The 131,038-nt window shown below is 40.0% G+C and overlaps 1 protein-coding gene across 1 annotated transcript; it reads right to left on the bottom strand.

Moving 5' to 3' along the window:
* Positions 1 to 8,462: 8,462 nt before the first annotated feature.
* Positions 8,463 to 78,182, bottom strand: LOC134529057 (leucine-rich repeat-containing protein 15). The gene is made up of 2 exons (XM_063362759.1): positions 78,067 to 78,182; positions 8,463 to 12,016 (listed from the first exon to the last, which is right to left on the bottom strand). The coding sequence occupies exon 2, from the start codon at positions 12,006 to 12,008 to the stop codon at positions 9,726 to 9,728; it is 2,283 nt and encodes a 760-aa protein (XP_063218829.1). The 5' UTR covers positions 12,009 to 12,016; positions 78,067 to 78,182; the 3' UTR covers positions 8,463 to 9,725.
* Between the last annotated feature and the right edge of the window lie 52,856 nt (positions 78,183 to 131,038).

The following is a 131,038-nucleotide window of genomic DNA, read 5'->3' on the forward strand; positions in this document are numbered from 1 at the left end:
TGGCAGGCGAGTATTTATGGGAGGTGAGTATTTATGAGGGGAGTATTTATGGGAGGCGAGTAATGATGGAAGGCGAGTCATGATGGGAGGCGAGTAATGATGGGAGGCGAGTATTGATGGAAGGCAAGCATTTATGGGAGGCGAGTATTTATGGGCGGCGAGAATTAATGAGATACGAGTATTTATGGGAGGCAAGTATTTATGGGAGGAAAGTATTTATGGGAAGCGAGCATTTATGGGAGGCGAGTATTAATAGGAGGCGCGTAATTATGGGAGGAGAGTAATGGTGGGAGGCGAGTATTTATGTGAGGCGAGTATTTATGGGAGGCGTATATTGATGGCAGGCGAGTATTTGTGGGAGGCGAGCATTTATGGGAGTCGAATATTTATGGGAGGCGAATATTGATGGGCGGCGAGAATTTATAGGAGGCGAGTATTTATGGGAGACGATTTTTTATGGAAGGCGAGTATTCATGGGAGGCGAGCATTTATTTGAGTCGAGTATTTATGGGAGACGATTATTTATGGGAGGCGAGTATTTATGTGAGGCGAGTAATTATGGGAGGCGATTTTTTATGGAAGGCGAGTATTTATGGGAGGCGAGCATTTATGGGAGTCGAGTATTCATAGGAGGCGAGTATTGATGGGTTGCGAGTAAAGATGGGAGGCATGAATTTATGGGAGGCGAGTATTTATGGGAGTCGAGTATTTATGGGAGGCGAGTATTTATGGGAGGCGAGAATTAATGGGAGGCGAGTATTTAAGGAAGGCGATTTTTTATGGATGGCGAGTATTTATGGGAGGCGATTTTTTATGGAAGGCGAGTATTTATGGGAGGCGAGCATTTATTGGAGTCGAGTATTTATGGGAGGAGAGTATTTATGGGAGGCGAGTATTGATGGGAGGCGAGAATTTATGGGAAGCGAGTATTAAAGGGAGGCGATTTTTTATGGATGGCGAGTATTTATGGGAGGCGATTTTTTATGGAAGGCGAGTATTTATGGGAGGCGAGCATTTATGGGAGGAGAGTATTCATGGGAGGAGAGTATTGATGGGAGGCGTGTATTGATGGGAGGCGAGTATTGATGGGAGGGGAGTATTGATGGGAGGCGAGTATTGATGGGAGGCAAGTAATGATTGGATGCGAGTATTTATGGGAGGTGCGTATTTATGGGAAACGAGTATTTATGCAAAGCGAGTATATATGGGAGGCGAATAATGATGGGAGGCGAATAATGATGGGAGGCGAGTCTTTATGGGCGGCAAGTATTTATGGTAGGCGAATATTTATGGGAGGCAAGTATTTATGGCAGGCGAATATTTATGGGAGGCGAGTATAAATGGGAGGCGAGTATTGATGGGAGGCGAGTAATGATGGGAGATGGATAATGATGGGAATCGAGTAATGATGGGAGGCGATTATAGATGGGAGGAGAGAAATGATGGGAGGTGAGAATTTAATGAAGGCGAAAATTTATGGGAGCGAGTATTAATGGGAAAAGAGTATTTATAGGAGGCGAGTAATTATGGGAGGCGAGTATTTATGGGAGTCGAGTATTTATGGGAGGCGAGTATTGATGGGTGGCGAGTAATTATGGGAGGCATGTATTTGTGGGAGGCGAGTATTTATGGGAGTCGAGTATTAATGGGAGGCGAGTATTGATTGGAGGCAAGTAATGATGGGAGATGGATAATGATGGGAGTCGAGTAATGATGGGAGGCGATTATAGATGGGAGGAGAGAAATGATGGGAGGTGAGTATTTAATGGAGGCGAAAATTTATGGGAAGCGAGTATTAATGGAAACAGAGTATTTATAGGAGGCGAGTATTTATGGGAGGCGAGTATTTATGGGAGTCGAGTATTTATGGGAGGCGTGTATTGATGAGTGGCGAGTAATTATGGGAGGCATGTATTTATGGGAGGCGAGTATTTATGGGAGTCGAGTATTTATGGGATGCGTTTTTTATGGGAGGCAAATATTTATGGGAGGCAAGTATTTATGGGAGGCGAGCATTTATGGGAGGCGAGTATTGATGGGTTGCCAGCAATTATTGGAGACGATTAGGTATCTATGGGAGGCGAGTATATATGGGAAGCGAGTATATATGGGAAGCGAGTAATGATGGGAGGCGAGTAATGATGGGAGGCGAGTATTTTTTAGAAGCGAAAATTTATGGGAGGCGAGTATTTATGGAAAGCGTGTATTTATGGGAGGCTAGAATAGATGGGAGGCGGGTATTAATGGGATGCGAGTATTTATAGGTGGCGATTATTTATGGGTAGCGAGTATTTATGGGAAGCGTGTATTTATGGGAGGCGAGTATTTATGGGATGCGAGTATTAATAGGATTTGAGTATTTATGAGAGGCGAGTATTTATGGGAGGCAAGTAATGATGGGATGCGAGTATTTATGGGAGGCGAGCATTTTGGGGAGGCGTGTAATGATTGGAGGCGAGTAATGATGGGAGACCGGTAATGATGAGAGTCGAGTAATGATGGGAGGCGATTATTGATGGGAGGAGAGAAATTATGTTAAACGAGTATTTATTGGAGACGAAAATTTATGGGAAGCGTGTATTTATGGGAGCCGAGTATTTATGAAATGCGAGTAATGATGGGAGGCGAATATTTATGGAAGGCGAGTATTGATGGGAATAGAGTATTGATGGGAGGCGAGTATTTATGATAGGCGAGTATTTATTGGATGCGAGTATTTATGGGTGCGAGTAATGATGGTAGGCGATTTTTTATGGGAGGCAGTATTTATGGGAGGCGAGTAATGATGGGAGGCGAGTTATGATGGGAGACCGGTAATGATGGGAGTCGAGTGATGATGGGAGGCGATTATTGATGGGAGGAGAGAAATGATGGGAGGCGAGTATTTTTTGTAGGCGAAAATTTATGGGAAGGGAGTATGTATGGGAGCCGAGTATCTATGGAAGGCGATTAATGATGGGAGACGTATATTCTTGGGTGGCAAGTATTGATGGGAGGCAAGTATTGATGGGAGGCGAATATTGATGGGAGGCGAGTATTATGGTAGGCGAGTATTTATTGGAGGCGAGTATTTATGGTAGGCGAGTATTTATTGGAGGCGAGTATTTATCGGAGGCGAGTATTTATGGGAGGCGAGTAATAATTGGAACGAGTATTTATGGGAGGCGAGTAATGATGGGAGGCGTGTAATGATGGGATGCGAGTATTAATGGGAGTTGAGTATATATAGGAGGCGAGTAATTATGGGAGGCTAGAATTGATTTGAGGCGAGTATTTATGGGAGGCGATTTTTTATAGAAGGCGAGTATTTATGGAAGACGATTATTTATGGGTGGCGAGTATTTATGGGAGGCGAGCATTTATGGGAGTCGAGTATTTTGGGAGACGATTTTTTATGGGAGGCGAGTATTTATGTGAGGCGAGTATTGATGGGAGGCGAATATTGATAGGAGGCGATTATTAGGGTAGGCGAGAATTTATTGGAGGCGAGTATTTATCGGAGGCGAGTATTTATGGGAGGTGAGTAATAATGGGAGGCGGTAATGGCGGGAGGCGAGTATTTTTGGGAGGCGATTATTGATGGGTTGCGAGTAATTATGGGAGGCAAGTATTTATGGGAGGCGTGTATTTATAGGAGGCGAGTATTAATCGGAGGCGTGTATTGATGGGAGGCGAGTCTTTATGGGAAGCAAGTTTTTATGGGTGGCGAGTAATTAAGGAAGGTGAGTAATAATGGGTGGCGGTAATGGCGGGAGGCGAGTATTTATGGGAGGCGAGTATTTATGGGAGGCGAGGTTTTATGGGAGGCGAGTATTTATGGGACGCGAGTATTGATGGGAGGCGAGTAATAATAGGAGACGGGTAATGATGGGAGTCCAGTCATGATGGGAGGCGATTATTGATGGGATGAGAGAAATGATGGGAGGCGAGTATTTATTGGAAGCGAAAATTTATGAGAAGCGAGTTGATATGTGAGGCGAGTATTTATGGGAGGCGAGTATTTATGGGAGGCGAGTATTTATGGGAGGCAAGTATTTACGGGAGGCGAGTTTTTATGGGAGGCGAGTATTTATGGGATGCAAGTATTTATGGGAGGCGAGTATTTATGGGAGGCAAGTATTTATGGGAGGCGAGTAATGATGGAAGGCGAGTTATGATGGGAGACCGGTAATGATGGGAGTCGAGTGATGATGGGAGGCGATTATTGATGGGAGGAGAGAAATGATGGGAGACGAGTATTTTTTTGAGGCGAAAATTTATGAGAAGGGAGTATTTATGGGAGCCGAGTATCTATGGAAGGCGATTAATGATGGGAGACGTATATTTATGGGTGGCAAGTATTGATGGGAGGCGAGTATTGATGGGAGGCGAATATTAATGGGAGGCGAGTATTATGGTAGGCGAGTATTTATTGGAGGCGAGTATTTATGGTAGGCGAGTATTTATTGGAGGCGAGTATTTATCGGAGGCGAGTATTTATGGGAGGCGAGTAATAATTGGAACGAGTATTTATGGGAGTCGAGTAATGATGGGAGGCGTGTAATGATGGGATGCGAGTATTAATGGGAGTTGAGTATATATGGGAGGCGAGTAATTATTGGAGGCTAGAATTGATTTGAGGCGAGTATTTATGGGAGGCGATTATTTTTGGAAGGCGAGTATTTATGGGAGGCGAGCATTTATGGGAGTCGAGTATTTATGGGAGACGATTATTTATGGGAGGCGAGTATTTATGCGAGGCGAGTATTTATGGGAGGCGATTTTTTATGGGAGGCGAGTATTGATGGGAGGCGAGTAATAATAGGAGACGGGTAATGATGGGAGTCCAGTAATGATGGGAGGCGATTTTTGATGGGAGGAGAGAAATGATGGGAGGCGAGTATTTATTGGAAGCGAAAATTTATGAGAAGCGAGTTGATATGTGAGGCGAGTATTTATGGGAGGCGAGTATTTATGGGAGACGAGTATTTATGGGAGGCAAGTATTTATGGGAGGCGAGTAATGATGGGAGGCGAGTTATGATGGGAGACCGGTAATGATGGGAGTCGAGTGATGATGGGAGGCGATTATTGATGGGAGGAGAGAAATGATGGGAGGCAAGTATTTTTTGGAGGCGAAAATTTATGAGAAGGGAGTATTTATGGGAGCCGAGTATCTATGGAAGGCGATTAATGATGGGAGACGTATATTTATGGGTGGCAAGTATTGATGGGAGGCGAGTATTGATGGGAGGCGAATATTGATGGGAGGCGAGTATTATGGTAGGCGAGTATTTATTGGAGGCGAGTATTTATGGTAGGCGAGTATTTATTGGAGGCGAGTATTTATCGGAGGCGAGTATTTATGGGAGGCGAGTAATAATTGGAACGAGTATTTATGGGAGGCGAGTAATGATGGGAGGCGTGTAATGATGGGATGCGAGTATTAATGGGAGTTGAGTATATATAGGAGGCGAGTAATTATGGGAGGCTAGAATTGATTTGAGGCGAGTATTTATGGGAGGCGAGCATTTATGGGAGTCGAGTATTTATGGGAGACGATTATTTATGGGTGGCGAGTATTTATGTGAGGCGAGTATTTATGGGAGGCGATCTTTTATGGAAGGCGAGTAATTATGGGAGGCGTGTAATTATGGGAGGCGAGTAATTATGGGAGGCGAGTAATGATGGGAGGCGTGTTATGATGGGAGGCGAGTATTTATGGGAGGCGAGTATTGATGGGAGGTGAGTATTGATGGGAGGCGAGTAATAATGGGAAGCAAGTATTAATGGGAGGCGAGTATTTATGGGAGGCGAGTATTTATGGGAAGCGATTATTTATGGAAGGCGAGTATTTATGGGAGGCGAGTAATGATGGGAGGCGAGTAATGATGGGATATGTGTATTGATGGGAGGCGAGTAATTTTGGGAGGCGAGTATTTATGGTAGGCGAGTATTCACGGGAGGCGAGTAATGATGGGAGTCGAGTAATGATGAAAGGCGAGTTATGATGGGAGGCGAGTAATGATGGGAGGCGATTAATGATGGGAGGCTAGTAATGATGGGAGGCGAGTATTGATTGGAGGCGAGTTATGATGGGAGGCGAGTAATGATGGGAGTTGAGTAATTATGGGAGGCGAGTAATGATTGGAGGCGAGTAATGATGGGAGGCGAGTATTTTAATGGAGGCGAGTATTATTGGGAGGCGAGTAAACTTTCCACTCGACCACCAGTCTCCTCAAAGCCCCGCCTGCCAGGTGTTTCTTGTACGGCGGGCAGTGCTTCAGGAGAAACCATGCGAATACTGCTCCAGAAGTCCGATTGGATTCTGTTTAAGAAAACTTTTATGAATATACTGATGGTGGCTAAAGTAGTTCTGCTACCATATTTCGTTTTTAAACTGTATATTTACAATAGTGAAAATGGCTAAAACGTGTGTATCTTTGAAACACTCAGTAAAGAACTCAAAAAGCAATCGAGGGACTTGCATTACACGTTTACCGTTGTTTCTCCGCCATACGAGTATAATGATATGGTGACCGTTAAAATGTCACAGTTGCCCTGTGGACGGCGAGAAGACTTCCCGCCAGTCCACAGCCTTTGCGCTTAGAGGCGACATTGCGCTAGAAGCACCAGCGAGCGTCGCACTTATCAACACAAACACAACCCTGACTAAGAGGGCTCCTGAAGACAATGAATATGCTGGACCGACCAATACAATATTATGTGGACATTCCCACCAAAGAATAAGCTAAATTCAGTTTTTGTCCTTGCACAAAAAAATTTGCCAAACAAATCCATCAGATATAGTCTGTCTTCTGCAGACTGTTCAGTGACACAAACGATGCAACGAATTCACTTTGCAACTTGAATTGAGGCATTCGTTAGGTGCTGTTCCCAATAACAGGTAGTCGACATGGCATGGACCAGCACCCGAGTAGGCAACTTTGGAAAAACCATGCAGCTATGCTGGTGGAAATAATCTGGAAACTGCTGGCGATGACTCTTAAATCACTGTTTCTTGTTGTTATTTCCAGCCAAAGAGAGTTCACCATAACCTTTAAAAGATATTTGCGGTTATTAAGATATAAAATTAAACGTATGAAAGGAGAGAGAGAAAAGAAATTTTTTTAAAAATAGATTTCAGGAAAGTTTAAAACTGAATTCCGAAAAGTTCTTTATTTAAGTTAATAGTTTCCAAGTTGTTACGGTTACAGTAAACATAGCCTATCTACTGAGCACAAAGACAGTCTTTGCCTACATATACGCCAAGTAAGATGTCGAAGAGGTAACTTGTAGCAGTCAGGCATGAAGGGAATGTCTTGAAGCCGTAAGTAACTTCTCAAGGATGCGAATGAGCTACAACTGGGAGACTTTGAAAACTAAATCCAGAGACGAGTCAAGAAGAGAAGTTGATTTTGTTGTGGATTTGGAACTCAGGTAGGCAATGTTTGATGAATGTGTGGAAAGTAAATTTTATCTACTCTAAGACACTATTAGAAAATTGACAGACTTTCGTAAATAATCAACGCTGCACTACACAAATGCTTCCTTGCATGAGAAATCTGTCAAAAATTCAATATATTATTTTCTTAAACTAATCATTTATTTAAAATCACGAAAAATTTTATCATGTACAAGCTAAAGTTTGTTAGGAATAATTTAACTTTTATAGTTAATTAAAAAAAATGTTTTTATGCTATACTGTTATGTATATCATAACCATAAATTTGTTTTATTTAACTTTGCAAGTCTGTTTAGTTATAAATTGTTTAGTAAGTTTGCTGACCTACTTCTCACTATAAAAATAATTAATTTTCCAGCAAATAATTTTGGTTTAAAAGTAACAACTTTACACATTTTTATTGTTGGATGCTTAAACGTTTTTATGTTTGCAATCACATTTACATAATTTTATATACAAATATAATGGAATTTACAAGTGACGATATTTTGTGCTCAATTTCTTCTGTAAAATTGTGAATGGACATCAAAATTAAAATTATATTTTTTATCTTAGTAAAAGTATTTAAAAAATGTCTGCATTCAAGGAAGTTTTCCAACAGTCAGCATTATCAGCACCACTGGCTACGACCATTATCACAAAACTGTGACTTGGTCAAAAATATTTTTCGTTATGCAACAAGCCTAATTAATTTTAGTTTACACAAATATGTGTTAATTTTTAAAAATCAAATAATATTTCAAGATAAGTTAAACAATAGCATAAATAAAATAACCTAATTCATTGCCAGTGGTATTTCTTTTAAACCATATGAAAAAATCTAAAAATCAGTTAAATTACTGAATATGTTTGTTGTAATTCGATTTAACAGTACGAAGGTTTAACACTTCGTGATAGATGTTTACATGAATTAAACTGTAGTCTAAATAAGGAACTTCGCGTTGTATAAATATATCGTGAGTTTAAATATTTGATCTCAATGTTGATGTGAAAATTTAAAACATTAAAACTAAACATAGTGATGGTAAACAAAATACATGTTTAATTTCAAGACAAACATATTAAGTGAATCAACAAACACAATTTACACCTCTATAACGACATTACAAAATACTCACACAACAGCAAAGAAATATAATGTTGCAAGGAATACACTAAATATTTAAGCATATAATATTTACTAATTTGTCTGATAACAACACTCTAATATTAATGCTGCTGCCTAATATTCTTCCATATCTCCCCCAAATTTTTACAAGACAAACAATTTACAGAATATTTAAACATCATACATAAACAGAAATCATACAAAACATTTTACAAATTAGCATACACATTTCCAATGCGTCAGAATTCGCAAGTTATTAAGTACTGCAACATAAACATTTATGTGCGAATATCACAACTATCGTGTCTACATATATATTTTTTAATTTTCCCACTGTAAATCTCTATTTTTTTTTTCAATTCAGGTAACAGAGAAAAATATACTTTTTATTTATTTTTTTTCTCGCTTCAATTCCCCCTAATGTTGCCACAACTCAAACTTTCACGCCAGTATTATTGTACAACAGTAAACAATTAGTTTATCATAGCTGCAGTATATAAAAATGTAAGTAAACACAATTTTTACAAGCGTCATTAACCTTCGAGTCTCATAAAACATTTATAGTTAGCTTTTCACTAAAATAAAATTTATATAAGCGTAAAAATACTGGTAAAATTGAAATAAAATAAAATACCTTTGTTTTTAATTATATGCGGATAAAACTAGAAATCAACCACAGAACAGTGTTAACATTTTAATTTTATGTAATGTCTTGGAATGAAAAAAAATGAAAATAATTGATTTAAGTCTTGAAAGGTGTTACGCTTTCTAAAACAAGATTTATCTTTATGAGGACTACAATATAAATCTCTTTTACTGCGCAAGAGGTTGCATCTGTTATACAGGAAAAAAAAAATACATTTTCCTGTGGCAAGATCACTAGGAAGCACAAAGTGCTCACTTATGTCATGCTAAGTTGTCATTAGTCGCAAATGATTTTTGCAAATTTGCACTTACGAAATTAACTAAAATCTTTCGAACATACTTTAGTGACATATATGTGACACATAGGTACTATTATATTAGGTATATCATGAGTGTGATTATGTTTTGACTTCTTGGCAAAAGCAACTGAATGCTTTTTTTTTTCAATTCCTACGGCACTGTATTTAAGAATTCCCTTCCTGAAATACAGTATTTTAAAGTAAAGCTTGGCAGACTATTTACATCTTACTCACACACTCTGCGGTACGATGTTAGAGTGATGAAATTTGCTGCTCAAGTACGTTATTTGCGAAACAACGCGTGGTTGCTTTTCCCTGATCTCTGGTTTGTGGACATCTGTTAGATCATCTTCAACAACCCTGGACATCATCGGAGTCGTAGGGGCGTTGAAATCCTCGTGTAGTTGTTCGTAGCTCGATACCTGCTTCTTCAGTCTATGGGACGAAATCGTTCTCTTTAGTTTGGAGTTGCGATTGTATATTTCCCGTTGACGCATCCAACGCATTAGCACGATAAGTGCAATAACCAGAGCGATTGTAATAGCTATGGTCACCAGCGTGGTTAGAATCACAACCCATATGCGGATACCACTGTCACTTTGGATGATCTGTTTGTAAACAGGGCCAGCGCCTGTTATTTGACTCGGAAGGTTTGTCACCGAATATTGGGCCGAAATTTTGTCTCTACTGGTCTTGGTAGGATATATGTGGAACACTTGGGTAGCTGGATCCAGTGATTCGTCGAGCTGTTTTGTAGTTTTGGCTGGTTTGGGACTGGCAGAGCATGTTTGTTTCACAAACTGGTCCCATCCCAAATCATCATCGTTTAGTTCATCAATATCATAAGGGATATCTTCAGCAGAATTTTCGACGGAGCCTGAAACTCGCGCGTCAAATGGCAAACTGATTGCAGAAATATCTCTTTCTTTCAACCAGTTGATAAGCGCGCTAAAAGTCTTGTCGCATTTCATCGGATTGTTAATTAGGTCCAGCTCCCTTAAATTGCCAATCATTTCGAGTTCACCGGAAGTTAGCGATTTTATGTTGTTATTTGCCAACATCAATGTTTCTAGTCTTGGGAACATCTGCTCTGGAATGTGACCGTCCCATATTCTTTCGATATCACAAGAACTAACATCCAAGAACGTCATGTACTGTAAGTTCGAAAGTGTTATTGGGTTAAGTTTCTCTACTGGGTTTCCTTTTAAAATTAGTTTTCGAATCATTGTTTCACGCGGAAACTTTATAAGATCGAGGTTTGAGATAAGGTTGTGAGATAGGTCCAAAAAATACAGACTTTCAGGCAATATTCCAGACCTAATTTCTTCCAAACCATTCGAGCTCAAATTTAGCGCTGTGAGGTGATCCATGCCTCTGAAACTATTCCTGTCTAGAGAAATTATGCCACAGTTATGAAGATCTAACTTGTAAAATTCGCTGAACATACCTTGAAACCCGGATCCTGGTAAACTTTTCATGTTTGGATTATCTGAAAGAGACAGGGTCTCCAGCTTGAAGTTCTTCATAAATAAATTACCATTAAGGGGACCTTTAAGGTAGTTTCTGGATAAATCAACGTACAAAAGTTCTGGCATGTTTTCAAACGCCTTTTCATGAATTGATGTAATTCTGTTGCCCATGAGGTTAAGGTTGACAATATTAGGAAATCCAAGGAATGTTTTTTCACTTATTGTAGTTAACCTAGTGTCAATCATTTCCAAATGGAGTAAGTGGGGAATACTTATACCTTCCAAAGATGTTAAAGGATTGCTGTTCAAATAAAGAGCTGTTAGCTCTGTATTGCTGTCAAATGCATGAGGATTAAGTATCCGAATATTATTATCAGACAGGTCAAGATCTTGCAACATGTCAAGCCCAGAAAATGTGCCGTTATCAATACTTTTTATATTATTTGAAGCGAGAAGCAAAACTTCTAGCATTTGTAAATGTGCAAATGTCGAGTTCGGCAACTCAGTTATCCCGCATTGTGAAATATCTAAAAATGTTAAAGTTGACATATTCAAAAATACAGTCTTCTGATCTTTTGGTACTGACAGCGGGTTTCCCCTCAACGACAGAGTTCTTAGTTGCTTGTTGGTAACAAATGTGTCCGGATGAATGTGCTGCAAATGGTTCATTGACAGGTTTAAAACGTTTAGCATTAACAAATTCCTGAAAGCATGCTGGCTTACGTTTTGTAACCCGGTGTGTGTAATTTTAATGATGTTGACATTTTTCAACTGAACTCGAGAAAATATGTCGTCTTCAAGGACAAATGACCTGTTGCCTAGAGTGTTGGAAATGTCAAGCTGAGACACAGCATGGTCAAACCATTGCTCTCGATGGAAGTCGTTGCATTTAACTTTCAGTCCTAGAGCTCCGTACGAATTGCATGTACACTCTGAGGGACACGATTCCTCTTCTTCTCTGGAATCGCTGCAGCGGCAGAGAGTGGCCGAGGAAAGCAACAGCAACAAGAGTGCCGGAAAGTTCCACAGGGACCCTCGCTTCATGGTTGCATCTGGAACAAGAAAACCAAAAGAGGCCATCAAAACATTGCATAAACCACCTTAAACACTTGTGCATAACTTTGATTTACTATATTTGAGAAATTACTATGTACTGTGTTGTTAGATCATAGCACTAGAAAACCTTTTTTAAATAAACCATTCTAATAACCAAGAAACGTTAATCAAAATTATAAGTTAAAGTAAATACAGAAGAATTTTAATTAATAAAACTATTAATACAGTTTGGTAAAATAATTTAAATATATTATAACTTTAAATTATACTAATAATCTTAAATAAGCTTACTTTCAGGAAAGTAATGTATTTTCTCTTTCCTATAAAATTTTATTACTTTTATTTATGATCTATATTAAATAATATTGCCAAAACATTTCAATATTATTATTTCATAATTGCATGATACATAGTTGCAGACACTGTGACTTAATTTTTAGGAAATAAAATAACCCTTTGCACAATTTTTGTATTATTAGCGGTCAAAATCACACTTTCACATTGGAGTGACAAATCGAAATCACCCAACATAATTAAATGGTTTTCACGATTGAAACGTTCCAGGCTTAACATATACGCTACTGGTTACTTCATGACTTGAATAATATTAATAGCAAAATAATAATTTTTTTCATTAATATCAGCAAGCTGAATTTACTTTCAACCTGGAAAGTTTCGATCCCGTAATCCATTTAGTTCTCCTTGTAAAAAAATTCGATTGTGACAGCTAATAACGCAGAAAATTTTAAACGGATATGTTTTGATTTCAAGAATACAATAGTAATTGGTCTACAAGTAAAACGATGGTTCACGCAATATAAAGTATGTCCAATAACTCAACGTCAAACCGAGAACAATTGCATAATCAATGGTCTGAATAAAAAAATACAAAAATTCAAAAAAAAGTGTCGTAGTTTTCAAGTTACAGGCTTTTTAAGTTTTTAAATTTCCACCCTGCACCAAATAATTAGATACTCTGACTAATAATTTTTTATTTCGAAATCACAAAAAACCATACTATTGATAATTCAAACTAAAGTCAAACATACTATAGTTTTGGGGGAAAAAATTCTTTGTACGACTTATGCGGCAACAATTTTTAATTGGGTAACTTAGACTATTCATACTGTAAAAATTTTTTTCTGTTAACTTAGTTATTTGCTTTTATTAGCCATATTTTCAGATAACTTGCTAAGTCAGCAAATATATTTTTTATAGTATGACTAGACAAAATTACCCGATCACAAATGTTTTACTGCTTAAATCTTTCAAAAATTTATTTTTACTTAAAAGTAAAGCATGTGTAATTTTTTTAGATTGGTATAAATAGTAGGGTTATTAATGATTACGTTGCGAAAAGATTTAGTCAACAGTATCTAATAATAATATGAGGGGTGGGGGTTTAAAAAAGTTTGGAAAATTCCTATAATACAACTACAATTTATGAATTTTGGGTTTTTATAATCGGAACCATTCTTGGCTTGGAGTTGAATTATACAACAACCCATACAATAATAAACAAATAGGTGCCAAAAATTTTTACAGTAAAGAGTTATCCAGACGAAAGAAAAAATAAGAAAAACTAACATTTATTTAAATATCGGGTGATGAATTGTCAGTAGTATTATATATCATTTGAGTTACTTAACACACTTTTAGATTAAATCAAATCAATTAATTTTATCAAACTTCAAAAATCTTTAATTTCACCGATCATTTCGACTAAAAAAGATAAGTTGTTACTTCCATAAAAAAAAGTAATTGTTATAGTTAATAAACTTATTCTCCATCTAGAAGTTTCTTCTTTTAAAATTAATTTGATTGAATTACTTTTCTCCTCTGCTAAGGCAGTTTTACAGTTTATACTCAGTAACGGTGATTATTAGAAAAGTTTCAGAAAAAAGAGCTAATTTAATTTAAAATTCGGTGTTGCTGTCCAAAGATATAGTGTTAGTACTAATACACAATTTTTACCAAATCCAAAATATAAGCAATGAATAATGATTTACTAAACTTTGAATGCGTACCTTTTATAGAATGAGGATTAAAAACTAGATGCGATAACACAGTGTGCGAATTATTTTGGAATTATTTTTCCAATGGCTTAGTAACGTTCAAGTGATTGTAAAACAGTTGCAATTAAATTTACAAAATACAAATATAGAAGTAGAAAAATTTCTAGTTATGTATTTTCTTCAAAATTTTTCAAAATGGCTTAAAAATATTTTTTTATTAAACATAGGCACATGGTTAAAATCCTCGATGGTAATTGGCTATTTATCTAATGTGAATAAAACTTAGAAAATGTATTGTCGTATGAATATTATTTACACCTTGCATTTTTTGGAAGTTATTTTGGAATTATTAATTTTGGGCTAAAGTCAAGTGCTTGAGTTTGCGAAAAAAATTTAATTAAATAAACTAATGTCAAAACAAGCAGAATATTCGTTAGATGTAAAGTAGCATCGAAATTTGTGCAGGTAGATAAAAGTATATAAAACACGCAAAAATACGCCTTCATATAAGTATACAGACACACTATCAGGAAGACGATGAAGATTTTTTTTTTGTGTTTATGTTTGCAGCACAGAATAATTTACATAAAAAATAATATATATTAAAAATTTATATACATTTTTAACCAAATTACCTTATTTTAAAGACCAGTGATTAGACCATAGAACTTTCAAAAAAAATATTAATACTGTTATGAGTATACTAGAGGTGAGACCACATGGCAAGCTAACGGCCCGGCTAGTCAGTCAGCTGGCCTGTTATCCCGCCGGTGGGTGCGGTCAATTAGCGCTACACGCCTAACCCGATTAGCAACAGCGTCTCGCTACCCCGTACCCCCACTTCCCCTTACTCGGAACTTTTTATGCTGCTCTGGAGGGTTCAACGTGTTCCCAGAGTTTCTCCTGCGTGAAGTGTCGTAACTATAACGCCATTGTTCTGGGAGCTTCGGGTATTAAGTCAACCTTGATAATGCGACACTTCGAAGGGGTGCCAGACCATTCCAGAAGGGTGCTGAGGGGTATAGAAATGGCGACGCCGGCCTCCAAGGCAGTGAAGTGAAGAGTGAAAGTAACCCCTTGGCGAGCGAAAGCGGGCGACGAGCGACGGGCTTCGTGTGCGGAGACTGTTGCATCGGGGACTTAAGTATCCGGGACTGTGTTGTGTGCGCCGGACTAGTGAGTAGTGCGAGGCAGTGTGTTGGGACAGAGGAGCGCAGTGAGAGAAGAGCAGTAGGGAGAACCACTGTCTCCAGGGGGGAGAGTAAACCGTTGACCAAACGAAAGAATGATTAATTCCTGGACAGATATTTTATGTGTCATAGTTTAATTAAAAGTGTATTCAGTTAAAGATATGGCTATCCTTTTCGAACCATTTTTCTCACTTGTAACAATATTTTAACAAATGAAATTAAATGTTATAACTTTTAGAATTTTCTTTTTAATTTTAAATTGGTTTTTAATGATTTCCAAGATAGCGGACTCTATGGTGGCCAACAAGATGGCTGATACTATGATGACGGATGCTATAAAGGCTGACTATCTAGCTACACCAGTGCGCTATAGCAGATAACAAGTGAAGGATGTTGATACGCAATATAATATGCTAAATGGATAGGAAAAATATGTCTTGTTATAAGTGTTGTATATTTTAAAACAATACAATATGTTTCGAATTTTCCACTGAATTTAAAAATAATTAATTGTAGTTTTACACTCGTCGGATTTGAACTGGGAATGTTCAACGTTGGTGGCGTGCTTATAAAATTGAATAACTTTCATGATATATTTTTGATTTATTTCAAGATATTTTAACTGATTGGCCGATCCAAGATGGTGGACGTGATGCCGTGATGATGGACGTGACGTCATCCAGGGCCGCGATCGACGGTCACAATCCACACTCCCGACTCCTGACGCAGGACCGACCAAATTACACTACTGTTGTCTGGATCTAATTCCCCCCGGGGCCACGTGGTGACGTTGCAGCTAGCCAGGTGCTACCCTAATGAGCGCACATCTCGTCACAGAGACGGTGATGTCACGCACATGTGGCCCCAAGCACAGGGTGGGGCAAAAGGTAGGTATCGGATTTGAAGGGCTATTAAAAAAAAGGGTGGTTGTCTGTAAAGTCGTTTTACGAACGATAATTTTACGTGATAACATCATGAGAAAACATTGATGAAAAATTGCATACTTTTTAATTTTCAAATATTATTTACAGTTTTTTGCAAATTTAATTTAAATAATTTGTTTAAATATAATCACGAACAATTAGTTAGAAAGCCCCGCCTTAACCTGTTTGATATTATAGAAGATTTTCTCGCACGGTGGTTGGCCGGTTCTTGCACGCTCGGCTCAGGCGGAACGTGACAATGAGTCATGCTTTTTCGTGCGTGCAGCCGTTGTTCATAGATTTATAAGACGTTATCACGTCAAAAAAAAAAGCGGTGCAACTTACAGAAAAAAGGTTTATTTTATTGGAATCAGTATTCATCCCCGTTTTTTTTTTTTTTTTTGCGAAGTTCAGAAGTTCACATCAGGAAGATGGTGGCCATCACTAGCGATGCATTTATAAAGGCGATTTAGACCGCTTTTACGGCACATTTTACACACGTTTTACTCTTATTGACCACACGGGTCGAGTTCCAATTTTCCTTTGGCGAACCTTGGACAGGTGTTTCCTGCGCGCCTCGTGTGTCTGAGGTGACATGGGGTGGCCAGAGCTCATATCTGATTGGAGCGTTGGTGGCTTCTTCCTGGGTGGTTACCGCCGCAAGAAGAGCTTACCAAACATCGTCTTCACATCTTGGAAGAACTGAAGATGCGAATTCTGAAGGAATTCACCGCTACACTCCTCTAAACGTGCCGAAAAGCAGCCGAAGAGTTCCGAAATCGCCTTCTTCAATGCATCGCTAGGGGCATGCAGATTTCGCGAAAAGATTTCGAGACTAGATGGAAGTTAAAAAACTGTAACACCGTCTGTGTTTCGTGATTGGGTGAGTTTCTCCCAGGTACATATCGATTGTAGCAACACCAATCACAGTGATTCAGTGCGGAAGTAAACGCGTCTTGAGTGTCTCGGTCAAATAAGGCAACGACTTCTCTCGCATACGGCCGCCAATCACAAGGAAGAAACCGCTGGTGCGGGTATACCTTGTTGCAGTATAATAAGTGTTCAGATCTTTTCGCGAAAAATGCCTGCCCCTATGCATCGCTGCTGATAGCCACCATCTTCCCTGATGTGATCATCAGAGCTTGATTAAAATATGGGTATGTATACTGATTGCAATAAAATAAACCACATCTCTGTAAGTTCCTCAGTTTTTTTTTAAATAGACTTTCAAAACCGGTACACACCTTTTGCCCATCCTGTACTTTTTGAAGTGGAATTTCTAAGGACGCGAGTAAAATTTCAAGGCAGAATTTTAATGCTACGTTTTCGTGAAACATTGTTTTTAACGTTTCTGGTGCCAAAGAGATATAAAGAGAGCAATTACGTGTCGAGGTTTGAATGTACAAAGAGGTTTCACTCCTGTCATGTGTACTGAGTTACATGCGCTCTTTTTTATTTATAAATGTATTTTTCAAATCAAATCTTTCTTACAAGTGATATTTGTAATGACAATCTTATATCCTTTTAATTTTAATTCCTTACATAAAAACACTTAAAAAAATACTAATTTTATTTTTGGAAATAATTACAATCTAGGTCAAACCTTTGCTAATATATTTATCTTTTGAAATAACCAAGATAATTAAAATAAAAAAGTTTGATTGTATTTTAGGGGAAGATCGGAGAAAGAATGGCTTAGGTCCCGTTGTAAAGAACTACCCAAGCATTTTCCTGGCGTGCTTTCGAGAAGGAAAAAAACCCATGGGAAACCCAGATAAGCATGGATGACTCAAGTATGATTATAAGGATGTCTGCGAGGACTTCGCCCTGGGTTTTCTCAGTAGTTTCAAGAAGAAAACAGTTCTTGGCAGTGTATGTACAAGTCGGAGGCCAATGAATGTTTCACAAGGATGTAGGTGTTCATCGCAATGTTACTCTAGGGACACACCGGGGTTGCAGATAAGATAAGTTGTGTAAGCAACAGACTGTACCGCTGCTCTCGGCTGCCGACGACATTCAAGCGCACAGAACAAAACCCGGCAGAGAGTACAGTCCCGACAACAAGGTTGTGCGTAATGAGCAGGGGCAAAGATTCCGCACAAACATTCTTTGTAAACACAAACAGCATACAAACAAACATAAACCTTTCTGTATATGCATGTATATAAATACATATATTCACATATTCCCGATCAATCACTCTGATTGTGTTTTTAACATGTCTCTTTTGTAAGTAAAAAAAACCTTAATAAATAATGTAAAATAACCAATCCAACGAACTGAGCTAAGAGTTATTATAACAATTAGTTAAAACAATTGTATGTAACTATAAAACTTTCTCAAGCTGTAGAGATAAAATTAACTAATAAGTTATATAACAAAAATAATAATACATTCCTCTACTGGTGGGAATCGAACTTAGTATCCCTGAATCCCATTCTACGCACTTAGCCAGTGGGCTAACATCGCGCCGAAATTATAAGTAAAATATTGGGTGATGAATATTGTAATGTATTAAAAAATTTGCGGTTATTTTTATTTGTGACTATTAAAGTCTATATAATATGTATTCCAGGATAGTTATGGAATCACAAAGAGATATTTGGCGCACCTATGTGCTTGTAACGTCTCCCGTTGTACAGGTTTTGTTAAATTGTTCAAACACTTAGTTTTAAAGATGGAGGAAAGTGAATCACAGACGGCATTTAATTCAGAAGTTTGCGGTTGCTTTCTCCAGCCCATCAGATCCTCGGGAGCAGTCATCGCTAGGCGAGGGCCGTGGTTCGACAACAAACGTGCGCAACGAGTCGGCACTCAAGTGGTGGAGGTGCCGTCACCTTCAGTCTACATGCGTGAAGTCGTACGTCCTGAGTCTCAGTGGCGGAACCTATCGTTGTTTTTATCTGGTTTCGTTATTAGTAAACGCATTTTTAGGCCTTTAGTCATAATTTAACCATGCGCTGTTTAACCATCATTGAATATTTAGCAATCATTTAATTTTAGTAAGTGTTTTATTTTGTGGCCCGAATTTTACGCGAAGGTGACTGACTACAAGCAGGCCACGCATTTGTTCGGCTCGACTCGTCTACGCTCGGCACGGCTCGGCTCGGCTCGGCACGAAACCGAATCGGCTCTGCAAAAATGTTATTGTTAATTGTATTTATTTCTTTAATTGCTGTAATAAATTTTAATTAATATTTCTGCCTGTTTGTTCTGTTATTTCATTCTAGTTGGGCCCACGTAAATATTAAAAATTTATATTTATAAGAAACAATAAAAATAAAGTAATTTTAAAAATATTATAAATATATATTAATTTTGTAACTGAAAGACATTTACAAGGAAGTGAAAGTCCATATATTGTTGTATTTAAACGAACTAATCATATGAATGCCAGGTTTTTTTCCACCTAGATTTTTAGTTTATGATGAGCACTTTACTTATCTTTAACTTTGCTTGTTTATAGGTTACTAGCTGCCCGACCCGGCTTCGCACGGCTATACTAATGGAAAAAATTAAGCCACATCTCCCATTTACAGTAATGGTAAATATAAAAAAATTCAGTGAAAATTTATTACAATGCTGTATAATGTACCGGAGAGAAAATGAATAGCACCGATGGTTTCCCGACTCGTGCACGCAACGTACAACTGAGGTACCCGTACTTCGCTGCGGCAGTCTACAGGCAGATCACTCTTGCGCCGCTCATTATACATGCCCCTCCTTGTGGGTACACCACTGCTGCGCGATGCCCGTTGCCATGGAGACGCAGAAGGCATGAACAATACAAAATCCTGTTCTCATGCAAAGTACCCACTGTTGCCTGGTTTTAACCACCCATGGGATCTAATTTTCGGAAAATGTCATCCTGCGTAACATTAAGAACATTACTGTGAAGTTTCAAGTCTGTAAAATATATATACTTAAAAAAAAGGGCAATTTTTGATATTTAAAGTACCCGCAAAATTTCAACGGTGATGAGGACTGCACTAACAATGAAATAGTCGTTGCCATAGAGACGAATGAAGCATCAAAAAAGCAACAGCCGTTGCCATGGTGATTTCCTACCAAAAACTGGAAATTTTGATATATTACGCCCCCTAAACTCCCCTTGGGATCGGATTTCCGCAGAATCCGTTTTTAGTGAGCGTCCACATCACAAAATGAGTAACTATGCTAAGTTTCAAGTCAATCGGGTGTATAGTTTTAGAGATCTCGTGATGAGTGAGTCAGTGAGTGGTATTTCGCTTAATAAACTTCTAGCGCCTGCGGCACTGTCAACACACACTTCGTACGTGTACTGCATGTTGTATCTAACCCCCTCCAACGTATTTGATTATAAATTGGACTTTTAGTAAGGATCCCTAATGTTATTGATAATATAATATAGCCTATACTATAGCCTTCCTCGTTAAATGTACTATACAACACTGAAAGAATTTTTCAAATCGGACCAGTGGTTCCTGAGATTAGCGCGTTCAAACAAACAAACAAACAATCAAACTCTTCAGCTTTATAATATTAGTATAGATTACTTAAAAAAATAATGGTTTACTGAAACTATTCAAAAAGCTTAATAAGTTAAACAACACAGTAATAAACTAACTTAAAATAACGTACTAATATGGTATGACTCGTTGGCAACACATTAATTACTGTGGATGTGGACTATCCCTATAAATTAAATGCATGTTATTTTACGATTGTGTATACATCACAAGTGTCCTAAGTTAAATCAAACGCAAATTATCTTGTATACTTCTTAAAATAATATTAGATGAATGCATTTCTAAATCAACCCTTATAAAGGAAAAAAAATTCTCGTTTAGTCAAAAGCTGGAAATAATATTTTTAATCGATGATACATAATTTACATTTTTTTTAAGTGGCGTGTAGAAAATAATTATTCAAAAATTAATTCTGCGAGTAACATTCTTTTAGAATCAAAGGCTTACAATTTTTGTATATTTTAAGTATTTTGGTTAAATTTACAGCAATTTCTACCCAGGTATACAGCCACTATAAAACATCAAATTTACCAAGGAAAAAATATACAATTATTTAAACGCTAAACAATACGTTTTATCACTTTGGCTCAAACGATGTTTAATTTCTGCCATATCTTTGTCATATCCAAAGGTATAAAAGTGGGCATGACCGTTTGTATATCAGTAGAGAAGAATGAATTCGGTTCTTCACACACACGATACATAATGTGCAAAAAAAAAAAAACAGCCCCCATAGTGGCCGACCAAAGCAGCTAAATATGAGTAGAAAAGAACACATTTCTGTAATTGGCCCAAATACTGAAAGGACACGAAAATTTCAGCAGTGGAATCTAAAATTATTTAACCTGCGGAATGTAAATTTGTTATTTTGCTTCTATACCTCATTTGCCTAAAATGCAACAAATATACTATATATACAAATATATTCTGTGCACTTTTTAACTTTAAAAACATAAAATTTCCCTGCTATGCTATTGTGATAAATCCATTAATATGAAGTAAAAAAGAATATAATGGAATTAGGTCTGATTTAATGTAGGTTTTTGATGATATAACTATAACATGACATGAAATTAATTCACAACTATAATTTTCTCATTTAACGTTACGAGTTTAAATTGCTACCAAATTTATTTTCAAAAAATTCATTAGTCACATACTTATTAAAATATTTTGAAAAAAAAAAAGACAAAGAACAAGATCATTTTAACTTATAGTAATGCCCATATTCTCGAATTCTTAGTTAAATAAAAACAGCTCGCTTTTCCATTTAACAGGGAGGCGGTTCCTATAAATAAATATTTCATCCATGAATATGGAAACTTAGTTACTAACAAACGAAGGTGTTTTCAATTTTAGAGTTTCATTTTTGGTTCAAGTTTATTTTACTTATATTATTTAACTTTACTTAAAGTAACAAATAATAGGTACTGTAAACCGTCACTATGTTTACAGTTTTTCTTTTTTTCATTTTTTTATGAGATTATGAGTGCAAAATAGATGTAATTTATTTAAAATGTTTTATGTTAAAAAAATAAGAGGAAGATGTGAATAGCGAGCCTCAAATCTAATTAATGATGCTATTGCAAAGCTATTTTATCTATGCATTTATAAAACAATTACTATATTTTAGCGCGGTTTAAATTCTCGTTATTCCTACTTGCATAAGTCTGTGGATTTTCAATTCCAGCTTTGGTTAATTCGTCTATGGTTGCTATAAACAGGTATTCGTTCGATAGTGGTTTTTCGAATATGGATGTGTAAAAAACAAATAAAATAAGGAAAATTTATCTGGAGAGGAAGATACGTACTGAGTGAGGGTCGTACTTCTCTTTACATTTCCGTTCAGCTCACAAGAAGAGACTACAGCGGAGTTACGTTATTTTGATAGACGTCAAGTTGGGTTCATGAAATTCCGCATTATTTTGACAGAATTATGGATTTTCCGAACTTCAAGAATGAACTTACTCTTCGGCCGATATCTACATTCCTGACCATCCTGGGATCGAATCTTCGTACTTTCCATCCCTGAAGGACGATGGTCTAAGCCGTCAGTCGCTGTCACAAGAATTCTGAGGCCTGAGTTCCCGACACAACCATGACGACCATACATCTAAGGTTCCATGTGGTCTACGTCGGTGAGATCGTTTCAAATTAATTATAAAGACTTTTCAGGATCAGAGGAGGATGCTGGACTGCCGTCATCTAATTTTACAACTAGAACAGTAGTATTCGTAGTTTTGAGCTGGTCGAAAACGTCCTTGTCTCTGGTTACCGCTATCCAGATGTCCAGTGCTGCAGAGTTTGAAGTGTCTCCGAACAACTGAACTAGACGTAAGGTTACGTGAATCGAGACATTACTAGTATGAAATACCTTTACTTAGATTTTTGGCTCTCTAGGAATATATGTCCGCATACAGATAACTATCACTGATATAGTATATATGTTATTGAGACTATTTGATCACCTAAATAGAAGTCATATGTTCGCTTGTTCTTTTAAGTCAAGATAATAAAAAAAAACTAATATTTTGGAAGGTATAACTAGTTACGTCAAATTCCTAACCTTTGACATTACTTTTAAAATATACATTTTACAAATCAAATTCATAAATGAATATTTAGTTTATGATTCACTCTACACTTTCGTATTACACATTTTAGACACTTACATGTCTTGTAAGCGGAAACAAATTAGCCAGGAACAAATGAGTGATATAACTTGGATAAAACAATATTAATAAGAGGAATCATAATCAATTGTTTATTTCTGGAGAAAAATATATATATAAAATTAGGCGCCCAATTTCAATAAATAAATATACCACGTTCTACAGTACGTAGTATTAAATAACAAAACCAACAAACAAATAAATATTAACAGTTAATACAGCAATTAGATAAAATAAATTAATTCATTTTTGATTAAAGTTCAGTCTGTATACTGCAATATTCTTTTATATAAAAATGTAAAAAGATTTTATCAGAATGACGGGATTCGAACGAAAGCAAAATTAACGAAGTTAATCATGCACCCGCTGTGCTGTGTCACTGCGCTATAGCATCACGCCGTGACTGATTACGAGATTGCGTGTAATCGATATAACAATTCCAAATTTCTAACAAATTTTTTAAATTGTGATTTATCCTTGCTGACTTTTTACAGTATGTGTTCGAGAAAAGTCTTGCCACTAATTTTTTTTTTCATTTGGCACTCCAATACGATCGCTGCGTCCTCTCTACGTTCGCGAACAGGAATATGTACGGGTTGAGACAGCAACACGTGCGTCCGCCATGTTGACGACTACAGTTTCTCCCGCCTGCGAGCCTCGGGAAGCCTTCTTTTCACAGACGAGAGAGCCAAACGCCCGATCGTGCATCTTCGGTTTTTTTTTTTTGTTCATTGTAAAAGGTTAGGTTAGCTACATTATAAATACTTTAAAACATCGTGGACGGTTGATTTGGTTATGATAGATACATTAAAGATACTGTGAAATCATGTAAACGGTTTCCTAGCCCTGGATAGCTACATATTAAAAAGTTATTTTCTAAGCAACCATAAAATGATTTTACAGTATTTTTAATGTAGCTATACTTACATAATATAACCAACCATCCACAATGTTTTAAAGTATTTATAATGTAGCTAACCTATCTTAATCGACCGCAAAATTTAATGCCACACCGGTTTATACAATCAGATAGAGAGGGAAAAAAAAACCGAGCATGAACTTCGGGGAACTTCGGGTGTGGCTCTCTCGTCTGTGAAATGAAGGCTTCCTGTGAGCCTCCTAGTGGAGTTCTCAAACACCAACGACAAGCCACAGGCGGGAGTTCGACCGCAGCTCGTCGCTCACGACCACACATCGCCAATTTCCCAGCTCCCGTGCGCGAGGCTACAGTCGCTGGCCATAAGGATGAACTGGTCGGATGGAACCAGCCGCAAGGCACCAGCGTCAGCTGGAGTAGCCTCGCAACCGGGGAGCTTGTAGCATGGCGCTCCGGCAGCAGAGAGCGCGCGTGGCTTGTCAGAACCAGAGAACAACATGACGCCACTCCGCGTAAATATGACGAAAGATAACAAATATTTTCTGCGTGTAAGGAATTATTTTCCAATGCCTAACTTAGAAACCAAACTGTTTTCCTGCACAAAAATTGTATCTTAATAACATTTATTTAACATATAACCAAAAATAGCCTATTCACGTACCGAAAGGTTCTTTTATGTGAATAATATAGCCGTGTTAATATTTTTGTATCTGAAGGATGAAAATAAACCCGAGGTTGGCCGAAGGTGAATTGTTCGGGTGTAATCGGGAATGGCAGAACTTTATGTGCATCTTAGGCTTCCCCCCATCGACTACTTGCGGAGCGCATTTAGAAACAGCGCCACAGCTGAAGAGCCGGCCGACTCTGGCGAGACTTTCTGACGTGAACACGTCTTTAAAATTGCTTCCATGGTGGGAGGCAATTAAAAAAAACAAACGAATGATAACAAAAACGGAGGATACAGGTTGGTGTTGCAGCTACATATCTATCATCTACATCCCAAATTTAATCACACCACTGGATAGCTAAAGGATCAAAGAATTCTTTACGCTAAGTGAGAACTGTGACGCATCGCGCGCGGTGGAGGGGGAAGCGCCGCCATTTTGACGTCGTTTTGCTGCGTTTCGAGAATTTCCATTTGGTATAAGGGTATAACTTTCGACTCGGAGAAGCTACGACGTTCGTTTGGGTTTCAATCGTCAACTCTCGTCAAAATCTATCGATTGCATATATAACACATTAGTGTAAAATAGTTACAGTGAATATATATGGTGTTAAAATAAAAAAAATATATATATAATGTCGGCCTATACGCGACTTCTTGGTGTTCAAACATGATTATAACATACATAAAATAGCGTATGTTATATTTTGTATAGAAAATATTACCTGTTACGTACACGTATTCACGTACAACACACGGCCGTGTCCATGACACAGCCACACCCTATTTATTGGTTAGAAAATAAAAGTGCCTACATCAGCCGCCAACTTCCAACCTTAATTACAACTAATGAAGCGTCACGGTTTCGGAACACCGAGCCCGACCTCTGAGTTCGAACTTTCATCTACGTCACTCGCCGATAAACCGGTAGAACCAACTAGACTGTCGACATTTGAAAGTCGTGCCACGTCAGCCACTAAGCACGCCTTTACCTTCCTCACTACGCGGGATGCCATTGTACGAATGACGTGTGAAATAAATGTAGACGTGTCTCGCGACAGCTACGGTTTCATACGCAACGGCCAGAATCACGGTAACGTAGAGATCAGAGCGTGATGGCTAGGGACACCTGTATTTCGCGAATACATTTCGTATCAAGGTATTTCACAAAATACTGTAGCTTTTCTCCTGTGGTTATTGGCTGAGGTCGGTGAGAGGTGTCGTCCCGCTCTTGACGGGGCCAATGAGAATGTGGTCACCGTACTGCTGCACGCTCACAATTTGCCATGACTAGAGACCCGTGAATTTCATGGATTCATTTCGTGTTATGCTAAAATTCAAATAATTATACCTTAGTGCTGCTTGTCATTGGTTCTCTGTTAATCTGGATGACTGAGGGCCAATTAGAGACCCTCACTCATAGAAGTGTCGAATCACAGGCCACCCAGTCGAGACGTCTCACAAGTCAACAGCCAATGAACAGTTGGCATTTGCCCGAGTGTGTAGAGGATATTGGAGTCTATCCTGGAGGTCATTGAATCCGCGAAATTCACGAGTCTCTAGCCATGACTCTTAGAAAAAGCTACAGTGTTTTGTGAAATACCTTGACATGAAATGAAATCGCGAAATACAGGTGTCCCTAGTAATGACTGTGCAGAAAGAAGTGGAACAGTGTGTCTTCTTGACACGTGGTCTGAAGCCGTTGGACCCAGTGAACCACGCTGAGGCTGAAGCTGAAGTTGAAGCGCAGAACTCAGGGCTTCAGACTGATGTGTGGACCCAGAAGCCGCACAAGAAGTTTCAGTAAAGGCAACAAAGCAGAGATTAGATAAATCATATGCGCAGTTAAAAAAATTGGTAGCCTGTAAAGTCGGTTTAAGAACGATAGTTTAACGTGACAACGTCATAACAAAACATTGATGAAATGATTGCATAATTTTATGAATAAAATTGAATCATTTTTATTGAATTATCACTATTTTGTATGGATACAAAGAATGTGTGAAATGAAATCTACAATTTAATTGATAAATTTACTTTTATACATGTTTGCTATTTAACTTCTTCCAATCTGTGTTATTTTGTTGATAGGAAAAGTAGGAAACGAATGGGAGTGTTTCAAGTTTAATGTGCCTCGAAAAAGTCAAATCGATGGTTGTTCCAATCGAGTGGAAGAGAGATAGATGCGGCGCAAGCGTACAATGAGCGTAACGGGACACAGCGTAACGGGGCAATGTGCGTAACGGGACACTTTTTCGTACGTGCAACCGGTGTTCATAGATTTATTAGACGTTGTCACGTCAAAAAAAAACTACATAAAACATAATTAAAAATTATTGGGTATGGTTTTAAATTCACTCAAAAATTTAAAAAGAAGGGCCAACTTTGCGTTTTTAAATGCGGACGATGACCCTTTACTGGATGAAGTGAACTCGTCTCGACTGTGATTCATACGTGGGAACGAACTAGTCCACTATTGGTCGTGAGATTTGTTAAATGGTAGAAAATGAGGAATAGTCATTTAAATACTTTTTGTTTTAGGTTTCGTCTTTATTACAGATCTGACAGCTGAAAGCCCCAAAGAAGCTGTATTTAATGAGATATATACAAGAAACATGTTCTTAAATAACATGAGAAGCAAACGATATGATGATGGATCAAACATAAAAGGAAAGCATGTTGTTTTAGTTTAGAAAAATGGATAATCGATTTGAATTCTCGTGCATTTTTATGCCATGTGGAAACCACGCACTCAATCTAGTGGTTAACAATGGCCCCATGTCTTCCCCAATTCAATTTATTGTTTTACAATTATTCAAATAATCATGAACTTATTTCAAGTTCATAACACCCATGGAGTATTTTGGTGAAACGCCTACCTCTTAGCAATACTCGGTGGAGAATAGGATGGGAGCCTTACTGCCTCTCAGATATTATAGTAAGGAAATATACATTATCGTTTATGAAGCCTCTCAAAATCAAAAACTCAATGAATTTGATAGGAACTTCTTTAGTAATCGCAAAATAATTAACTACAAAGTTCCAAGGTTCTGTGTTGCTTAGTAACTTTGCATGAGATCCGGTTTAAAACAAACATGGCGAGTGAGACTTTTCAAAAGGTCATATCTGATTACAAAGCTCAATATTTATCGTTAAAAGTGTAGAAATTTTTTCTATAAAAGATGAGATTCGGCGAATAACTGATCAATAACATCATCACAGACACAAAAGAAGGCATAGAAAAGATCAATGTTGCTGATGAGTTGGGTACAGAAACCGATGTCCGTCCAACGAAAATAAAAATGGAACTGTCCTATGCAAATGAAAATTAACCCGTTCAAGCTGGGAAAACATCGTCCAAAGTGAATGACACTGGAAATCTGTATAAATGGGATAGGAAGAAGTTGAAGAAAGCATACACACATCTTCACAGTGTTCTGAGTGATGTGATACACACGGAGTTAAACTGTTTGAAAAGCTGCAAATTTTTTGCAACAATGCTGCACTCTGAAAGCTCTCCAGCTATTGCTTTGTCGTTCATAAAAAAAAAGGTCACGTCGACACCTTTTTTCGTTACTTTAAGAATTCTTCTGACGCTCTGTTACATTAGTAGCCAGTGGGAAGAAGTATTTTTAGTTGAAACTGATAAAAACGTATTCAAGATCATCTTTGTACCAATAGTGATTGAAAAAGACTTTCTGAATGAAATGAATACAGATTTGATACTCAATTAATACACAAAAATTAAAGCAAGAAAATTATTTTATTAATGATTTGACTTGTTTATCTGTGCCTTAACTACATACACCCGTAAACAATATTTTGGTTTCTAGTAATCTAATTTGTGGTTGCATTCAATGACGTTATCACATGACTACCCCTGGAACGCCACTATTTCCACTATTTAAAATATAATTTAAGCGTAGTTTTAGATGTATGTATTTATTTTCTCTAGGTCAAAAAATGTTCACAGGCAATTCACAAACGTATTGTAATAAATACTTCGAACTCAACAAAGATATAGTAGAGTTAATAAAATCACCAATAAAAACTAATTTTCTACTTTAATTTATTTAATTTGGGTTTAAACCAAAGTAAGAAATAGTTTTTTAATCTGCAGCCATTATGTGACAAACTATAAAGTCCGCGTGCCCTTTATAAAATCACGAAGAAAGAAGAAAGTTTCATAAAAAAAACTTATATGCATGAAAATGCTTTTTTTAAATAAATTCAGGTTATAATTTTAATAATAGTGTATCATCAGCATATTTTTATGAAAATAGCAAATGAAAGTTTGCAAAATTTCGAAACAAGTATGAACACATTTTTTTATACAAGAAGTGAGTATAAGATAACTGATAACCCTGACAGTCATGTCGAAATGTACAAGCCTTCATCGTCTAGTATTTCCCGTGCCCTACCGACCAGGGAGGTAGATAGGGGGAGATGGCGCGCCAGAATACCGCTCGCTTGCAATAGATAGAGACCGGAAAAATTCGCCGATTCATTTCACGATATGATAGAATCCAAACAACTGTACCTTTATATTGCTTCTCTGATTGGTTCACAGTTAATCTGAAGGACTTTGAGTCAATGAAAAACCTTCAACCAAAAAAGTATCGAATCGCAAGCGTCCCAGTTGCAGGTGACACGAGTCAGTAGACAATGAGCAGGTGGCATTTGCTCGAGTGTGTATAGTGGAGTCTATCCTAGAGGTGGGGACCGGAAAAATTCGCGGGTTCACTGACCTCTAGGATGAACTCCATAGTTCTACGTACACTTGGTCAAATGTCACCCACTCATTGGCTGCTGTCTTGTGAGACGTCCCAACGTAGCAGCTTGTGATTCGATACAGCTTTGGTTGGGTGTTTCTCATTGGCCCAGAGTCATTTAGGTGAATTGTGAGCCAATAACAGAGGCTGCATTGAGGTATAACTATTTGTATTTTAGCCTATCGCGAAATGAATTCGCGAATTATTTCGGTCTCTACCTAGAGGTAATCCAAAGCGCGAATTTTTACAGTCTCTAGCAATAGAAATATGTCCAGTTCCGGCCATGACGGATCCGGATTGTCGCCCGTGGGATATTTCCCGTGTTAACATTCCCTCAACAATTGCCAGGCCCGCAGCGGGGGTCGAACCCGAAACAACTGGTGACGTAATGCCTGTCAAGGAAACATTATTGGCCCATTCCGCGTGGAACGAGATTATTTTTTTTTGTGACGTGATAACGTCTTATAAATCGATGAACGCCGGCTGCACGCACGAAAAATTGTCACGTTCCGCCTGAGCCGAGCGTGCAAGACCCGGCCAACCACCGTGCGAGAACATCTTCTATAATATCAAACAGGTTAAGGCGGGTTTTTTAAATAATGGTTCGTGATTATAGTTAAACAAATTATTTAAATTAAATTTGCAAAAACTGTAATAATATTTGAAAATTAAAAAGTATGCAATTTTTCATCAATGTTTTCTTATGACGTTATCACGTAAAACTATCGTCCGTAAACCGACTTTACAAACAACGCCCCCCCCCCTTTTTTTTAGAGAAAGGTTCCGAAGAATTCCCGTAAGTATAAAACGAAAATTAATTGAACACATAAAAAAAGAGTAAATGTTTCTTACGTTGAATAGTTGCCTATCGTTCCTGATAAACAGTCAGCGACTTTTCTGAATGCTGCGTCTCGGATGTTACAGTGTCATCCAGCAGGCATCTCCTAAGTTTACTGCGACACACCCTAACGATGGCTCATGAAAGACACGGCGAAAAGCCGATCAGAGCGGTCGCCAGCACGCGGCTACAGCTCGGTAGCCAGGACTAGTAACTGGTACACTCATTGAAGTTGAACTGCTGTAAGGCCGGTTCCGCAAGTCCAGGCTATGACGTCATCAAAGCGTAACGAAAGTGTGATAAAAAATAGAGCGCGTGTAACTCGGTACAAGTGATAGAAGTAAAACTTCTTTGGCAATTCAAACCTCGATTCTTAGGTTTCTGGTAAGGTGTAAAACGGCAGAGAGAGAGAGAGAGAGAGAGAGAGAGAGAGAGAGAGAGAGAGAGAGAGAGAGCGAGAGAAAGAAAGAGAGAAGAGAGAGAAAACAAAGTTATAAATAAAATCTAAAATGGCTGTTTTTGATTCCCAACTTGTTTCTAATAATTTTGTAGAACAGCAAAACTATAACTGTAAAATTTCATTACCTGAGAAATAATTATTTTCCAGCAGTGCTCTCTTTGTATCTCTTTGGCCAAGTACGTAGCTATTCTCCGTCCTTTTCGCGTCAGAAACGTTTCAAAACAATACTTTTTCGCGAAAACGTAGCATTAAAATTTCGGCCTTGAGAAATTTTAATCCCACGCATTTCACAGCAGCATTTCACATCATGCAACGCATGAGCACAACTTATATCATACATTATAGCTAGAGACCTGCAAAATTCGTGGATTCATTCGGTGATAGGTTAGAATTCAAACACATATACATCTGAGAAAATTTTGCTATTGGCTTACTGTTCATCTGGACGAATCTCAACCAGTTATAAACCCTCAACCAAAGAAGGGTCGAATCACAGACAAACCAGCTGAGACGACTTACAAGTCGGCAGCCAATGAACTTGCGTTATTTGCCCGAGTGTACAGGGGTATGTGCAGTCTATCCTGAAGGCCATCGAAACCGCGAATTTTGCAGGTCTATAATTATAGCATATGTAATCGACTACAGTGATTTTAATTGTTCAAGGGAAACTTCTTTTCTGAGGGGGCTAAAATTTTCGAGCGTTACGAAAATTCCAATCGCATTAGGGGAATAGTTAGGTATGTGGTGGAGGAACAGGTAGAAGAAGTGACTGCAGGGGAGAGGTAGAAATGACGCAGCATACTTGCACACTTTCATTCATGCAAATTTGCTCACTTGCATTTTTGCATACTTGCTACTTGCACACTAGCTACTTGCACAATTGCACACTCGTATACTTACACACTTTCATACTTGTATACTTGAGCAATAGCATAATTTAGCGCTCGCATACTTGCATGTTTTTTAATCTGCGACATTTGCCAAAGAGAATTTTGTTTCCTTATAACTAGGGACAGGCATTTTTCGCGAAAAGATCTGAACACTTATTAGACTGCAAAAAGGTATACCCGCACCTGTTGTTTCTTCCTTGTGATTGGCGGCCGTATGCGAGAGAAGTCGTTGCCTTATTTGACCGAGCCACTCAGGATGCGTTTACTTCCGCACTGAATCACTGTGATTGTTAAAGTTACAATCGATATATACCTGGGAGAAACTCACCCAATCACGAAACACAGACGGTACTACAGTGTTTTAACTTTCATCTAGTCTCGAAATCTTTTCGCGAAATCTGCATGCCCCTAACATGTTAGATATTAGGCAAGAATGTTCACTTCTGTCGCGCGTGGACTCAACACACAAATTTTTTTCATTTAATTTTATTGATTGCAGAACTTGAAATGAACACTTGGACAGAGATATCAGCAAAGCATTGAAATTAAAATATGTTTAATGTAAAAATTTCCTCTAGCTCGTTTTTCGTAAACTACTGCTCGGCACTAATATACCATTTCAGATTCTTTTAGACGAGGAATTCAATAAAAATACTGTAGCGGATATAATGTGGGGAAAAAAACTTGGTTCGTAAGGGATAGCCCAATTAATTTGTTCAGTTTTATATATTACTAATGTCTACACTATACATTTGATTACTGCACTCGAGATTTCTCTCCACAACAGTTAGTGTTGCACTGATAATTGACACATTAACACTTCCTACTGGAGCTTGTCTCGACAGTGGCTTGCTCTTCTGTCCGCTTCCTTCGCACACTCAGCCACACCGCGCCGCAGTACAGTCCCCAACTATCGCTCGCCAGGCCTTCACTCGCAGGTATCGCCTCCCGATAGGTCCAGTTCGCTCAGCAAGGGCCACTTGCCCTTTTCACCTCTCGCTGATCGCACGGGTGTCGCCAGTATCACTCCCTGATGGGGAGACTCTTTCTGCTACTCTCAGAACTCTCCGAAGCCTCGGAACTTGCTCGGAACTCCGCAGAAGCCGGCGTCGCTGCTTATATATACACCCTGGCGTCCTTCTCGAAAGGACGAGAGCGGCCGTGACGTGTTGCGTCACTCCGGGGCCGACCCAACACCCGAAACACCCAGAACAGCGACGCTTATTCACGCCACTCCTCGCGGCGGCCTCTGTAAGCCAGGAATTCCCAGGCCGCTAAAGGTGGCAATAGCCCGAGGCGGGACGTTGCGCGGGGAAGCGGATGTGGTTGGGTAACGAGGAACCTTGTTTTCCCGCCAGGCACGCGCGGCATGCCTTACGTCAATGGAGGGTGCGTGACGTCAGTGGCCGTGCAGGGCCGCAATGCCAGCTCCGAACCTGGCGCACGTCGCGGTCCTGTCTGCGTTCGTAACAATACTTTCATACTTAGTAACATTCGATAAACACTAGCCATGAATACGTTTCGAGGCCGATCATAGATTGCAGGCGAGTCGCTCGGACGATATACGACATATTGTGAAAAATTAATTACAAAAGAATATTACGTGTTTTTTTTTTTTGCGATATAAATACAAATACGCATCGGATCGACAACAAACGTTAACAGAATACGAAAACGTTATTTTTTTGTGACGACTACACACCCATTGATTTTTTTATTAATTAATAATACAATTTTTTGCTGATAGTATTTTTAGAATTTGTGTCTGTTTACGTTTGTAAATGTTATTAATTTTTACCTTTTGTTAAGTCTAATTTCAGGTATTCAGAGCCTTAACTTTCCCATCGTGTTGAATTAAGGCCCGAATTACATTAGTCCGTCGAGTCCGTCCGTCAGCCACCGAGAGATTCACACGACTCCGCTCGTCCGCCATAATATTTTTCCATTTCAACGGTGAAAACTGTTGAGAAGACTTAATTTTTGGAGAAAAATTATCTTGTAAGATTATATTAGTTTGACAATCATGTTTAACTCACAAAATTATTTTTTTCACTATAGTGTTTATTTAAATATACTCAGAGATATCATGAGTAATAAATTACAATTATGTGAAACTAATAATAATTTTTGCTTAGAAAAAAACTTTAAAATGTGTTCAAAAATTAGTTTTAAATTAATTATGGAAGCAGCTTAACAATTAAACAAACTTAAAACCCTATGCTGCAATAATATTTGACAAGAAAAACCATGCAGCAATTTGGAGTTTATAATTTCATCCGTCCATCCGTCAAATGAACGAGGTTGACCAAACTATTAACGGACATACGGATGATACTTTCCGGGGTCATCAGGTCACGTGATTGAGGGACGAATGACGGACTGTTGTAATTCTGGCTTAAGACTAGTACATAAAAATAAACCAATCAAAAATTGGTTGTCTGTAAAGTCGGGTTACGGACGATAGTTTAACGTGACAACGTCATAACAAAACATTGATGAAATGATTGCATACTTTTATGAATAAAAATGAATCATTTTTATTTTAATAATAAAAAATATAAATACTTGAAATTATACTAGTAATCAGATTTTTCAAATGCAAGAATAATTAACCTTTATTTCCGAAATTGTTGTTGTAATATGCAATAAAAACCACATAAACTTTTCACTTCACTTTATAAACAGTCGACGAAACAGTTCACGTGTAGATGACTTGTAATTCATTTCAATAACTGGCGTTTAGCTATAAAGTTTAAATATAATTATGAACAAGTTTTCATATAAATAAACTTTAATCAAATATCTATCATCAAAAATATGAATCACCATAATTTCTTAGTCAATTGTAACATAACCTATTATTACAGCACTCGCCGACAGTGTAACGGAACAATGAGCGTAACGGGACACAGCGTAACGGAACAATGTTCGTAACGGGACCGGCGTTCATCGATTCATTAGACGTTGTCACGTCAAAAATAATTAACACTGACCGCGTATGCCTGCACTGAACTAAGTACTAATTACTGGACATTCCCCCGCTTGTGAAAGCTTAAAGGAGAAGCCCACAGGGCTTCCAGCCCCAGTTCGACCACCAAGATTTCTGTCCCCGTGGTTTCTCGGTATTTGGTCAGAAATTAGGCCCTGTGTGTCTCCGAGCATGCCTTCCCGCCTTTGATGACCTAACTCACGGACCTTGAGTCCAAGTGCCCAACCCCCGCATGGTAGACTCTTTCTACTCAGACCAACTCTTCATCCAGACCAGACCAGACCCAGGGTTTTCCCTGTGTCTATGCAGGTTTTACCTGGCCCCAACTTATCTAGTAGTTTAGACTAGAGATAAGAGTAAGGGGAGTTAGTCATGGCAACAATTTCTACCATGGCTGGCCAATCCGCTCCCAGCACACGATGCATGTGACCCTCTCCCTGCATGGCTAATCCCAGCATAACTAAGGCGTGATAGGCTTCGACCTGAGACGCACTTAGGTCCCTCCCTAACCCGGACCCCTCCCAAACACACTTAGTTTTTAGTTAGGTTAGGAAAAAAAATCGACCTAACTCGGGCACGAACTAAGTCCAAGGGCATACCACATCCGCGCAGTCGGGTCTGTCCCATGATGCATCTGAGCTGATGTGGCAGACGCGGGTGTGAAACCTGATTGGCTCACGTGACATGTGTCTCGGGTTCGGCTGGCGAAGTCACACAGAGCAGAGCGGATCTGCCCGACCAGAGCTGAACTTCCCAGGTCAGACAAGTCAGACAAGTCAGACAGCACCATCAGCACAGCAGCTGACATCACGAACAATATTCGTCCCCGAGGAGCATGATAAAAACATACGGAAAGTTAGCGCGAAAATAATCATGTCCTAAAAAAATTTTAATTTTAGGTTTTTATAATTTCATATTATCTTTTTTAAGTTGCTTTGAAATGGAAAACGAGTTACTTTAAAATTTAGAAAAAAAATAATAAACGTATGTAGGCTTGGTAAAAATATATATTAAACTCTTAGTTAAATTATATATACATAAATTTCATTAAAACTGCATTTAAATTAATCTCTATTGAGCATAATATTTTGATTAAAGCCAAAATAAATATCTATAGCAATCTACCGTGCTGCCCGCTATGTTTTATCTTGTAAACATGTAATTTTCCATTCGCAATTAGTCCGAGTACATGCGAGAATTCACTTCATCGCTTGATAGCGTACGCGTGGTTAATATTGCTCATTATTTTTTATTGTTTTAATTGCTTTTTAACTTGTCCACAGCGAGGTAATTACAGACTGACAAGTACAATACAAACAGGATGTGGCGAAAATTCAATCACTGCGTTTTTTTAATCAACTATCAAGAGTGTTTGCAACGAGAAATTCTGGGAAACCGTCGAACACTGCAATTAAAATTGTTGAACGAGGATTGTAAGTCGACTTCTAACGATTGAAAGTCAAGTGTTTAGCTCTTGGGCCATTTAACTGGGTGATTCACAAAGGTTTACGTGTACTGAAGATATGTGAGCCATCTAAAAGTTCCAAGCCTTATTTCAGTGTAGTTATAAGTCCTGAGAAGAATATATAACTGTTTCGACCATGTTTATCTTCATTTCTGGCAACTGTTTAGGCGGAAGTGTCGTCTACTCGACTGATTTGCAAAAACACTACAGTAGGTGTAATTTTAGTTGTTTCTGTTTAATACAATAATAAATTCTATAACACTGAGAAATATTTGGCTACGATATTGTATCCAAGATATTTAAAATTACGATTAAAGAAGGCAAATACATTTTCGTAGCAGCAACTAACCTAGACCACAAAACAGTTCATTATTTAGATGGTTAAAATAATACTTTTCACTTATCTCTGCGGGAAATATTTTAACGACTCAATAAATAGATGAGATTATATTTGGCAGTTTACACATGTAGTCAGATATTAAACACAAACATCACTATCATAAGTACAAATTAAACAAATGTTCGTGATTATCATGGCAAGTTCTGTATAGTGTTTCGAGATAGATTCTGCATTGCCAAAGTCCTGTTTGCACTTTGATGGAAGGTTGATTGTCACGCGCATGCGACTGTAGCTCGACTTCCATGGAGTTGGGCCACTTCTGTCATAAATATTTGTTTTGGCTCAAAGTCCATAACCATCGCGAGAGCGGAAAATTTGGCCGGATTGCTGACCTGCGGACTGTGTTTACTGCTCTGAGTGATACAGTAGATACACTCCCAAGAATTCCATGTGATCAGACCTAGCTTTAGTAACGATGCTCATCTACTGGGTCAGAGTATTCTAGGGCGTGTCCCCAGAGCTGTAGCATAGGAAACCACTGGAGAAACACACCAACATGTAAATGTAAACCTTCGGCCGAACCAATCACCGAAAATTTCCTGTTTATATCTTTAAAAAGTAACAGATAAAAAAGGGGGTCCCAATATATGCCTACACATAAAAATTAAGTACGAAATTCGGAAGTCATGATTATTACGGGGGAAAAAAAAAATTAACTCAAACATCTTAGTAGGTTTTCTAAAATTGATTTTACTTGCCTGATGTTATTATTTTTTCATCTGTAGCAAACTGTGCAAATAAATCCAAAATTTGTTACATTTTTTACAAACTACGGAAAATCAAGCAGTATAGTTGAGAGTCAACTAAATATATAAAGATAACTTAGCAAACTATTATTTACGCTTTGTAGGGTAAAAAAAAATCACAGGAGTATACAAAAGGATAAATAATTTCGTTCAAGTAATTATCTCAAGTTTATTATCCACAGACTTTCGCATACCGAGCCTCTGCGCTGCTGACTGTTATCGCAGAGAGAGCCACCTTGGATCACATGTGTCTTTAATGGCGTCGCTGACTGCATGAGAGCGTGTTTTTAGTATAGCTGACATGTATGGTGGATAACAGTATTCAAGGCTTCACACAAACAACTGAATAAATTCAATGATATATCTGTAAAACGGCCATGAAAATTAAAACCTGCATACACAGAAGGCTGACGTTTCCAGTTTATTTCCCACACAATTTTTTTTTAATATCGCGCAACACTTCTTTGTATTTTTTCTAAGCCCCCTCTCTTTCTTAAATATACGATAAATTACGTTTCTCAACACCTTGCACAATGCCATCCATCTTTTTTTCGAAAAAAAAAAAAAAATGTTCCGTTTGTGACTCCAATTTTTTTACTATCTTGCCGTCTCTCTAGGCGAATTTGAAAGTATAGGTTTGAAAGAATTGAAACTGAACCGAACATAGACTGTGTTCCTTGAGTAATTATTTTTTAAAAAAAATGTTTGCCACTAAACGAACTTTTCATTTGCCCTTCACTATTGTAGTTCCAAATGAAAAATACTTACAGCTACATTATGACTGTTATCTCGAACGTTTGAATGTTTGTGATCTCAATGGAGTTGCTTGTTTGAAAAAATAAGTTACACAAAATAGCTCTTTTCTTCTTTTTGTTATAAGTTCTATGTGTGAATGGCCTTCACCTTGGAGGTCTGTTTTATCGTTAACAGACAAATAAAAGAGCAGAGAAAGTACAACAGAAGAGTGTTGTAACAGGTTTACGAGGTAGAAGTTAACCACGTATGTCAGTAACATAGTACCAACAGCACAAAAGTTCCACGTGTTTCATGAAACCAGCAATTCAACGTTTTGTCCCTACGTTTAGGGCGTGTCTCCCATTTCAAGTAATGATTTTATATTTATATTAATAACTGATAAACTTTCAGACTTTCTGAATTGTTTAACTTTCACGAAATGAAAAAAATTATACAGCGCATACTTTTTGCATAATTAGCTGCCAAAGTTACATTTTTAAAGTTTTTGGGTTGTACAAATAAGGAGAATTTAATTTATTGCAGAACTGAAACTTTATAGGTTTAACTGCAATGCCACTGGCTACTTCATGATATGGTTTGCGTTTCTATCACAAAAACTCATTCATGTTTCTTGGCTGTCAAAATCGTAACAAATTTGAGAATTTTGAAATTCCAGGTAAAATTAATTAATTTTTTCTGACATATATTCAAACCATTTCTTGAAGTAGCCAGTGGCATTGCAGTTAAACCTAAAAAGTTTCATTTTTTTCGATAAATTAAATTCTCCTTATTTATACAACCCAAAAAAGTTAGAAATGTAACTTTGTCAGCTAATTATGCAAAAAGTATGCGCTGTATATATTTTTCATTTCGTGAAAGTTAAACAATTGAAAAAGTCTACAAGTTGATCTGTAATTACTGTAAATACAAAATCATGACCTGAAATGGGAGGCACCCCTTAACAGCCCGGGAAATTGGTTACCACCAACAACCATACGTTTTGTAAGTGAAGCTCAAAAAACAGGCTGTGTGGAATGAAACACAAAAAGGAACGCTGATAGATAATGGAGTAAAAAATAGTAGATGTTCCATTGTTTCGTCGCGTGCGTCATTGCCGGAGCGTCCAAGGTCACTGACCTGCGCCCGCAGAGAGCAATGTGGTCGAAGTGCGCAAGTCAGCTGCGCAGGAACCAACCACGCATCTTCGAGTGGCACTGCCGACCTTCGTAGCGGCCACTTCGGTGCGTCTGTGCTGGGTTTGAGTCCCGGTAAGACATGGACGTGTGCGTCGTTTTCAATTGTAACATTCGGTTAGGTTTAGTTTGCAAGTCGCACCCCGAGTATCCTAATGGCATAAGAGCGGGGAATTTAATAAATTAAATCTTATGTAACCATCAAAAACCGTGGTCAGCCCTTTTTAAAGTTATAAATATCATAGAACTTTGAGTTAATAGCATTTCCTGGACATATGCCACTATTTCCGAGCCCATTTGGTGGCGGTGTCTGCTACCTTGAGACCTACATCTTGGATGACGTCACGACAGCCATATTGGATTACCTTGACCATGATCTTTGACCTGACATTCAAAATTGTCCAAAATTTGCCAAAAATGACTCAATTTGTCCATAATTCGCTCAAATACTAGCCAAACCTCGCCAAAATGTCCAGATTTCAAAAAAAAAATTCCGCCAAAAAAATTTAAATAAAATTCAATTTAGTCATGAAAAATAACAGCACAGACGAACACAGCGGGCAAACAACGACAAGACAGCTTAAACAAAAACAGGAATTTCAGACAGACAACAGACCTGGACAACGCAGCAAAACATAAGAACACAAGGGTGAAAATAAACAGGTATTATGGACAAAACAAGGCGACAGCACCGACGAACACAGAACGTATCACATAACTTTGTCCGTCGAATTACAGTTTAGAGCGTCATTGATGGTTCGTGATAGTTTATTAGAGAAGCCTTCATTGAAATATGTAATGAAAAGTTTTTCTGTCGGAATGACAAAATGTAAGCGTAAAAAAAAAGGTATTACGTAGAAACCTGCAAAATTCGCGGATTCATTGACCTCTAGGATAGACTCCACAGTCCTTTAAATACTCGCGGAAAGGACACCTGTTCATTGGCTACTAAAGCGTGAGACGTCTCAACTAGGCTGTCCGTAATTCGGCACTTTCTTGGTTTAGTGTTTCCCATTGGCTCACAGTTCCCCGAATAAAATGTGGGCCAATCGCAGAAGCGGTACGAAGGTATAGTTGTTTTTATGCTAGCCTATCGCGAAATGAATCCGCGAATTTTGCATGTCTCTAGGAATTAGTTGTTTCCATTAGCTAGTTGTGCCAGTTCTATTGTCAAATCGTAGGTCAATGATGGCAAACTGTGCAAAAAATTTGAAATCAGTCAGCGTCACCGGTCTTCCTGTTCGCGAGGCTTATTTACTGCGTCAAACGTTTGTTCTTTGGCTAGTGTTCTTTCGAGCTTCCCTCTTGGGGATTCGGGGTTTTCATTTTTGACGTGACAACGTCTAATAAATCGATGAACCCACGAACAAGTGTCCCGTAACGCACATTGTCCCGTTACGCTCATTGTACGCTTGCGCCGCATCTATCTCTCTTCCACTCGATTGGAACAACCATCGATTTGACTTTTTCGAGGCACATTAAACTTGAAACACTCCCATTCGTTTCCTACTTTTCATATCATCGTCCTAACCTTAACAGAATAACACAGATTGGAAGAAGTTAAATAGCAAACACGTACAAAAGTTATAGTTAAAATAATATCTTCGTTAAAGTAATAAACATATTTGAATTAATGAGTGCAAATAAAATTAAATTTATCAATTAAATTGTAGATTTCATTTCACTCCTTCTTTGTATCCATACAAAATAGTGATAATTCAATAAAAATGATTCAATTTTATTCATAAACGTATGTAATCATTTAATCAATGTTCTGTTTTGACGTTGTCACGTTAAACTATCGTCCGTAAACCGACTATACAGACAACCAATTTTTTAAATGTTATATTCACCGGGCCAAAGAAATCAAGACACATATGTTATAAAATATTACGCTTGGGCAGCATAAGTTGACGTGTTCGACAATTACAGAGACGACAGACGGAGGGCAAGACCTGTAGCTCCAGCACGCATCAGCTTTCGCTCGTTAGTCACCTTTCGCGACAGACCAACAGGTGCAAATTGGATTCCGGCAAGCATTGCTTGTGCAAAACAGCTTCAAGAGCTCAATTGTCCCTCCCTCTCAGCCAACAAAAGAGTCTCAAACGGAGTGAATTAAAACAAGGTACCCGTGGCGACAGATAACTTGCGATGGTTCTTACCACTACCCTTACTCTGGGCCAGTGATAACAACATCAGCACCCTGCGGGGAGCTATGTCTCAGACGGAGTGAATTTAAACAAGGGACCGTTGCGACAGATAACTTGCGATGGTTGTTACCACTAGCCTTACTCTGGGCCAGTGATAACAACCTCAGCACCCTGCGGGGAGCTATGTCTCAGACGGAGTGAATTTAAACAAGGGACGGTTGCGACAGATAACTTGCGATGGTTCTTACCACTACCCTTACTCTGGGCCAGTGATAACAACCTCAGCACTCTGCGGGGAGCTCTGTCTCAGACAGAGTGAATTTAAACAAGGGACCGTTGCGACAGATAACTTGCGATGGTTGTTACCACTAGCCTTACTCTGGGCCAGTGATAACAACATCAGCACTCTGCGGGGAGCTCTGTCTCAGACAGAGTGAATTTAAACAAGGGACCGTTGCGACAGATAACTTGCAATGGTTCTTACCACTACCCTTACTCTGGGCCAGTGATAACCTCAGCACCCTGCGGAGAGCTATGTTAAGCGAAAGTAGCGCACCCACGAACAAAAGTTTTAAACAAGAAGCTCTCGCATCTAAAAAGGTGCCAGCAAATTTGTAACTAAAAGCAACAGTATTTTTAAAAAAATTAGCAGAGCAAATAAGAGAGTACGGATAGGCGATAGCGATAAAAAAATTTCTAAATTATCTTTTAACGATTTTCTATAGAAATCATAAACATCTCTTACAGGGAAAAATAAGCATGGCCTTTAATTTTTTTGTAACACACTTTGTAACACACTTTGTAACAGGGCTTAACCCTATAAAAATAAGTAGAAAACCTAGCATTCAAAATATTCCTCAATTACGTATAAAAATAACGACTACTAAAAAACAAAAAAAAAATTTATAAATTATAAAAATTACTGCTACGTGTTAAAATCAAACCCGGGCTGAAAACTACACAATGTCTTATCAAAGTCATCTTAACTTTTGCGTGTGCCGAAAATTTCTTTACTTCTAACAAACAAACAAAAAAACGCTAACAGGTCCGGAGAATGACGACGGCGTAGCGAATCCAAGACCACACAGTGTTCCGTTTCTCACTGGTATGCTTGAAAGCCACAAATGCTTCGGGGCTGACATGGTACTAAACAGTACCGAGTTACCTGGGGCGCGCATTAAAAGGGCGGCCAACATTTCCTTTTAGATGCGTAGCCTGCAGAGTATTTTTTTCTTTCTTGCGAGAGTGCTACAAGGGTAGCACGCTAATGTAGCACAGGGTGCGCTCAACCTCCAACTGCACCCAGTAATGCAGGAAGCGAGTTCATGCACTCGCAGATCTTCCAAAGCTGGAAACACTTTTTGAAGTAGTCATCCCAACACGTGATTAGCTAGAGACCTGCAAAATTCGTGGTTTCGATGGCCTTCGGGATAGACTGCACATACCCCTGTACACTCGGGCAAATAACGCAAGTTCATTGGCTGCCGAATTGGTCGTCTCAGCTGGTTTGTCTGTGATTCGATCCTTCTTTGGTTGAGGGTTTATAAATCCCTAAATGATAGACTCCATGATCTTCTATGCACTCGTGCAAATTACATCTTCTGATTGGTTACCGACTCGTAACACCTGTTGACTGAAATTATCGTGATTCGCTAATTCTTCTGTTAAAGATTTTTCATTGGCCCAGAGTCCTTCAGATAAACTGTGGCCCAATCACTGAAGCAAAATAATGTCAAAAGTATTTGGACTCTATCCTATCGCGAAATGAAACCGCGAATTGTACAGGTCTCTGCCAGTGGCGTAGCAGGCGGGTGGCAGGGGTGGCCCCCGCCAGGGGCGCCGGAGCAGGGGGGGGGGGGGGGGGTTTCGCGGTTTAGGTGGGTTTACGATTGAAAATTAAGAATTAAGACTTAAGACTTAGTCGTGTACTTACCATACGACTCTATGTAAACTAGTGGAATGGTTTATGATTGTCGTGTGTGAATGCTGACGGGTCGTGTGCGAACCATATGATGACTTAAGACTTAACAGAAATGGTTATATTTTATATTTTTCGTTAAGACTTAAGGGAAGCGACCAATCACAACAACCCGGAACCTTTCAACCGGAAGTTTATGTCTTATTATTGGACCGAGCGAGGCAGTATTTTGGGTTAGAATTCGTATTTTTGTCATTTGTAATCATCATCCATTTCGAAAAATAGATATCCCATTTGTCAATAACCTATTTCAAACCTGCTTCTCCGTTTCGAACAATGGCCGACCATGTGTTTTGTGCTGTGATTGGTTAGAATTAACGACTTCTATGTCAATCATAAACTGGAAAATGTAGTTTTGACTTAATCGTGTGCTCGATGTTAAGTTATAATTCTTAAGGAAATCAATTGTAAACCCAGCTTAACTCAACCCTCCCCCCTCTCTTTTAATGCATGAGGGTGGCGCCATTTTCAAGTCAGGCCAGGGGCGCCGGTCACTTTAGCTCCGCCACTGGTCTCCGCTAATTGCTATATTGCTGCTGTGTTTGCAGGCTTGAGTGCCACAGACCGGAAGTGGTCGACCAGTTTCCGGTAGCCGCTATCTCGCATCTCTGCTCGCGTCGTCACAGCACGACCTTTCCCGACGTGCGCTCGGACAAAGTGTAGTCTGCAGAGCATGCTTGCTTGCAGCACAGCCGACCACTGGCTGGGCGAATTGGAACGCACGGACTCTCGCGTTGGTGCGCTGCTCTTCCACTCCCAACGCTTCAGTTGGATCTGGGTTCGACCGCCGCCGGCGGGAATTGTGTCGCAAATTTCGAAAATGTGAGAAACGTGGCGGACGTTGGCAATGTCAGGCGAGGCAGGGTTTAGACGTCAACCCACCAAGGTTACCACTCCACACTGGGATGAGGAGTTTGACCGAGTCGCCGAATCTCCTTACAAATTTGTCCTGTAAGGTACAAACTTAACTTTCCCTGGTAGCAAAATTATATTTGGCAACTCGGGTTGTTGTAATATCTAGGGGCATGAATTTTTCGCGAAAAAAAAACCCTGAACGTCTACTAGACTTCGACAAGGTATACCCTCACCAGCGGTTTCTTCCTTGTGATTGCCGGCCGTCTGCGAGAGAAGTCGTCGCCTTGTTTCACCGAGCCACTCAGGACGAGTTTGATTTCGCACTGACTTAATGTGATTGCGTAGAGACCTGCAAAATTCGCGGATTCATTCGGTGATAGGCTAGAATTCAAACACATATACCTCTTAGATAATTTTGCTATTGGCTTACTGCTCATCTGGACGAATCTCAACCAGTCTATCCTGAAGGCCATCGAAACCGCGAATTTTGCAGGTCTCTACTAATAAGTAATTCCTCCACGTTAACGCTGAATTTATTATTTTCTTCACCATGTTTGGTATGTCATGATTAGAGACATGCAAAATTCGCGGATTCATTTCGCGATAAACTAGCATGAAAACCACTATACCTTCGCACCGCTTCTGCGATTGGCCCACATTTTATCCGGGGAACTGTGAGCCAATGGGAAACACTAAACCAAGAATGTGCCGAATTACGGACAGCCTAGTTGAGACGTCTCACGCGTCAGTAGCCAATGAACAGGTGTCATTTCCGCGAGTATTTAAAGGACTGTGGAGTCTATCCTAGAGGTCAATGAATCCGCGAATTATGCAGGTCTCTAGTCATGATTTTGTATGTCATGATTTTGTATGTCATGATTTTTTGTGTCTCTTATTCCGCCGTGTTCAATGTTTGAATCAGAAAGACGGAATACTTAACTTTTTCTGGTGAGATTATAAAATAGAAAATTTCATAGAAGCTACAACCGAATGCGGTATGCCACAACTGCAGAAATAAGTTTGACGAGGCAGGCGCTACATTGAAACAGAATAAATATCACGCATGCAAAATAAACACTGATCTAGATTCCTTCTCCAAGCTGCCATATTGAACCTCGTATAATTGGCTTTTAGCAGCCAATAAAGAGCAGATGACACAGGCGTAGTTCCTTTAACTTGATTTACCGACGTTCATATGGAACAAAACTCTTCAGATCAATAATGTAACCATATCAGAAAACCAATGAAAGAACAGGCATGGCCGTAGAAACCGTACACTAACATGATTTTACTTACATTGCACGGGTAAATCATCAAAGTTGGCAAGTATGCGTCAAAGTGGGTTTCTGAGACAATGCAAGCTTGATTTTTTTTATCAATATGCAAATCAATATTAAATTATGTTCGCTGCAACGCACACAGAAAAAAAAAAGGTTTCTTTGAATCGAACAAATATTTGTTTGTATATGGCGAAACAAATATTTACTTGCTGTAACAAAATATTTTGTTGGCCTAACGAAATTTTGGTGAGTAACAAAATTGATTTGTTACACGTAACAAAATACATAGCTGAGTTGGCAAAATCGTTCAGTTAGGCCAACAAAATTTTTTCCTAATAACAAATAATTAGAGACCTGCAAAATTCGCGGTTTCGATGGCCTTCAGGATAGACTGCACATACCCCTGTACACTCGGGCAATTAACGCAAGTTCATTGGCTGCCGACTTGTAAGTCGTCTCAGCTGGTTTGTCTGTGATTCGATCCTTCTTTGGTTGAGGGTTTATAACTGGTTGAGATTCGTCCAAATGAACAGTAAGCCAATAGCAAAATTATCTAAGAGGTATATGTGTTTGAATTCTAGCCTACCACCGAATGAATCCGCGAATTTTGCAGGTCTCTAGTTATTATATTCGTCCAAAAATATATAATTATTCCCAAAGAACAAAAACAAAATATGTAGTCTCATATGTAGGGACCGGAAAAATTCACGGGTTCAATGACCTCTAGGATTAACTCCATAGTTCTACGTACACTAGGTCAAATGACACCCACTCATTGGCTGCTGTCTCGTGAGACGTCCTATCGTAGCAGCCTGTGATTCGATTAAGCTTTGGTCAGGTGTTTCTCATTGGCCCAGAGTCATCCAGGTGAGTTGTGAGCCAATAGCAGAGGCGGCACTGAGGTATAACGATTTGTATTTTAGCCTATCACGAAATGAATTCACGAATTTTTCCGGTCTCTACTAAAAAATAACTATATTCCGGGATTGAATGCGCTTCAAATGACTTCAGGTGTTTACATTTCACCCAATTACAATTTAGTATGGAAAAAGTTATCCTTTTTCTCCTTCCTATCTTACAAATCTATCTTAAATCCCTGTCATGTAGGTAAACGCGTTTAAATAATACCATCCTTAAAAATAGCACACACCAATGAAACCCACACTAGTACCTACCTATATAAAATAAAAAAAATATTGCGTGGAAAATATACTCGCTGAAAGAAGATATTGCCAAGAACTTGTTACATTTAAAGTCATCATTATGTAACAACTTTTAGTAAGTACAAAAATCAATGTTAAAATTATTAATGACTTTGAATAAACATGGTTGGATGCGTGCCGTATAACTAAAAGGTGCACATATGGGCCATTTGTAAGAAAAAACCAGGTTAGCTTACCTTCAATTTTATGTATGATTTGTTGTACATAGTCTAAAGTAAACTGTTATAATATTGTCACGGTCTGAAAATTTCATTACTTTTTTTTCTTAAATTTATTTTACTTTTGTATCTAGTTAGTTTAACGTGTTGGTGTACGTGCGCGTTTCCAGGCTCGGCCGGTTGATTTCGACACGCGGGTATTGGAATATAGGTTGCTGCGATAGAAGTTTGCAGGCACCGCGGGCTTTTTCGAGGTTGCATGGCTGGCTGATTCTCGCGGGCCGCTGGCCAGGGCTCGCCGAGGGATTGCACCACGTTGTTCCAAAAAACCCGCTGCGCTGCGCTAGTTTCTTGTTTGCCGTTTTGTTAGTTCTGCCACGCGAGGCTTTTGTGTACTCGTTTCGAGGACTCTGTCCTGATTAGTGTTGCCATCTTGCGTCCGAGTTTGGAAACGTAGGCAGAAACAATCGAGCAGCGCTAGAGGGGGAAGGGTAAGCTCGCTCACGCCTGCGCAGAAGGAACTGTCGACTTCGCTTGTTTTGTTTTTCCTTGCGGGAAGGAGGGACAGCCATTTTCCCCGTGGCTAAGTTTTTCCCGGTGTTCGTGTTTTTTTCGGGGTGACCTCGTTCGGGAGGTAAAACCTTCGTCCAGGGAGAGTACAGAGCTTTTTCGCCTTGGAGACCTCGCTGGACGGGTGCTTCACAACAGTACGGAGCCGAATCACTGAGACGAAGTGAGGGTAAGTGATTGGCAGTGATGGATAGCGAGACGGAGCTTCGGGCTGGACGATCTTCGTCCAGTACTTAATCTTTTAAGAAATAACATAGTATTATTCCATTCCTATTATTTTTTTTAGTTTAAAACAAATCGACGTCTGGTTATAAACATGAATGTAGTGGTAACTGGGAAGTAGACTATTCCTCAGCAGAGCTGCGGCGACGAGTGAACTGCCATGTTGGCCATGTTGTTGTTCTGATAATTGTTTGCCGGCCGACTTCACTTTAATGTGTATTTAATGTATTTATTTATTCATGAATCTATCTGTTAACTTATTTGTTATTAATTTATTTGTTAACCTTTCTTTTCAGAGTTTGTTTATTTTGTCTCTAGTATCTGACATAGTAAATAAAATCTGTGTTTGAATGAATTAATAATGTTTCTTTTCAGTGCATAAATCATACCCTAAACTCCCTGTATGGGGAGAAGACTTGGTCTCGGGTACCACGACTCTACCTAATTACCCCAGCCCCCCCAATGTTATAGGTTATTTATTGTTTTGTGTATAGGTGTACGCGGGCTGTCTGACGGAGTCCCGCCACAATATACCATTAAAGCTGGTGACATTCGTTTATAGACATCCTGTTAGTGGCATAGAAAAGACCATTCGTGCTAGTGAGGCGGCTCAGGCAGCAGTTTTGTGGGAAGCTTCTAGCGGAGCCTTTGCGCCCTAGGTGACGTCATCGCGAACCCGGCGCTAGAAAAGACCATTCGTGCTAATGAGGCGGCTCGGGCAGCAGTTTCGTGGGAAGCTTCTAGCGGAGCCTTTGCGCCCTAGGTGACGTCATCGTGATTCCGGCGCTAGAAAAGACCATTCGTGCTAGTGAGGCGGCTCGGGCAGCAGTATCGTGGGCAGCTTCTAGCGGAGCCTTTGCGCCCTAGGTGACGTCATCGTGATTCCTGCACTAGAAAAGACCATTCATGCTAGTGAGGCGGCTCGGGCAGCAGGTTCGTGGGCAGCTTTTAGCGGAGCCTTTGCGCCCTAGGTGACGTCATCGTGATTCCGGCGCTAGAAAATCGCATTCGTGCTAGTGAGGCGGCTCGGGCAGCGGTTTCGTGGGAAGCATATAGCGGAGCCTTTGCGCCCTAGGTGACGTCATCGTGATTCCGGCGCTAGAAAAGACCATTCGTGCTAGTGAGGCGGCTCGGGCAGCAGTTTCGTGGGCAGCTTCTAGCGGAGCCTTTGCGCCCTAGGTGACGTCATCGTGATTCCGGCGCTAGAAAAGACCATTCGTGCTAGTGAGGCGGCTCGGGCAGCAGTTTCGTGGGCAGCTTCTAGCGGAGCCTTTGTGCCCTAGGTGACCTCATCGTGATTCCGGCGCTAGAAAAGACCATTCGTGCTAGTGAGGCGGCTCGGGCAGCGTTTCGTGGGAAGCTTATAGCGGAGCCTTTGCGCCCTAGGTGACATCGTGATGCCGGCGCTAGAAAAGACAATTTGTGCTAGTGAGGCGGTTCGGGCAGCGGTTTCGTGGGAAGCTTCTAGCGGAGCCTTTGCGCCCTAGGTGATGTCATCGTGATCCCGGCGCTAGAAAAGACCATTCGTGCTAGTGAGGAGGCTCGGGCAGCAGTTTCGTGGGAAGCTTCTAGCGGAGCCTTTGCGCCCTAGGTGACGTCATTGTGATTCCGGCGCTAGAAAAGACCATTCGTGCTAGTGAGGAGGCTCGGGCAGCAGTTTCGTGGGAAGCTTCTAGCGGAGACTTTGCGCCCTAGGTGACGTCATTGTGATTCCAGCGCTAGAAAAGACCATTCGTGCTAGTGAGGCAGCTCGGGCAGCAGTTTCGTGGGAAGTTTCTAGCGGAGCTTTTGCGCCCTAGGGGACGTCATTGTGATTCCGGCGCTAGAAAAGACCATTCGTGCTAGTGAGGCGGCTCGGGCAGCAGTTTCGTGGGAAGCTTCTAGCGGAGCCTTTGCGCCCTAGGGGACGTCATTGTGATTCCGGCGCTAGAAAAGACCATTCGTGCTAGTGAGGAGGCTTGGGCAGCAGTTTCGTAGGAAGCTTCTAGCGGTGAGGCGTTTGCCACGCCTCCATTAACTCCACTTTTATTATTTGTTTGTTTTAACGTCCTTTTGATTTGGTATTAATTATATCATATGTTATGATAGATGGTTTGGCACTTGGTTCATTCTCGCCCTGAAGCTTGATTAAAACAAAAGCATTACGGACATTCGCGGCGCTGCGCGTGTGTGTGTTTCCGCGAGCCAACACCGCGCTGCGCGCTGAGCCTTATGACGTCATGGTGAGGCGTTAACCTGCGACGATCTGCGGCTGGCGAGTGGAGAGACGATGCTGGCGGCTGGTGGAGTCGACTTCGCCTCGCGGGTGCATGGCGTGTTGCGCCACTGCAAAAATGGAAAGGCTGTTCCATTCACCTACGCATCGACCAGTGCCCAGCCCGGGTTATCGTCCACCATGCTGCGAGACTACAAGTAAGCCTCGACGCAACCGTTTTTAACAACCAGAGGCCGGGTTGGTTTTTCAAGGAAACAACAAGCAGAGAGACTTGAGTAATCATAAACTCAAATTCATATCTTGCTAGCATCTGGAATCGTAATGTGGCGAATTAAACTCTACTCCTTTTTTTCTTTTACGCTACGTGAGAAATTACGTAAACTGCAAGCCAGACTTAACACGTTGCTGTGGTGCGGGATGTTAGACTCGCATAATTACGTCATAACTAGAGACCGGTTCGACCAAAATATTGGGAATGTGCCTAAACAACATTTATAGACAATTACGTCATCCAGGATTGTATTCAACGGACCTGTTAGGGAAAACTAATGCTTTCTTAATGTTTGTAAAATTACCCGTAATATGGTGGTTGTAATGAGTGATTACATTAGATGTCTTTTTCTTTAATGCGAGATCTAGATCTGCAGATTTGTGTAAATGGTTCTGTATTCAATGTACCAAGCCAATGCCAAGCGGGAAAATTAAATAGTAAACAGGCAGTGATGCTTTCAATTATTATCCAGGTCATTTTTTTTTGCCTAGGGACCGTACTTCTCACTGCATTTAGTTGGTACTCCCTTCTGCGATCTCCGACTTCAAACTCGAGCGCCTTAAGTAAGGCCTCAAAACTGCGCAACTCTGCTAGTCAGAGTCGCAGACGCGGTAGTTTTCGGTGTTTAAGATACTTATTGATTTTTTATATCACCAGTATGGCATTGGCTTGGATATATAAATTACATAAAGAGGAGATAATGACTAATTTAAGGGCTGCGTCAGTCGAGCACAGTGCGGACGAAAGCATAGATGTTTTAAGACAGAAGTGAGTGGGTCTGGTTCGTTTAGTACAAATTTCCTAAAAAATAAGTTTGCTTTGCGATCACTAGAAAATGTTCCGAAACTGCAGTCAGCAAATGTAGAGGATATATTAGAGTTTTGCATGGCCGTGGATAAGCTAGCTAACGCAAATTATTTTTTCAATGAGAGTGATTTAATTTTGGCTGTTGCTTCGCGTTGTACAGGCTTAGCTTACGATATACTCATTGCGGGTTATAAGAGTCATATGTCATGGGTTGATTGTAAGGAGGGGCATTGGAATAAGCTTTGTCCTCGGCGGGTTCGTGAGCAATTAATTATGAGTAAAGTTTATAGATTTCAGGAGCTAAATGAAACCGTCTTGCATTTTGTACAGGAGATTTTGTATTATGCGAAGGCACTAGGAGTGAGTAAGACTGAGGAAGAATGGGTTAGTCTTGTTCTTGAAAATGTTTGTCCACAGGTGCGTCATGAGTCGTGTTACGTGAACAAGCCACATAAGTTGTCAGATTTATTAGAGTGGGCAGTGGCGGTGGAAAACGTTTGTTTTACCAGCTTCCAGTTCAAAAAGCAATTAATGCAAGGCGCGGTGGGCAAAAGCAGTGAAAGTTCGCGAGGGCTAAATAAAGTTAAGAAGGGAGGTACGTGTTTTAGGTGTGGGCGTTTAGGGCATTTCGCTCGTGACTGTCGGGTTTGACTTGAGGTCTAGAAGTTTTTTTATCGTCGTATTGGTTAGTTTTTTTGGGGGTTTTAAATTTTTGTTTTCTTTTTGGGTGGCTGCTCGACTTAAGTATAGGGCTAATGCTGCTGAGTAGGTTTCTTATTGCGCCTTACGTGTCTCAGAGGTGGATTACTGTTACTACCTCCTAGTAAGAAATGTGTTGCTGTTTGTTAACGAGTAAACGGGAAAGTGGCACAAAGCATTGTTTGGTCTTAATCTTTGTTTTTTTTTTGTCTCTCTCATGTGTTTTTCTTCGCGTGTTTTTTCCCACTGTGTGCTTTTTCTTCTTGCTTTTCCTTGAGGTTTGTTGCTTGAATGGCGTGTTTTGAGTGCTTCCCCGTTTTCTCGCCTTATAGTGGTTCGAAGCTACCTAAAGTTTTTTTTGGTTTTTGGTGTTAAATTAGTTTTTTTTAAGGGGGGGATATTGAGGCGTTTGCCACGCCTCCATTAACTCCACTTTTATTATTTGTTTGTTTTAACGTCCTTTTGATTTGGTATTAATTATATCATATGTTATGATAGATGGTTTGGCACTTGGTTCATTCTCGCCCTGAAGCTTGATTAAAACAAAAGCATTACGGACATTCGCGGCGCTGCGCGTGTGTGTGTTTCCGCGAGCCAACACCGCGCTGCGCGCTGAGCCTTATGACGTCATGGTGAGGCGTTAACCTGCGACGGTCTGCGGCTGGCGAGCGGAGAGACGGTGCTGGCGGCTGGTGGAGTCGACTTCGCCTCGCGGGTGCATGGCGTGTTGCGCCACTGCAAAAATGGAAAGGCTGTTCCATTCACCTACGCATCGACCAGTGCCCAGCCCGGGTTATCGTCCACCATGCTGCGAGACTACAAGTAAGCCTCGACACAACCGTTTTTAACAACCAGAGGCCGGGTTGGTTTTTCAAGGAAACAACAAGCAGAGAGACTTGAGTAATCATAAACTCAAATTCATATCTTGCTAGCATCTGGAATCGTAATGTGGCGAATTAAAATCTACTCCTTTTTTTCTTTTACGCTACGTGAGAAATTACATAAACTGCAAGCCAGACTTAACACGTTGCTGTGGTGCGGGATGTTAGACTCGCATAATTACGTCATAACTAGAGACCGGTTCGACCAAAATATTGGGAATGTGCCTAAACAACATTTATAGACAATTACGTCATCCAGGATTGTATTCAACGGACCTGTTAGGGAAAACTAATGCTTTCTTAATGTTTGTAAAATTACCCGTAATATGGTGGTTGTAATGAGTGATTACATTAGATGTCTTTTTCTTTAATGCGAGATCTAGATCTGCAGATTTGTGTAAATGGTTCTGTATTCAATGTACCAAGCCAATGCCAAGCGGGAAAATTAAATAGTAAACAGGCAGTGATGCTTTCAATTATTATCCAGGTCATTTTTTTTTGCCTAGGGACCGTACTTCTCACTGCATTTAGTTGGTACTCCCTTCTGCGATCTCCGACTTCAAACTCGAGCGCCTTAAGTAAGGCCTCAGCGGAGCCTTTGCGCCCTAGGTGATGTCATCGTGATCCCGGCGCTAGAAAAGACCATTCGTGCTAGTGAGGAGGCTCGGGAAGCAGTTTCGTGGGAAGCTTCTAGCGGAGCCTTTGCGCCCTAGGTGACGTCATTGTGATTGCGGCGCTAGAAAAGACCATTCGTGCTAGTGAGGAGGCTCGGGCAGCAGTTTCGTGGGAAGCTTCTAGCGGAGCCTTTGCGCCCTAGGTGACGTCATTGTGATTCCAGCGCTAGAAAAGACCATTCGTGCTAGTGAGGCGGCTCGGGCAGCAGTTTCGTGGGAAGCTTCTAGCGGAGCCTTTGCGCCCTAGGGGACGTCATTGTGATTCCGGCGCTAGAAAAGACCACACGTGCTAGTGAGGCGGCTCGGGCAGCAGTTTCATGGGAAGCTTCTAGCGGAGCCTTTGCGCCCTAGGGGACGTCATTGTGATTCCGGCGCTAGAAAAGACCATTCGTGCTAGTGAGGAGGCTCGGGCAGCAGTTTCGTGGGAAGCTTCTAGCGGAGCCTTTGCGCCCTAGATGACGTCATTGTGATTCCAGCGCTAGAAAAGACCATTCGTGATAGTGAGGCGGCTCGGGCAGCAGTTCGTGGGAAGCTTCTAGCGGAGCCTTTGCGCCCTAGGTGACGTCATCGTGATTCCGGCGCTAGAAAAGACCATTCGTGCTAGTGAGGAGGCTCGGGCAGCAGTTTCGTGGGAAGCTTCTAGCGGAGCCTTTGTGCCCTAGGTGACGTCATTGTGATTCCGGCGCTAGAAAAGACCACACGTGCTAGTGAGGCGGCTCGGGCAGCAGTTTCGTGGGAAGCTTCTAGCGGAGCCTTTGCGCCCTAGGGGACGTCATTGTGATTCCGGCGCTAGAAAAGACCATTCGTGCTAGTGAGGAGGCTCGGGCAGCAGTTTCGTGGGAAGCTTCTAGCGGAGCCTTTGCGCCCTAGATGACGTCATTGTGATTCCAGCGCTAGAAAAGACCATTCGTGATAGTGAGGCGGCTCGGGCAGCAGTTCGTGGGAAGCTTCTAGCGGAGCCTTTGCGCCCTAGGTGACGTCATCGTGATTCCGGCGCTAGAAAAGACCATTCGTGCTAGTGAGGAGGCTCGGGCAGCAGTTTCGTGGGAAGCTTCTAGCGGAGCCTTTGTGCCCTAGGTGACGTCATTGTGATTCCGGCGCTAGAAAAGACCATTCGTGCTAGTGAGGAGGCTCGGGCAGCAGTTTCGTGGGAAGCTTCTAGCGGAGCCTTTGCGCCCTAGGTGACGTCATTGTGATTCCGGCGCTAGAAAAGACCATTCGTGCTAGTGAGGAGGCTCGGGCAGCAGTTTCGTGGGAAGCTTCTAACGGAGCCTTTGCGCCCTAGGGGACGTCATTGTGATTCCGGCGCTAGAAAAGACCATTCGTGCTAGTGAGGAGGCTCGGGCAGCAGTTTCGTGGGAAGCTTCTAGCGGAGCCTTTGCGCCCTAGGTGACGTCATCGTGATTCCGGCGCTAGAAAAGACCATTCGTGCTAGTGAGGCGGCTCGGGCAGCAGTTTCGTGGGAAGCTTCTAGCGGAGCCTTTGCGCCCTAGGTGACGTCATTGTGATTCCGGCGCTAGAAAAGACCATTCGTGCTAGTGAGGCGGCTCGGGCAGCAGTTTCGTGGGAAGCTTCTAGCGGAGCCTTTGCGCCCTAGGTGACGTCATTGTGATTCCGGCGCTAGAAAAGACCATTCGTGCTAGTGAGGAGGCTCGGGCAGCAGTTTCGTGGGAAGCTTCTAGCGGAGCCTTTGCGCCCTAGGTGACGTCATCGTGATTCCGGCGCTAGAAAAGACCATCCGTGCTAGTGAGGCGGCTCGGGCAGCAGTTTCGTGGGAAGCTTCTAGCGGAGCCTTTGCGCCCTAGGGGACGTCATCGTGATTCCGGCGCTAGAAAAGACCATTCGTGCTATTGAGGAGGCTCGGGCAGCAGTTTCGTGGGAAGCTTCTAGCGGAGCCTTTGCGCCCTAGGTGACGTCATCGTGATTCCGGCGCTAGAAAAGACCATTCGTGCTAGTGAGGCGGCTCGGGCAGCAGTTTCGTGGGAAGCTTCTAGCGGAGCCTTTGCGCCCTAGGGGACGTCATTGTGATTCCGGCGCTAGAAAAGACCATTCGTGCTAGTGAGGCGGCTCGGGCAGCAGTTTCGTGGGAAGCTTCTAGCGGAGCCTTTGCGCCCTAGGTGACGTCATCGTGATTCCGGCGCTAGAAAAGACCATTCGTGCTAGTGAGGCGGCTCGGGCAGCAGTTTCGTGGGAAGCTTCTAGCGGAGCCTTTGCGCCCTAGGGGACGTCATTGTGATTCCGGCGCTAGAAAAGACCATTCGTGCTAGTGAGGAGGCTCGGGCAGCAGTTTCGTGGGAAGCTTCTAGCGGAGCCTTTGCGCCCTAGGTGACGTCATCGTGATCCCGGCACTGAGGACTTCGCTCGGTCAAGGTAGCGCTGATGTCTCAAGTCGACGCGTGTCGCAATAGTGCCTGAAGGCCGCAGCCGGGGAAGACAATTGACGAGGTTGCTGCAATAAGGGCCCATACTCCAAAACAATGTTCCGAGACACCAAGGTGCAAAGTTTTCTTGTTGGCACACATGTAGTCGGAGCACAGTTACCCCAACGAACCCATACGTACATAAGTAGAGACGTGTAAAATTCGCGGATTCATTTCGCGATAGGATATAGTCCAAATACTTTTGACATTATTTTGCTTCAGTGATTGGGCCACAGTTTATCTGAAGGATTCAGGGCTAATGAAAAATCTTTAACAGAATAATTAGCGAATCACGATCATTCCAGTCAACAGGTGTTACGAGTCGGTAACCAATCAGCAGATGTAATTTGCACGAGTGCGTAGAGAATCATGGAGTCTAACCTTTAGGGATTTGAAATCGCGAATTTTACAGGTCTCTATACATAAGTTAATGAATAATATTCCTTCACTAATAATACACAAACACACAAAAATAGTAGGTAATCATTTTATCTGAAAACTTTCAATCATTAAAATGGTTCTCTTCTAAAACGGCCCATAACATCATCACATAAAACTTTTCATACCAACACAACAAATTAAAATTTCTGGATAATCTTTAGTCACCATAGATAGGGACAGGAAAAATTCGCGGGTTCAATGACCTCTAGTATGAACTCCACAGTTCTACGTATACTCGGTCAAATGTCACCCACTCATTGGCTGTTGTCTTTTGAGACGTCCCATCGTAGCAGCCTGTGATTCGATAAAGCTTTGGTCAGGTGTTTCTCATTGGCCCAGAGTCATCCAGGTGAAATGTGAGCCAATAGCAGAGGCGGCACTGAGGTATAACTATTTGTATTTTAGCCTATCGCGAAATGAATTCGCGAATTTTTCCGGTCTGTAACCATAGAGTTTTAAGATGTGCAGAACTCATTTTTGTATTCACCCCCTAAAAGGGCCCATGGTTTCATAGGCCCTTATTGCAGCAACCTCCTCAATTGGCGCTGCGAAACTAGCGGGTCTCTCGGCCGCCATTGGCTGCCGAACGCCCCGACGTGTCACGTGATGTCACTGCGACACGGCTGTCGCGCCCGGGTGCGTTTCTGAACGCGCAGCAGTGGGTTTCACGCGCTCGGCTGGCTTTCAGAACGCGCCCAGTGGATCTCCGTCGCTCGAAGCCACTGCTTGCTTAGCGATTACGTAATCACTACACTTGATGTAAGTTTTTGGACGTACGCCATTGCTAAGAACTTTTTCTGTTGAAGAAAAACTAATAAATAAATAAATAAAAATACCCAAAAAAGAAAAAAAAAAACACACAAAATTAAGCAAACAATTGCTGTTGTCAACAAGGATATGAACACTACAAAATATTCCGAAACAGGAATATGGTCAACAAACAAAGAAAAATGTACTAAGAGAACGAAAAAAAAAACCCACAAATGATGTTTTTTTGTGTTGTCATCATTTGTGGTTTTTTTTTCGTTCTCTTAGTAGGCTACATTTTTCTTTGTTTGTTGACCATATTCCTGTTTCGGAATATTTTGTAGTGTTCATATCCTTGTTTACAACAGCAATTGTTTGCTTAATTTTGTGTGTTTTTTTGTCTTTTTTGGGTATTTTTATTTATTTATTTTATTTATTAGTTTTTCTTGAACAGAAAAAGTTCTTAGCAATGACGTACGTCCAAAAACTTACATCAAGTCATGCACTCCCATTGCACAAATCTTTTAAAGATAACGTAATCACTACAGTTTTTACACTGCCGACGAATATAAGTAGGTGCATGCATATTTCGCGAAAAGTTTCCGAGACCAGCTGAAAGTCAAAACAATGTAGCGCCGTCTGTGTTCCGTGATTGGGTGGGTTTCTTTCAGGTACATGTCGATTGTTATAACACCAATCACATGAAGTCAGTGCGGAATCAAACGCGTCCTGAGTGGCTCGGTGAAACAAGGCGACGACTTCTCTCGCAGACGGCCGCCAATCACAAGGAAGAAACCGCTGGTGCGGGTATACCTTGTTGCAGTCTAGTAGACGTTCAGGTTTTTTTTCGCGAAAAATTTCTGCCCCTAAATACTTATAAGCAGAAAAAAACAACAAAATATCTACATACAGCACTGTCCTTGCGTATATTTTCTAAGGAAAAAAAACTGCCATTAAAATGCATTAAGCATTACAACAGTTTTTTAAGTAATTAATTTAGTTTTGATTGTTATGTGCCATTTATGATATTAAACAGTGAATGATAAAAAAAATTTAACTCGGATACATAACATTTGCTCGGGTGAAAACTCTAGAGGTCAAAGTACGAAACATTAAATTTGACCCATATTAGTGGGGGTCGTCAAGGCCAGACTCGACAAAGGTCAAAGCTTGTATCGATTGCATCTAACCCTTCATGCAGCGTAGAGCAGATATGCCTAGAAACAGGGATACTGGTTGGCTACCGTGAGCACATCCTTGTAGTGGTGTCGAAAAATTCCGCGGAGAGCATTCAGTGTTAGAATGTATTTTTGAGGTCATTTTCGTCGTCTATGACCAAAACGTCCAACAAAATAATTTCGTCGGTAGACTTGGCCACTAAAATGTGTATTCTGAACTCGATTTTCTGAAAACGATAAACTGTCTCACAATGAGCTCGATAAACTATCGAACTAAGCTTCAAGCCCGGATGGAAAGGTCTGCTACTGCTGCGTTTGACTGCCTGTGTTCCGTAGTTTTACCTAACGTCACGTCTGGATCTGTCAATTGAAAATATCATTAAATTTCGACTTGGCAGGTTTCGATCCCGATATGTTTTGCAATATATTTCTTTTAAGATGCTTCATCGTAACTTTATGGCCACAAAATTTTTAAATTTTTATTAAACGCAAATCAGTAACCAAACATTTCTACGTAAAGTCTCACTTTACTGTGCATATTGTCATCTGTACGTCTGCTAAATAGTTTATTAAAAATAATGCCGTCGGAGGCATTAATAATCTTCCAGAAAACGTTCGTCCGAACTAATAACAATTTTTAAAAGAATTATTATTGAAAACATTTATCATAAAAACTTAAAAAAAAATTTACTAACAATAATGTTCGCAGGCTTTCACGGCTATTGTCTGAAGTAGCTTGGCTTATGGATTATAGGTTGTAGTCGTGTACTATTTTATTTGTTGTTTTAAAAATATACACTTCCGAGCCTCTTACCTGCACCTTCCTCCGAGTAAGTACATATTTTAACAAGTTAACTCTAATCGCCCCTTGTTATTTATCAAAATGGTTTTTTCCCCTGATGTTACAAAGAAAAAAATATTTAGAAATGACGTCTTAGTAGTATATAATAGGGGCTCCGGAAACAGGCGCCAGGCGGCGGTGCCTGTGGTGCCGACCGCCATCTTGGATTTGTGACGTCACGGCAGCAAAAATTCCTCAAAATTCCTCAGAAACGACTCAAAATGACTCAAAAATTTACGTTTTAAGAAAAAATTTCCCGTTTTCGAGGGAAAAATTCCCGTTTCGAGAGAAAATTTCCCTTTTTATTCCGTAAAAATCCCAGCGGCTAGAAATGTCCTGATAGAGGCTTAAGCATCCTTAACTCAAGCCTCAGTTAAGCCTCTATCAGGACTTGACCTCGACGGCCATCTTTATCCGGGGACTGGCTTCTGGCTGTGGTGCCGGGTGCCGAGCCACATATCTGACGTCACGTCTATCTCTGACGTCACGGAGGCCATCTTGGATGTGCGTAACGGGACACAGCGTAACGGGACACAACGTAACGGGACACAATGTAACGGGACACGTAGATCACGGCGGCCAATTTTGGATCCGCCATCTTTAAATTGAGCGCCCCACTCATTATGACGAAATTTTCGTCTCTGTCGCCATATTGACTTTTTTCTGTTCCACTGGAGGCCGCCATCTTGGATACCGTCGACTTTGTTTCTGTTGTTTGTTCCCAGATAGCGCCAGCGACGCTCTTGATTTTTTTATGTTCCACTGGAGGCCGCCATCTTGGATACCGTCGAATATGTTTCTGCTGTTTGTTCCTAGAGAGCGCCAGCGTCGCTCTGTCTCGTCACATAAGGTTGATGTTCCATTACCTACAATGGCTATTATGATTCTTATCGACATATTAAATTTTTTTTTATGAAAAATATATCGGAAGCGCTGTGATTTGAACCAGCGCAGCTCTGATCTCTAGGTTGGAAAACATAGGCCTTTAACCGCTCATCCATCGAGATATTTACCAGACTGAAAATTAAATTAGGTAAGTTATATATAAAAATAACATGCATATTTGGACTTGTAATTTTTTTTAATTTAAAGTAATAATAGCACCATCTGTTCGAGACAGAACCACCATCTTGTATTAAGATGTAACTGTTGCAATTATCGTTATGGCCGCCATCTTGAAAATCCATAATTTTAATGCTAGAGATGCGGGAAAAATTCCGAAATTAATCAATAAATTAACTTAATAGAATTCTGATTGATTATATCGATTCCCGTCCTTGGTTCGATATCCGATCGATGCAATAATGTTCAATTTTATGTAAATAATAATAATTTCAATAAACCATGTTCAACATTCGTAAAAAAACTCTAAATCCTCTACGACCATCATCCTATCAGACATCAAGACCACCATATTGGAAATGCGTAATTTTAATGCTAGAGATTCGAGAAAAAGTTCAAAATTCATTAAATAAATTTGTAATCTATATACTTAGGTCCTTGGTTCGATCCCTGGCCGATACAAAACAACTTTAATATTTTAAAAAAGTACCACTAAAGTGGCAGGTTTGAGAAAATAAAAAACACCACAAGTTCTTTTAAAAAACTTTTATTACATAAGTACTACACTACTACAAGTACAAAAAAAATACACAGACAAATTACTAAATCCTTGTGGATTCCTTGATTCAAACAGTCTTCTTAATGGATGAAGTAAGTCTTTTACATGTTCGTAAATGTCTATCCAGTCTATCAGGTCGACATATTGGTACACCACAATTTTCACACAAAGACGAATTATCGACTTCATTAAAAGGACAGTGATATATTTCATGTCGTTGTGCACTTTGAATATTTGCCAATGTTTTGTTACAAAATATACAGCTTGATTCCGATGAATGTACAGCCAGTGTATCACAGTTCCTGAGGTGCCGTTTTAATCTTCCATATTGTACAAACTTGCTTAAACACCTGTTGCACTGATATTTAATACGTTCAGAGTTATTACTACAATCGTGTATTACATGATCCCGTAATTCCAAGTTTTTGATCTTCTCACAGTACGTGCAGTCAGGTGATGGAACACCGCTGGATGCTCCTTCCTTCTTCAATGGCACTGGAATTGTTGACAACCATTGTAACACTGCTGACATGTTAACTTCTGAAGCCGTTGAGGTCTGCTCTGCAGAAGATGTTGCACGCGTCGAAATCTCCTGCTGTGCTGAGAGAGCAGGTGTAGCTGTAGAAACCGTTGTCATCGTGCTCTGCACTGATGATGGTAGACGTTCGATCCAGGTTGGTGTAGATAGTGGTAATGATGCCATCGAGTTCTCAAGAATAGCTAGATACCGGTCTATTATGTTATACAAGTCTAACTATCCGATCCGTTCATCACCGCAGTCAGAGACGGTCTGAAATTCATATCACCAGGGTCTCACTTATATAGTCTCATCAGCTGGTACAACACATGAGTCAACTTTCTCGGAGCATTTTTTATAATGAAGATGTAAGCTATCAAGACGTGAAATTAGTTTATTGCACTTATTGAACTGAAATTGTATTCTTTTAACATTATTAGAACAACTGCTTATTTCATGTCTGCGAGCATTTGAGGTGATATTAAATGATGCGTCACAGTATTTCCACTGACGCAATGTACGCTCTTCATTAGTGGAAGTATCCATTGCTGATGATGAAACTTCGGATGATGGTGGTATCACATCTGTTGAAATCTCCTCCAATATTGACGTCGTCGTCGTTGCCAACGGGATCTGCTCCAACATCGTCGGCGCTGACGTCATGGTTCCTGTAGTCGATTGTACATCCTCCATCAAGTTCGACGTTAAAGTCGGTAAAGATGCCATCGAGTTCGCAAGAACAGGTAATTACGCGACTTATGCACCAGAAGACTCAAACTAGGCAATCCTTACACCACCGACGTCAGTAACTAACTGAGCGTCCTGCTGTCTAGGACTCGTTTATATACATGAACCGGTTGGAATAATACGCTAGTCAAATCAAGAACAATTTACTAAAATACTAGAGTCAAAACAACATTAAAAATAGAAGGACCATCAACGAAAAGGCAGCACATTTGGAAGCACCGACAACGAAAAGGCAGCACATTTGGAAGCACCGACAACGAAAAGGCAGCACATTTGGAAGCACCGCCAACGAAAAGGCAGCACATTTTGGATGCACCATCATAAAGCAGCATATTTTGGAAGCACCATCGAATAAGGAAGCACATTTGGAAGCTCCATCAACAAAAAAAAGGCAAAAAGGAAGCACAAGTTACGATATCTAAATCTTAGTTAGAAATCAGAATACAATAAATAAAAACATTCAATTCTTATAATTTAAATTATTTATTTTATTTCTTTACATTATACAAATGCAAGTAAAACAAGCCATTATTGTATGTAGCCAGCTTTCCTCAGTTCCTTGAGTATGAAGGATATTTCTTTGATGCACGAATAGTTTCCTGCACAAAGCGAACCATGTAGAAGTCTTAGCCGGTCAACCAATATGTTTGGATCTTTCCATGATGTGTAATCATTCTCTTCTACCACCATCTTCCTTGCACCTTTATAATAAATATTATGATCGCTGGTGTCTTCCGTTTTACCACCAACCTCAGGGTAACTTTCATTTTTGAGACGGTGATCATCACAAGCTTGATCAGATTTATTTAATATATCACGTCGTTTCCATCGTTTCGGTCTCAGGACACCGCCACATTCTCCGATCTTGTCAGCTTTAGGTGCTTCATCATAGTCTATGTCTTTGTCAACAGCCTCAGAGTCACTGTAACAATCACCGTAGAAGGATTCGTCTTCACCCAATTCACCGTGATAATTCGATGTTGATGATGTTGAAGTGTCTTCATCGTCTTCATGCTTCCTTTTTAGGAGTCCATCATTTTTACAAAGTAGGAAAGATCTACTTGAATTCGACTGGAATATATTCTCACTTTTCACGTTAAGGATTCTTCCATTGTCTTCATTCTTCCGTAAATCATCAACCTCCTTCAATTTAAGTTCTTTGTCGAGATCAGAAGAGCCAAGAAAATTATTGTCGTAATGCAGATCACCTTTCCTTAGTCTAGTAGATTCATCGTTGTCCTCTAGCTTGTACGCAGGCTTGGCGTTACAAGTTCTGACATGTCTTTTTAGGCTCTCTCTCCGCGTAAACGACTTGCTACATCGAACACAACTTATCATATTGCGCAGGGGATTTTTAACACAGTCATTCTTCTCGTGTTGTCTTTTATTCTTTCTCAAGATAAACTCTTTGCTGCAAAACTTACACCTATGTTCTTTCGATACAGCGTCAGATCCCAAATCGGAATTCATATTAGTTACTGAGACTAATACCAGATACCAATTGAGTGTTTTAAATTATATCCAATACTTAAATAGAATTCTTTTCTTATATCATCAGCGAGAATTAATATATCACATGCAAAAGTACTTTATGCATGTAGTTCTGCTTTTCAACAACAGATGTCGCCACATGTTGCTTGCAGGTAAATAATATTTAGTTCTTTTATGCGGGATGCGGGATGCTCACTAACGATCGCAAAAGAAGGATGGCTTCGCTAGACTCCAAGGAGAAGGAAGTCAGTCCTTCCTGTTAGTGCTTCTTAGATTTCTCAGAGATTATTATTTGACTGAGAAATTAATTTTTTTTTAAATTTCTACTTGATAAAAATATTACAAGTGTTGATTAAGTAGCAGAAATTCACTAATTAAATGTAACCTTAAATAAATTAACATGACTCATTAAATAAAAAATATCCTTCATGAAGAGATCAATTGCTCATCTGTAACCAGAAGCACACGGAGAAATCTATCAAAATATTGACTATAATAATCAGGAGCACACGGAGGAAACCATCAAAATATTGACAAGAATAATCAGGAGCACACGGAGAAAACCATCAAAATATTGACAAGAATATTCAGGAACACACGGAGAAAACCACCATAATATTGACAAGAATAATCGGAAGCACACGGAAAAAACCGCCACAAGTTTTCTTTGTTATCATAAAATTACAAAAAAAAAAAAAATTAATAAAAAATTTAAAATAAAAAAATCACAAAAAATTCAAAAACTGATTCTGCTAGCTTGTGAACTACTCATTGTTGAGCAAAGATAGAGTTCTAGTCCAAGCCAGAAGCAGTTTTTGATTTTTTTGTGATTTTTTTTATTTTAAATTTTTTATTAATTTTTTTTTTCTGTAATTTTATGATAACAAAGAAAACTTGTGGCTGTTTTCTCCGTGTGTTTTTGAATATTCTCGTCAATATTTTGATGGTTTTCTCCGTGTGCTCCTGATTATTCTTGTCAATATTTTGATGGTTTTCTCCGTGTGCTCCTGATTATTATTGTCAATATTTTGATAGATTTCTCCGTGTGCTTCTGGTTACAGATGAGCAATTGATCTCTTCATGAAGGATATTTTTTATTTAATGAGTCATGTTAATTTATTTAAGGTTACATTTAATTAGTGAATTCTGCTACTTAATCAACACTTGTAATATTTTTATCAGGTGGAAATTAAAAAAAAAATATCATTTCTCAGTCAAATAATAATCTCTGAGAAATCTAAGAAGCACTAACAGGAAGGACTGACTTCCTTCTCCTTGGAGTCTAGCGAAGCCATCCTTCTTTTGCGATCGTTAGTGAGTATCCTGCATCCCGCATAAAAGAACTAAATATTATTTACCTGCAAGCAACATGTGGCGACATCTGTTGTTGAAAAGCAGAACTACATGCATAAAGTACTTTTGCATGAGATATATTAATTCTCGCTGATGAAATATGAAAAGAATTCTATTTAAGTATTGGATCTAATTTAAAACACTCAATTGGTATCTGGCATTAGTCTCAGTAACTAATATGAATTCCGATTTGGGATCTGACGCTGTATCGAAAGAACATAGGTGTAAGTTTTGCAGCAAAGAGTTTATCTTGAGAAAGAATAAAAGACAACACGAGAAGAATGGCTGTGTTAAAAATCCACTGCGCAATATGATAAGTTGTGTTCGATGTAGCAAGTCGTTTACGCGGAGAGAGAGCCTAAAAAGACATGTCAGAACTTGTAACGCCAAGCCTGCGTACAAGCTAGAGGACAACGATGAATCTACTAGACTAAGGAAAGGTGATCTGCATTACGACAATAATTTTCTTGGCTCTTCTGATCTCGACAAAGAACTTAAATTGAAGGAGGTTGATGATTTACGGAAGAATGAAGACAATGGAAGAATCCTTAACGTGAAAAGTGAGAATATATTCCAGTCGAATTCAAGTAGATCTTTCCTACTTTGTAAAAATGATGGACTCCTAAAAAAGAAGCATGAAGACGATGAAGACACTTCAACATCATCAACATCGAATTATCACGGTAAATTGGGTGAAGACGATTCCTTCTACGGTGATTGTTACAGTGACTCTGAAGCTGTTGACAAAGACATAGACTATCATGAAGCACCTAAAGCTGACAAGATCGAAGAATGTGGCGGTGTCCTGAGACCGAAACGATGGAAACGACGTGATATATTAAATAAATCTGATCAAGCTTGTGATGATCACCGTCTCAAAAGTGAAAGTTACCCTGAGTTTGGTGGTAAAACGGAAGACGCCAGAGATCATAATATTTATTATAAACGTGCAAGGAAGATGGTGGTAGAAGAGAATGATTACACATCATGGAAAGATCCAAACATATTGGTTGACCGGCTAAGACTTCTACATGGTTCGCTTTGTGCAGGAAACTATTCGTGCATCAAAGAAATATCCTTCATACTCAATGAACTGAGGAAAGCGGGCTACATACAATAATGGCTTGTTTTACTTGCATTTGTATAATGTAAAGAAATAAAATAAATAATTTAAATTATAAGAATTTAATGTTTTTATTTATTGTATTCTGATTTCTAACTAAGACTTAGATCTCGTAACTTGTGCTTCCTTTTTGCCTTTTTTTGTTGATGGAGCTTCCAAATGTGCTTCCTTATTCGATGGTGCTTCCAAAATATGCTGCCTTTATGATGGTGCATCCAAAATGTGCTGCCTTTTCGTTGGCGGTGCTTCCAAATGTGCTGCCTTTTCGTTGTCGGTGCTTCCAAATGTGCTGCCTTTTCGTTGTCGGTGCTTCCAAATGTGCTGCCTTTTTGTTGTCGGTGCTTTCAAATGTGCTGCCTTTTCGTTGTCGGTGCTTCCAAATGTGCTGCCTTTTCGTTGTCGGTGCTTCCAAATGTGCTGCCTTTTCGTTGTCGGTGCTTCCAAATGTGCTGCCTTTTCGTTGGCGGTGCTTCCAAATGTGCTGCCTTTTCGTTGTCGGTGCTTCCAAATGTGCTGCCTCTTCGTTGTCGGTGCTTCCAAATGTGCTGCCTTTTCGTTGATGGTCCTTCTATTTTTAATGTTGTTTTGACTCTAGTATTTTAGTAAATTGTTCTTGATTTGACTAGCGTATTATTCCAACCGGTTCATGTATATAAACGAGTCCTAGACAGCAGGACGCTCAGTTTGTTACTGACTTCGGTGGTGTAAGGATCGCCTAGTTTGTTTCTTCTGGTGCACAAGTCGCGTAATTACCTGTTCTTGCGAACTCGATGGCATCTTTACCGACTTTAACGTCGAACTCGATGGAGGATGTGCCATCGACTACAGGAACCATGACGTCAGCGCCGACGATGTTGGAGCAGATCCTGTTGGCAACGACGACGACGTCAATATTGGAGGATATTTCAACAGATGTGATACCACCATCATCCGAAGTTTCATCATCAGCAATGGATACTTCCACTAATGAAGAACGTCCATTGCGTCGGTGCAAATACTGTGACGCATCATTTACTATCACCTCAAATGCTCGCAGACATGAAATAAGCAGTTGTTCTAATAATGTTAAAAGAATACAATTTCAGTGCAATAAGTGCAATAAACTGATTTCACATCTTGATAGCTTACATCTTCATTATAAAAAATGCTCCGAGAAAGTTGACTCATGTGTTGTACCAGCTGATGAGACTATATAAGTGAGACCCTGGTGATATGAACTTCAGTCCGTCTCTGGCTGCGGTGATGAACGGATCGGATAGTTAGACTTGTATAACATAATAGACCGGTATCTAGCTATTCTTGAGAACTCGATGGCATCATTACCACTATCTACATCAACCTGGATCGAACATCTACCATCATCAATGCAGAGCACGATGACAACGGTTTCTACAGCTACACCTGCTCTCTCAGCACAGCAGGAGATTTCAACGCGTGCAACATCTTCTGCAGAGCAGACCTCAACGGCTTCAGAAATTAACATGTCAGCAGTGTTACAATGGTTGTCAACAATTCCAGTGCCATTGATGAAGGAAGGAGCATCCAGCGGTGTTCCATCACCTGACTGCACGTACTGTGAGAAGATCAAAAACTTGGAATTACGGGATCATGTAATACACGATTGTAGTAATAACTCTGAACGTATTAAATATCAGTGCAACAGGTGTTTAAGCAAGTTTGTACAATATGGAAGATTAAAACGGCACCTCAGGAATTGTGATACACTGGCTGTACATTCATCGGAATCAAGCTGTATATTTTGTAACAAAACATTGGCAAATATTCAAAGTGCACAACGACACGAAATATAACACTGTCTTTTTAATGAAGTCGATAATTCGTCTTTGTGTGAAAATTGTGGTGTACCAATATGTCGACCTGATAGACTGGATAGACATTTACGAACATGTAAAAGACACTCTTCATCCATTAAGAAGACTGTTTGAATCAAGGAATCCACAAGGCTTTAGTAATTTGTCTGTGTATTTTTTTTGTACTTGTAGTAGTGTAGTACTTATGTAATAAAAGTTTTTTAAAAGAACTTGTGGTGTTTTTTATTTTCTCAAACCTGCCACTTTAGTGGTACTTTTTTAAAATATTAAAGTTGTTTTGTATCGGCCAGGGATCGAACCAAGGACCTAAGTATATAGGTTACAAATTTATTTAATGAATTTTGAACTTTTTCTCGAATCTCTAGCATTAAAATTACGCATTTCCAATATGGTGGTCTTGATGTCTGATAGGATGATGGTCGTAGAGGATTTAGAGTTTTTTTACGAATGTTGAACATGGTTTATTGAAATTATTATTTTTTACATAAAATTAAACATTATTGCATCGATCGGGTATCAAACCAAGGACGGGAATCGATATAATCAATCAGAATTCTATTAAGTTAATTTATTGATTAATTTTGGAATTTTTCCCTCATCTCTAGCATTAAAATTATGGATTTTCAAGATGGCGGCCATAACGATAATTGCAACAGTTACATCTTAATACAAGATGGTGGTTCTGTCTCGAACAGATGGTGCTATTATTACTTTAACTTAAAAAAAAATTACAAGTCCAAATATGCATGTTATTTTTATATATAACTTACCTTATTTAATTTTCAGTCTGGTAAATGTCTCGATGGCTGAGCGGTTAAAGGCTTATGTTTTCCAACCTAGAGATCAGAGCTGCGCTGGTTCGAATCACAGCGCTTCCGATATATTTTTTATAAAAAAAAATTAATATGTCGATAAGAATTATAATAGCCATGGTAGGTAATGGAACATCGACCTTATGTGACGAGACAGAGCGACGCTGGCGCTCTCTAGGAACAAACAACAGAAACATATTCGACGGTATCCAAGATGGCGGCCTCCAGTGGAACAGAAAAAAATCAAGAGCGCCGCTGGCGCTATCTGGGAACAAACAACAGAAACAAAGTCGACGGTATCCAAGATGGAACAGAAAAAAGTCAATATGGCGACAGAGACAAAAATTTCGTCATAATGAGTGGGGCGCTCAATTTAAAGATGGCGGATCCAAAATGGCCGCCGTGATCTACTTGTCCCGTTACGTTGAGTCCCGTTACGCTTGGTCCCGTTACGCACATCCAATATGGCCGCCGTGACGTCAGAGATGGACGTGACGTCAGAGATGTGGCTCGGCACACGGCACCACAGCCAGAAGCCAGTCCCCGGATAAAGATGGCCGTCGAGGTCAAGTCCTGATAGAGGCTTAACTGAGGCTTGAGTTAAGGATGCCTAACAGCCTCTATCAGGACATTTCTAGCCGCTGGGATTTTTACGGAATAAAACGGGAAATTTTCCCTCGAAAACGGGAAATTTTTTCTTAAAACGGCAATTTTTGAGTCATTTTGAGTCGTTTTTGAGGAATTTTGAGGAATTTTTGCCGCCGTGACGTCACATATCCAAGATGGCGGTCGGCACCTCAGGCACCGCCGCCTGGCGCCTGTTTCCGGAGCCCCTATTATATACTACTCGTCTTATTACAAAACTTCATGTAAAAAATAAGTGAATTGCGAAAGACACGTCATTATTATACAAAATAATTAAAAAAAATATTTGAAATAAACTATCAGCGGTGGACATGAATTTTCCGCGAAAAAAAAAAAGGTTCGCTCATTAGACTGAATAAGACATGCCAGCGCTAGCGAAAGTTCCCTCGTGATTGGCGGCCGGGCCAATCAGGACGCGTTTGCTTCCGCACTGGATGGCTGTGATTGGCGTGCTGGCTGCAGACATTAACCTGCAATAAACCCAGCCAACCACGAAACACAGACAATGCCACCAAGTTTAAACACACACCTTGTCTGTAAAACTTTTCGCAAAAAAAAAAAACATGGCCCCGACAATTAGTAGTCGATTAATACAATTTAAAAACAGCAGTCAGGTGAAAATTTTGAATTAATAACAATTACAGTTAAGTAAAACGTCTATGTGATAGGGGCTATTATGTTTTGAAGGGCTAGCCAGGTGTGTGTGTGTGTGTGTGTTGGTGTGTGTGTGTGTGTGTTAGTGAAACGGGATGATAAGGTCGAAGCTCGCTGGTACTTCTAGCGCGGTGTCCCCTCTAAGCGCAAGGCTCTGAACTGGCGCGCAGTCTTCTCGTCGTGCATATGAGTGGTGACCGTAACATTATATGGCGGAGAAATGAAGATAAAGGTATAAGGAAATTCCCTTGTGTGCTTACAAGAATATGTACTGGTTGTTTTACGCCCAACAATTGCTCTGAAAACACTTCTTTAACCCTTTTTTACTCTTCTAAAATTACAGTTCGGAAATCGGAATGAAAACTACATGTCGGCCCTCAGCGAACTCTTAAATGCTTTTCGTAAGCAGACCTCACTGGGATATCTTGATTAGTTTTCGACGTCGCGATGTTTTTTTCCTGTATCGCCTGTATGGTCACGTAAGCGGTTATGCGCGCACGTCACTTGAGCGACAGGCAGTTTTCCTGCCTGGTTTCCTTGTTACGTTGCTAGATGGCTGTCGATATGCCTCATGTTGCCCAACCACGGGCGTTACAGAAACAAGCGTTTGAAGACTGCTTTCCTTATGGATAGAGACCTGCAAAATTCGCGGTTTCGATAGCCTTCAGGATAGACTGCACATTCTCCTGTACACTGGGAAAATAACGCAAGTTCATTGGTTGTTGACTTGTAAGTAGTCTCAGCTTGTTTGTCTGTGATTCGATCCTTCTTTGGTTGAGGGTTTATAACTGGTTGAGATTCGTCCAGATGAACAGTAAGCCAATAGCAAAATTATCTAAGGGATCGTCCATTAATCACGTGAGGCTCGAAAAGGGGGGGGGGGGGAGGGTGTCGGGAAAAACACCAAATATCACAAGGGGGGAGGGGGGTGTAGAGAGATATCACGTGTATTTATTTTTTCGCGCGATTTCAATAAACCGAAAAGGGACGCGTGACCTTGACTCGCCGTAGCCAGGCAACAATATCCCCGCCTGCCGCAACATGAACCACCCGGCTCGGCTTGCCAGTCGCTAGTAAGACTGTGATTTTGGCGCCGAATACATGCGTATATCACATATAAGCCTTTCCTTTATTATTTTTATGCCAGTGAGAATAAACCTGCAACCTTAATGTGTGTCTGGACATTTTTATCTCTGTGCTTAACTTTCCAGAATTACATTAGATTATACCTATATTTAAAGATAATATTCTAAAATTTTTTAAAATATTTTGTACCAAAAAATACACGTGATTTATTGGTGGGGGGGGGGGGGGGGTAGTCTGAAACCTCACCACAAATCACTAGGGGGGAGGGGGGGTTAAAAATTTGCTAAAAAAAACATCACGTGATTAATGGACGACCCCTAAGAGGTATATGTGTTTGAATTCTAGCCTATCACCGAATGAATCCGCGAATTTTGCAGGTCTCTACTTATGCATGATGTCTCACTTCGTGGTTCATACTGTAACTTCAGGCTCTCATGAACAAAGACAGAATGTATATGTCTTAAGGGCTCCGCCTGCCCGGGCACACACGCGGTGCGCAGAGCTTCAGGAAAAACACACGCGATTTCAAAACTACTCAAGATATCCGAGTGGGGTCTGCTTACTAAAAGCATTTAAGAGTTCGCCGAGGGCCGAAAAGTACTTTTGATTTCGGATTAAGTTTTTAAACTGTATTTTTATAAGAGTTAAAATGGCTAAAACTCATATTTTCAGAGTAATTTTTTTTGGCGTAAAACAACCCGTACAGATTCTTGAAAGCATTGAAAGGACTTGCATTACACCTTTATCTTCATTTCTCGGCCATATAATGTTACGGTGACCGCTCAAATTTCACAATTATCCTGAGACGAAGAGAAGAAAGACCACGCATCAGTTCAGAGCCTTGTGCTTAGAGGCGATACCGCGCTAGAAGCACCAGCGAGCGTCGCTCTTATTATCCCGCCACAATAACACAGATACAACCCTAACGAGGCGGGCCCCTTAAAGTCCAAACGGATTATAATGAGATCCAAGCTTCCTGAAAAAAATTAGATTAAAAAAAAAAGATTTTTGTATAAATATAAGTAGAATATTGATGGGACGCCGCAAACCGGGATAATAAAAATCTCGGATAACACTGATATAACAATAACGTCTCGGTTTTCCCACCTTTGCTTCAATGTGGATTCTTTCACGTCACTCCATGATTAACCCAACCTGTGAATGGCATCTTTGAATACAATTTTATTGAGGATTTCGACAACAAATGGATTCTTTTCTAGGTTCTCGAGCAAATATTTAAACAATGTTTGCTGGTATTGTGACTCATGTCGGCTCGGATAAAACGGAAACTCTGTTAATCTGGTTCGGTTAATCGATCCTATTGTTTTAGAAAATACACGAGCGAAAGCAATATGTTCCTCCATAGTAATTTGTTTAAGGAAAGTAGTAAATTTAACATTACAGTAGTTTGTAATATCATCCCACTTTACACAGGAAATAAGTAGAGACACCTGTATTTCGCGATTTCATTTCATGTCAAGGTATTTCACAAAACACTGTAGCTTTTTCTAAGAGTCATGGCAAATTGTGAGCGTGCAGCAGTACGGTGACTACATTCTCATTGGCCCCGTCAAGAGCGGGACGACACCTCTCACCGACCTCAGCCAATAACCACAGGAGAAAAGCTACAGTATTTTGTGAAATACCTTGACACGAAATGTATTCGCGAAATACAGGTGTCCCTAGAAATAAGGATTGTCAATTTGTTATTGCATACACGCAGAAAACCTGAGATACAATCTTTATCAGTGGTTATTACTAAGCCGGCAATGATTAACAAAAATAGGTTGCATTCATGTTACTCTCCTAAGTTATACATTTTCATGAAAACTGTAGATACTCTTTTAGTTTTAAATGGCCTGGTGTGTATGCAGTCATTGTCACTATATTACTATATTACATGTCCAAATGGTTGCATTAGGAAAATAAACATTTTGATTGACACGACTACAATAAATCTAGCCATTGGATGCACTTTAAATGAGTTAGAAATGTTCCCTGCAACTTTGATACAACTTTGACATCTACGTGCTACAGACTTCTTTCGCGACCTTCTCGTAACAAAATAATTTCCATTCATTATTGGCTCCATACCAATTTGTTTCTCATACTAAACAAAATTACGCTAAGAAATTTTTTATTCAAGACCCAGAGCTTTATTAAGATAATTATTCTTACTAACTTTTTTTTAAATTTGTAGTGACAATTTGTACTACGAACTTATAAGCTCATCTAAAGAACACGAAAACAACAGTAATTTGTTATATAAAATAGTTTAAGTGTTAACGTAAAAACATATCCCGAATTCTTAGTGCTATGATTTAAATATCGGTCTAAGATAAGCCATGAAAAATATCGTAATTTAAAAGTCTTAAAAATCAATTATTGCTTTAAAAAAATTTCAAAGCAGTCATAAGGACTGCCGACAGAAGTGACATATTTTTAGCAATTTTTACGAAAAAATATTATCACACAACAAATTGGTTTTATCACGTTAGTAAAATAACTCATAAATAACTATAAAATACGCATTGCCTAGTAATTGTAGGTATTAAAAAAATAATTATGTTCTTAATTTTTAGGTTATATTGCTACAAAGACTCCGTTTTCCACACAAAATCGAGGATCTAAAAAATATTAAAAATAGATATTCAGAGAGAATAACAATATACTTAATGTACACAACATTTTTTCCTAAACTTCAAATGATAGAATTAATAATAATAATAATAGAAGTAACTATTATTAATATTAATAATAGAATTATGAAAATACAAATATAATTTGAAATAATAAATACTAACTTTGTAAAAATAATTGCGTAACATAAGAAAATATTTTTTGATAAAAATCAGAGACTTTTTCGCAATTTTTACGAAAAAATATTATCACACAATAAATTTGTTTTATCACGTTAGTGAAATAACTCCTAAATTACTATAAAATACGCATTGCATTGTAATTGTAGGTATTAAAAAATAAATAATGATGTTCTTAATTTTTAGGTTATATTGCTACAAAGACTCCGTTTTCTTCGTTATTCAAACATATATATCTAAATGAGAATATTAATATATTTTATACTCACTTTTTACTGCACAGTAATCGTATGCTTAAGATTTAAAATAAAAATTGAACAAAAACACAATTTGAACACTGTAAACACACATTCGATTCACATATGCACAGCACTGATGTACAGGGACTGAAGACGCGTACTGGCTGCGCGCGCACCACTGTGTGTGTGTGTGTGTGTGTGTGTGTGTGTATATATATACAAATACACACATATACATACACATACATATATGCATATACATTCACGTCACGTGACCATATCAATGACGACTTACAGGAATTTACTCCCTATCCAAACCTTCCTATAGAAGTTTTCACTTCAAAAGATGCGTGGACAGGGGACAAAAGAATAAACGACCATAATTTTTCTAATGAATCAATTTAGAGGAAAGGTACTTCACACATTTGAATTTCTTAAGTCAATCTCGCATAAATCATAATGCACGCTGGTCAACGTTCTGGGGTGACCTTGAGATGTTGTTGTTTCTAGACTTGGGAGTTTATTTTATGTCGTTAATGCGGACCTTTTTTTTTTTGTCGACGTGGAGTTTCTAAGACGCAGCGCTTCACGGGAGTGCGCGCGAACTCGCGGGGCGAATGAATTGTTGCCCCTTGGAAGGGCAGCCCTTCAGGATTTTTCTGACAGTAGTTCGTTTGTAAACTGACCTAACCTAATCTAACCTAACCTAACCTAACCTAAACTAACCACTGTCAGAAAAATCCTGAAGGGCTGCCCATCCAAGGGGCAACAATTCAGAAAACCTTTCAAAAACGCTACTGTCAGAAAAATCCTGATGGGCTGCCCTTCCAAGGGGCAACAATTAAGGATTATAAAATTACGAAAATAGACAAATTTTATGATACTGGACGAGCTGCCCTTCCAGTCGCTTTACAAACTAACCACTGTCGGAAAAATCCTGAAGGGCTGCCCATCCAAGGGGCAACAATTCAGACAACCTTTCATAAACGCTACTGTCAGAAAAATCCTTATGGGCTGCCCTTCCAAGGGGCAACAATTCAGGATTATAAAATTACGAAAATAGACACATTTTAAGATACTGGAAGGGCTGCCCTTCCAGTCGCTTCACAAACTAACCACTGTCGGAAAAATCCTGAAGGGCTGCCCATCCAAGGGACAACAATTCAGACAACCTTTCAAAAACTCTAATGTCGGAAAAATCCTGAAGGGCTGCCCATCCAAGGGGCAACAATTCAGACAACCTTTCAAAAACACTACTGTCAGAAAAATCCTGAAGGGCTGCCCATCCAAGGGGCAACAATTCAGACAACCTTGCAAAAACACTACTGTCGGAAAAATCCTGAAGGGCTGCCCATCCAAGGGGCAACAATTCAAACAACCTTTCAAAAACACTACTGTCGGAAAAATCCTGAAAGGCTGCCCTTCCTAGGGCCAACAATTCAGCTCCCCCGAACTCGCTAGTGAGCCACCAGACCTCCACGCTGACGTCACCACGTGCAGGAACGGGACAAACAGTTCCCCTGAAGCAGCAGGTATACGGTTGCCTGTGTTGCCTGGTTGCCTGGGTTGCCTGTGGCCTGGTCGAACAATAGAACGAGTCCAGACGGACAAAGCGACCACCTACGAGGCTAGCAAGCTTGAATTCAGACAGTTCTAAATTTGTTTCCTGGGAAGGCTAGTCAGCTGGTAATAAAGACGGACCATTAGACACCGAAACCAGTGAACATGAGTGTGGAGGTTTGACGACTGGTATAACTTTGTTGTTGTTGTTGTTGTCATCTGTAAATCTTGTTCTAATAAAAAAGTGTCTTACACCAAACTGTTTAAGTTTGTTCGCAAGTAAACCTAACCCATTTCTCCTTTGGCATCTCTTGACGAGCTACTACAGGAGAGATAACAACTGCACACGAACAACAAGAATTCTCAAACTAAACAACGGTGACTCGCAACGGCGGATACAGTGTCCTCTGGGTGGCGCAACGGAAGTCTGAATACCACCGTCCCAATAAAACTGGGGGAACGATACTTTAATTCCAGGTACTAATAACTTGGTCGAAATATAAGATCCAAAATAAATTATTACATTGTTATATTTGTATCTGATAATTATTTAAAATAATTTTAACCCAAGTGAGAAGTTTCTTCAATCCATCGTGTCTTTTACACTTCTGAGGTTGGTGAAAAGTATCCGCCTCTGAATACATGCGGCCAATCTTCTCTAACCTGTTGAAATCGCATAGGTATGTTACGCAGCACAAATGTCTTTAACAAGTCAATTGCTGGGATCGACTACATAGAGTTGGGGTCTGGAAATATTCGCAAGTCCTACGGAATTTATGCGGTGTCGTGTGTAGTGCGTGACGAATCATTGATGTAAAGCCTTGCGTAAACATGTGCCAGGAGTTAACTCTGCCGTCCAATAAATGCACGAAATTCTTTGATTTATATTTACTGCTTCTAAAGTATATACCGACATGAAATATTTTATAAAGTACTAGCTATAACAATTTAAACAGTTATAGCGATTTATGTTACGCTTACGGCCTGATTCGTCGATGAATATGCTCTATGGGCCATGTATACGGTTCCGAAAATCTGTCAATATCGGTGACCTTTCAGGCTCGATATCGTATTACATTGGCCGACGATCTTTGCGCGAAGGTATGTCTGTCATGGTATCCAATTCCCAAGAGCTGTGGTCAGAAAAAGCTGTGGCCCGAAGACCACGTGGAATTTTCCAGTGCTCGTTACCACTGAAACAGTGGTGCAGATACGTCATAATTTTCAGCAGAGTAACTTCGTATTGCTAAGACGTTGCTGAAATATTTTCTGCTGCACGGAAAGCACGTTATATCGTTGGTTAGGATGATCGGCAACAGTTGAAACTCGAAAAATCAGTGAGGGAAGGGATGCACTAGTGTTGCCGGCCATAGTTCACAAAATTCGGGTACACTCGCCTCTACATTCGGGTACTTTCGGGTACGAGAAGTTTTCAGTTCGGGTGTTATTCAGGCACATACACAAAAAATGCACGAAAGCAACAAAATTTAGCGTTCTTCTTTAGTACAAATATCATATAAACTGTTCTGTTTAATCCTATAATAGTGTGACAACGTAACATTTCTATGGTTTAAGTGCACTTAATATTGGTTTTATTGCGAAGAGAACCGCGCGAAAGGTTTTAAAATGCGTCTTTGGGTGGCTGTGAAACTTTCGGTTTTTGGGAAGGGGGGGGGGGGGGGGGTTTATAACCTTCTATTCCAGACACAGGTGAAAAATGGTATTTTCAGGTTAAAGGTTGGTGCACAATTATTGTAAATATTAGCTGCAATATAATTATGGCGAACGTAAATCTGTGTTGTGCTTTAAGTGTTGCCAAGACTGTTTTCAATGAGAAATATGTATCTCTGATCCTATCTCCGCCACCCTACTGTTTACGTGATACTAGCAGCATCTAGCCTACATCCTGTGGATCTCGAGGTATCCTTAGTAATACAACGTAGCCGAGGCTGCTTAAAAAAAAAACTTTACGGTCAGGGCAAAGACGGTTTTACGTTCCAAGTGAACATTGTACACTATTTTCGTACCCGAGCGGGTGTTCTCGGGTACCGGGTACGGACACGGTAGTTCCGGTACGCCTGGCAACACTGGGGCAGCGTTCTTTTCACAGACGAGAGAGCCAAAACCCGAAGTTCCCCGAAGTTCATGCTCGCTTTTTTCTCTCGTTCTATCTCATTGTATAAACCGGTGTGGCATTAAATTTTGCGGTCGATTAGGATAGGTTAGCTACATTATAAATACTTTAAAACATTGTGGATGGTTGGTTATATTAGGTAAGTATAGCTACATTAAAAATACTGTAAGATCATTTTATGGTTGCTTAGAAAATAAGTTTTTAATATGTAGCTATCCAGGGCTAGGAAACCGTTTACATGATTTCACAGTATATTTAATGTAGCTATCCTAACCAAATCAACCGTCCACAATGTTTTAAAGTATTTATAATGTAGCTAACCTAACCTAATTGACCGTTAGTTATCATGAGTTACAATGAACAAAAAAAAAAACCCGAAGATGCACGATCGGGCGCTTGGCTCTCTCGTCTGTGAAGAGAAGGCTTCCCGCGCCGCGGGAGGACGACAAGATGGCGGCGGACTCACCTGAGCGGAGCGCGTAGCGGGACTGCGAGCAGCTGGCAGGCGCGGACACGTGCGGCGACTGCGGACGTCTGCGCAACACTATCGCGCCTCGCGCCCGAGCGCGGCCGAGCGCGGCCCGCGATAACGCCCGAGCCAGAGTCGCCAACCTGACGCCGACGCACGCGGGGAAAAAAAAAAAAAAATCCCCGCGCTCATCACGTCCGAGCACTAATCATGGTTATTGACATTCTCTTGTCTTCTGCGCTCGGGCCCAACAACGGCTTGTTATTTCCCCACCCAAACCGTCATGATCAGCTGATGTTTGTGGTTGTTTACATATTGTACTTCAACATGACACGTTTTCTTTAAAAAAATTTCAATTAAACCTGGTAATTTGACTCGGTACGTAGTGATGAAATAAAATAAACTTACGACACCGAAAATAGGCCGTTATAAAGGCTATGCGGTTTTCTAACCTCAAAAAACGCGCTAGCTGTATCCGTCATGACACACGTTTCTGAACGCCGTTGTTAGTCTATAGTCACGTCGCGTTGCACGAAGGCCAGGAAAATTACTCGAACCGATTTGAAAAAAATAGTTGGAGGCAGAGACGGATCAAGCCAATTTGGACTTCGTACAAAAATAGTTCCATCCCCCCAACAAGGTTTTTATTTCTTCGTCAGGCGCCATTAGTATGGCGTTCCCTTCAGACAGTACTTTAATAAATGTGTCTGCTTTTTTATAATTTTTTAAAAGTGAAAAATAAAGTTAAGGTATATTAAAATGCCTTTGGGGAGTTAAACGTTACTTAAAGATCACTGTTAGGTAGGCTGAAATCATGGTAAGCTTTATTTCACTGAAACTGTGTAAGAAAGTTCTTTATACATTCTTTAATGAGTCTGGCAACGGGGAAGATAGTTTGCGTATGTGCAAAAACACATTTATTTCAAAGTTATTATTTTTTGTTTGTGATATAAAAATTAGATTATCTAACCTCATCCTGAAATCTGGCGTCCCACTCGAACGTTTGTTGTGCATGTTGTTAATGTTGTGCATGTTGTTAATGTTGTGGAAGTTGTGCATGTTGTTCATGCTGTGCATGTTATGAATGTTGTTCATGTTGTTAAGTTGTTCATGTTGTGCATGTTGTTAATGGTGTGCATGTTGTGCATGTTGTTCACGTTGTTAATGTTGTGCATGTTGAGCATGTTGTTAAGTTGTGCATGTTGTTCATGTTGTTCATGTTGTGCATGCTGTTAATGCTGTGCAAGTTGTACATGTTGTTCATGTTGTGCATGCTGTTCATTTTGTGCATGTTGTTCATGTTTTGCAAGTTGTGCATGTTGTTCATGTTGTTTATGTTGTTCATGATGTGCATGTTAATGTTGTTCATGTTGTGCATGTTGTTAATGTTGTTCATGTTGTGCATGTTGTTAATGTTGTGCATGTTGTGCATGTTGTGCATGTTGTGCGTGCGTGTCTGGCTGCGAGGCACGTGCTACAGAGACCTCGTCACGTGCCACTCAGGCAGTGGCGGCCGGTGAGGTGTTGCAAGCCGTGCTGTTCTTGCGCGCAACTGTACTCTCTCCCAGCAACTTGTCTTGTCACTGTCAATCACGAGCGAGATGGGCGAGGCGGCAGTTTCGCTGAGGACGTGCCGAACTACTTCCAGTCTTAATTGTTACTTTCGGCCTGGACGCATGCGTGTACAGTCCAGAGCATGAACTATCGCGGTTTGCAACAGATTACCTGCCGCCATTTCTTTCCTTTGCCTTGATTCAATAGATCACTTGGACTCCACTTCACTTGAAGATTTTTTTTTTTTTACTTGTCCCAACTATAAATTCGGCACGAGGTTCAGATACATACTAAAAGATTGGATCTACCCAAAAATCAAGAAAAAATTTCAACGCTATTTAGACTTCGTTTAAACATATTCTTAAATTTTTAGAGTTTATCAAGGTGTAGGCTAAAATGCAAATTCTTATACAGTAGTTCTGTTTTGCGAAGAGTCAATAGTATTGTTTATGGAGGAACATACTCCAGTTATAAACCCGTAACCAAAGACTGAGGAATCGCGAGTTGTAACGTCTCCCAATTTAGCAGCCAATGAACGGGTGGCATTTGCCGAGAATTTAGTCGTTTGTGGGGCATTTCATACATAAACCTACCAACGTGTTTTTGAAATACAACTTTTTTTTTTAAATTTAATATTTTTACAAACGGTTTGGGTAACAGAAATGGATTACTTTTTAAAACTATTGTTACGAACGCGAAAGACCAGACTGCGATGCCAAGTTCGGAGCTGGCTGGCGGCCTTGCACGGCCACGTGCTGTCCGCTGACGTAAGGCATGCCACGCACGCCTGGCCCGATTACAAGGGTCGTCACTACCCCCCCCCCCCCCCCCCCGATCCTCGCGCATTGTCCTGCCTCGGCGTCGTTATCTATCGCTGAGCGGCCTTGGGAATTCCGCGGGCTGCCGGGTGAGCAAGCAACGCTACTCTTGGTGCTTCGGACGTCGGGTCGGCACGGGATGACGCGACTCGCCCCAGCTGCTCTCGTCAGTTCTAGAAGGGCGCCACAGACTACTTAAGCAGCGACGCCCGCCTATTCGAGAGTTTGGCGACACAGTTAAAATAATAATTATTATAAAATTGTGGGTTTGTAATTTTTCTATGGCTGTTTCACCTTGGTAACAATACTTTTAATAGTATATTTAGAACGGAATGCTGTTTTAAGTCCAAATTGTTTCCCAGGCGTCTTATTTTTAACTCAATGGTGCTCAGCCAATGGGGAGACAGCTTGTCTGCCATTGGCTGAGCAAGATGTAGTCCATTCTCTGATAAATACCCTAATTTTTCCAGCCCCTACTCTTTTTCTGGACCGTGAGCCACCTTTAATCTTAAAATCGCACACATCGCGCCCCGCCGTCGTTTCCAATGATTCGAACAAAGTGACGGGGTTGCACTATTTTTATTGGTGACCACATAGCGAGTTATGGGAACGTAAGAGTTCCTGGTATCGCTGTCACACGCTCCCGGCCGAGCATATGAGGAAACGGCGGCCAGCCCCTACTCAGTCGCACCTGTGTTTCCGTACCATGTGCGTCTCTGCCTGAGGACGGGAGCAGATAGCAGTTCCGGAAACGTCGCTTGTTTCTGTTTTGGAAAACTATTGTGTTTGTTTCGTCTTTTCGTTTTGTTGAGTTTTGTCTCGTTTCAACTGTTGTGCTGGCTTGTTTCTGTTTTGGAAAACTATTGTGTTTGTTTCGTCTTTTCGTTTTGTTGTGTTTTTGTCTCGTTTCAACTATTGTGCTGAATTTTTTGGGGTTCAATTCATCATTTGTGGGTTTTTTTTTTTCGTTCTCTTAGTCCAATTTTTCTTTATTTTTCTTTGTTTGTTGACCATATTCCTGTTATGGAATATTATGTGGTGTATATATATATCCTGTTGACAACAGCAATTTTTGCTTAATTAATGTTTTTTGTCTTATGGTTTTTTGTAGTTTTCTTCTACAGACATACATGTGCTTAGCAATGGCGTATTTCCCGTTTAATGTTTATCAAGAGCCATTTGCCTGGACTCTGTTATATGAAACATCATGGTAAGTGAAAATTTTTTATTATTCTAATTAGAATGAATCCATGCTAGCAGTGATGTCTTTTCAGTGTAAACCTAACCTCAAAATATTCGGACGGAACTCTCAATACTTATATGATGCAATTTCATCATTGCCCTGCCTATAGTTGGCCAGGACAATTAAATAAACAGTTAAATAGTTTTTTGCTAATAATTGTATTTTAATTATTTTTTTTACTCTTAAGTTAATATTGATAAATATTTTTAATGTTTAATACGAATAGCTAAGCAACTAGGCGTAATGCCTATATTATAATATTAAAACACTGTACATTTAATTTGTTTGTTAAAGGTATTTATAGGTTATTTACACTAACCGAAAGTAATAACTTTACATTTTTTAATTTGGTATGGATTGCTAAATTAGTAGCATTTCAAAATGGCAGTCATTTTAAATTATGAATGTAAATAACTTAAATATGACAAATGTATAACAAAGACCGCCATTTTTAATTGGAATATTAACTTAAGCGGTTCATTAATGTTATTAGGTATAGATGTAAGTAGCATACCTAGTTTTAAAGTATGGGACACTATGTATAAAATATTTTAATCTTTAATCCCCCTTCAGGACTTACAGGTTTGACAAGGTCATTTTGTTATAGTTTGATTGCCAGCATGGACAATCGTGAAGGAGATAGACATAGACATCGCACAAGAATTTGGGAGTCTGGGGCTTCTAAAGACGTAAGGCAAAAGAAGCAACAATGAAATCAGGAGAAGAGATGGCAAAGATAAGAAAATTGGACCAGTTATTCACCGTTCAATTAAGACAAGTGTCGGGAAAGAGCGATGACTTTGAACAACTTGATCAACCTGACAATGCTTCAGTGGAGGGAAATGCTTGTTGATTCTGCCAAAGAAAATGCAGTATTACGTAGAGTCGTAGAGACCTGCAAAATTCGCGGTTTCATTCGGTGATAAGCCAGAATTCAAACACATATACCTCTTAGATAATTTTGCTATTGGCTTACTGCTCATCTGGACGAATCTCAACCAGTTATAAACAAACCCTCAACCAAAGAAGGATCGAATCACAGACAAACCAGCTGAGACGACTTACAAGTCGGCAGCCAATGAACTTGCGTTATTTGCCTGAGTGTACAGGGGTATGTGCAGTCTATCCTGAAGGCCATCGAAACCGCGAATTTTGCAGGTCTCTAAGTATTAGTAACGGGTCCAATTGAAGACACATAGAAAAGGAGGCTGATAGTGCCCCACCAGGGGGCAATGCTATTGGACTTTTGCCATCCATTATTGTGTTTTGCATAACCAAGCATTTTTAATTGCTCATTGGTGAATATCAAGGTAAAATTCTCTAGCAGGTTACCCGTGATTGGGGAACCACTCCTTCTATATTTTCATGAGCGTGTCAAGACCACTCTAGTTCAATCATAAATGTGGGACTTGTGTATGCGCTACTAGTATACTTTGTTACACAATGAATATACCAGATAATCGTGGCCATGCTGATAAGTTGATAGTAGATATCGTATGATTGTTCGCCACGCAACTCACGGCACTTTCAAAAAATACGGTTTCTAATTGAATGTGTACAGATAGTTCTGCTTCAGGCCTGAAGTTTTTCAGTGACTTCTGCCACGCGATCGCACAGACCTGGTCCGTCCCCCTCGCAGGTGGAGTGCGCGCGATAACCGCGCTATCTTATCGCCAGGTCGAAGCTGGACATATCTCGTCTGCAAACACGCACGCCAGTCCTCCGCAAGAGCCACCGCAACAACAGTAACCCGGACTCGTGGAGGAACTCATGCCCGTTCGTGGAGGAACTCATGCCCGTTCGTGGAGGAACACATGCCCGTTCGTGGAGGAACTAATACCCGTTCGTGGAGGAACCATGCCCGTTCGTGGAGGAACCATGCCCGTTCGTGGAGGAACTCATGCCCGTTCGTGGAGGAATTAATACCCGTTCGTGGAGGAACCATGCCCGTTCGTGGAGGAATTAATACCCGTTCGTGGAGGAACACATGCCCGTTCGTGGAGGAATTAATACCCGTTCGTGGAGGAACACATGCCCGTTCGTGGAGGAACTCATGCCCGTTCGTGGAGGAACACATCAAAAATTTCATTACTCTCAGTTTTTTTTACCAGTGCTCCAAGTATTCTACTTGATCTGAATCGTTTTAAAAATAATGATTTTAGCTTTGTTATAATTTTTAATTTTTTACATAAAAAATTTAGAATTAGGTTTTCAAGTTGGTATTCATCAATATGCCTATTCTATATTCGATATTATATGCTCGGGATTCCATGCGCAGGAGTTTTGTCAATATTGTCCTATGTTTTAGGAAATAAGTCCCCGACTTTCATATCTGGTAATGTTTTTTTTTGTGTGATAATCTGGAGGACACCTCCCTGGATCTGCCCCTGTGTGGCCGTGACGTCACTACCAAGGGGAAAGGTTGGCAGGTTTGATGCCGACTTCCCGCCATGCCTGAAATTTAAACCTACACAAGGAGCTAGGAACTGCTGTAAAGTCTTGGCTGTACGACTGATGCTGAACAGCAGTGCGTAAAACCCATTTCTGTTTACCATTTATTCAAGCACACGTAGCACAAGCGACGAAAACTAACAAATCGCTAGGGACCAGAACAATTCGCGAGTTCAATGACCTCTAGGATGAACTCCATAGTTCTACGTACACTCGGTCAAATGTCACCCACTCATTCGCTGCTATCTTGTGAGACGTCCCATCGTAGCAGACTGTGATTCGATAAAGCTTTGGTCAGGTGTTTCTCAATGGCCCAGAGTCATCCAGGTGAGTTGTGAGCCAATAGCAGAGGCGGCAATGATGTATAACTATTTGTATTTTAGCCTATCGCGAAATGAATTCGCGAATTTTTCCGGTCTCTACAAATCGCTGTTAGGATGAAATTTCAACAAAAGCCAGAAGCTTAGGAAAATATGTTTTGCACAATGCTATGAACGAAGATTACATTTTTTTCTACTTTATCAATGCTTTATTTTTTGGAATTTTTAATTACGACCAAATTGGACGTTTCAAACACATAAAACAATCTATACTTCACGTACATCGCAAATATACACGGAACTTAAGCTACGAGACAGCAATACATTGTTCAGGCTTCTTTTATTTGAATGAAAAACCAAATTTTTATTTTCTATTTCTAGTGCCAAGATTTTTTTTTCTCACGATTTATATGCGTCTATTTATTCAGGACAACAACTGACTGTCTCAGTAAAAATATTTCCAAACTGACATTGGATAAATTTCTAAAGTCAACACGGCGTAATATGTATTGTGCTACACATTTGGTTTACCCGGGGGGGGGGGGGGGGAGGGCGGATATTAGCCCAAATGTTGTGATTCGCGTGATAATGCAATCAGTCGTTTTGTAGTTTTCGATGTTTTAACGGACTATGTGTAAAAAAAAGTATACAGATATTTTCCGTATAAATTCTACTGCGTATTTGTCAACAGCTTGAAAATGTGCTATTGTTAGGGGCAGGCATTTTTCGCGAGTAAACCAGAACGTCTATTAGACTGCAACAAGGTATACCCGCACCAGCGGTATCTTCCTTGTGATTGGCGGCCGTCTGCGAGAGAAGTCGTCGCCTTGTTTCACCGAGCCACTCAGGACGCGTTTGATACCGCACAGACTTCATGTGATTGGTGTTGTAACAATCGACAGGTACCTGGGAGAAACTCACCCAATCACGGAACACAGACGGTGCTACATTGTTTTGACTTTCAGCTGGTCTCGGAATCTTTTAGCGAAATCTGCATGCCCATAGTTATCGTCTCTGAAAAGTCGTTGCCTCAGCGAGCCACGAAATGTTCATGGCGGAGACAACGAGTGCTGGTGTGTTTGGACGAGAAATTCGCGTACGGCCTGCAAGCGAGTTATATTTATCTCCCGCTCGCCTGCGCACTTAGGCGGCCGCGACCTTGGCTCAGCCGAGAAGGTCACCGGGCATACAGCGTGGGGCAGAAGGTGGGCATCGGTTTCCAAAAGCTGCAGAATTGAGGTTTACTTTGTTGTAACCAGTACACATCCCCCATATTTTTGATCAAGGTCTGAAGATCACATCAGGGAAGATGTTGGTCATCAGTAGAGACCGGAAAAATTTGCGAATTCATTTCGCGATAGGCTAAAATACATATAGTTATACCTCAGTGCCGCCTCTGCATTTGGCTCAAAACTCACCTGGATGACTCTGGGCCAATGAGAAACACCTGACCAAAGCTTTATCGAATCACAGGCTGCTACGATGGGACGTCTCACAAGACAGCAGCCAATGAGTGGGTGACATTTGACCGAGTGTACTTAGAACTATGGAGTTCATCCTAAAGGTCATTGAACCCGCGAATTTTTCCGGTCCCTAGTCATCAGAAGCGATGCATTGGTGAAGGCCATTTCGGAGCTCTTCGACCGCTTTTCGGCACGTTTCAAGGGGCGTTTGGCATCTTCAGTTCTTCCAAGTTCTTCCAAGGTGTGAGAACTATGTTTGGAAACCTTTTGCTCGCGGCGGTAATCACACAGGAAGAAGTCAAAAAACGCTTATATCCGGTCTGAGCGTGGATCCGTAATTGACTGGCGTGTTAGCTGTTATCGGCTTGACGCTGAGATATGGGACGTTCTGCACATACACGCATCTACACAAATAAATGACTCATGTCTAGGGGCAGGCATTTTTCGCGAAAAAACCTGAACGTCTACTAGACTGCAACAAGTTATACCCGCACCAGCGGTTTCTTCCTTGTGATTGGCGGCCGTCTGCAAGAGAAGCCGTTGCCTTGTTTGACGGAGCCACTCAGGACGCGTTTGATTCAGCACGGACTCACTGTGATTGGTGTTGTTACAATCGACATGTACCTGAGAGAAACTCACCCAATCACGGAACACAGACGGTGCTGCATTGTTTTGCCTTTCAGCTGGTCTCGGAATCTTTTCGCGAAATATGCATGCCCCAACTCATGTCTCATTTATGTGTGTGTTAAGAAAATATTAATTCCTCTATTTTATTTCTGGCTATAAAAATACAAGGTACTTGTTAAAAGAGCAAGACTTCCTTAGCCAGCTCGTAACTTTCAAGTGTTCATGAAGTGCCTGTAAAACAACTATGCGAGTTGGATCTAGGTCAAAAAGTACACAGGTTGTTGCTTCTTTGTCACGTACCTGCCCAAGCACTGATAAGACAGTGAAATGTTACCTTGTAACAGGCGCATTATTGTACTCAGGTCATTGCCATAGCTTTAAAATATGTGAAAACCAGATTTTAAATATTGTGGATAGAATATTTAAGATGCACGGTTTCAAAGATATTTTCAGTTTTGGTCCAGATAAGTAAATGAACACAATACTCATCAATATCTACCTTAAAAAGCCGCTATTTTTTAACGAATTATTATAACGGAAAAATTTCAGTAAGTTGTAGACCACACTACGATCATTACAGTTCAAGTATGTACCTGTGAAATGTACGGTTTTTAATTTTTGATGTAATAATAATTAATTTTTATTGTAATAGGTGCATTAGTCAGTCTTAATTTTCCGCCTGACAGATAACATATTCTTGATTAAGAACACTGAACCAAAATAATTTTATATTTGTCGAATTTCAAATATGTTTTTCAAATGTAAGATTTTTTCTCCGATAAACGTTTTCTGGAAAAAATATCCCTAGCATTCAAGCAAAAAAAAAACTCCTTAAAACATAAGTTTAAATTTTTTACAATAATAAGTTAAAAAATTAATAATTACAGAAAAAATGTTTTTATTCTCTAACACTCTCTTGAATTCAAAGGATTGGCAGCCTATTAAAAAAATTGCAGAACATAATTTATATAGAATAACTTTGTCACAGTACAATGCGAACTTAATAAAACGCATGAAGTAAGATTTCAGATTGAAATATTTCAAATAAAAACCTATAATGGTGACATTGTTACGGTTATCATAAGTATCTAAGGCATTCGCGACATTTGAGGTTTCTTGGATTGTGGGTTAAGGTAGGTTTCTAAAACACGAAAGAAATGTCTGTATTAAATTTTATGAAAAATGCGTAAATATTTTAATGTTATTTTATTTCAGTAAATATTTGTCAAACAATTGCATAATTTTAACTGTTACATCATAAATAAAAACGAATTGAAATGACTTCTACACAATTGTAACAGTAGGTACAATTATCTGTAGTAGTTATTTTAAACATATAATTTTAAAACCACCCTTTCCAATTTTTTTGGTGAAAAACTTTTGGAATAACAAAACAAAACTTCATTTGTGATTTTAAACGAGTCCGTTGTTTTAGAAAATTTTGGCACAGTTACAAACCTTAGAAAATACAAATGAAACTTATTGTTAGGAAATCACGAAATATATGTTTTCAAAGAGAGATTACTGAAGATTTTTCTTTGAAAATCTAAAAATCACGGTATAGCCGTTGATGGAATTTCGAATGACAGGCTTGATAGTGGATGACAGAGGCACTATTTATAGTATCGAGATATGGTTTCTGAGACACAAGTGTTGCTATTCAAACAAAGAAATACAGCCAGTGGGCAAAATATATCATGATATGAGCAGCTCAACACTAAATTTACTCTACCATTGGTAGTTTCCATTTGGAACAGAAATATCTAAAATACCTCACGTTTTGTTGAACTATGAATATTTCGTTTGTCTCATCAGATGGACATTCCTTGATTGTTTTTATACCCTGATGAGTTATTTCATTAAAAATAATTTAAGTGAGATGTGCACATTTGACAATGCAATGGAACAAAATTCAATATATTTTATTCTAGAACAGTAAGGCACGTAATAAAATGTTTTCTCCCAAGACGGAAGGGAAAAATGTAAACATTTCATTTTTTTTTAAGTTTTAGTTTTAGTAACAAGTTTTTGTTTAGAAATAAGTTGACCCCAAATTTCATTTGGGATACTTAATAAAATATGTATATACGATTCAAAGGATTATAATTTTAGAAATATTTCTGTAATTATTTCAGCAAATTAATCTTAACAATGATGATATACAGCTGAACCTAAATTTGATTTATGACGATCCTCTATTGTGTGTGCGTTTCTTTCTCAGCGCAGTTTTTTATAACTGAAATAAGCAAAGATTCTCGAAAAATGAAGTGAAATTTTATAGCGAAAATTCATGCATAAAATATTTACAATATTCAGATCAGCGCGGCTGTAATGGTCAGCTTAACTTTCTGAAGTAGTGTAAAATAAAACTTCCTACCAAATATAGTTGGGTACAATAGGAGTGTGTTGTGGCTGCAATTTAACTAAATTTTATAGTCGACACAAAAACTTGGTTTTTGCGTATCTTATGTTTTCTTTCGTCTGTTTTGTTACAGTAATAAAATATGTGGTTTAGGAACCGGAATTCTGCGCTCACTCCTCGCTGGACAGATAGTACAGGAATATAAGCGCATTACTTTCACAAGCGCTGTAAGTGAATCTTTACAGAGTGAGCTATAAGAATGTACCTATAAGAATTAGTGCAAGTATTCAAGTGTGCAAGTATACATTTGTACGAGTATGCGAGTTTGCTGGTGCCCACATTCTTCGTTGCTTTTTGTTTACTTAATTGAGTGAGCCACACTGAGCGAGAGTGGCCGAGTCTAGAGTGAGATATAGTGGGCAAGAATGGGGTGAGTAAGAGTGGGTGACATTGAACAAGAGTAAGCGAAATTAGGCGTGAGTGAGCGAAGGTGAGATGGATCGAGCAAAATTGGGGGAGAATGAGCAAAAGTGGGTTAAAGTGAACGAGAATAGGGTGAGCGAGTGTTTGTGAGAGTGGTTGAGAGCCCCAGTCGTGATCGTTGCACTTAGCCTGACCTCGATTTTCGGTAACTGCATTTTGGATGGGTAAGATTAACAGGGAAAATTTTGTAAGAAAAATGAGAAATATTTGGGGAAAATGGAAATTTTTTGGGGAAAATGAGAAATTTTGAGGGAAAATGAGAATTTTCTATGAAATTTGGGGGGAACTGGGAACATTTTCAGGAAATTTTGAGTAATTTGATGACGTCAGAGGTCAAAGGTCACGAATCCGAAATCCGAAGCCCTCAGCCCATGTACCCATAATATAACTACTGCTATCGAGTTTTACTCTATATTACTTAATTAAGTTTAACACTTGTTTGAAAATACATTATGAAACAATATCCATACTTGATGGATTTCTTCAATGGGTGAATTACATATCTAATCGATAGAGACCTGCACAATTCGCGGTTTCGATGGCCTTCAGGATAGACTGCACATACCCCTGTACACTCGGGCAAATAGCGCAAGTTCATTGGCTGCCGACTTGTAAGTCGTCTCAGCTGGTTTGTCTGTGATTCGATCCTTCTTTGGTTGAGGGTTTATAACTGGTTGAGATTCGTCCAGATGAACAGTAAGCCAATAGCAAAATTATCTAAGAGGTATATGTGTTTGAATTCTAGCCTATCACCGAATGAATCCGCGAATTTTGCAGGTCTCTACTAATCGATCATTCCACGTAACTTTTTAATGCAGAAATTATTAACTCCTACTGCAATAAAGTACTCCTAGTCGACTGTTAGAATGTTACTAAACCTAACCAGTAAGGAAACGGAACACCATAAAGATAATTCCAACGTTCATCGATAACGGAAATCACGTGGAAGAAAACCCGATTAGTGTCGGTGGTAGACTCGTTCAAACTCTGAGAAATCTTTGGCTCATAGAGAATAATATTGTTCTATGGACATGTCCTGTAGTAAGCAGCGACCCAGGGACAGCTTAATTGCGGTCTGAGCTAATTCAATTAAACTCCTCGAGTCTCAGTGCATCTCTTTTGCGATTACAACCACGCAATTATAATTTCAGTACAACGTCCAAAAACCTCTAAGTAGACTGTGACCGATAAGGGGAAAAATTTATCAGTTTATAATTGTCACGTATACATGTCTTCGCTCGGTTCACATGCGTTTAAAGATTCACATTTCACCAGTTGGCAACAGATTCATATCGTGAACTGCCTTTTCAAAAGGTGTTTGTGTTCCCACATTAAAAAAAAAAAAACAAGAAAAAATGTTACAAAGGAAAACCCCCACGCATGATAACGTTTAGTCATCACGTGATCTGATACAACCTGACAACGTAAAGCATGGAGAGTTGGAGCTTGAGTAATGTAGCTGAAGATAGGTCTAATTTCCGGGACAAATCCAGTTTGTAATACGGCCGAACAGTTGCAGCCAATCAGGAAACACTCCACTCTCACGCGAAAGTATTTAAAGCCAAGATAATTTCGGAAATCTTTAGTAGGTAACTTCTGCACTGATGATGGCGAATGCAAGGTCGACCAAAACAGCAGTGAAATCTTCACCTTAGACGCGGCTACAAGGCAGAAGCCAAGCAACTCTAAAGTTAAAATATATCAAACTAAAACCGACTTTTTAAAAAGAAACATTAATTTATTTGATTAAACGTTGACAAAAAACCCAGTAAATAATGTTAACAGTCTTCAACTATTGAAATACTTGTTTCTGTAGGGCCAGTAAAATGTTTAACATTCTCTTATATAAAATTATGCTTAAGTTATATGTAACTTGCATTTTTACTAACTTTGATCTGTTCAGTTAAAAATTACCAATTCTTGTTCATTTGACTGTTTGAAATATTTATTTGTTCACTGGGTCCATCTTCTATTTGTAACCAGTCCTCCTATTTGAGACACTTAATGGGATTGAGTCACTAGATGGCATAATGCTAAAATCTGGCTATGGATAATCGAAGGAGCATCAATAAATTTTGGTGTGTCATAAAAATAAAATATGAAATAATAGCGTCGCAACCCACAAATCGAAACCTGTTGATTTCGTGCAAACATTAAGTAACAAAGTAAAACGTTAAGAAAGTTACAGAGGAAAGAGAGTGAAGAATTTCGCGATTTGAAAAACTCGTAGTCTCTCCAAAGTCGATCTACACACTCGGTCCAATGCTACTTTGTCTGCTGGCTTGTCAGATGTCTTAACAGGGTAGCCTTTGTTTCGATTCTCTCTGGTTGAGGTTTTCCACTAGCATTCGGAAAACAGAGTCTAATAACACATGAATCCCGTCAAATGTAAAGTGACTTTTCTCGAGGAGAACAGCTGGTCAAGAAATAACATCTGCCTGAGCAAGTACCGCACCTACTATCTTATCTCCGAACACGCGAAATTACCAGATATTAAAGCCGTAGTAGAAAATCTCAATTATCGCAGAGAAATAAACTTATTTGAAAGGCTTAAAATATTTATTTCCTTACTGGCTCAGATCGGCTAAAACGACCATATAATAGGACAGTGAGAATGCCACACGTTTACTCAGTGTAAACATTATTTCTTCCAACCACGGGAGTAAAATTTTGCGTGAAATGTCTTGAACACAATTGATTGTTTCGCGTATTCATTGGGTTGCAAAGTAGATGTAAACTCACATAATTCTGCTTCGTGCTGGTGAACATACTACAGTTCTCTTGACCCACCCTTGTCTACCTTCAGCCTGTTACAAACAAGGGTCAGGAGTGGCTACCCAATCGCATTCAACCAGCTAATGGATGTGACCTAGTTATCTACCAATGAGTAGAGACTGGAAAAATTCGCGAGTTCAATGACCTTCAGGATAGACTCCACGATCCTCCGCCTACTTGGGCAAACGGCTCCTGTTCATTGGGTGCTGAATTTTGAGGCGTCTCAAGTGGGTAACTTGTAGTAAGATACTTCTTTGACTGACGGTCTCTAATTGGCCAAAAGTCCTACATATTAACAGTGAACCAATTGCAGAAGCAGCGCAACGGTATAATTATTTGAACTATAGCGCATCACGCAATAAATCCGCGAATTTTTCCGGTCTCTACCAATGAGAACTCCCAAGGGTCTTGATTATATATCGGCAAGTTGAACCTAGTCTTTAGTAAAATAAATCTGGGACATATTCGTGCCTCTATAAATAAAGCCACATTAATTTCCTGAATTCTCTTTACGTCAGTATATTTCTCAAAGAAATGATTTTTTTTTAATCTAACTGTTGTGGAGAAACACGGATGTTCAGTAGTAAAGCAGAAGTTTTAAGATTGGCTTCGTAACATGCGGATAAGCATTCCACAGGTACATGAGTATAAACCCGGAAAATTCGCGGGTTTAATGACCTGCAGGCTAGACTGACGTTGCTGTGCTTGGTCGAGTCTTAGGATGAAATTCATAATCGGGGACTTATTTGGCAAACAAGCACTACTTCGTGAAGTAGTTCTTTTCATGAAAGACTTACGTATATGCGTGGTGAATTCATAATATTATCTTTGAAAGATTTGTGCAATGGGAGTGCATGACTTGATGTAGGCTTTTGGACATACGCCATTGCTTAGCATATGTATGTCTGCAGAAGAAAACTACAAAAAAAAAACACAAATGACAAAAAACACAAATTAAGCAAAAATTGCTGTTGTCAGGATTTAACGCCACATAATATTCCACAACAGGAATATGGTCAACAAACAAGGAAAAAACAAAGAAAAATGGACTAACAGAACGAAAAAGAACCCACAAATGATGACAGCACAAAAATTCCGAACCCAAAAAAAATAATTCAACACAACAGTTGAAACGAGACAAAAAACACAGCAAAACGAAAATACGAAACAAACACAATAGTTTTCCAAAAAAACAAAAAACAAAAAGAGAAACGAAAAAACCCCCACAAATGATGACATCACAAAAAATATTGAACCCAAAAAATTCAGCACAACAGTCAAAACGAGACAAAAACACGACCAAACGAAAAGACGAAACAAACACAACAGTTTTCTAAAACAGAAACAAGCGACGTTTCGGGAACTGCTATCTGCTCCCGTCCTCAGGCAGAGACGCACATGGTACGGAAACACAGGTGCGACTCTCAGTCAGTCGTGTTGTTGTGTTTGTTGTGTTTGTTTCGTCTTTTCGTTTTGCTGTGTTTTTTGTCTCGTTTCAACTGTTGTGTTGAATTTTTTTTTTTTGGGTTCGGAATTTTTGTGCTGTCATCATTTGTGGTTTTTTTTTTCGTTCTGTTAGTCCATTTTTCTTTGTTTTTTCCTTGTTTGTTGACCATATTCCTGTGGTGGAATATTGTGTGGCGTTAAATCCTGACAACAGCATATTTTGCTTAATTTGTGTTTTTTGTCATTTGTGTTTTTTTTTGTAGTTTTCTTCTGCAGACATACATATGCTAAGCAATGGCGTATGTCCAAAAGCCTACATCAAGTGAATTCTAATGTTGAATCAAGTAATTCTTGTTTAACGAATGGTCGAATAATCATTACCTATGATACGTTCCATTTCGGACTAGATGAAATAACGATATAAGTATCTTTACTGAACGCCGTTGTTAATCCTGCTGCATTAATACCAGGGGCGTAGGAACCGGGGGGGACAGGGGGGACGTGTGGGTGGAGGGGACTGTCCCCCCCCAACTTTCTAGACCGTGATATTTTTATTTTATAATATAATTCTGCCCAACTTTATTTGTAATTCCTTCACTCATCAAATTTTATCTTAAGGAAACAATAATAATTTTAACATCGATGTATCCAATGGTTAGATACAAAAACTGCTTAAAAAGCGCTATTTTGCACTTTTAAAATCAAAATTTTCCGGTGGAGGACCCCCGGTAAGAGGGGAATGGGTTTACATGACATCAAAATCATTATTTGTTCCCCCCAACTTTATGAACACAGCTACGCCAATGATTATTACATTATTTTCTGTGATCTTTTCAATTCCTACTTTTACCTCCCGGGTTTGTCAGTTACTATTTCACACGGAACAGTAACCAAAACCTCGTGCGTTTATAGGTCTGTGAATCAAACGCACGAAGTATTTAACCAGTGTAAACTTATTGCACGATCTCTATAGCATACATAATGTAATAAAATACTGCCACTTTAAAGAAAAAAATTACCTCCTGTAATACATAACTTATTCTTTCGTAACATTACGAATATACATTGTGTGCATTAGCGAAGTCTGTAGCGATTCCAATTGACAATTGACGATTTTGTAACATAGGTTCTAATCTGTGTAAGGTTATTCAGTTCATCTTTTATGTGGATTATTATTTAAAATGCTAATAATATTAACGATTTTTCAATGTATAATTTACTAAACTCAAATAAAATTGTAATAATCAATCAAAATGTAAATTGTAGTGACGTTTATTTTAATGTTAGAGCCGTAAATTTTTTAAATCAGTTTATAGATAATCTTGAAGAGTAAATTTAGTAGTAATTTACTAAGCGAAGTGTGTTTACGCTTTACGAGAAACTGTATTTATTATTAAAATTGGTTACGAATGTTAAAAACTGTTTGAATATGTTAGCACAGTAGGTATATCTTATTACTTTTAAAAATTGATAAAAAAATTCTAAAACTATTGATCATTTGTTCATCATATATATTATAGTTAAATATTTTTTTTTATTCAAAAAAATGCTCAAGGCTTAATAAAATTACACAAAAAATCATTTGTTCGGTTTAATTTTGCTGGCTAGAACTTCGCTATTTTTTTTAATAAGATTTATTCCCTTCATTACGTATAAATAGAGACCCGGAAATTTAGCGAATTCGCCTGGCCTCAGGGTAGAATTCAAAGTCATAGGTGCGTTAAACCGATGTTTGCTTATCCATTGGTTGATTTCTTAGTGAGAACAGTTTTATACTTGTTTATTGGCACTAGCTGCTTCGCTTACTTCTCTCCTAGCTGGACATCGTTGGCTCACGGTCGTAGAGGGGCGTGTCCAAACAACTGCGGTCCAATCATGAACGCAGTGCCAGAGTGTGAAGGGTTGCATTCTAACTTGCGACTAAATGAATGCGCGAAATTTACGTATATCTACGTATAAATAACAGTAAAATATGTTCTCAAAAATATTTTCTCAAAAATATATTCAGGACGCGTTTACTCGAATCACTGTGATTGGTGTTGTAACAACCGACATGTACCTGAAATACACTCACCCAATCACGGAACACAGGCAGTGCTACATTGTTTTAACTTTCAGCTAGTCTGGGAATCTTTTCGCGAAATATGCATGGCCCTAGACATGATCAGAATTGTTTGCCCTCTACGACCGTGGGCCAATCAAATACCCACTGGCGGTAGAGTGGCCGAATCACATGGACCCACTCCAAGGAAGGGGAGGTGCACAGTAATAATCCAGCCAATGTAGAGACCTGAACAAATCGTGGATTCATTTCGCGATAGGCTAGAATATTTTTTTTCTGTTTCAGTTATTGGTAGGGACACCTGTATTTCTCGAATACATTTCGTGTCTAGGTACATCGCAAAACACCGTAGTTTTTTTCTTGTAGTTATTGTCTGTGGTCGGCGAGAGGTGTTTTCCCGCACTTGACGGGGCCAATGGGAATGTGGATACCGTGCTGCTGCACGCGCACGATTCGCCATTACTCTAAGAAACAGCTACAGTGTTTTGTGACATACCTTGACACGAAATGTATTCGCGAAATACAGGTGTCCCTAGTGATTGGGCCACAGTTCAGCTGAAGGACTTTGGGCCAATGGAAAACCTTCGACAAAAGAAGTATCGAATCACGAGCATACTCAGAGTCAGTAGACAATGAGCAGATGTAATTTGCCCGAGTGCATAGAGGATCATGGAGTCCATCCTATGAATCGCTGAAATCGCGGCCTCGAAAAATGTGTAGGGGCAGGCATTTTTCCCGAAAAAAACCCGAACGCATATTAGACTGCAACAAGGTGTACCCGCACCAGCGGTTTCTTCCTTGTGATTGGCGGCCGTCTGCGAGAGAAGTCGTTGTCTTATTTGACCGAGCCACTCAGGACGCGTTTACTTCCGCACTGAATCACTGTGATTGGTGTTGTGACAATCGACGTGTACCTGAAAGGAAATTACCCAATCACGGAACACATACGATGCTACAATGTTTTAACTTTCAGCTGGTCTGGGAATCTTTTCGCGAAATATGCATGGCTAGGGGCATGCAGATTTCGCGAAAAGGTTTCGGGACTAGATGAAAGTTGAAACACTATAGCATCGTCTGTGTTCCGTGATTGGGTGGGTTTCTTTCAGGTACCTGTCGATTGTTACAACACCAATCACAGTGATTCAGTGCGGAAGTAAACGCGTCCTGAGTGGCTCGGTCAAATAAGACAACGACTTCCCTCGCAGACGGTCACCAATCACAAGGAAGAAACCACAAGTGCGGGTATACCTTGTTGCAGTCTAATAAGTTTTCAGATCTTTTCGCGAAAAATGCCTGCCCCTATGCATGGCCCTACAAATGTGGGCAGGGTATGCACAGGCTCGTGAACTTCTGCGTGACGCCAAGTGAGTTGGCGAGATAGCCGGCCCTCTAGCAACACTCGCCCAGCAGTGTCTCGGCGCGCGAGGAACAGGGTCGGCCATGCACGAAGTGGAGGAGCCGACAGCCGAGCAGCCCTCGCTGGCCAAGGTCATCAGGTTCGGGACGGCAGTTTATCGCGTTATCGTGTTGGCGCGAGACTAGCTCGCCAGGTGGGCGATACCCGGCGCGCATGTTTGCCAACTCAGGACGTCACGCGACGCTCAGATAACTCCAGTGTGCTCACCGCGAAGCGAACAAGTCACAACTACGAAGTCCCCAAATATGTATGGACTATAGCTAGGGGCATGCATATTTCGCGAAACGATTTCGAGACCAGCTGAAAGTCAAAACAATGTAGCACCGTCTGTGTTCCGTGATTGGGTGAGTTTCTTTCAGGTACATGTAGATTGTTACACCACCAATCAAATTAGGTCAGCGCGGAATCAAACGCGTCCTGAGTGGCTCGGTAAAACAAGGCGACGACTTCTCTCGCAGACGGCCGCCAATCACAAGGAAGAAACCGCTGGTGCCGGTATACCTTGTTGCAGTCAAGTAGACGTTCAGGTTTTTTTTTCCCGCAAAAAAGGTTTGCTCCTACTCATTGGTAGGGATCAGAAAAATTCGCGGGTTCAATGACCTCTAGGGTAGACACTGAAGTTCTGTGTACCTATACTCGGAAAAATGCTTCCTGCTCATTGGCTACTAACTTGTGAGACGTCTGAACTGGATTGCCCGTGAATCGTTGTTTCTTTTGATAAATGTTTCTAACTGGCCCAGTTACATCCAGATAAACTGTGAGCCGATAGCGGGAGCAGCAAAACCGTATGTGTATTTTAATTCTAGCCTATCGCGAAAAAATAATAATAATAAATTACAAAAATTCTGGCTTGTATAGAACTCTATCCTCGCTCAACAAAGTAGAAGCTGGCAGAAGCTGGCAGAAGCTGGCAGAAGCTGGTTTTGTACTTTTTTATTTACTTTTTATTTTAATTTTTAATTTTAATTACGCAATTTTTTTTCCTGTAATTTGCTGATGTTAAGGAAAACGTGCGTTAGTTTTCTCTGTGTGATACTGATTATTCCTGCCAATATTTTGATAGCATTCTTTATGTGCGCCTTATTATTCCTGTCGAGACTTCTGCTGATATTCTTACGAGTGCTTCTGGTTATTTCTCAGAAATCGATCTCTGCACAAAAAAAGGTTTTTACATAATGAGTCACGCAATTTTATTCAGAGTAACATTTAAATTGAGAATTTCTGCCACCAAGGTTTAACTAAAAATATGTTATATCAGGTGGAATTCAAACAAAAAAACATCCATTACTCAGTCAAATAATATGCCTTGAGACCCCTGAGAAGCACTATCACGCAAGACGAACTTCCTTCTCCTTGATGTCTAGCGAAGTCTTCCTTCTCTTGCGATCGTTAGTGAGCATCACACATCCCAAATAAAAGGAACAAATAAATTTTACCTCAACATAAAATCTGGCGAGATCTGTTCGCAAGAATCGGGACTACTTAGAAAAAGTTATTTTGCATGAGATAAATTAACTCTCGCAGCTGAATGGAGTCAAATACAGTTAGAGCCAAGTAGTCTCGTAGCCTCGTACACTTGTAGCCTAGTAGTCTTGTAGCCTCGTAGCCAGTTAAAGTCTTGTAGTCCTAAAGTCCTGTAGTCTCGTAGTTTCGTCGTCTCCTAGTCTCGTAGCCAAATAGCAGCTAGACCTAAGACAGCCGGAGCCAAAGACAGTTGGAGCCAAATACTTTTGGAGTCACTGACTGTTGTAGCCAAAATACATTTTTTTGGAGCCATATACTTTTGGAGCCATTGACTTTTGGAGCGAAAGATTGTTGGAGCCAAAAGACTTTTCTTTGAGTCAAATACTTTTGGAGCCATTGACTTTTGGAGCGAAAGACTGTTGGATCCAAAGACAGTTGGAGGCCATGACTTATGGAGCCAAAAGACTGTCGGAGGCATTATATTCTATCGTAAATTGGAGATCGCATCCTACTGAGTTGAATGTTAGTGAAAATGTACGTCCTTTTCGTTAAATGTCAGTAGTCAAGACTGTATTATCGTATGCTGCTGATGAGACAGTATCAAACTGAAAAGATCGTTTTACACTGAGTTGAATTTTCGTCCAAATGTACTTACTTTTAGTCAATTGCGTGTCCTATGTGTACATTGTTTGTTCGGTGTGTACATCGTGTGTTCAGTGTGTACATTGCGTGTTCATTACGTGTTCGGTGTGTGTGTGTATTGAGTGTTTGTTCATTGCATGTCCTGTGTGTACTGTGTGTTTATTATGTTTCCAGTGTGTGTACTGTGGGTCCATTGCGTGTGCGTACTGTGTGTTCAATGTGTGTATATGCATGTCCTGTGTGTGTACTGTGTGACCATTGCGTGTCCTAAGTGTACTGTGTGTCGTGTGTGTGTACTGTACGTTCTTTCCTTTTGATGAATGTGTGTCGTTTAGTTAAATGCGCGTAGTCAAATCTGTAGAAGCTTTGAATATTTACTGGTTAAAAACCTCTTGGTATTTATAAAACATTTTTCAGGGATATTTTGGTCCTTATTAAGCGGAAAACATGTTCCTTGGTCTAAATGCGTGTAATTGATTTTATCGACACTTTAGGTCTGACAGTTCAAAGACTTTGTCTTGACTGCTTCAAACATGTTATATTAGCTATCGACGACGAAGGTTTTGAGGCTCGGAAATGTTTGGTCTATACATGTGACATTGTCAATCACCTGGTCTCGTGGTCCGAAGATGCTTGGCAACAGTTAATAAATAATTACTGCACTCTAGCGGGCAAAAATTAAACTAACATGGCGGTAGCGCACTCTATCGGACTAAAACATGATGGTGACCTCCAGCAGACGAAAACAAGATGGCGGCCGTGATGTCATACTGGCTGGCGATATATAGTGGTATTAGTGGTGGGAGGCCAGTCTGTCAGTGGCTTTCGTGGAGGAAAGATCCATCGCCATTTGTTTATTTTTGCCCTCACCGGGTTCGAACCGTTGACTCCATGTCGTAAGTGCGTTTTTAAAATAATATGATATTATAATTTTATTAATTATTTTTTATAAATTGTAAAATGTTTTTCCATTTTTTTCATAACTATGGATTTTCAAGATAGTGGCCGTGACGTCATAACCCAAGATGGCGGAATGTTTTTTTTACATTTTTATTATTTTTTTATAAATTTTTAAATTTTTCCCGACTTTAAAGCATAAAAATATAGATTTTAGAAATGGCGGTCGTAACGATAATTGCAGCGGTTACATAATAATTCATTATGGCGGGTGTGAAGTAAGGAATTTTTACTAACATTAAAATTTTTATTAAGAATTTTGTTAGTTTTTTAGTAATTAATTACGTGTTTACTCTCGCCGGGAATCGATCCAAGGACTGCAATCGGATAAGTAACTGAACATTTGAAGTAGGTAATTTTTTTAATATATTTTTTAATTTTTTTAGGAATTATTTGATAAAAAATTAAAGAATTTTAATTTTATGGTCAAGGTCAAGGTCCTGATATCAGCGGCTTATGATGGCTGCCTTTGAGGATTCTTAATCTGTTTTTAGGAATTTGGGTTCTTTCTAAGGCAAAAGTTTTTTGAAGTTTTTCGAATTCAGAATTTTTGAATTTTTGAGGAATAAAACGGGAAATTTTCCCTCAAAACGGGAATTTTTCCCTTGAAATATTAACATTTTTAGGAATTTTGGTAAATTTTGTAACCTTTTTGAGGAATTTTGATGGAATTTGACACCAAAAATGGCTGCCGTGACGTCACAATCCAAGATGGCTGTCAGCACCACAACACCATACCCTGAAGCCTGTCCCAGTTAATACTTTTATATTCTTCTTCTGCATTTAATGGAACGTTGAAATACTACTATTATCTGAATACTTTTAGTGAGCCAAAATACATTTGTGCTTTTCTTGATGATATCATGCAGAATATAATAAATCAGCTTACTGATAAAGTAGCAACTAATGGATCTTTTAATATAATTAGTGGCTAGACTGTGTATACGGCAAACCAAATCCGTTTGAGGACAAAGTGAAGAAGTGCACTTTCAAGACAGCGAATATTCCTATTTACATTTCTGACGAAGCAGTCTGTTATACACAGTATCGAGAAACTCTGTCGGTAATAAGAAGACCATGTAAGAAAAGGATCTGGCTGGTATCTGTCTTCAGTAAACCATTTGGTGCTAAGAATTATTCAGTTCAAGCGAATGCAGAACTAAATGTTAATTAGATATCTAATTTAAGAAAGTGTTCCTATATTAGAGTAGGAGTAGTATAGCATAGTATTTCCGAGGACAGGCCTCAGGCGGTGGATTGAGATTGTCGGTCCGCCATCTTGGATTGTGACGTCACGGCGGCCATCTTGGATGGTTGTGACCTTGACCTTTGACCTTGACCTTGAATTTGATCCTCAAAAATTGCCAAAATCCGCCAAAATTGGGCAAAATTGCCCAAAATTCCTCAAAAATCGCCAAAATTTCCATTTCTGTGGAAAAAAGTTCCGCCAAAAAACTCAAAAAATTCCACAAATTAAAAATTTCTCATTTCGAGGGAAAAATTTCTCGTTTCGAGGGAAAAATTCCCGTTTTTAGTCCTTAAAAATCCCAGCGGCTGAAAATTCCTAAAACTGGCTTAAGCATCCTTAACTCAAGCCTCAGTTAAGCCATTTCTAGGAATAAGGATACCATGACCGCCATCTTGGATTATGTCGTCACCGTTGCAATTTTCGTTACGGTCGCCATCTTTAACTTTTTTATTATCCGATTTTAATAAAAAAATGAAAATTTATTAAAAAAATTCAAATAATAAATATTTAATAAAAATATTTAAAAAGCATACTTTTTCGACACGGAGCTCGGAGTCCTCGGTTCGAACCCGACGAATGCAAAAAAATAAAAATGACGACCGATCCTTCCCTCGTGGTGGGTGCTGGCAGACTGACTCCCACCACTTTTTATCATCATCTAGTATGACGTCATGGTCGCCATCTTGTCTTCGATGCTGGAAGCCATCATCATTATATCGTCGGCTAGAGTGCGCCGATGACATGTTAGTTTAATTCGTATCCGCTAGAGTGTAGTAATAATTTATTACTGTGACACCCGCCATCTTGTCATTTGGCCGCCATCTTGAAAATCCGTAATTATTTAGCTAGAAATTCGGGAAAAATTCCAAAATTCATTAAATAAATTTATAATCTATATACTGATTGATTAGGTCGACTAAGGTCCTTGGTACGATCTAGGACGATGCAAAAAAAATATAACATCAATTTAACATAATATTAACAGGTTCGAGGAATTAAACACCACAAGTTCTTTTACAAACATAATATTTATTACATAATTTCTATTCTACTACAGGATCATTTGCGAAAGCCAGCAATCTTATAATCATTTAGTTCCGCAGCGGTGTGAAATGACTAATTCTTAGCTCCAATCGGTTTATACTAGACAGAGTCCAGCCAGAACCTTTACAGACATAGTCCACCTCTTCTTGACAGAGTTTCTGGATACCGTTTTTTTAACAGTTTGCTTCACATCGTTAGAACTGTAAATTACTGCAGCCGATGTCTTGAATGCACACTTCTTCACTTTGTCATCGAACGGATATGGCTTTCCATATATACAGTCCAACCACAAGTTATATTTCAAAGGTCCGTTTGTTGCTACATCATCAGTAAGCTGATTGATTATGTCCTCTCTGATATCATCAAGAAAATTACAAATGTCTTTCGACTCACCTAACGTATTTAAATAATAGTAGTCCTTCAATGTTCCACGAAATGCGCACTGCGCCAAGTAGAAGCCATTATCGTTCACTTGTAATGCGCCGAACACAGTCTTAGGTTTATTTTCCTGTTCAGACGTCATACCAATCGGTTGCTGCACATCGGTCTTCTTGCTTGTACGCTCACGAGCCTTCAACCTAAACCGAGGAGTCGAAATTTCTGCAGGTAGTTCAGCAGTAGGCACACGGACTTCACCTTTACAGTTTTTCGCATGTCGTCGCAAATTATCAATTCGAGTAAACCATTCATGACACTCATCACATCGAAACTTCATGCGAGATGGATTCTTCGTGCATTTGCTCCGCACATGTCTTCGTGCATCATGAGCAAATGCGAACGACGTGTCACAGTAGCTGCAAGGATACCGTGGTGATGAAGACGAACCTTTCAGACCCGATCCAGATACTGACGTTGCTGCAGTTGCACCATCTCCAGGCATACTCTTATGAACATCAATGCATCGTTGTTGCGCCGAAACCTTTACTTTCTGCCGAACAGCAGGACCTTTGCATGCCTTCATGTGCGTTTTCATATTATCTTTTCTGGCAAACTGCTTATGACATTTCTCACAAACAAACATTTTACGATATAGGTTCTTGGCACATTCTCTATTCTCATGTCGTCGAGCATTGCTGTTGTTTGAGAAAATCTTGTCGCAGTAACAGCACCGATGTTCGCTAGTTGTCAAATCAGCATCCATTGAAGTCTCCATCGAGGTCGTATCGTCGATCGTCGTGGTTTCCTGCACATCCAGCTCAGTAGTCATTAAGCTATCTTCTGCTGGTGGTATCACATCTGTTGAAATCTCCTCCAATGTTGACGTCGTCGTCGTTGCCAACGAGATCTGCTCCACCATTGTCGTCGCTGACGTCAAGGTTCCCGTAGGCGATGGTACAACGTCCATCGAGTTCGGCGTTAAAGTCGGTAAAGATGCCATCGAGTTCTCAAGAACAGGTAATTACGCGACTTATGCACCAGATGAAATAATCTAGATGATCCTTATACCGTCGTCGACAGTAACAAACTGAGCGACCTGCTGTCTAGGACTCGCTTATATACATGCACCGGATGGAATAATACGCTAGTCAAATCAAGAATCATTTACAATAATACTAGAGTCAAAACAACATTAAAAATAGAAGGACCATCAACGAAAAGGAAAAACAAAAGGAAGCACCGACAACGAAAAGGCAGCACCGGCATCGAAAAGGAAGCACATTTGGAAGCACCGACAACGAAAAGGCAGCACCGCCAACGAAAAGGAAGCACATTCGGAAGCACCGACAAAGAAAAGGCAGCACCGGCATCGAAAAGGAAGCACATTTGGAAGCACCGACAACGAAAAGGCAGCAACGACAACGAAAAGGCAGCACATTTGGAAGCACCGACAACGAAAAGGCAGCACCGACAACGTAAAGGCAGCACATTTGGAAGCACCGACAACGAAAAGGCAGCACATTTGGAAGCACCGACAAAGAAAAGGCAGCACCGCCAACGAAAAGGAAGCACATTCGGAAGCACCGACAAAGAAAAGGCAGCACCGACAACGAAAAGGCAGCATATTTGGAAGCACCGACAAAGAAAAGGCAGCACCGCCAACGAAAAGGAAGCACATTCGGAAGCACAGACAATGAAAAGGCAGCACCGACAACGTAAAGGCAGCACATTTGGAAGCACCGACAACGTAAAGGCAGCACATTTGGAAGCACCGACAAAGAAAAGGCAGCACCGCCAACGAAAAGGAAGCACATTCGGAAGCACCGACAACGAAAAGGCAGCACATTTGAAAGCACCGACAACGAAAAGGCAGCACATTTGGAAGCACCGTCAACGTAAAGGCAACACATTTGGAAGCACCGACAACGAAAAGGCAGCACATTTGGAAGCACCGACAACGAAAAGGCAGCACATTTGGAAGCACCGACAACGAAAAGGCAGCACATTTGGAAGCACCGCCAACGAAAAGGCAGCACATTTTGGATGCATCATCGAATAAGGAAGCACATTTGGAAGCTCCATCAACTAAAAAAGGCAAAAAGGAAGCACAAGTTACGAGATCTAAGTCTTAGTAAGAAATCATAATACAAGAAATAAAAACATTACATTCTTATAATTTAAATTATTTATTTTATTGCTTTACGTTATACAAATGCAAGTAAAACAAGTCATTATTGTATGTAGCCAGCATTCCTCAGTTCCTTGAGTATGAAGGATATTTCTTTGATGCACGAATAGTTTCCTGCACAAAGCGAACCATGTAGAAGTCTTAGCCGGTCAACCAATATGTTTGGATCTTTCCATGATGTGTAATCATTCTCTTCTACAACCATCTTCCTTGCACCTTTATAATAAATATTATGATCTCTGGTGTCTTCCGTTTTACCACCAACCGCATGGTAACTTTCATGTTTGAGACGGTGATCATCACAAGCTTGATCAGATTTATTTAATATATCACGTCGTTTCCATCGTTTCGGTCTCAGGACACCGCCACATTCTTCGATCTTGGCAGCTTTAGGTGCTTCATCATAGTCTATGTCTTTGTCAACAGCCTCAGAGTCACTGTAACAATCACCGTAGAAGGAATCGTCTTCACCCAATTTACCGTAATAATTCGATGTTGATGATGTTGAAGTGTCTTCATCGTCTTCATGCTTCCTTTTTAGGAGTCCATCATTTTTACAAAGTAGGAAAGATCTACTTGAATTCGGCTGGAATATATTCTCACTTTTCACGTTAAGGATTCTTCCATTGTCTTCATTCTTCCGTAAATCATCAACCTTCTTCAATTTAAGTTCTTTGTCGAGATCGGAAGAACCAAGAAAATTATTGTCGTAATGCAGATCACTCTTCCTTAGGCTAGTAGATTCATCGTTGTCCTCTAGCTTGTACGCAGGCTTGGCGCTACAAGTTCTGCCATGTCTTTTTAGGCTCTCTCTCCGCGTAAACGACTTGCTACATCGAACACAACTTATCATATTGCGCAGGGGATTTTTAACACAGTCATTCTTCTCGTGTTGTCTTTTATTCTTTCTCAAGATAAACTCTTTACTGCAAAACTTACACCTATGTTCTTTCGATACAGCGGCAGATCCCAAATCGGAATTCATATTAGTTACTGAGACTAATACCAGATACCAATTGAGTGTTTTAAATTAGATTCAATACTTAAATAGAAATTTTTTCATATTTCATCAGCGAGAATTAATATATCTCATGCAAAAGTACTTTATGCATGTAGTTCTGCTTTTCAACAACAGATGTCGCCACATGTTTCTTGCAGGTAAATAATATTTAGTTCTTTTATGCGGGATGCGGGATGCTCACTAACGATCGCAAAAGAAGGATGGCTTCGCTAGACTCCAAGGAAAAGGAAGTTCGTCTTGCATGTTAATGCTCAACAGATGTCTCATGGCGTAATATTAATTTGACTGAGTAATGATATTTGTTAATTCCACCTGATAAAAATATTGCAAGTTTTGATTTAGTAGCAGAAATTATCAAATTAAATGTAACTCCAAATAAAATGACATGCCTCATTAGACCAAAAAAAATCCATGCAGAGAGCGGTTTCTCAGAATAGTCAGAAACACTTGAAGAAACCACAGGAATGATTGCAAGAACACGGGGAAAAACCATCAAAATATTGTCAAGAATAATCAGGAGCACACTGAGAAAACCACCATAGTATTAACAATAATAATCGGAAGCACACGGAGAAAACCATCATAATATTGACCAGATTAATCGGAAGCACACAGAGAAAACCACCACATGTTTTCTTTGATATCATAAAATTACAAGAAAAAATATTTAAAAATAAAAATAAATTAATAAAAAAATTAAAAAAAAATAAAAATGCATAAATTTCTGGCTTGTACAAGAACTCTATCTTTGCTCAACAATGATAAGTTTACAAGCTAGCAGAAACTGTTTATGCATTTTTATTTTTTTTATTTTTTTATTAATTTATTTTTATTTTTAAATATTTTTTCTTGTAATTTTATGATATCAAAGAAAACATGTGGTGGTTTTCTCTGTGTGCTTCCGATTAATCTGGTCAATATTATGATGGTTTTCTCCGTGTGCTTCCGATTATTATTGTTAATATTATGGTGGTTTTCTCAGTGTGCTCCTGATTATTCTTGACAATATTTTGATGGTTTTTCCCCGTGTTCTTGCAATCATTCCTGTGGTTTCTTCAAGTGTTTCTGACTATTCTGAGAAACCGCTCTCTGCATGGATTTTTTTTGGTCTAATGAGGCATGTCATTTTATTTGGAGTTACATTTAATTCGATAATTTCTGCTACTAAATCAAAACTTGCAATATTTTTATCAGGTGGAATTAACAAATATCATTACTCAGTCAAATTAATATTACGCCATGAGACATCTGTGGAGCACCAACATGCAAGACGAACTTCCTTTTCCTTGGAGTCTAGCGAAGCCATCCTTCTTTTGCGATCGTTAGTGAGCATCCCGCATCCCGCATAAAAGAACTAAATATTATTTACCTGCAAGCAACATGTGGCGACATCTGTTGTTGAAAAGCAGAACTACATGCATAAAGTACTTTTGCATGAGATATATTAATTCTCGCTGATGAAATATGAAAAAATTTCTATTTAAGTATTGAATCTAATTTAAAACACTCAATTGGTATCTGGTATTAGTCTCAGTAACTAATATGAATTCCGATTTGGGATCTGCCGCTGTATCGAAAGAACATAGGTGTAAGTTTTGCAGTAAAGAGTTTATCTTGAGAAAGAATAAAAGACAACACGAGAAGAATGACTGTGTTAAAAATCCCCTGCGCAATATGATAAGTTGTGTTCGATGTAGCAAGTCGTTTACGCGGAGAGAGAGCCTAAAAAGACATGGCAGAACTTGTAGCGCCAAGCCTGCGTACAAGCTAGAGGACAACGATGAATCTACTAGCCTAAGGAAGAGTGATCTGCATTACGACAATAATTTTCTTGGTTCTTCCGATCTCGACAAAGAACTTAAATTGAAGAAGGTTGATGATTTACGGAAGAATGAAGACAATGGAAGAATCCTTAACGTGAAAAGTGAGAATATATTCCAGCCGAATTCAAGTAGATCTTTCCTACTTTGTAAAAATGATGGACTCCTAAAAAGGAAGCATGAAGACGATGAAGACACTTCAACATCATCAACATCGAATTATTACGGTAAATTGGGTGAAGACGATTCCTTCTACGGTGATTGTTACAGTGACTCTGAGGCTGTTGACAAAGACATAGACTATGATGAAGCACCTAAAGCTGCCAAGATCGAAGAATGTGGCGGTGTCCTGAGACCGAAACGATGGAAACGACGTGATATATTAAATAAATCTGATCAAGCTTGTGATGATCACCGTCTCAAACATGAAAGTTACCATGCGGTTGGTGGTAAAACGGAAGACACCAGAGATCATAATATTTATTATAAAGGTGCAAGGAAGATGGTTGTAGAAGAGAATGATTACACATCATGGAAAGATCCAAACATATTGGTTGACCGGCTAAGACTTCTACATGGTTCGCTTTGTGCAGGAAACTATTCGTGCATCAAAGAAATATCCTTCATACTCAAGGAACTGAGGAATGCTGGCTACATACAATAATGACTTGTTTTACTTGCATTTGTATAACGTAAAGCAATAAAATAAATAATTTAAATTATAAGAATGTAATGTTTTTATTTCTTGTATTATGATTTCTTACTAAGACTTAGATCTCGTAACTTGTGCTTCCTTTTTGCCTTTTTTAGTTGATGGAGCTTCCAAATGTGCTTCCTTATTCGATGATGCATCCAAAATGTGCTGCCTTTTCGTTGGCGGTGCTTCCAAATGTGCTGCCTTTTCGTTGTCGGTGCTTCCAAATGAGCTGCCTTTTCGTTGTCGGTGCTTCCAAATGTGCTGCCTTTTCGTTGTCGGTGCTTCCAAATGTGTTGCCTTTACGTTGACGGTGCTTCCAAATGTGCTGCCTTTTCGTTGTCGGTGCTTTCAAATGTGCTGCCTTTTCGTTGTCGGTGCTTCCGAATGTGCTTCCTTTTCGTTGGCGGTGCTGCCTTTTCTTTGTCGGTGCTTCCAAATGTGCTGCCTTTACGTTGTCGGTGCTTCCAAATGTGCTGCCTTTACGTTGTCGGTGCTGCCTTTTCATTGTCTGTGCTTCCGAATGTGCTTCCTTTTCGTTGGCGGTGCTGCCTTTTCTTTGTCGGTGCTTCCAAATATGCTGCCTTTTCGTTGTCGGTGCTGCCTTTTCTTTGTCGGTGCTTCCGAATGTGCTTCCTTTTCGTTGGCGGTGCTGCCTTTTCTTTGTCGGTGCTTCCAAATGTGCTGCCTTTTCGTTGTCGGTGCTTCCAAATGTGCTGCCTTTACGTTGTCGGTGCTGCCTTTTCGTTGTCGGTGCTTCCAAATGTGCTGCCTTTTCGTTGTCGTTGCTGCCTTTTCGTTGTCGGTGCTTCCAAATGTGCTTCCTTTTCGATGCCGGTGCTGCCTTTTCTTTGTCGGTGCTTCCGAATGTGCTTCCTTTTCGTTGGCGGTGCTGCCTTTTCGTTGTCGGTGCTTCCAAATGTGCTTCCTTTTCGATGCCGGTGCTGCCTTTTCGTTGTCGGTGCTTCCTTTTGTTTTTCCTTTTCGTTGATGGTCCTTCTATTTTTAATGTTGTTTTGACTCTAGTATTATTGTAAATGATTCTTGATTTGACTAGCGTATTATTCCATCCGGTGCATGTATATAAGCGAGTCCTAGACAGCAGGTCGCTCAGTTTGTTACTGTCGACGACGGTGTAAGGATCATCTAGATTATTTCATCTGGTGCATAAGTCGCGTAATTACCTGTTCTTGAGAACTCGATGGCATCTTTACCGACTTTAACGCCGAACTCGATGGACGTTGTACCATCGCCTACGGGAACCTTGACGTCAGCGACGACAATGGTGGAGCAGATCTCGTTGGCAACGACGACGACGTCAACATTTGAGGAGATTTCAACAGATGTGATACCACCAGCAGAAGATAGCTTAATGACTACTGAGCTGGATGTGCAGGAAACCACGACGATCGGCGATACGACCTCGATGGAGACTTCAATGGATGCTGATTTGACAACTAGCGAACATCGGTGCTGTTACTGCGACAAGATTTTCTCAAACAACAGCAATGCTCGACGACATGAGAATAGAGAATGTGCCAAGAACCTATATCGTAAAATGTTTGTTTGTGAGAAATGTCATAAGCAGTTTGCCAGAAAAGATAATATGAAAACGCACATGAAGGCATGCAAAGGTCCTGCTGTTCGGCAGAAAGTAAAGGTTTCGGCGCAACAACGATGCATTGATGTTCATAAGAGTATGCCTGGAGATGGTGCAACTGCAGCAACGTCAGTATCTGGATCGGGTCTGAAAGGTTCGTCTTCATCACCACGGTATCCTTGCAGCTACTGTGACACGTCGTTCGCATTTGCTCATGATGCACGAAGACATGTGCGGAGCAAATGCACGAAGAATCCATCTCGCATGAAGTTTCGATGTGATGAGTGTCATGAATGGTTTACTCGAATTGATAATTTGCGACGACATGCGAAAAACTGTAAAGGTGAAGTCCGTGTGCCTACTGCTGAACTACCTGCAGAAATTTCGACTCCTCGGTTTAGGTTGAAGGCTCGTGAGCGTACAAGCAAGAAGACCGATGTGCAGCAACCGATTGGTATGACGTCTGAACAGGAAAATAAACCTAAGACTGTGTTCGGCGCATTACAAGTGAACGATAATGGCTTCTACTTGGCGCAGTGCGCATTTCGTGGAACATTGAAGGACTACTATTATTTAAATACGTTAGGTGAGTCGAAAGACATTTGTAATTTTCTTGATGATATCAGAGAGGACATAATCAATCAGCTTACTGATGATGTAGCAACAAACGGACCTTTGAAATATAACTTGTGGTTGGACTGTATATATGGAAAGCCATATCCGTTCGATGACAAAGTGAAGAAGTGTGCATTCAAGACATCGGCTGCAGTAATTTACAGTTCTAACGATGTGAAGCAAACTGTTAAAAAAACGGTATCCAGAAACTCTGTCAAGAAGAGGTGGACTATGTCTGTAAAGGTTCTGGCTGGACTCTGTCTAGTATAAACCGATTGGAGCTAAGAATTAGTCATTTCACACCGCTGCGGAACTAAATGATTATAAGATTGCTGGCTTTCGCAAATGATCCTGTAGTAGAATAGAAATTATGTAATAAATATTATGTTTGTAAAAGAACTTGTGGTGTTTAATTCCTCGAACCTGTTAATATTATGTTAAATTGATGTTATATTTTTTTTGCATCGTCCTAGATCGTACCAAGGACCTTAGTCGACCTAATCAATCAGTATATAGATTATAAATTTATTTAATGAATTTTGGAATTTTTCCCGAATTTCTAGCTAAATAATTACGGATTTTCAAGATGGCGGCCAAATGACAAGATGGCGGGTGTCACAGTAATAAATTATTACTACACTCTAGCGGATACGAATTAAACTAACATGTCATCGGCGCACTCTAGCCGACGATATAATGATGATGGCTTCCAGCATCGAAGACAAGATGGCGACCATGACGTCATACTAGATGATGATAAAAAGTGGTGGGAGTCAGTCTGCCAGCACCCACCACGAGGGAAGGATCGGTCGTCATTTTTATTTTTTTGCATTCGTCGGGTTCGAACCGAGGACTCCGAGCTCCGTGTCGAAAAAGTATGCTTTTTAAATATTTTTATTAAATTTTTATTATTTGAATTTTTTTAATAAATTTTCATTTTTTTTATTAAAATCGGATAATAAAAAAGTTAAAGATGGCGACCGTAACGAAAATTGCAACGGTGACGACATAATCCAAGATGGCGGTCATGGTATCCTTATTCCTAGAAATGGCTTAACTGAGGCTTGAGTTAAGGATGCTTAAGCCAGTTTTAGGAATTTTCAGCCGCTGGGATTTTTAAGGACTAAAAACGGGAATTTTTCCCTCGAAACGAGAAATTTTTCCCTCGAAATGAGAAATTTTTAATTTGTGGAATTTTTTGAGATTTTTTGGCGGAACTTTTTTCCACAGAAATGGAAATTTTGGCGATTTTTGAGGAATTTTGGGCAATTTTGCCCAATTTTGGCGGATTTTGGCAATTTTTGAGGATCAAATTCAAGGTCAAGGTCAAAGGTCAAGGTCACAACCATCCAAGATGGCCGCCGTGACGTCACAATCCAAGATGGCGGACCGACAATCTGAATCCACCGCCTGAGGCCTGTCCTCGGAAATACTATGCTATACTACTAGTAGGATATATGTAATATTTTTTTTTGTAATTTTATTGTGGTGTTTTATTTCTTTAAAATGTCACATTTAGTTTAAATTGATGTGATGTTTAATTAAATTACATTTTAACGTTTACCAAAGATTGAACCAAGGACACGGATCGATGGAATATATCAGTAAATTAATAAGTGAATTTTTTGATTTTGGAATTTTTTTTCTGAATTTATAGCTAAATAATTACGGATTTCCAAGATGGCGGCCAAAGTGGCCGACAAGATTACAGATGCTACGACGGTCTGGTGATTGGAACTCTAGGGGGTAAAAATTAAACTTAAATGGTGGCAGCATACTCAAGCAGATTATGTGTGTTCTACTTGAAACTAGTGCTCCTAGTAGTAATTACTAAAAAAATAAAAATATGCTAGCCTTCATCAGATGGAAACAAGATGGTGGCTGTGATGGCATAGCCAAGATGGCGGCCTCCAAAAGATGAAAACATGATGGCGGCTGTGATGATATAATCCAAGATGTTGGTCTCTAGCAGACGAAAGCACGATTGTGGGTGTGATGTCATAATCCAAGATGGTGGCCTCCAGCAGACGAAAATAATATTAAAGATCCAAGAAGGCGGCCATTACGTCATACAAGTTGCCATAGTATATTCTTTGATATTAGTGGCAGGAGGTCAGTCTGCTGGTAACGCTAATATGTAAGTGCGTTTTTAAATTAAAATTATAGTTAATATTTCGTATGGATTTTAAATTGTTTACCATTTTTCTACGTTAATAATTACGGATTTATAAGATGGCGATCGTAAAGATAATTGCAAAGGTAACATCACAATTCCCAACGATGTAATTCAAGATGGCGGGATGTTATAGAAATCAAAATGGCGGACGTGACGACATAATTCAAAAAGGCGGAAACCAAAATGGTGGAGTACAATATGGTGGACGAAACTTCATTCTAAATGGTTACCAAGGTCAAGGTAATATGTTCCAAGTAACTTGACGACGGGGAATTTAAGCCGCTTTGGGGGATTTTAGTTCTTTTAAAGACAAAAATAACATTTGAAATTCAAATTTTTGAATTATTTACGAATGTTTCCCTCAAAGATTTTTTTTTTTTTTTTTTTTTTTTTTTTTTTTTTTTAGATTTTTGGTGGATATTGTTTCCAAGAAACTTGAAATTTTGGCAATTTTTGTCACTACACTCCTACTCCTGCCGCAGGAGGAAATATTAGGTATATACTACTGCTGACTAGAAAATACATTACCCTTAATTAGTATTGTCAGTAATTCACATGTAAATATTTTAGGTTCTCTATTAGGAATATTTTATTGTAAAATCGCAGTGATTGACATAAAATTCTTATTGTCTCTGGATATTAACTAAATGTAAACACAGTACTTCAAATTTTAAATAAAACTATTGGTATTTAGTTTAAAAATTAATTAATTCTATATTAACCAGTACATTAAAACTTATTGCGTTAACTATGCCAGTTTTTTTTACTCCATCTCCCTATCTAAACATATTCAAGAACTTTTTATCAGTGTAACATTTATATACATATCTTTTAATATTTGACAAGATAAAAAATATTTTTTACTTGTCGTGCCACAATAACTTTGAATCACGTTTCCGCTATTGTATTTGAGATAACACTTATAAAACTCTGAGATAATCTGTCATGTGTACTGTGCAACAAAGTGATTACAATTTTAGGAACAAGAAGGTGAAAAAGCGTTTTAAGAAACTTGAATAAATGTATTGCTGGTGTGGCACGCAAATTGTTAAAAAAGTACGTGCTTCTTTCTATTTACAACGATTGTTGCAATTTATTTACCTGATTACAACATAAACAACATATATTTATATCAAAATTAAAGCTAAAGCTCGACTTAATAAACGTCCCAATTAATCGTGTCAAATTCACAACAAGAGAGTGACTCGTTTAATGTTTAGTAGATAACCATTACAAAAACTCAAAATTAGGACGAATGCAGATGCAGAAATTTAAAGGGTTTTAATAAACCAGCATAATTTGGTAAAATTATTTTTTTGATAATTTGCGTGTAACAATTCTTAACGCATAAATTTTAAGTTTTTTTTTAAGATACTCAACATGATGAAAAGTTTCGTTAATTATACGTGCTATTGTTAGAGACCTGTAAAATTCGCGATTTCAAATTCCTAAAGGATAGACTCCATGATCCTCTATGCACTCGTGCAAATTACATCTGCTGATTGGTTACCGACTTGTAACACCTGTTGACTGGAATGATCGTGATTCGCTAATTCTTCTGTTGAAGATTTTTCATTGGCCCAGAGTCCTTCAGATAAACTGTGGCCCAATCACTGAAGAAAAATAATGTCAAAAGTATTTGGACTCTATCCTATCGCGAAATGAATCCGTGAATTTTACAGGTCTCTAGCTATTGTTTATTTTTTTCTTACTTTGCGTTTAAGTTTTACTCGAAAACATTCGTATTTCATAATCGGTCCTATTTTGTAGCAATCTCAATAAAGATAACACGCTCGCAAGCCGTTCTTATCTTGACTATGAGTGTTTTCGATGTAAATTGTACTTGTAAGAAGTGTTTTGCTGAGGATCGATGACACAGTATGGAAAGAATAAGTGTGACACAAACATATTTGTCTTCTCATGCAGTTCTCCTATGACGTCGGGATATGATGGAAGATGAAAGTGAGATTTTAAGTTGTTAAGTTGTTGAAGAATTTAGTAGGTAACATATGTGCCGAAATCTGGGGAAATTAGGTGACTTTACAACATCAAAAAGAAACTAAAAAATTCGTTCAAATTAAAATTTTCCCGCTTAAATTTTTTTTTGAAAACCACATTAACAAAATTTTAAATTACATTAAAACTTTCAACGAAAAAATTTATAAAACGAAAAATTAAAAAGTTAATTTACTTTTAATGCTATATTATTCCAGTTGTATATTCATTATTTATCATTTACTTAAATTTAAATATAATTTAATACAAATAACATTTAGTATTAACGTTAATGTTTTGCTCAAATTGTAAAATTAAAAATGACATTTTATTATAAAAATGTTTTTACTAACATTAATAAATTTACATCAAAATTTATTTTTTTTAAAAGACAAATAATAAATCATAGATCTCTCCTGCACAATATCGCTTCCTCCGTGTACCACTAAACATTATATACAAACTTGAAATCTTTGGTACTCTCATATTTTTATCTTTCACTATCAGTTTATTTAATTCCTCTTCTTTTTTTTTATGTCACCCACCAAACAGGAAGTAAAAGTTGAGAAGTTGCTACGTTACAAAACAGGTATCACAAATACTGTACTTCTAATATCGTTTATGATTACATCACGAAACAACATTACTAGCAACGTACAGTATTGTTGTTCACTATGTGCATATGCTGCTCAAGACGTAAGGCGAGATTATGAACCTAACCATGTTATGTAGGCAAGTACGTTTACCAAATTGATTATTCATATAAGTACCTAGAGGTACCTACTGAGTAAAGGATGGATCTTATGTACATAAATGCCATTGGGATTAAATACACAACTGAAATATTTGATGGAATGCCTACATGAGCGTTAAGATTTCTCAGATATAAGTAGAGACCGGAAAAATTCGCGAATTCATTTCGCGATAGGCTAAAATACAATTAGTTATACCTCAGTGCCACCTCTGCTATTGGCTCACAACTCACCTGGATGACTCTGGGCCAATGAGAAACACCTGACCAAAGCTTTATCGAATGACAGGCTGCTACGACGGGACGTCTCACAAGACAGCAGGCAATGAGTGGGTGACATTTGACTGAGTGTACGTAGAACTATGGAGTTCATCCTAGAGGTCATTGAAACCGCGAATTTTTCCGGTCCCTAGATATAAGTAACAAGTAAAACTTCAAGATGAATTTTCAAAGACACAATGCTGTAGGAATTCCGCTTTCGTGATTTTATTAACAAAGTGTAGGGAACCAAGGTTCGAAGAAGGCTGTTTTAATGTTTTTAGACTTTATTCGCATTGTTGTGTGCATGGCGGTATTATTCTCTTCGCGAGCTTCAGTAATACAGCTACACTCTAAACAATAACTTCTTTGAACTAATGCTAATCTAAGCAATTTAAAACTAAAAATAATGCTCGCAGTCTTTCACGGCCATTGTCTGAAGTAGCTTGGCTTCTGGGTTGTAGCCGCGTCCTTGGCGAATAATTCACCGACGTTTCGGTGAACTTTGCAGTCGCCATCACCAGAGAGCAGTTGCCTACAGTAGGTGACGGTAGGTAACTGCTCCCTGATGATGGTGACTGCAATGTCGACCGAAACGTCGGTGAATTATTCGCCAAGGACGCGGCTACAACCCAGGAGCTAAGCTACTTCAAAACTAAAAAGAGTTGAAAATGATACATTTTGAAGCTCTATTGAACGGATTTGAGATTTATTTATTTTTGTAAAATTCCATTAATTTGCGGTAGTTTTAACAGTGCCATATTAAAGGTGTTATTGAAGTTAGCATTCTCATTGAAGATACAGCCTATAATGTTTCTCAATGTCTTGTACTTTAAAACAAACAAACCTGTTTGTACGTAAAACAGAGAGTAGGGGTTGAAGAGGACCACTGCTAGGAAGACGTGTTCTTGTGCGCAACATTATTCTCCCTGCCCCACCATTCCCACCACAGTGCCATGACGTCACGTTTTGTTCTGTGTGCTTCTGTGTTCTTCTGCTTGGCGCATGCGCTGTGGCGCCTGCATTGTATGTAAGTACGGGTGTTGGCGAGGCCTCCGCCTTCTCCTGGGTGCTGTCACAACTTAGAAACACACAACTTAGAAACACACAAGATAGAATCTTCTAAGTTTATGCCTGTTCTAAGTTGTGTGTTTCTAAGTTATGTGGTTCGGCGTTGTGTGTTTCTAAGTTACGTGTTTATAAGTTATGACACTTCTAAGTTGTGTGTTTCTAAGTTGTGATAGTTCTAAGTTATGATTTTCTAAGTTACGACGTTTATCAGATGTGTGATTCTGCATTGTGTGTTTCTAAGTTATGATCGTTCTAACTTATGACAGTTCTATGTTAGGTGTATTTTTTCGAGGTTTCTAAGTTATGACTGTAATAAGTAGAGACCTTCAAAATTCGCGGTTTAGATGGCCTTCAGGATAGACTGCAAATACCCCTGTACACTCGGGCAAATAAAGCAAGTTCATTGGCTGCCGACTTGTAAGTCGTCTCAGATGTTTTGTCTGTGATTCGTTCCTTCTTTGGTTGAGGGTGTACAGGTATAACTGGTTGAGATTCGTTCATATGATCAGTAAGCCAATATCAAAATTATCTAAGAGGTATATGTGTTTGAATTCTAGCCTATCACCGAATGAATCCGCGAATTTTGCAGGTCTCTAGTAAACGTTATGTGTGGTTCCCCTAGTGTAGTATAGGCTGGCTGGCAGCCTGGCAGGAAACACCACAAAGTCGCCCCCGAACAAACCAGCGGCCCCCAAACCAAATGCGAAGTCCAAGCGCCCAACCCCCGCACGGTAGACTTTCCACTCTGTCCAACTCTTCTTCCGGAACCATCCCCCTGTTTCCTGTGACCAACCTGCTTGTTATTAATGCATGGACATTTTACAACTCGCATGAAAGTGCCCAGGGTTTTCCCTGTGTCTATGCAGGTTTTACCTGGGCCCGACTTATCTAGTTTTTAGTCTAGAGTTAAGAAGTGAGGGGAGTTAAGTCATGGCACCAATTTCAGCCATGGCTGGCCAATCCCCCTCCTAGCACATGATGCATGCTACCTCTCCTGCATGGCTTAACCCCAGCCAAGAGTAGAGCATGTAGGCTTCGACCTGAGACGCACTTAGAGTCTATCCCTAACCCAGACCCCTACCAAACACACTTAGTTTTTAGTTAGGTTAGGAAAAATAAAAAAGATCGCCTCCGCATTCTTTCAGATCAGATTTTGAAATAATCCGTTAGTAGTTAGAGGTCACTACCGCGGTCTTGACCTCTGCGACGGTAGACCCAGGCTTCGCATGGCCGAGTTTAACTTTAAGTTTCTTGTTAACTTTTCCATGGGTCGTCGTTTGTGTGTGTGTGTGACATGATGGCTACAGTAAAAGAACGTAGTTTTTCTTCATGTGCGTGTTCTATTTTGACGTGATAACGTCTTATAAATCGATAAACCTGGCTGCACGCACGAAAAAGCATGACTCATTGTCACGTTCCACCTGAGCCGAGCGTGCAAGAACCGGCCAACCACCGTGCGAGAAAATATTCTATAACATCAAACAGGTTAAGGCGGGCTTTTTAACTAATTGTTCGTGATTATATTTAAACAAATTATTTAAATTAAATTTGCAAAACTGTAAATAATATTTGAAAATTAAAAAAATATGCAATTTTTCATCAATGTTTTCTTATGACGTTATCACGTAAAATTATCGTCCGTAAACCGACTTAACAGACAACCCCCTTTTTCTTTCTATTTTATTTGGGTCACCATAATCTAAATTTAAATGTGTGATTACTGTGTTTTAAGTGGTAACGTAATAATTTTGCACCTAAGTCGACCAGCGACCACGAGGCCATGCAAGGTGTGGGCGTGTCCCGCACGCCAGAATTTCGGTACGTTTAACCTCAGCTGTCTTCTCTTTTCTTTCTCGTACGTTGTTCCATTTATAACTTGCAATTCAGTATTTCTTATCTGTAGGGGCAGGCATTTTTCGCGAAAAAAACCTGAACGTCTATTAGACTGCAACAAGGTATACCCGCACCAGCGGCTTCTTCCTTGTGATTGGCGGCCGTCTGAGGGAGAAGTCGATTCCTTATTTGACCGAGCCACTCAGGACGCGTTTGCTTCCGCGCTTAATCACTGTAATTGGTGTTGTGGCAGTCGACACGTACCTGAAAGAAACTCACCCAATCACGAAACACAGACGACGCTACAGTGTTTTAAATTTCATATAGTCTGGGAATCTTTTCGAGAAGTATGCATGGCCCTACTTATCTGTTCTCTTTTTGTGTCTTGCAGGCTCCCTTGTGTCTGTCGCTGGTTTTTTCGTGCGTGTCCATTTAACACGCTTGTTCGTGAAGTTTGAATTGTTTATTTATAAGTTATTACATTTGTGACATGCTCACCAACACCTCATAAAGAGGGTACTAGGGTGTGCACGGGAGAGGGTGTGCGCGGGACTAGGGTGTGCATGGGACTAGGGTGTGCACACCGTTGTAAGTCAAAGTATTAACGTCTAGTTTTCTTGTCATTGATTACCCTTGAAGTGTCGTGAAGGAGAAGGGGGGGTCCACTTCACTTTACCTCAATAACGTTAACAAATAGATAAATGACGAAAAAAGCATTGGCCCGAGTAATAGGGTCAGAAAGAGTGCTAGACGTGTTGTGCAAAAGTTAAGCAAAAAAAAAACCTAAAGAAAAGCATAAATATCGTGGCAGAAATACACAACTTTATTATTATTATTATTATTTAACTCAAGCCCCATATGAATATGGAGAGACAACTCATGAATAGAGACCTGCAAAATTCGCGGGTTCAATGACCTCCAGGATAGACTCTACTATACTCTACATTTTCGGGCAAATGCCACCTGTTCATTGGCTGCTGACTTGTGAGTTGTCTCGACTTAGTGTCTGTGATTCGACACTTCTATGAGTGAGGGTCTCTAATTGGCCCTCATTACTCCAGATTAACAGTGAACCAGTGGTAGAAGCAGCGCCAAGGTATAATTATTTGAATTGTAGCATATCACGAAATGAATCCGCGAATTCTGCAGGTCTCTACTCATGAAAAATGAACTGCCCATAAAGAAGGAGCAATGTTAAGTACAAAAAATTTCGTAAGTACAGTGATCAATACAAATAGTGAGTATACAATTTACGTGCTATCGTTATTTTAAATCCATACAAGAAACTCCAGAGAGAATGCTGTCTGTCCGGCCGTGAGAGGTGCGGTGGAGAAAACCGGCATACGCCCCAACGGAAAACGGATCAGATGCAAGTAACAAACTATAACAAAAATAACTAAGGCAAGCCAAATAATGCAATTTAGGTAAAACACACTGGGCAATGCAAACCAGATAATTACGAAATAGAGTCGGTGTCCCACAAGCATTACTTTACGAGCCCAAAAGAAAAAGAAAGCAAACATGGACGCAGAAGGCAAACTACTGAACTATCAAGAAAAAAATATAAGACACCGACCATAAGGCACATCGTAGCCATGCGTAACACGGCGCGACGCCGAAGCACCCCTCACGGCGATCGCTCCCGGAACAGAACAGAACGAGCAAAATAATTACAGCCCTATATATAAAAAATCCAGATGGCGCTAGTGTCGCACTCAGTAGGCCTGGAAGGAGGCGCCTACGTCACGCGGACGTCAGAAAGGATGGCGGGAGGGGGGTTTAAGGGGAACGAGGGAGGGGAGGAGCCGGCGGGCGTCTGAATGCAGAAGCGCACGTTGCACCCTGAAAAATTGCTTGCTCGTATACTAATTAAATGTTTCATTATGTTAGGTATACTTTTGTTATTTGCGTACCGCGGTACGGTGAATGTAGAACAAATTTTGTAAACGCGTGCGTGCGTCTTAATGTTTGTAGACTTAATATTTAACTTTGAGTGTGACGCAATTCTTTCACGCGTATTCTACCATTTGCTTATTACGTGTGGTATCTAAGTATTTCATACGTGTCTTTAGTAATTTGTTGCAGACACAAGGTTAATTTATATTTTTGGAATTTCTATATTTTTTACTCGAGAAGAATAATTTTTGTGTATGGAATTTTTGTAATTTCTTTGAGCCTTGCTATGCCAATTTACATAATATTCATATATTGTAATTTTACTCTCATTGTAAGGTTTTCTTGTGTGCCATACTTAAGCACGTTGAGCACTGTTGTCCTTGAATAAACAAAACCGACACGAATATTACAAGGGTTCGCCCCCTTTTTTTTTTGACTTAACACACAATCACAGGTGCTATGCGCTTCTGAGTAGCATAACCCAGACTTTGTCTTAACTCTGGCCGCAGTTTTCTAGTCTGTCGGGACTTGTGTAGTGCTGGGACGCTACAAGGTAAAACCGACATCCATAAACACCCGAAAGTTAGCATTGTAGAATTCCTTGCGAATTAAGAGTATTTAAAAAACATAAGTATCCCAAAATGTCTAACACAGCATTTGTGATTGTAGATGATCGTAAATATGAAGCTTTTCAAATGAATTTGTTTACAGAAAATTAACAGTTAATAATACCATTGCATGCCATTGGTTTCAATAATCTAATATAATGACGCGGAATAATACACTTTTAATTACTGCTTCCTTTGGTTCAATACCTTCTGAAGTTATGAAACACGTTTCTCTCTTGCAACGAAATTAATCTGTGAAAAGAAATATAGTGTCTGACTGATAAAGTAGGTCTGTGCTACTTTACACATTACATGTTATAACATATTTGTATGTAATTATAGCTATCTCACGTTTATAACAGTGTTAAAAAATAACTTTAAAACATGACAATCGGTTAATTTTGTGGTGTTATTGGTACCATGTATTTCTTTCTTAAAATTTTCAAACGAATTATTCATGATCTGAGGAAATTTTCACCAATTTCGTTTATTCAACACCATCTCATTAAATTTTTTTGGCACATAAAATCAATGAAATCAATCCTCTATCACAAAATACTCACTTCATGTAAAAAAGATATAAGACTAGTAAGTAAAGTTTCTAAACTTATTATATTACCATATTGACAAAGATACAATTAATTTTGATTTTGCTTGCTGCAAAGTAAGCAGTTTTAAATTTGTTTGTATTTGTCTATGCAAATTGGTGGAGGATGTTGTATACACATACATATATTTCAAGAAGATGAATTTATATTTCAGGCTGGATTTATGTGTAATTAAAACAAGTTCAGTACCCTTACGCTGCAACTTAAAACAAATAAAATAAAACTGAAACCATCGGCATGAATGTTCCAAAATTTCTAGTTACTGCCATCGAAACTCTTTCTTCTTAAAATTCTTTTTTCAGTTGGCTAAAGTTCATCAGTACGTCGGAAAATATATTTTTTTTTTAAGTTATACTTATTTAGGCGCTAAAGGAAAAATAATGAGAGTGAATTTTTACGATGCGCGCGACTCATGCAACGAAATTTTCAAGGGAAGATGGTGGACCCACTTTCATAAAAATTAGTGGACATATCGAACTTTTTGGTGCGCCAAATTAAACTTTATGATAGTGAAACTACCTTGGAATATATTTCGCAAACTAAAATAGTCAAAGTAAAGAGTAATTTTAAGTTTTAAAAAACCTAAGGATACTGGTACTACAACAATTGTAATGCATATTCTCCTCTCATTCTTCTGTCAGGCTTCCTAACGCAGTGATCATAGTGAGTGATTAATAAGCTAAAGGAACGCAGTTATAATCTGGGAAGTGGAATTTTTTTTTACCTTTATTAAATAACGTATTACTGAATTACACAAATTGTGCTTTAAGCAAATATATATAAATACATTTTATTTGTTCATCGTATTGCTATAATATTAATAAATATGTAGCTCAGTCCATTGGAATGATTATTTTATCCTAGGTATGCCAATATCCTCTATTTTTTTAAAAGTAATTTTAAATTAATTACGTTTGTTAGAAAATGAATTTACATGAATTGCCATAGGAAAAAAATAAAACTTTATAATAGTACAACTACCATTTAGTACCTACCTAAAATTTGATAGTCATGTAACATGTGCGGAATCTATGTATTATTAAATTTTTAATGAATTTTTAACAAGATGGTCAGTATTTTAATTAAATTCCTTGTCAAAATCATACCCAAGCCTGGGTTTAGTATTTTTTTTAAGTCTCTTTCCTTTTTTTTCCGGAGACATTTCATTATACTTAGTTTAACCTTTCGATCTGTAAATCGAACGATTCGATAATCGATGTAACTGCTCCAGTAGTGAATTCTATTGGTGAGTGCGGAACTAAGTGTTAGTCTCGTTTAGAAATTTAGTGATTGGCGTTGAATTATTGTACATATAAATAAAAACATTCATTTAATATGAGTGATAGAAAATGTGTTTATAAACATTTTCCAGTGTGTTTCTATAAGTGAGGTTATATTCCCGTATGTATAATTCATCTGAAATATAAATTATGATATTATTTAACTAATAATAAAATTGTAAAATCATTCAAAATATTTATTGATTTTAATTTTTAGTTAAAATTTTTCCCTTTTATTTTATTAAATTAAATTATTAATTTTAAGCGCATGTTTATTATAATATCGAATATTAAGTACTTATTTAATTAATTTTTGTTTTCACTAATTTTCAAAATGGTTAAGTGTCTTGAATCAAAACGAATTATAACTTCTAACGAGCGTACATAAGTACAAACACTTTTTTTTTTGTTTTACATCTCGCTGACTATCACGCCATAAAAGAGTAGCACATTCAACATATTTCATGCAATTTGGAGAAAAATTGCAGTTGGCATTTTGATAAAAATTTGAAAAAAAATATATATATAAGTTTAGCAGGAAATTCTTTTGAATCTCACTACCAAAAGGTTTTCCATTAATCTTCACATTGTACAGTGTTAATCTTAAAATTGATATTTTTGTAACATATAAACAAATTATTTTTCTGTATAAGAAAGAAAATTACCCATTAAAATCGAAATGAACAAAGAGATACAGCATACATTTCACAACACTTACAGAAATGTGTTAGAAAATGTACTGTTTTTAACTTGCAGCACTGCAGACACAAATTTGGCAACGAACTGTACAAAAATATCCCTTTGTTAATAGTACAAAAGCGTCAGACAGCGAGGAGTGACTGCAAGATACTGATAACCAGAATGACAACATGTCACAAATCACCTCGCTCAGTCGGAAAGCCAGTCGTGTGACTCACGGCCCAGGACAACTTAGGGATACACGTCAGCATTTAGTGACTCACGGCCCAGGACAACTTAGGGATACCCGACAGCAGTTAGTGACTCACGGCCCAGGACAACTTAGGGATACCCGACAGCAGTTAGTGACTCACGGCCCAGGACAACTTAGGGATACCCGACAGCAGTTAGTGACTCACGGCCCAGGACAACTTAGGGAAACCCGACAGCATTTAGTGACTCACGGCCCAGGACAACTTAGGGATACACGTCAGCATTTAGTGACTCACGGCCCAGGACAACTTAGGGATACCCGACAGCATTTAGTGACTCACGGCCCAGGACAACTTAGGGATACACGTCAGCATTTAGTGACTCACGGCCCAGGACAACTTAGGGATACCCGACAGCAGTTAGTGACTCACGGCCCAGGACAACTTAGGGATACACGTCAGCATTTAGTGACTCACGGCCCAGGACAACTTAGGGATACCCGACAGCAGTTAGTGACTCACGGCCCAGGACAACTTAGGGATACCCGACAGCAGTTAGTGACTCACGGCCCAGGACAACTTAGGGATACCCGACAGCAGTTAGTGACTCACGGCCCAGGACAACTTAGAAATACACGTCAGCATTTAGTGACTCACGGCCCAGGACAACTTAGGGATACCCGACAGCAGTTAGTGACTCACGGCCCAGGACAACTTATGGATACACGTCAGCATTTAGTGACTCACGGCCCAGGATAACTTAGTGATACACATCAGCAGTTAGTGACTCACGGCCCAGGACAACTTAGGGATACACGTCAGCATTTAGTGACTCACGGCCCAGGACAACTTAGTGATACACATCAGCAGTTAGTGACTCATGGCCCAGGACAACTTAGGGATACACGTCAGCAGTTAGTGACTCACGGCCCAGGACAACTTAGGGATACCCGACAGCAGTTAGTGACTCACGGCCCAGGACAACTTAGGGATACACGTCAGCATTTAGTGACTCACGGCCCAGGACAACTTAGGGATACCCGACAGCAGTTAGTGACTCACGGCCCAGGACAACTTAGGGATACACGTCAGCATTTAGTGACTCACGGCCCAGGACAACTTAGGGATACCCGACAGCAGTTAGTGACTCACGGCCCAGGACAACTTAGGGATACCCGACAGCAGTTAGTGACTCACGGCCCAGGACAACATAGGGATACCCGACAGCAGTTAGTGACTCACGGCCCAGGACAACTTAGGGATACCCGACAGCAGTTAGTGACTCACGGCCCAGGACAACTTAGGGATACCCGACAGCAGTTAGTGACTCACGGCCCAGGACAACTTAGGGATACCCGACAGCAGTTAGTGACTCACGGCCCAGGACAACTTAGGGATACACGTCAGCATTTAGTGACTCACGGCCCAGGACAACTTAGGGATACCCGACAGCATTTAGTGACTCACGGCCCAGGACAACTTAGGGATACACGTCAGCATTTAGTGACTCACGGCCCAGGACAACTTAGGGATACCCGACAGCAGTTAGTGACTCACGGCCCAGGACAACTTAGGGATACCCGACAGCAGTTAGTGACTCACGGCCCAGGACAACTTAGGGATACCCGACAGCAGTTAGTGACTCACGGCCCAGGACAACTTAGGGATACCCGACAGCAGTTAGTGACTCACGGCCCAGGACAACTTAGGGATACCCGACAGCAGTTAGTGACTCACGGCCCAGGACAACTTAGGGATACCCGACAGCAGTTAGTGACTCACGGCCCAGGACAACTTAGGGATACCCGACAGCAGTTAGTGACTCACGGCCCAGGACAACTTAGGGATACCCGACAGCAGTTAGTGACTCACGGCCCAGGACAACTTAGGGATACCCGACAGCAGTTAGTGACTCACGGCCCAGGACAACTTAGGGATACACGTCAGCATTTAGTGACTCACGGCCCAGGACAACTTAGGGATACCCGACAGCAGTTAGTGACTCACGGCCCAGGACAACTTAGGGATACCCGACAGCAGTTAGTGACTCACGGCCCAGGACAACTTAGGGATACCCGTCAGCATTTAGTGACTCACGGCCCAGGATAACTTAGTGATACACGTCAGCAGTTAGTGACTCACGGCCCAGGACAACTTAGGGATACCCGACAGCAGTTAGTGACTCACGGCCCAGGACAACTTAGGGATACACGTCAGCATTTAGTGACTCACGGCCCAGGATAACTTAGTGATACACATCAGCAGTTAGTGACTCACGGCCCAGGACAACTTAGGGATACACGTCAGCATTTAGTGACTCACGGCCCAGGATAACTTAGTGATACACGTCAGCAGTTAGTGACTCACGGCCCAGGACAACTTAGGGATACACGTCAGCAGTTAGTGACTCACGGCCCAGGACAACTTAGGGATACCCGACAGCAGTTAGTGACTCACGGCCCAGGACAACTTAGGGATACACGTCAGCATTTAGTGACTCACGGCCCAGGATAACTTAGTGATACACGTCAGCAGTTAGTGACTCACGGCCCAGGACAACTTAGGGATACCCGACAGCAGTTAGTGACTCACGGCCCAGGACAACTTAGGGATACACGTCAGCATTTAGTGACTCACGGCCCAGGATAACTTAGTGATACACATCAGCAGTTAGTGACTCACGGCCCAGGACAACTTAGGGATACACGTCAGCATTTAGTGACTCACGGCCCAGGATAACTTAGTGATACACATCAGCAGTTAGTGACTCACGGCCCAGGATAACTTAGGGATACACGTCAGCAGTTAGTGACTCACGGCCCAGGACAACTTAGGGATACACGTCAGCATTTAGAGACTCACGGCCCAGGATAACTTAGTGATACACATCAGCAGTTAGTGACTCACGGCCCAGGATAACTTAGGGATACACGTCAGCAGTTAGTGACTCACGGCCCAGGACAACTTAGGGATACACGTCAGCAGTTAGTGACTCACGGCCCAGGACAACTTAGGGATACACGTCAGCAGTTAGTGACTCACGGCCCAGGACAACTTAGGGATACCCGACAGCAGTTAGTGACTCACGGCCCAGGACAACTTAGGGATACACGTCAGCAGTTAGTGACTCACGGCCCAGGACAACTTAGGGATACACGTCAGCAGTTAGTGACTCACGGCCCAGGATAACTTAGGGATACACGTCAGCAGTTAGTGACTCACGGCCCAGGATAACTTAGGGATACACGTCAGCAGTTAGTGACTCACGGCCCAGGATAACTTAGGGATACACGTCAGCAGTTAGTGACTCACGGCCCAGGATAACTTAGGGATACACGTCAGCAGTTAGTGACTCACGGCCCAGGACAACTTAGGGATACACGTCAGCAGTTAGTGACTCACGGCCCAGGATAACTTAGGGATACACGTCAGCAGTTAGTGACTCACGGCCCAGGATAACTTAGGGATACACGTCAGCAGTTAGTGACTCAGGGTCCAGGACAACTTAGGGATACACGTCAGCAGTTAGTGACTCACGGCCCAGGACAACTTAGGGATACACGTCAGCAGTTAGTGACTCACGGCCCAGGAAAACTTAGGGATACACGTCAGCAGTTAGTGACTCACGGCCCAGGACAACTTAGGGATACACGTCAGCAGTTAGTGACTCACGGCCCAGGACAACTTAGGGATACACGTCAGCAGTTAGTGACGCACGGCCCAGGACAACTTAGGGATACACGTCAGCAGTTAGTGACTCACGGCCCAGGACAACTTAGGGATACACGTCAGTAGTTAGTGACTCACGGCCCAGGACAACTTAGGGATACACGTCAGCAGTTAGTTACTCACGGCCCAGGACAACTTAGGGATACACGTCAGCAGTTAGTGACTCACGGCCCAGGACAACATAGGGATACACGTCAGCAGTTAGTGACTCACGGCCCAGGACAACTTAGGGATACACGTCAGCAGTTAGTGACTCACGGCCCAGGACAACTTAGGGATACACGTCAGCAGTTAGTGACTCACGGCCCAGGACAACTTAGGGATACACGTCAGCAGTTAGTGACTCACGGCCCAGGACAACTTAGGGATACACGTCAGCAGTTAGTGACTCACGGCCCAGGACAACTTAGGGATACACGTCAGCAGTTAGTGACTCACGGCCCAGGACAACATAGGGATACACGTCAGCAGTTAGTGACTCACGGCCCAGGACAACTTAGGGATACACGTCAGCAGTTAGTGACTCACGGCCCAGGACAACTTAGGGATACACGTCAGCAGTTAGTGACTCACGGCCCAGGAAAACTTAGGGATACACGTCAGCAGTTAGTCACTCACGGCCCAGGACAACTTAGGGATACACGTCAGCAGTTAGTGACTCACGGCCCAGGACAACTTAGGGATACACGTCAGCAGTTAGTGACTCACGGCCCAGGACAACTTAGGGATACACGTCAGCAGTTAGTGACTCACGGCCCAGGACAACTTAGGGATACACGTCAGCAGTTAGTGACTCACGGCCCAGGACAACTTAGGGATACACGTCAGTAGTTAGTGACTCACGGCCCAGGACAACTTAGGGATACACGTCAGCAGTTAGTGACTCACGGCCCAGGAAAACTTAGGGATACACGTCAGCAGTTAGTGACTCACGGCCCAGGACAACTTAGGGATACACGTCAGCAGTTAGTGACTCACGGCCCAGGACAACTTAGGGATACACGTCAGCAGTTAGTGACTCACGGCCCAGGACAACTTAGGGATACACGTCAGCAGTTAGTGACTCACGGCCCAGGACAACTTAGGGATACACGTCAGCAGTTAGTGACTCACGGCCCAGGACAACTTAGGGATACACGTCAGCAGTTAGTGACTCACGGCCCAGGACAACTTAGGGATACACGTCAGCAGTTAGTGACTCACGGCCCAGGACAACTTAGGGATACACGTCAGCAGTTAGTGACTCACGGCCCAGGACAACTTAGGGATACACGTCAGCAGTTAGTGACTCACGGCCCAGGACAACTTAGGGATACACGTCAGCAGTTAGTGACTCACGGCCCAGGACAACTTAGGGATACACGTCAGCAGTTAGTGACTCACGGCCCAGGACAACTTAGGGATACACGTCAGCAGTTAGTGACTCACGGCCCAGGATAACTTAGGGATACCCGACAGCAGTTAGTGACTCAGGGTCCAGGACAACTTATTCGGGCTTCACGTCAACAGTTAGTGCTTCACGCCCCAGGACAACTTAGGTCTAAACGTCAGCAGTTAGTGACTCACGGCCCAGGATAACTTAGGGCTAAACATCAGCAGTTAGTGACTCGCGGCGCAGGATAACTTAGAGATACCCGAAAGCAGTTAGTGACTCGCGGCCCAGGACAACTTAAGGCTATACTTCAGCTGTTAGTGACTCACATACCAGGATAACATAGGACTATTATGGAAGCAGTTACTTGCTCCTGGGCCCCGCGCCGATGTTTTTTTAAGTGAAACTTCTTTGCTGAGGGGCTACAATTTTCGAGCGTTATAAAATTTCGATCGTATTCGTTGCGTGCAGACCATCTGTTACTCTGTTACTGGGCGACGGGGAAACTTTGTGCTCGCATCAGCGAGAGAACGAGGTTGTAACTGCTGCGGATCTCCTTGGCTCCCCGTCTTCGCTGCTCTCTTGTCATTGGTGAGATGGATCCTGCGTCTTCATTGGTCGGTTTCGCGAGTCTCCGTCGGCCACCTCGCGGTCGACGAGAAGCCAATCACTAAGTAAACTGTTATAATAATAAAAATAACACATAAATAATCTTATCTGTTTTTGATTATTAATATTCTGTATATATGTTACGCAGGTTGGTACTGCGTAACGAGGAAACTCGCCCCTGCGGGCTAGTGGGATACCACCCGCCATACACTGCACGGACTCGGCGCGCGAATTTCAATTGATGCGCGTTGGATAGCAGATCCTCGGGTCCACTCGTGCCGAATCGCCTTTGATCGGAGCACGTGGACGTGGTCGAAAGTTTCCGAGCCGCGTTTCCGATTCAGGATGTCCAGAATATTCCTCGCTGTTTTAGTATGGAGCGCAGCGAGTATATAAGCAGGCTGCTAGCACGAGTTCCACAGAGTCTTCTCTCAACCGGCTGCGTGAATAATGCGGTGACCACGACCCGCACCTGCGATCATCGACGCCGAAAGGCTGCCCGCTGAGGTCTTCAAGCTGCGCATGGATGCCGAAAAAGGCGGTAAGAGAGGCCGCAAATTATACAAGTCAGTTACGGACTTGGTAATAATTCAGTGGTAGCCCAGAAACAATTTGCAAGTTGGCACGGGACTTCGGAAGTAAAAAGTAGGTGTCGGACTTTGCAGTAAAATGACCAAGGGGAACATTGAAAATTCCGCCGAGGGTCATGAAGTGGTTTGCGACTAGGAGCATAACAGAGTTCTGCTCAGCAATACTTTAAAAAAAAAAATATTTTCTCGTTCTATTAATACGGTGAAAATAAAAGGTGTTACTACTTGATTAAAACATTAAGGGCATAGTGCAGTGGCATTAGCGGGACTACCAGTCGTGGCGTTTAAGACTACCAATGAACATAAACAAGGAGGTAAATTTTTAATGAAAAACTGTTTTAAAATAATTTCAAGCAACAGTATGTTAGGTGATTTGTCTCCAATTTTCTGCACTAGTATAGTGTTCGTTTTATTACCAAATAGTGTGAATTAAGAGCCGGCGAAAATGTGCAAGTATCAGGGAATCAGCACGGCGGCAGAGGTAGAATAAAGACATTCGCTCCGTCGATGTTTCCGGTCCGACTGGGGTGATCAGGTCAAGGATCAACGGAAATAAAAAACACTCGCCGCTATCACTTAAACGACACTGAAGATTTTAGCCAATTTTATT

This window comes from Bacillus rossius, chromosome 2, assembly GCF_032445375.1.
Source record: "Bacillus rossius redtenbacheri isolate Brsri chromosome 2, Brsri_v3, whole genome shotgun sequence".
Classification (NCBI taxonomy): domain Eukaryota; kingdom Metazoa; phylum Arthropoda; class Insecta; order Phasmatodea; family Bacillidae; genus Bacillus; species Bacillus rossius.

What these genes read in the sequence shown, in the direction of transcription:
- LOC134529057 (XM_063362759.1), bottom strand. Translation starts at nt 12,008, where the DNA reads ATGAAGCGAGGGTCCCTGTGGAACTTTCCGGCACTCTTGTTGCTGTTG.